The 124,994-nt window shown below is 41.0% G+C and overlaps 5 protein-coding genes and 2 long non-coding RNA genes across 28 annotated transcripts in view; 4 read left to right on the top strand and 3 right to left on the bottom strand.

The window, feature by feature from the left end:
• The first annotated feature begins 2,649 nt into the window (after positions 1–2,649).
• On the top strand, positions 2,650–4,910 carry LOC111246934 (uncharacterized). Of its 2 annotated transcripts, none has more exons than XM_022797339.2 (5): positions 2,650–2,993; positions 3,338–3,559; positions 3,976–4,103; positions 4,349–4,444; positions 4,592–4,910. In XM_022797339.2, exons 1-5 carry the CDS (start codon positions 2,942–2,944, stop codon positions 4,736–4,738), a joined length of 645 nt encoding a protein of 214 aa, XP_022653074.1. In that variant the 5' UTR covers positions 2,650–2,941; the 3' UTR covers positions 4,739–4,910. The 2 variants fall into 2 exon arrangements, with proteins under 2 accessions (XP_022653074.1, XP_022653075.1); XM_022797340.2 differs by having other exon boundaries at positions 2,700–2,993; positions 3,976–4,091.
• A 967-nt stretch (positions 4,911–5,877) lies between these two features.
• LOC111246923 (uncharacterized) lies at positions 5,878–7,851 on the bottom strand. The gene is made up of 2 exons (XM_022797317.2): positions 7,741–7,851; positions 5,878–7,216 (listed from the first exon to the last, which is right to left on the bottom strand). Exons 1-2 carry the CDS (start codon positions 7,747–7,749, stop codon positions 6,173–6,175), a joined length of 1,053 nt encoding a protein of 350 aa, XP_022653052.1. The 5' UTR covers positions 7,750–7,851; the 3' UTR covers positions 5,878–6,172.
• An 8,761-nt stretch (positions 7,852–16,612) lies between these two features.
• LOC147756417 (uncharacterized) lies at positions 16,613–18,693 on the bottom strand. Its single transcript, XR_015324120.1, has 2 exons — positions 16,912–18,693; positions 16,613–16,781 (listed from the first exon to the last, which is right to left on the bottom strand). It is a non-coding gene; the product is annotated as an uncharacterized LOC147756417 (long non-coding RNA).
• Positions 18,694–18,951: 258 nt separating this feature from the next.
• Positions 18,952–21,128, bottom strand: LOC147756416 (uncharacterized). Of its 2 annotated transcripts, none has more exons than XR_015323988.1 (2): positions 19,900–21,128; positions 18,952–19,674 (listed from the first exon to the last, which is right to left on the bottom strand). It is a non-coding gene; the product is annotated as an uncharacterized LOC147756416 (long non-coding RNA). The 2 variants fall into 2 exon arrangements; XR_015323989.1 differs by having other exon boundaries at positions 20,025–21,128.
• Positions 21,129–33,501: 12,373 nt separating this feature from the next.
• Positions 33,502–65,312, top strand: NKAIN (Sodium/potassium-transporting ATPase subunit beta-1-interacting protein). 11 transcript variants are annotated; one of them, XM_022797433.2, is made up of 9 exons: positions 33,746–35,408; positions 35,538–35,719; positions 49,173–49,310; positions 50,076–50,156; positions 54,642–54,824; positions 55,277–55,349; positions 59,014–59,204; positions 59,560–59,846; positions 60,777–65,312. In XM_022797433.2, exons 2-9 carry the CDS (start codon positions 35,654–35,656, stop codon positions 61,078–61,080), a joined length of 1,323 nt encoding a protein of 440 aa, XP_022653168.1. In that variant the 5' UTR covers positions 33,746–35,408; positions 35,538–35,653; the 3' UTR covers positions 61,081–65,312. The 11 variants fall into 11 exon arrangements, with proteins under 11 accessions (XP_022653171.1, XP_022653168.1, XP_022653167.1 ...); XM_022797434.2 differs by adding an exon at positions 37,338–37,490 and having other exon boundaries at positions 33,748–35,719; XM_086985429.1 differs by lacking the exons at positions 33,746–35,408; positions 35,538–35,719 and adding exons at positions 40,508–40,837; positions 40,998–41,364.
• A 1,394-nt stretch (positions 65,313–66,706) lies between these two features.
• Positions 66,707–94,535, top strand: LOC111248096 (lethal(2) giant larvae protein-like). Of its 9 annotated transcripts, none has more exons than XR_015325043.1 (11): positions 66,710–68,087; positions 82,101–82,257; positions 83,010–83,190; positions 83,437–83,672; positions 83,930–86,152; positions 86,419–86,586; positions 87,084–87,248; positions 87,605–87,766; positions 88,709–89,012; positions 90,129–90,197; positions 90,612–90,681. XR_015325043.1 is itself a non-coding variant. In XM_022799862.2 (11 exons), exons 2-11 carry the CDS (start codon positions 82,177–82,179, stop codon positions 90,720–90,722), a joined length of 3,585 nt encoding a protein of 1,194 aa, XP_022655597.1. In that variant the 5' UTR covers positions 66,714–67,074; positions 82,101–82,176; the 3' UTR covers positions 90,723–94,535. The 9 variants fall into 9 exon arrangements, 8 of the variants coding, with proteins under 8 accessions (XP_022655599.1, XP_022655597.1, XP_022655595.1 ...); XM_022799862.2 differs by having other exon boundaries at positions 66,714–67,074; positions 88,709–88,897; positions 90,612–94,535; XM_022799860.2 differs by having other exon boundaries at positions 66,714–68,087; positions 88,709–88,897; positions 90,612–94,535.
• A 7,539-nt stretch (positions 94,536–102,074) lies between these two features.
• LOC147756415 (uncharacterized) overlaps positions 102,075–124,994 on the top strand; it is a 26,288-nt gene continuing 3,368 nt past the window's right edge. The window contains exons 1-4 of one of the 2 annotated variants that reach the window (XM_086985432.1): positions 102,075–104,965; positions 105,247–105,561; positions 122,284–122,359; positions 122,561–122,708. In XM_086985432.1, the coding sequence (XP_086841558.1) occupies positions 122,293–122,359; positions 122,561–122,708 (215 nt within the window). In that variant the 5' untranslated portion in view covers positions 102,075–104,965; positions 105,247–105,561; positions 122,284–122,292. The remainder of the gene's footprint in view (positions 104,966–105,246; positions 105,562–122,283; positions 122,360–122,560; positions 122,709–124,994) is intronic. The other variant, XM_086985433.1, reaches the window with a different exon arrangement.

The following is a 124,994-nucleotide window of genomic DNA, read 5'->3' as shown; positions in this document are numbered from 1 at the left end:
TATATATGAATAATGTAGCAAACTCAACAGGACCCTGAGCGCAATAACTTAACAGGAGGTATGTTTGGAAATCGATTGTTATCTGGAAACTGTAGAACGAGTTTATTTGTAGTCGTGTTTCATAGATGATACTGTTTAAAAATGTGTTACTATCAATGGGTAATGTACGTTATCTTATCTGTATGTATAGCAAATAAAAAATGCTACATAATCAGATGTCAAAGGATTTAGATAATACAGACGGGCAAGTATATAATAATCGTTATTAATTTAAATATGCCATTGTGTTGGTATCAAATATGCTAGACAATAAAAATAAATAAGACACAATTCTAGTAGTCGGTTTCATTTGGGAACAACATACTGACAGTGGACAAGAAACAGAATTATCACGCTCTCCTAATAGATGAGTTCAAATTAGAGCTAATTTCATATAGCCTGCAATTTGACAGACACAGCCCACGGTAAAGCGGCACAAAGGTTCATACATCGTATTGCGTACCTGTTTTGAGTGAGTTCGTAAATGGTAAAAAGCGAAGAACGTTAACATAAAAAGCTTTACTGGACAGGGTACGATAAGTCTCTAGCCACTTTGCAGATTCTGCCACGTTTACGGAGAGGTCTGCCCCTTGAAACCGATTTCGTCTTTGCGAACCTCTGTACTATTTATATATCTATTTCTGATTAGTTAAAACGGAACCTGTTTGACAATCGGGTGCAACATTATTGTTTCTTATCTTCTGAGTCGTACTCTGTATATATATATATATATATATATATATATATATATATATAACACTGTACATCCATTACAATTTGTGTGATCACCGCTGATTGCCGCGTTGTAGTAGACAGACACATACCAGGAAGTGGATCGGTGGGGCCCGGTGGCGTCAGAGAATCGCTAGGGATGATAGAATCAAGCCGCGCCGCTATCATCATCAATGAGAACATCTTCTATATTATCATCGCTGGAGTCATGATTCGGTCGAGACGCAAGCGAGCCATCAAGAGCAGTCGTTGTCAATAACTGTTTGTTTATCCCCTATCGGCAGCTCGACCTAACGCCATCGTCAGGATACGATACGATAAAGATTGGATCCAAACTAAAAAAAAATTGCTACCCATCGAACCGGTCCCCACACCCGAGGCTTTATTATGACGTTTTTCGCCCGCGCTTTTCTTGTATGGTTCCGTCTCCATATGGGTCGATCGTTCGCCATACCTGTGGCTTGGTTCGCTGCCGCAGCTGCCGGTGGCGCTGTTTTGACTGATCAATAATATCGTCTTTTTCGTCCGTTATATCCATGTGAGCCGCGCCGGTTATGCCGTTAAGGCAATCAGCCGCTGAGAACATCGACTGACGAAGGCGTCACAGCACTTAGAATTCATGAGTTGCCCGTTGGTGCTACCTGGATGAGTTCAAAAGAAACTATAAAATTGGTATTCGTATGTGCACACGCTTCAGTGTGTAAGGCCCCGGAGCCGAAAAGCTATGAACCAATCCAGGATTCAAGCTAAAAGTAGCTCCGAGAAAAGCTATACTTTTTTCAAAGTACGATACAGAATATTTGCACAATCGAAATGATATAATCGTATCTCATAATTTGATTGATTTAGTAAAGAGGTGCATAATGACCTTCCTACCGTATAATTTGGTATTAGTTTGTAGGAAAATTAAAAGTCAATTTGCTGAGATTCATCAGATTTATAGAAAAAAAAAAGATCACCTTTGCAGAACACTTTAAAGCTAGTTTCAATTTAACTCCTTACGATACTTTAAGCAACCTCACATATATAGAATTACCGATTTTGAATGTATATACCCTTCTCGAGGAGTGACACCTATGAGTACAAATAGACAGAGTACTTGGAAAATGCAAAATTCGCATTCTTGGATTTGACCGATCTAGTTTCGACGGGGTACACAAAGTTAATAAAGTAATAATAAAATAAAAAAAAGATCTTGCTGCACGTGTCGGAAATGTGTTAGACCTGCTTAAGAACTTCTTAATCCTTAAGCTTAATCCATACGATCCGAAAGTCAGTATTTTATCCCCAGCTACGACACACGGCACTACAACAATCCGACAGTGTGCTTGATTTCGTCTGTGCGAAAAATTTGACATCCGATTATATGTATCTAATGGCTTACGAACTGTGAGACTTGGTATACACTACTCTCACGAAATTAATCACAAAACGAGTCTACAGACTCGATTGCAGATCCTATGTCCGTAGTTGATTCTTAATCTTAACATTATAATGAAATATTTTTACAATTTGCAAAAGAGTTAATTAAAGTGAGGGAAAGTCGACCCGTTAAGTAGCTGGGAATATTTGCGTGATGAGAAATGTTGAAAGACTGTTTTCTTGTTTAACTAATGAGTTGAATTTGAAAAGTTGTTAGTGAAAAGTTCTACTTCATGTATCAAGCGACGCACTTACAGGTTAGGATATGCTTACGCCAGCAAAACATGATGCCGAGACAATAGTTAATCGACAGAACGTTTATCGGTTGATTAAAAGCTCTGCTGTTGTGCATATCTGGCGTGACTCGATATGGTAGTATATCGGTGCTATGTGTGGACGTCAATCAGCCGATCGTCTGTTTTTTCAGATTTGTCCCTTTGTGAATGTATGTACGTAGCATCTCACACACATGGACCGATGGAACAAATCTTTCCATTCTTTATCCGGCCGTCCGGCGGACACTTCCTTTCCCTTTCTGGGAGCGGACGCCAATGCGGATACACAGATTCGCTAGGATTGGGCTCATTTGTGCACCGGATTATCTTCTGTTCGTATAAAAGGCGCTCGGTGCACAGACCCCGAGCAGCCAGACGGCGTCGAACCTACTAAACGTGAGGAACAAGCCGCGAACGCGAGTGGCCCATTTAGCAAGTGATCTAAAAGTGAAACCTTATAGAAAATTGTTACAATGAAGATTCTACTCATCGGATTGATCTTTGTTGGGGCTGCCTACACTGCGCGTAAGTGTTTGCCTTTCTAATAATGTGACTTGGTGCTTCTCTAGTCTGCTCTTATATCGTCAATGTTTTACAAGCGTTATTGAAAGCCTTACTTTATTGCCACTTGCTATCCATTCATAACCTATATGTATGACAAGAAATTTACAAAAAATACATAAAAATGAGCAAACATTGTATGCGTTTCGTTTTCGACCAACGTTTCTCGTGAAGTTGACTTATTGTTCTACCAATACACAAACTTTCCATAGCGAAAATTTACTGAACTTCAAGAAGTAGGCGGGACCTCCATTTAGAGTATTATCAAAATTAAGGGTGATTTATTTGTGTTGGCGGTTTTCCCTTAGAACTCCCGGTTGTGGCGGCGGTAATGAAAGATGCAACAGCAAACGAAGAAAAAAAAATGTTTCTCGCTAACTTAAGTGAGCCTCAAGTAATACAAAAGGACCAAATTACAAAGGCGGAACCTCAAGATCCAATGGAGCTGGCCGTGGAACCAACCGCTGAAGAGTCAGCACCTAAACCTGTCATCATCCAGAAAACTAATACTCCTCTAGACTCAGCTGATGGTAAAGCCATGACCAATTGTCTATAGATATTGACTTCAAACTAATAATGTAACTCGTTCAGGAACTAACAATGGAATTCGTTCAGGTCTAAAAAAATCTGGTATTCTAGCCGTCCTTGATCTACTATATAAGAGATAGCTGCCTCTTTGGTCAACCGAACAACTCAGTTTCTTCGCACGTGCAATAAGCATCTCCATTGAGCCAGCCGTGATAAACCTCGCATAATACGTCACTTGCATAATAAAGTGACTGCATTCGTGGAGTAGTGATGTCATAGTCTCATATATATATGAGATATCATAAACATATATATATATATACATATATGCATGAAAGAAGGGGGCTTGATAAGCTCGGATTGGCATGTGGGCCATTATATCATAATTATATGGCAAATTACATTTCTCATACATTAGTTCCAGCTAACGAGTATGCCGTAGCTGAGGATCCTGAAATCGAGAAACTAGCTGAGCTGCCGTTCGACATCGACAGTGTTCCCGAGACTAAAAACCCGGATGATCCCTGCAGAAGGGTGAAGACACAGGCACTTTTCACTGATGTTGCAGTGTTAAGCAAAATTTCATTGTCTGAATTAAATATCGACCTAACTGTCGATAAACCATCATGCTGATGAGCATTACTTACGAAAAGCCTATTTAGCCCGCTTAGGATTTCTGATATTTGATAATAGTTGTAATTTTTTTTTAAAACAAGAATTTTTTTCTGAGATCTCCACTAGGGGTATTTAGTGCACAATGCATATATATATTAATAGAATTTGTTTTGTAGATCCGAGACCTCACTACTCGCTGGCGTGAACTTGGCCGAGAGATTGCGCAGCGTACAGCTGAACTTGTACGAGTCAGGGGAGAGGAACGGCAAAAGGTAGACAAACTCCTCGGTTGACTCTCTCTTCGAATCGATATATATCTTATTATGATTATCTTGCCTTACGAATTAATCTTAGTAATGCATGACTAGACTCAGCAGCTGTTGATTTGCTTGTATAGTTACAGTTCTTGTTTCTGATAGGTTCGTGACCAAATTAGAAGGATTCGTGAGGATATGAGCAAAACCAATACACTCATTCGAGAAAACACCCGGGAGTGTGCTCGTACACGGCGTCCTACACTTCGTCCCATCGCACCGGAGAAACATTTTCACACAAACACGTCATAGTCGTAGTCGTTTAACTGAAATCAACGTTTAAAGTGATGATTAAACATTTGAAGTGTTCATCTCTGAGCTAAGACTTTGGCAGGCCCTATTTCAGAGGTTCTAGGCAACTTGGTACTAATATTCCGAGCAAATCATTAGCAATACGTATTTAATAAATATTTATAATTATACACTTAATGCCCAGTCATTTTAGACGCTGTACGGATAATTTTCGTTGTTATACATAAATACGAACACGCTAGAACAACTAAACTGTGTTACATGCAAAACGCATACTTCTACGATCTGTATATCTATCTATAAAGATAATAACCTAGCCAAAAAAGACATACCATTATAGATTTTTCTTATTTCTATATTATTAGCATTATAAATATAACGCACCTCGATTCTTATCGTGACAAGATCACAAGGCACAACCAGTAGCAGACGCGCTATTTTAAAAAAATACCTAAGTATTTAATAATAAGCGTTGTTCGTTAAACTTAGAAGTAAACATACGTATTGATATTTATTTTAGCCGACAATATGACATAATCAGTGGTCCCTACTTTGTGGCACGACAAGACTGATTTCGTGGTCAATTTCCGCTTGAAGGTTATACTCAAGCGGATAGGTGCTCTAGGTAAATCTGGCGATTCAGCCGTAGACACACCTCTTAAACAATGAGGCAGTATAATTGGACGTTTCCTTCGAACTAACAAATCAATAAGTAGGTTTATAGTGCAAGTAGGTACTAAACATCGTTGTGTTGTAGCAACAAAATTACGGAAAAAATAACAATCAGAATGCATTTCTAAAAACTTTGATAAATACATTGAAATGATCTAATTACCATTTAATACTACTGACTAAAAAAAATTAGTAATTTTATATCTATATAAAGTGTTCGCTAGTCGTTTAGTACCACTATTGCTATTATTTTTTTGCGAGGTAGCTTAATCTGAGCGTGTGTCAAGTGTACGAACACACGTATTCGTATATACTTACAGTATCAAACAAAATGAAAAAATGAATATTAAGGATTATACTGTATGAATCGGTTAATCCGATGTCGTCTTCCTGCTGTATCCAACTAACACGACTCTATATAAATCAATCCGTAACTATAATTAAATGAAGATAATCTTATAAAAAGGTCGTTTGTAAATATTCATGCGTTTATTATTTCTGAACTATTGTCTTAGCCAAAAGTAGTATATACATAAGTTGCACAGCAAAGCACCACCAGATACGGTTGAAGTGAATGGGCTATGTACAGGGATTACAAGAGGAAAAGGGATAGAAATTATGCAGCGCGCATCCATATAATTTTCAACTAAATTCGTTGCATCTGTGAGTCCAAACAGAGTTCTACCGATTTTCCAGACTTTGTGAGCAACAGGACGCCAGCGCCCTCGTCGTCGTCGTCGTCGTCGTCATCAGTGCCATCATCTACTGCCATCCGCCGCCGCCGCCGCTGGCGTGTCCACCGGCTCCCTCCCAGGGACCTCCTCCGGCGCCCGCTTCTCCTCCGTGTCCACCGACCCCTTCCCAGGACCCACCGCCTCCACCGCCTCCGTGAGACTCCTGGACGTTGATCGAGAGTACCGCTACTCCTTTAGCATCACTATGACCGCCACCCCCGTGACCTCCATCGCCATGAGCCTCCTCGGTATGCACAGCCTGACCAATAGGGATCTTTTGTACAGAGTCGGCAACGGACACAACAGGGTCGGGATATGCGGCGTCGTGTCCCCCTTCGATAGCTTGAGCATGACCCCCACCAAATCCACCACCACCGACACCATGACCACCCTCAAAGCCGCTACCATGACCGCCACCATATCCTCCCCCTCTTCCATGACCACCTCCGTCTATTTCCTTGACAATAACGGCTTCTCCTCCGCCGACTCCGCCGTGACCCCCGCCGAAGCCACCACCGTTTTCGTAGCTACCGCCGCCGTGACCCCCACCGAAGCCACCACCGTTTCCATAGCCACCGCCGCCGTTACCACCTCCAACCTCTTGAATTTGAACCGCTGTAGCTCCGGAACTTTCAGCCTTCGGAATCCCGTGAGGGAAAGTCACTTTCGGTCCAGGCAAATTAGCGGCGATCTTTATAGGTTCCACTAATGATATAGGATGCGTAGATGTAACGAGGCCTTGCTTATACTTGATCGGGATAGGGGTTTTGTCAATTTGAGCTGTGTATTTATGGCCACCAGCTCCTCCGCCGCCACCGTAGCCGCCGCCCCCGTGGCCAACATTTTCTTGTAACTGCACGATTTGCACGTCTCCGCCGCCTCCACCGCCGTGTCCATCACCAAAACCTCCGCCGATACCCCCGTGGCCCCCGTCAAAACCACCTCTTTCGTAGCCACCTCCGCCGCCATCTACTACCTTAACGATAATGGCCTCACCCCCGCCTCCTCCGTGAGCGCCGGCGAACACTCCTCGCCCCAACAGGGTTACCGCACCTACTACCACGACTAGCCACTGTAAGACCATACAAGGAAGCATAGAAAGGTTAAGGTACGTTTCGAATAGAAGATAAGCAAGCCACGATATAGGTTGTTAGAGTTACTGCCGCAAAATTCTACCTTTTGCGGCAGGAACCCTAAAGTTTTATTTGGACAAAAACTAAACAGCCTGTAACCCCGGCTTATCTTTGGCATATTAGTTTGATGTATTTCGACCTATGTTATTTTCGTGCACATTAATTCTCGACGATTGAGTTCCATTTCGCCAGCTGATTTTAGAATAGAGAGGATCACTTTGCAAAAAAATCCGGCCAGAGTTGTAAGGAGACTTCAACACTGTTCTACAGAAGAGGTTTACCGCGTGAATCGGCCACGAACTTCAATGCACCATTTCACATAAAAACATGCCCGCGTTTGCACAATATTATAAAGTCACAAAACTCAGAAGAGGTATGTCGGGTCGCCTTATTATGATTATTATTATTATTATCAATTATGAGAGAACCTTATCTTTACTTTTGTGTTATCACAAATACGGACCTTTGCCATTTCGGCGGGCTCGGGCAGTCACTTCGCTGCGACTTCGCTATAGCTTCTGCTGCTGCTCAAGTCCCGAAGGAGCCCAACACTATGAGATGGACTGGCCATTTTATATCTGTTCCTCTCTGGCGCTTTTGTTACCCCCCCCCCCCCATCCTTTCCTAGCCACTAGACCAGCAGGGGCCATTGACGGGGAGGCGTAAGGCGCTCCCTTGGCTTTCCCCATTGCACGACTATTACCACCGCCGCCGCTGCCCCGATCACTACACCAACCAATACGAGTAGCTGCAGCAACAGCGACGCCAGCCCCGGGGATCCAGCCATCAATATCTTTATCTGCTGGCCGGTTCATCGCGTCTGTCAGTCCTTTCCCCAGCAGCGTCCGCGGGCGCGAACAACATTTCGATTCTTTCCATATCGTAAACGCGGTGCGGCCGCTGGTCTTCGCAGCAACAATAATACCTGAACAGACACAAGGCAGGCCGGGCAACTATCATGAGAAGATAGAAGATAGCGAAGCAACAACGACGATGAGCGACGAAAGCAACGACGGCCACCGACATCGTGGGCTAAATGGAGCAGCAGCTATAGCATCGGCCACGTCTGTCGAGTCTTTCTCATTTGCCCGCTGTGGGCAAAAGGAAGACATTACCATTATTGTGCTTCAATACTGCCAGCCACCAGGCTTTCATACGTAGTGCATCAGATGCAGCAGCATATGACGATAACACGTCGACGTTAAGCACCCAACTATGCAGCAACAACGGCACCGATGCGTAACATCCAAATGTTGAACGGTCAGCTAAGCAACAAATCTCTAATACTGGCTCTTCACTTACGTATTCCTATATAAACCATATGCGAAGTGTGCGAAAAATCATATGCATCACGAGTGGCTGCCGGCACGGGTGCGACGTGGACGTGCTATAATGTTCCACGCAGAATGACGTAAATATGTAAATCTATAGATAATTCGAAAGCTAATGACATTGATTGGCGACCAATATGGCTTTCGACTTTCAGAAACACCATCCACCACGTAATGAACTCTTCAGAAACACCATCTACCACACAGTGAACTTTCCACTGCGGCGACCATCTGTTGCATCCCCATATTTTGAGGTTGCCGCTTCTCGTATTCTATATATCGAAGCAGCATCTACCGCAGCGGTGTTAATCTTGAGATACCGATTCGTTAAGTTCATCAGGCTAATACCTTCAGGATACTTAAAACTCTAATATAAGGATTTGGTAAAAGCAGATGATACTATCCTACATATCTGGCAGAACCTTATTAGATGCTTGATTTATTACAGGCCGCCAGCACATTACACAGTAAGGACTTTCGGCCACAGGCAAGTACAGATATATTCCCTACGCGTTCGCCAAGTATCATACAACATGCTTGTCCAGCACGGTAGAATATATTAAACCGAGCTGAACAAATATGAGCAATAATTGTTCGAATGGTTTGCATAACTCTGCAGTGACTTTTTATACCAACTATAAATATCTTAGGACGGATGACTCATCACTTTCTACATGAGCTGTTTACGCTGGCTAACTAAAGTTCACACCTGTGAAGTTCGTTTACCTTCGGTCGTCCAACTTGGAGTTACGAATGAAGAGATACTGGATACAGGCGTACGGGAGAACAGTTGTTTAGAGGATTTAAATGATTCATCAGCCGTGCTCTAATCACAACGGAGATTACGTATACGTTAAGTCCAAATCCAATACGTTTTGTATCGTTCAGTGATGACATGATGTTTATATCAGCGGCAGTATTTTGATCTGTACATGGTCAGGTAACCAGAGTTATCACGGTTTACGTAATGCGGCTCGGTCGTTCGTTGATATTCGGCCGTTTCATGACGTCATATTGTTTATGTTTGTTGTTGTAATGGCCGGCGATAAAACACCGTGTAGACGGTCACCCGTTAATCAAATGCTTGTTCTTCTTCGGGTATAATATAGCTCTACGCTATTGAATGTCGATGTCAACTCAGCCGTTGTAGCCACTTAAACTACTCACCCCAGGGCTCCAGCGGCGGCTGCTATTATCTATTTTCGCAAATTTAGCCTATTTGTCGAACCATTTTAGGGCAAATCGAATAGAGAGCGAGGGCAAATGAGAAATAGAATGTGCTAACGCTATCTGTAATCATATAATCTATAAAATGTGTTTTGCACTTTACTATCGCATTATTTGATTCACCCTGAAAGTAGACCATAAGCCCGCTTTCCTCGTCTCCATTTTGCCCGGGGCCATTTTTATATTGTACAGGGTAATTTGGCAAAAATAGCTTAACAGTTCAAAAAAAAAAAGAAGATGCTTGATTGTTGGAGCGACTTCAGTTTACAGCTAGTAAAACAGTACGAGATAATGCAACTGATTGCAGCCTTGAGCTGATTTATTTAACGAAGACACGTCATCTATCGAGTAACTGCGATCCTGCAAGCGACGTCATAAAGGACCGTTACAGTGCGTCTTCATTTGTGTCAATAAATTACTTTAATTAGAGATGAGTAACCCGTGACGAATAAGTGGACCCCCGCGTTGCAGCGGGTAGCGCAAAAGTACTATCAACTGATATATACATTTTAGTTGAAAATCTGTACCTTTTACGTTTGGGGGGACGGGGAGTATTCGAAATTGTATATTAGTGAGTTTCATGAATGTCACCGAAGTTTGTAAACAAAGACTGTAGTAAAACTAGGATTACAACTTGACATAAATACCTAATATAAATAAACAGATGAATAAAATCAATCAAAGCATCTACTGACTAATGTATAAAACATATATTCCGCTTTATGTTTACGTGAGACATATATTAAGAGAAGAATAAATTGTGGTACGAGGTATTTTTCAGATGCAGATTTCACTTTTTACTTTGTTTACAGATAACTTTACGGTGTATCGTGTGCAATCCACGAAACCCGCAAAGTATCGGTATTAGTCTTGTGACGTATTAACTGAGAATATAAGAGGACTTTTACGCTTGATCGGTAAGCCAGTCTCCATTGTTACGTTCTTGGTAATATCATTCGAAGCTGAATATGGCACATGATGGAAGGGTAGCGTTAGCGTCTTTTCTCTTCTATGTGAATTAGCCATTGTGCTCGTGAAGTCCTCTATACGCTGACGCGGACCCACGGCGAGCGCAGAAGTTTGACATAGCTAGATAACGAAGCTATAATGATATGTGACGGAGAAAAGCGGCCACATGACGGCGACGGCTCTCCAAGCAGTCGACGCATCGACCATAAAAATCAATTCTAGCGTTACTGCCGGGGCAGATCCTCCTTCCTCTAGCGAGAACCTCCCGAAAGTGAAAATCAAGAAAAAGTGGAAAAGCATATTTTGTTGAAAGCTTACGTGCGTCTAAGGCCTGTAGAGATCAGCCCAGTTTCTCCTGTCGCATAAGCAGTGAATAAAGTATCCAACAGATAAAATTAGACGGTGGAGGTGGATCGCTCGACGAAAACTCGCTTATTTTATCTAATTTTGACATAAACATTGTATTCTTCGAGGGAGCCTAACGATAGTTTGTTCCTACAGACTACAAGAACTTATCGAACAGGCAAAAAACCTTTTAAAGATTTGAACTAGGTCGATGCCCATTCACCAAATGGGTCGAACAAATTAGCTGTTCTGAACAGGTGATCTAGCCCGCGCTTATTCGAATCAATATTAACGAGGAGTTTTTAGTAATTTCCATCGGCGTTGACGCGCCGCATGAATTAGCTTCGATCATTAACCAAGACTGAAGTTTGCACGTGGCGATTATATAGTACGATCGTCCATATGGGAGGTGGAGGGAAAAGATACAGTAAATATAATACTATATAATGAATATAGTAGGCGCTATCAAAAATAGCTAATAGTAGAAGTAGGAATAATAATACTAGTGGTGAAAATATAGTAAACTGGCCGTCACGTCTTTATGTTATTATTTGCGGTGGACTGCAATAAAGTACCTCAGCGACGTCAACTGCTGTCACCGCGGCGGCTCCGGAACCCACTATAGCAACGGTCGTATACAAGATCGCGACTTGTCGTCGTGCACTGTCATGCGTTGGCTCTGGTATCATATAATACGAGAAACAGTCAAATATACAAACAGTGAGCATTTACAGGCACCGCTAGTGCAATTTATTGTCCTGCGACTCGTGATGAGGTAATAGTGTTGGTACTAGGCGTTGACCGTCGCGACAGCTACCGATTGGCAGCCATCGACTACCAAACGCTCAATGAAGTAAGTAGTTGGATGGTCTAGTATAGCTGGCACATAAAACTGCTATGCAGTCAGCTCAGCGCGAGCGACCAACACGGTGAGTACCAAAAACTGCGGCCACAATATATATATATATATTGAAACGGTAACGAGTGGCTGGAAGACGGCCGCCTATCGTAGTTTTGAGACGTGCCATCACAGAGCGGCAGACCGCCGCTTACCACACCAAATGACGCCAAGAAAAACCAGCACCAGAGCTCGGGCAGCATTATAGACGCAGGCCAACAATCACGAAATGCCGCGAACGGCGACAGTAGTAGCAACAGTAATGGCCGTCGTGCTGGTGTCAGGAGCGTCATGAATGCGGCGCAGGTCTGCGATGCGCCGGGAGCTGCGGCCGTCTAACCGTTGAGTTGTGATACTGCTGTATTGTTGTTCACGCAGAATATTGCATAGGCACACGTAGGCATCGACGATACAACGGTGACCGGGGCAACGCTTTCAGCGACCACATAGGCCGAAGCCGTCCGACATTGAACACGCGCTGGTTACGGTAGCAGTAATGTAATAGATGCAGAAAGACTTTGGCCGCGACTGACTAAATACGGTTCGCTTTTTACGCCGAACGTCATATCTATGTTTGTATGTCTCTGAAAACGCGCAGACATACGTACATACAGGAATCAAGTCGAGGACCTTTCTAAGGTCGAAGAACACGCGGACGGTGGATGACTGGGCTGAGAAGCGATGACTGGGTGTCAGCCTTGAAACAACGAAGACACACCACGATGACAGTGAAGAAACAAAAACTACAACCCATAAATACGGCTACCGATGCTGGTACAGCTATTGCGGCACACATTATATGTACATATATATTTATAGCGTACATTGGACTGTTGATTCCTTCCGTTTATTAGGCGATGGACGTTGGCACACCCGGCGGTAGTGCAAGAGGCTCTAGACGCCCAGAGCGGCCCCTTCCAATCTTCGTCCTGCATTAGGTAGCTGTGGCAAATTGTATCTGCAGGAGATGTCGTTCCGCGTTTTGTACGAAACGATTAATGGTCAAAAGGTTTATGTATGGGTGAATGGATTTGTGGACACAGCACGGCATAAGCAATGATACAGAGACCATTTGCAACGACGAAAGGGTCACTATGTCACCTGCTTCAATCATACTCTGCACCGATAATGAGCTAAAAACAGCGCTTAGAAGGGCAAAGCATCAATAGTTATTGTTATTCCCGTCTGTATTAATTATCTCTTCGATGTTGTTTGCTGAAAAGTACTAATTGGTCTGTGTCGTTAACGATGTTTACCGTACCGTAAACTATGCGGATTTTTCTGTTATATCGTTAGCGAGCTTTATGTATGTGCGAGATATTCATTTAAACGCAGGCATCGTCTCCGTTGCAACAGATTAAAATACAATTTTCTTCATTAATTAACGTTGGCCTTCAAATATCCCATTTGGTCCTTGCACTCAATTATGGGGTACATCGCCATCATTATTCGACCATGTGTAGGCGCATGTTGAATAGCAATAAGGGAAATTTCCGATGGAAATAATGCGAGATGACCCGCGACGGCCCACTCCAATCTCTCGCCGCTGCCAATAAGAATCCGTTCGTGCGCAACACATAAAAAGTAGAGATATATGAAAAATGTATACGACGACCACGTACTACTGTTACATGTTGGATACATTGCAAAGGCAGCGACGTGTACTGAAATTGTGAAGGCCCTGGGGTGCTTGCGACGCATTACGCTGAGCAGATAGCTGGCATCAACCACGGTACTAAAAGTAGTGCGTAAATAATTCCACTATTACTACTAGCCACTATTAGAACACGTGTTTATGCGTACACCGAAAAAGAGCTGGGACAGAAAACGCGTACAATTTCACTAAAGAGAATAACCGCAACTGCTTGATTTAAAGTCGAGGTCGAAATCCCTGTGAGGGAGCTACCTATTTGGGTTAAGAAGAAGATAACCGATAGTGTCTGCCAAAGAAAGTACGACTGTTGAAGCAGAGACGAGACAGGACACGACTGAGCGGGTAAATCACCAAAGAGCACACAATGAACATTTGCGAGAAGAAATCGACCTGCTAAAGGCCGACGACAAAGATCCAACAAGGCGCTACGTGTGAGTCCACGCATTGCTTCCCTTCAGGGATCCCTTTTGAGTTTTTAGAACTGGCCTTACTTTTTACATACTAGAGTAGAATAGAATAACTGTTTGTCAGTCTTAGACGAGGCTTAATGTGTATGAATAGAGGTGAATTACATAACGAAGCGAAACTCGGGCCGTCTGATAAATTTATCGGGGAATAGATGAGTGATCAGTAGGTGTTATGCCATAATAACAAATACATCTAAACGTTATTATGTGCGCACTTTTTTTGCCCATAAATATTTTCTAACAGGTTTATATTTTACTTTATCGTAAAATTAGTTAATTTTCTCAAAAATGTATGCTTTCCTACGCCAGCGGTAGTAGTACCCAACTTTTATTCTTGAAGTACCTTATAGCTTCTAGTATGGAAGTATGCAAAACTGGCTTATGACGCGAGTTTTATTTCGATACCGACCTCAAGCATCACCGTCACTTCTATAAGCCCCATTGCTGAAGCAATATTAAATGACATTATTCTATAATCTATAAGAAAGATGTATTATGTGGTTCGTACGGGAAATGTACAAGCTTCGGGCCGATTTGGTTTGCACAGTCCTGTGACATAAATGATTCCATAAAAGCTTGATACTGCTACATCAAACACACTTTACCGACTTCGTAATAGAGATAGAGATTTACGCTTCTACGTTGGCCACTCTTTGGCCTAATGGGTCCAACTGTTTTTCACCTTATTGTAGTGGAAAGGGAGCATAATGCGTCTAGACGAACTACGTACATGGCTAGCAACAGCGTCGCATAATGGAGAAAGGAGACAACAATACATTGCCTCAATATATTTTACGTTTAGCGGTTATGCCGTTAGAAGTTACCTTCGGACGGCAACATATCCCACCACGAGACGAAGCCTGTCTAGACCCGTATTTAAAATTTTTGTTTGCCGAAACTCAAACACATCACCCACTGTGCTGCCATAGGAACTAAGATATGCTAACGCAATAGAAAATGACAGATGTTTACTGGTACATTATTATAGTATAATGATGTGATGAATAGGAAAGGACTGCAGCGATACAGACGAAACGACACTAGTTAGAGATGAACGTATAAATTACTAGTAGACTTTTTCTTAATATGGTACATTTTTACTACCGTGATCGATTTGAAAGTAACATCCATTGGGGACGCAGTGCCGGTTCAAGCCACACCGGCGGCATATTCAGATATAAATAAACAGTAGCAGATCTACGGCAAGCGACCTTCTAGTTGGTGTGTCATCGATGACTGATAAACTGCACGTGGCATTACTTAGAAATTTTTTTTTTCTTATAGAGATTTAAGAACATTGCCTGAAAATTGCACCGGTAATGGCAACAATTCGCATCTAATTATTCCCAATTCTATAGGCTCTATATCGAACGAATTTATTTGAAAAATTGTTATACATAAACATAGTTTTAATCAAAACTCCGAGATAAAAACTAACGAAAAGGGGCCAAATATTTGTTAGTTTGCTACGACTGACATTCTCTTCTATCTTTTTTTGCCAATTCGTTACCAATTATCGATAAGAATAAATAAAGAAGCACACACATGTCGGAAGTATCTAACATTTTCTGAGCACGAGTGTTCAGTAATTATATAGTAAGTGATTTGTTACTTTTTATTTTTATGATGGATACAAGCTTCTGCTATAAGTCGAAATTTCAGTAAAAAATTAAGTTAATGCATCATTAAACTAGGTAAATACCATACCTACAGGGAAATACAGGACAATCGACAAAACCTGTCGTTAAGGTAACCGTCACGCACAATGTCTTGCTCTGCAAAACTAGATCAACAAACAATTGAATATTAATAACGAAAGGCAAAACGGTTGTTCCGTTGTGGCGATGACACCGAGTTGTGTGAACTTTATTCTACTTGGTCTGCTATCCTATTAGGCATCACCTTGACTTGTGATATATATATATATATAGATATATATATATATAGATATATATATATATATATAGATATATATATATATATATATATAGAGAGAGAGAGAGAGAGGGAGAGAGAAAGAGAGAGACAGCGATATAATTATAGCTTAACTGTGAGAATTCTCTCACGAGTCCTTGTATCTGCGCTAGTAAAATCACTTCTCCGAATGTTGCCCATACAGTCATCAATTTTCAGAAGGAGTCAAATAAATTTCAATGGAAATTTTTTGTATATGTAATATCATGTTGTGAACTATCAAGATTTCTTAGATATCAGAGGCTGGTAACGATAACAAGACAGGTAGAAAACCGTTATGGGCCCCAAAAATAAACAATGATATAGTAACCAAAATAGGTAATTTTGACAAATTATTTCACCGTTGTGACATCTATAGTTATTTATCTAGTCACTACGCAAATGTCTATTTTGCAAAATGCTCAGTCATGGCGCCTTTGTTATATACCACCGATGATATATGGCCGAAAACTCAACGTACAACACAATAGTGATAATAACAATAGGTTGCCTGTTTATTTTACGGGTTTAGTCATATATATCAAAGACGATTTTTCCATACTGCTACGTATTGTGATTGTTTTAACGTTACCGCACGAAACGTTGCGTTGAATTGATAGCTCTTATCGGAAAGGCTTACACCATCCGTCCAAGGACTCACTGTAATAGAAAAAACTCAGCCAAATGCTAGATCACAGCGTTCATATAATAAGAAATTCAAAAACCTTATATATGGGTCTTAAAAGCAAATGAAGTAATGTTGCTAATATCAAAATGGCTTTTGATTTACCTTGATCCTAGCTTTGTACATGAGCATCCTTCAAAATAGCTTAGCATACCCTGTTTCGAGCAGACGTCAGGGCATGGCGACCCAAATGTAGGCATGTTCTATATGTTCCTGCTAGATGCGGCCCACCTTTGTACCTGCCTTGTTGTCATGATAGAACACATTGATGAAGGTAGTTTAGAGTAGGACCCGCAGCGCGTCCCATGAACATGTGCGTTCCAGCTACAACTTCCGCAGATATAACGGCTCACGCATGATGACACAGACGGCAAACATGAGCTGCTCAAGAGAACACCACCTTTTCTTTTTTTTTTTTTTCAGGAAATCGTTATGTGTAGGTACGCAGATAAACAGATGTAGAAACTGACGTCTGTGTACACGTGTGGCGAGACAGTTGAACGACACTTGTGAAAATACTGTTTAACCGTGGGAACATCAACTGTACAAGTGGATTCGTTTGAATCAGCTCTTAATTTTATACTTGAATCGTCTAGTAATTGTTGCTGTGGAAGCAAATGAGGCTTTATTTGTAGATACGATGTCTGTTGTATAGTAACAGAACTTACTGAATTCATGTTTATGCGTGGTTAAAATCAGTCGACAATGCAGAGGGCAAATCGCGTACAACGAATGATCTTATTGTCTTAATTTAAAACGTCATACAGTGGTGATACAGACTACATGCTGCATGTTCATGGCATGAGATCGACTTAGCCTCACTCTAAAGATATCAAATACTATATATTTTAGCTAAATTTGTATTTGATTCATGCTCAACATTGCACGTATGCAGATCGTCTGGTATACATTGATAGAGTCATGTACAGGTAAACATAAGAAGTCGTAATATCGAAGATAGAACGGAAAAGTCCTATCTAACAAGTCAGAAACAAAAAGCTCTGACGCATACGGGTTCCTCCAGTTCACCCGGCATCAGATTATCAGCTTAACAAGTTTTCCTTTTCACGTCGTTTAATGCTTAACCTATCTGTCTATCTCTATTGTCAAGGTCAACTACTAGCGTTCTCTAGGTCTTTTCAACTGCTTTCATTCACACAACCTTTTTACGCTTCCCCAATCGATCCGGGCGACAGGGAGCTGTGAATGAGATACGAAGTTAGGTGATACTTTGATATCAAGTTTTCTTGTGGGCCGCTTATTTTAAATGGGTGCATGTTGAATCGCTAACATGCATCCATGTGAAATCGATTTCACTTCGACGCGCTACATAGCCGTTCCACTGACAGTTCGTTGAAATAATGGGTCTTTGCCACTGGATTCCGTATTCTCGCTTGTTCAGTAATGGTAGTTTCTATCGTAACCGCGGGAGCTCTGACCCTTAATCTCCTATTTCGGGTTCCTGGCATAGGATCGGCATCTGAAATGAGGAACACATGTATTATAGATACAAGGTCTATTTGTATTTCGCGTTGATTGAAGTTTGATATTATATCTTTGCTTTTTTCTAATTGATCCTATTCTTTAGCGACAAAAACTAGTCGCTATTTGATTTCGCTGAAGACTGTGTCGCATCCCTGTTTGTATGTACTTACCGTTACTTATGCGCTAAAATGCGTTAATTCTAACGATTTTTATGAAAAAGTTACTTGGGACAAGAATCTGTCTCCCATCAGAACAGTTCGGAGAAGGAAAAATTCATGGAAAAAGCCAGTTGAAACATGGAAAAATTTACACTGGGTGTATGACCACCCCTTTGTTGACCTTGCCCCGTGGAAGAGGTTGAACAGGACTCGTCAAGCCTACCTCGTATTAGTAATGTGAATGAAGGCTATGTTATAGGATTCTCTCGAATCTATTACGAGTCAACGTTTAGATGCCATTTCCAGCTCTAACTTTAAGTTATGTTTGTTTTTTTTTTGTTATAATATCTCTAATTCAAACATGAGTGCATTTTTGAGAGGATTTTTTTATTAGTATTCGCAAAAGGCAGTACAGGTATAGTATCAGATGTATTAAATTAATCAACTGTCGTACCGAATTTACTTAGGTAGAGGCGGTTATTCGTAAAAAAAAAAAAGAATGGACCGTCAAACGATATGCCGTTCACTCTATTTATTATATTTTCACCCAAAATCAGTGGAACTGATGTGGAAAATCAGATCTTCAATTTATGTACAGGTGCTCGGTTTATAAATACGGGAAATTTCGACTTAACCATTGATATATTTAACCAGCCCTTTATCTAGCGGGTAGGCTTGTTTAGCTAGATAAGGGTAGCTAGATAAGACAGCTAAGGACTCGTGGGAATTAATTTGATTCTGTCGACCCGACCTTCATGTTTCGAGTAATTTTCTTTTTATATACATGTTGAAAATAGAAGACCCGGTGGTGGCGTATCGATATTTGTGCAGTATAAAGGAGGATTATCCAGTAGATATTCGGGCGAATCACCGATATTCTATGCTTTCCGACAGCGAACGGAGACAATACACTATGCCGATTAAGAACACACTGCACGGGTCCCCTATGCACTAATCCTATCATTTCGAAACGTGCGAGGGCTCCTGCCTGTACATATTATTTAAACGGTACTTTGAATTTCTCCACTTCAGATCATGACCTTAGGACCAATGTGTTCTGGTTAAATTAGCAACTGCATTATACAACAGTAGTTCTATTGCGGGACTTTAGTTAAGATGACCAGGATTTCAAAGTTTATGTAACCGATATCTTCAACGAATCTTGTTCATGGTCTCTTTGAAGGTACTTCTGCCCAGGCGCTGCTCTCAGCCCAATCAGCTGTAGCTGTAAAAAACGAAAATCGTATCTTTTGAATTAACATCAGATAATTTATTTGGCTCAGAATAAACAATTACAGATCTTTATTGTTGAAATAACGCACTTCGGCAAAAAGCTAAGTGGCCACCCTACCGTTTTCAAGGCGTACGCACACATCTAAACTAATATTGTTCAGTTGACTATAAATTATAACGAATATATAATAAATGAAGGATAAATTTTCTTTCTTACCAGTGCTTAGAACTGCATTGTTTCTGGTTTCCGAGTCAGATACCGTTTGGTCTAGCAGACAGTCTTTGTATCGTATCTAGCATAAGCCTTAGATAGTACAGCATGCATGTACCTAGCGGACCTACCGATCTTTGCGGTCCTATGACGATAAAAACGGCAGCTTTCAGTCTTCGCTATTGATTTTTCTTGGCGCAACAGCAGGAGTCCACGAAAGCTCTCGACGAGTTGATCTAGTACCTCAGTTAAACGACTATGCCTACAAAATTTCGCACTGTCAACGAGCGTTCCCGTCGTTCATAATCGTTCTTTTACACACACATACGTACATATACAGACAGATAGGGCGTCACAGATGCTTACGCATTCGCAGATCTCTGACGTAATATCTTTGCCAACTTTAGTAGCATAGTAGAAAGAAAAGATATCGTAACATAGGGCTCCCTGTTAGGGTATCCCATATGATGTAATATAACATTGAAGGATAACACGAGTGACGTTAAAGCAATAATGCATCTGATTGTATTTTGTATGTAATATTGATAATAGCATTGTCCTTTCGAACGTAAACTTCAGTAGAAATCTGTCGGTTCGGTGTTAATCACATCCGTAGATCGTCTACATAAATTAATGAGTGAAGCATTTTGAAGGTATCGAAGAAATCCCGTACAAACAATTCACTCGTTCATTGAGGTACTGCATTTATGTTACGTCGTGCGCAGGTATCAAGCGGACTCATTATAGATTAGAGGTAGGCACCGGTTGCGTGAAGCTATGTCATTTTATGATCTGTTAATTTTAAAATAAACAATATATAATAGAACAGAAACCTCTTTATAGCATACTCCGTTAGCTTGGGGTGCATAAGTATTTTGGCAAATGGAAGTCCCTTCATAATCAAGGGTGACTGAGAGCCTTCTGTCAGGTCCGGAAGGTGACCTATCCATAGTTATTACCAAACGTGCTGTATTTTATGTAAAAGTTTACTTTTCTGTCACGTGCACTTCGTTTGCGATAAACGACGATCACTTGAAATCTATTAGAGGCCTCTGGATAAAACTCTGGATTTCTATTCGTTCCTTATTTAGTACTTGTGTCGGCTTGTGACACACGGTTCCAAACTGCAAGTTATCTCTAAACTTATCCGTTGTTGTAAACCCTGGCTGTCATATCTTAGCACTAGAAACAATCAGTAGATAATAAATTTGTAAATATGCATCGATCAGATGCGAGTATATAATTACGATAAGACCTAGTTCCCCGTTGTAAACCTATATATATATATATATATATATATATATATATATATATATATATATATATATAATGAAGCTATGATTCGTAGCAGAGTTTCAAGTACATCCTCAAAAATGTGTAGTACTTAAAATCGCTTTCTAAACGGATAAGCCTTATCCGCTGCCGTTGCTGATATGATTGAGCTCAGTATCACTAAATTAGTAATTGTGTCTCTACTGATTTTATCTTGCCAGCCTGGTGGTGATCGTAAAACAATAGAATACATGGTAGATGCGCTATTACGAAACGTAGCATGCCCAGTTCTCTGGCAGTTTCAGTAACTTTTATATCTTCTGAGTTCTCTCTTACTAGTTGGAACAAGATCGAATAGAGTTCAGTAGCGCGTAACATACACCCTTATGTGGTTTTTTCCTTTATTTGTTTTGGCCGTTTAGAAATAAAAGCGTTAAAGCCAAGCAGCCTCGTTGGAGACCTGTTTCAGCAGCATAGATCCTTTCGCTCTAGACAAAAATAGCTTCTTGTCTGTTTTACTTGCGGAAAATAAATAGGTTTAATAACAGACGCGATAACGTTTAACAGCAAATCGACAACAAACGAATGATGCTGTTTATACGTGTTTGGCAATATAAAATACTGTCGTATTATATAATGTAATATCATCACTACTTCTACTATACGGATCGCTTGGTTGTTATTTTAAGTAGTCCTTTATTGTGCATTCCACATATGAGCTCTTGAGCTGTGACCACCGTCGCCATGTTCACTACCTATCAGCTAAAACACGGATGCGCCCCTTCGCCTCCCACCTGGATTATTTCTGTTGTTACTGCATTTGGCCAACTATTGTGTCTGTCTCCGTATTTGGCCGTTCGCAGGGTTGCGCAGCGTACCCCATTCCGAGGTTAGGTGATCGACGTTAACGGTAACGTCCGGTTGATCCGGGCCTCCTCCATTTACTCGTTTTGTCGTGCCGGACGCCGGACCACTATGACAGATCAGCGGTAAGCGAAGTGAGTCAGAATCAGCACGAAGACACCTAGATATGTAGATACTTTTTCGTTCGTCGTTTGGGTCGAAGAGAAGGGACTAGTTGCTAGAATAGAGGTTATCCGAACCATCGCCAGCGACAGCCTATGATGATACGTACGCTGCTACAAATAACAGTAATAGTAGTAGAAGAAAACAAGCATCTCCGATGTTGTGAGAAACATCGTGAATGAGCCGTAAGTTCGTACCTCTACTCCTCAAAAGACCTTATCATGACTGTTGATTTGGCATTTTGATCACCAAGCGTGCTCCCCTGTCTAAAAAACCATATAATTACATATAAAAGCCTATAGTAACTTTAAATACTTTTTACTGGATTCAAGAAATCTATTTTATCACAGTTTAATATAAATATTCTAAGTACTAAGGAAGATTAGCAAGTCCTATTATGAGGCTTTCCGCTGACGTGGCGTTTCATGTACTATGCACGACTCAAGTTTTTGTTCGGATCGTCATTGATGATCGGCACTGTAAGACGATAAAGCAACCTAGGTAAGATTTTTCCACCTTTATTTTATTTCTATAAAACACTTGAAACCTTTTTGAAAGTGTTGTATTACCGAGTATACACCGAAATTCCCTGAAAAGCATTTATGCGAAAGAACATTTCGTTTAAAAATTTAATTTTTATTATAAAATTGTACCATTTTTTTTTTTGTCAGACTGTCAGATTGGTTTACTTTTGACATTGCATACTTTATAACCAAATTATGTTATATATATATATATATAGGCATTTTATAAAACCGTTATGGCAACACAAAAATTCTAACGAGCTGGTAAACTCGTTACTGTTTTTATCAATTTTTCTACATAAGAAAAATAGTTTTGTTATCGTATAAACTTCCACTTAGAGCTTTCCTAATCAAGCATCCGCTGGAGCTTTTCTTCGATTGAATCTGTGCAGCCAAAGGTCGCGAAAAACGGCGTCCTGTCATTCATAAAATCAACTGACTGAACTGACGATTTGTTTTGGAACTGAAAGACATCGAAGCGTTTGCGCGCGTTTTCTCTCTGTGCAGACGCGTTCACTGTGAACACATATGGATATTGCCGCTAGCTCGAATCAGGAAGCTTTCGAGGAAGAGATATATTAAAAGTAGTCTCCTATAACCTGGCAGAGTGTTTCAACATAAGAGACAGTCTGTCTGCGAAGTTTTTAGTTTTCGACATACACACCAACACACACACGTGTGTTGCTTAGATATTAGTTGATTGCTTTAAAAAAACATGCTTAGTTCAATTCGGTTTCTAAAGACTAATAAATCGAATTGCCCCATTTTTTTTTACCCTACCATTTTGCACAATGCTCGATAGAATTGTGAAAAAAAGATGAGGTAACGTCTACGAAGCTTACCCTAGAATATCTTGTTCCTACAGACTAGTTAATTTATATTGAATGTCTGATGCCTACTTTCGTACGTTGTTTTAATATGAGAGCACTGGCCGTACCGGTATCACTTATTCGAGCGGTATCATGAATATATAAAAAAGTTAAAACCAAATCACATTTATTCTAATAGTTGAAAAATCACTTGCACAAAAACTTTTTGTTTCAGTTATATAAGCTAGACGGGGAAGAGCGTCTTACTGCGGGACGCAAAAATAAGGTGTCTTCGATTTCGGAGCCGCATAGCTTGCTTATCCGAGTCTAATAGAGAGTCTAATTTTATCACCAGTCTTGTCCTGCGTATTGAAGACATCTATGACTGCCTACAACATGATGGTATAGTTTCTGCATGAGTTTGTCTGGGTGTGCACGGGCACAGAGATGCTCAACAGGAACAGAGGGGAGGCTTGAAATGGTCGATTGATTTTATTCTTGCAAACGGTGTTTTGCAGTAACACCGTATGACCTCAATAATCCGCGTCAGTTCCGTAACAAAAACGATACGCCATTGTAGTGACGTTATTGTAGGCGGTATATGTTGATGTTGTGCCGCTATCCAAACATTTTAAGAGACGTCTGCAAGCGACATACTGGGGTAAAGAAAAGGCGTCACGTCTATTAAAACGCCATAGGAAACTTTCTATGCTCCGCCCGACGATGGGGGGTAAAGAAGAAAACGAACGAGGTTTGAGTTTTACTTGAGGCTACGCAGTGTTGGCCGGCTACACGGGCGGAAGGCTGGCTACAGACAAAAGTAAGGATGGTCCGTTAAAGCGTTCATATGCTTTGTGTGGTAAAGTATTGTAGATAAGCGTACGATCTAGTTATACGTAAAGCATTTAAACGCTTTAAGTTAGCAATTCGAATTCGATACCGCTGCAAGACATTGCTTACTTGGGACACGTGAACCTATATAAAAAGTTACCAGACTAATAGTACCACAGTATAGTATTGTTTAAAGCAGACTAATAGTACCACAGTATAGTATTGTTTAAAGCAGACTAATAGTACCACAGTATAGTATTGTTTAAAGCAGACTAATAGTACCACAGTACAGTATTGTTCAAAGTCAGATACTTGAACGGCCCAATGAGTGACACCTTAAAAGCAACAAGTGACAAAACTTTCCATTGTAGGCAAAAGCTTGGTGCCGGCAAGGGCCACAAGTCCTTCCCGAGCTTCTGACAATGATGATAAAATTCATTAACGTCAATTTCTAGCAATTATATTACCTATAAATACGCTGTCCAAAAGTTCATTCCAAACGACTGTATATATATATATTTAGAAAGCAACGTATATAAAAAATTTACTATCTATATTAAAGTGTTAATGGGAGATTAACACCGAATACAGTAATTACATAAATATCTATGGTGATCCGAGTCACGCGTTATTGAAACTACTATTAAATTTATGCGCCGTCGATACACGAATGGCATACATATACGCGTAGTATTCTCTAATATCATGCTTGATAAAAAGATTTACAAAGGCTGTAAACTGCACAGCAGGCGTTCGGCTGAACCTTTCGTACAGAATGCATACGCGCTTCTTCTATATATCAATACATAGTAATTAGTATATTATCACGAATGAAGTGCGAGTTCCAATTTATCACAGATATACGATACTTGTTTTTATTCAGACTATAAAAATTCTATAAGTCAAATTATTATTTATTATCGAGTCTGTAGATGTATACGAAGTCCTACTATTGCATACAACCTAAGTAGCTACTGCTGTAATTCAGGGAGCAGCAGTTTTCAAAGTATGCAGACAAAAAACAGGCATGCCGATTAGTACGTCAACTAGTTCGTTAGTGATACGTTCGATTTAGCTAACTCCGGCTGCGATCCTCAAGGCTTTTAAACTTAATGGACTGTCCTACCCGCAGGGGCAGCGTTGGATGGATACCGCATCAGACATACGAGGGTGCTCTTTGTAGAACAGGTAAAAAAAATGCAGGTGGCAAATGCCGTGGCGCTGGCTATTACGACAATTTATGGAGTGGCAAGGTGGAAAGTCGCCGCGCGGCGGGGGGGGCGTAAGTGGGGCGAGGCCGCCGTCTGGGAGAAAGGGAAAACAGAGCAAAACTCGCGAGAAAGTGATGCACTGTGTTTAGATTGTTGAAATGAAAGCTTGAAAACATCCTGCAGGAACAGCGACAATCGACACATTGATAGACCGTAAACATGACAATTACTGCTGCTTGTCATGACAATGGCAACCATTTAGTCTGCAGAACTTACTTTTAACTACTTCGAACAACAACCGCTATCGACACAGAATTTCCACACGTCGCTGATGTGTCTATTTCAATGTGTAGAACTATTCCCTATAGCGCCTCAACCTGTATTCAGTGAGTTGGCCGATTTGCTAGCAGAATATGATCCGTCGTATTACAACGGCTTTAACTCGCGATACCTGCCCTGACGATGGCGACAAAATTCCCTTCGTTCATTTCAAGGGATGGACCTGAAACGTTTGTTCACAGGTAAAAAGGACGCAGAGTGTACGTATGGTCTATAAAAACTGCTGTCGAAGTATAACAGTTTATCTGTAGTAATCATTAGTCAGTACTGTCGATTTGGCCGTTCGGTCGTTCGCCGACAGCCATTTGCCAGACTCGATCTTCATTTGCGTTTCACATATTAGGTTAAAACAACCGGGCGAACCCACCGCACTTTAGTATAGTAACATCAGCGGTGTCAAACGGTAGCAGCTTCATTATGAGCAGTAATAGTAGAAATGCTGATTGAACTAAGCAGAAGTGCTACGCTGCTGTTATTATTAATTCAATTCAGCTTCTATACATGCCAATTCTATTTATTATAACTGACATTACTATATATACTATAGATATATCATGGATTGATTGGTACACGTTAATTATATAAATCACTCCTGCGGAATAGCAGTTAATGGATAAATAACGTGTGACGGCTTAGAGGACAATTGGTAAGGGAATTAGCGCGCTATTATGTACCAGTTGAGGCCCTTCGAAACTTTATACGCCATGGCCCCCATTTGGTGGAAGCTGGTATGGGCCTGCACAAAATTTCGCTCCTATCTTGTTACCTTTTTTCCGGACTGCTGTAGTTGACGTGGAACCGCCATCAAAAAGTCGACTAGCCTATTGCAGGCTGTTCGAAGCAATTCCATGACCCTCTTGGGGGAACGGGTTTGTTATCCTGTTCTAATTCGAATTTTAGCATTGATAATGTAGTAATTGATTGTTGGCTATGGATCCAAACCCAGTGGGACATTGATTGATACCTGATTTAGCGGTTGCCACGTCACACTGATGTTATGCTATTCCTGTATACACATACTGACGAAATCTGTGTACGATTTTAATATGACAGGAGGCATATGGAAATATGAAAATGTTAGAGTAAATGGTTGTGATATCTGTTATGTCCGCATCAATTTGACGCGCTCCGTTTGAACGGCATTTCTAAACATCGATATATTTGAACTAATATTCTAACAGTTTACGAAACGCTAAGTTCATATTGTTTACAAAGAACGTTCCGTTTGGAAAAGCCGTATTTTTAGTTCATATTAGAGAAACGTTTATCGTTTGGATAAGTTCTGTCGGTACTCACGTAGTAGCAGAGGCTCACTGGGGTGAATAGATTGACCTTCTTTCGTCGTTGCATATCCTTGCTAAGGACACTCTATCTGGCCAAAATTTATCAGCTAAACCAAGTCACCCTGGCGTTCGGATTTCGATTTGAATTAATCCACGTTGGGATTGGGTTGGGGTAATCCGAAATTTTCTCTAGTGGTTTATCTTTCATTATACACACAATATGACGCAATGCCCACTCTAAGAGGTAGGCTCGGCTTATCTTATGAAGGCAAACGCAAATTAGAAGTTAATTATTTTGCTTAACTGAAGGCGGCTACGTCCCCATTCATGTAGCAATGGAAGATGTATTAATGCGATATCCTTAGTTACCTCAAGTTGGCACAAATTGAAAGTTTCATCATGATCTGCGCCCCGTTAATAAAACTCCAAAGCCGTACGCGTTGCGCTTTTGTGATCCTGGTAAGAAAATATGCTTTGCATGTGAATATATAACATAACTGAGAATACAGGGCTTAGATTAAGGCGTTCATCGTGAGACGGAAACTCCGCTAAGAACATTTACGTTTTGTTTGCCTCTTTAGCTTAAGTCGTCGTATGTTTGTCAGCTGTAGATTTGAATTTCAAGCATGGGGCTTTGTTTAATCAGTACCGAGTTAAGTTGTTACAAGTGCAGTTCATTGTAGCGCTGAAAAACATGTTAGATAGGAAAATACCACTGAGATACTGAGTAAGCCGAATATAAGGCTGACGAAGTTTGTAGACAGTGATGCTTGGTAACGGTTTTCCAATTGCTGGATTACAAAAAAAATATAAACCTAACGAAGGGAAAATCGCAATACCAATATTGTGAAAAAAAAAGCAAAATTAATTAAAACGTTTTTCCTCTATAATTTTGTCTAGCAGTAGTGGAATTATGAGGGGCTCGCGTTTTCTACAAATTTTAACCACGTACTGTTTTTCATTACGTAATCCCAAGAGTACTGTTTGTCCGTGAGCCCCACACGTCAGCACGAATACTTCACGATACGCATTTAAATAAAAATACTTACAAAACAAGCGTTCAACGATTTCAAAAAGGCGAACGTACGATTTTTTCCCCGTAGAACATATTTCGAACAGCTCAAAATTTTCAAGATGACGTTGGACATTTGCGTCAAATAAGGGAGTACACATCTCAAGATTGATTATTTTGCCTAGATTATTGAGTAAAGCTATTCTTAACAGTATTGAATAAGAGAGTACGGCTGCTTTGAAAAAAAGAGGAGTATTTTTAGTGGTGCACTCAACGTCTGTCACGCATATAAGAGTTCAGTACGTCCATTGGTCAACTAATTTTTTTTTTAAATGAACTTTTTTACTAAACCCAATCTTTCTTTCATAGTGGCTCAACTGAGAAGTTACAAGTTTCGGGGACATCAGCAGTGGATGCAACGTTCTGCCCGTTTAAAACTTAAGTGATTTGATTCGCCGAATATATTTATGAATACCGGTAACTTCTTACCTATGTCAATGATGACCTCAATCAATGACTGTACAATGTCGACGATGATGTGACATCCGCGTTTATCTAGCCTTGATATCTAACCGTGATATCTAGCCTTAAATGCCACGTTTGCAGGGCACTAATGAATATTATTAGCAATGGACTTCTATTCAAAGATGTATCGTTGCAAGCGATCTGCCCACCCCCACCCCCCAAAAAAAACGTTTATTTTCATAGCTCATCCTTAGTTGTCTTTTCACGACATGGCTCGGTGCCGCTCTTTTAGCGCTACTTCAAAGACCTCCCAGAATAAAAAAGAACTCAGTACGAGCAATCTGAAGGGCTCGACTAGATCGAGAAGGAACTATAACTAGTTTCATAGGTTTTCCTGCTACTGATCTGTTTTTACTGGAGGATCAAACTGGGATTATGTCCAAAATTGAATCTATCACCCATCTTTGCGTTCTCCTATGTAGTACTCAGAACCGCTAATGCTGTACCATTTCGTGTCCCGCGCAGATACATTCGCGATGCCGGTGCATTCCTAAGTCAAATCCTTATAATATAGTTCGTCAAATACAGAGTAAGGTTTGACAAAATTTTGATAGTATTGTGTATATAGTTAAGACAAGCGGCTACTTAGAGCAGAACAAGTAACCTACTAGCCAGGTACTATTGAAGGGCCATGTTTTTTTCTTTTTCTGCTGGTTGAAGTTTAAGTTTATTTGAGTGCAAGCCTTAGAACTATGAACACTATTCTGAATGTGCCCGTGCACTCAAATGAAGTAAACTGTGTTATCAGGTATGGAGGATGAGCAGATGTCTTTCACTAGAGCAGTAACTGCTCTAACGTCTGTCACGCTATCACATCATTAACCATGACGTATTTCTATCCAGTTCGTCGTATAGGGTTTACGTTTCTCAGATGAGGTGACAAAAACCCGTCCTCTGCGGGCCTTGTTATGGTACGACGATTACGTTTGGTTCGTTGCTGTTTTCTGCCTGGCTGGAGTCGAGGAAGATCAACGATTCACTTCCGCCATTTTAGATGCTTGGTCTATTCAAATGCTTTGATTTTCAAAACGTTGAACACTTTTTGCTTTGCTCTTACCTGCGATAAGTATCAAACGTCACTCAACCAGTATGTTACTTGTGGTTTACATCATAATACGCGAATGGGCATTTTGACTATCGTTTAATAGGCGTCAACACAGAAAAATGATAATTATGATGACAAATATAATTTCTATTATGCACAGTTTTGCGGGAAGATACATTGGGACGTGAAGAGATTAACTTATGCAATCCATGGAACCTTTTTTGGCATTAGATTCAATGGTCACGTTCTATTGTAGCGATGTATAACGCTTTCTTTATTAACGGCTGTGAAAAGAAGCCTAGAGAAGAATGGAGATTCAGAAGAGCTGCAGCTACCGATTGATAGAAGGACAATTCGGTTGCTGATCACTCAAGACAACGCTAGCCTTGTTAAGTTCAAACTCAGTTTGGGTTACATTTGCCCAAAACGTTTTCTCACAATTTTATGGAAAAACTAACCTAGCATGAGGATGTGGGCAAAAGTCGCAAGTTATCTTTACCAAGTAGAAAAACTTTTTGACATCGGAAATGGCTGAATCTGCTGGTAAGAGAACTTTAGTTTGGTACTGATAGGCAACATTTGAAGTCAGCATAGGACAGATCGGCTATGGCCATCGGTCGGCGCAGGAATCTTCTATATTGGAGTCAGACATGAAGCTACTATCGAGCTCCAATGCCTGACTAGACTCGCCAACTGGAACCCTATGCAAGCCTACTACAGTGATAATAAATCGAAAGACTTCTATCTTGCCGTAACGCAATATTTCTAAGTATATAGATCCAGTATTCACTAACTATAGAGTATTACATTTATAAATATCTTTTATCGATATAGATTTTTCTGTAGTCGATAGCGGAGGACCTTATTGCGCTAGTGAATGTCGGTTCCTTTTTGTTGGTTGGTATCCATTGCCCAGACTCCGTCACGGTATCAATAGGCAGTCTTGTCTCGAGTCTACTGAATCAAAGCAGCTTGTTACGATTGTTAGCGATACGTTGAGCAAAACATTGAAACTTAGCGCCAATCTTTCTACAAGTACTGTTAATCGTTCGGCCCGGTTTGACACGACTTGTCCTGCTATGACGTTGGGCCTTTGACTATTTAGAATGACACAATCGTTTTTCGATACAGATATTCCCACGTCGCCCAGGGACTAATTAGAGCATACCCTAACGCGTTCGTCTGGCTTCTGGTTTGATCGATGGTACGTGTGCTGTACCTGGTACGTTGAACGGCATACCAGGCTTCATATATGACTATTATGTCGAGGTTTAGAAGGCCAAAAGCAGTAGGAGGCCCAAGAAGCAGAAGCTATTAGAGTTCCATAACGCCGCAGTTAGCGTTTGCAACAATCTTTCAGGGCGCTCATTGATCTAGATCGCTGAGTTTATCGTAGGGCGGTAAGTAGGTGGTCGAGTGGAGTCTTTCTTGACGATACCTCGTACTCCTCCGTGTCCTCCTGTGGTCGCATGTTCACCTGGAACCGCCGCTTCGTTTCCCCTAGCACCTGCCGACAGATGGCATCGAATGCAGCTAATTGGGATTTGATGCAATGCCAAGGATCAAAGCGAACGCACATTGCATGCTAGCTTTTTCGCTGTCCAGTGTAGGCACTCTTCTTAATTCTGTTGAGTAATAAGTTCAGCATATATAGGCATTCGGGGTGCAGGTTGTTTTATAAAAAATAGCAGGCTCGACAAGAGTTAACGTTGGAGCTGGCATCCGTGACTTTGGGGTCACTTGGGTAGGGGCAAATGCCTCTTTTCACCAGCTCTCCATGCGCGCGGATCATATCGACGACTTCGAAAGCTCATTCCGAATGCTTTCTGATAAGTACCTATTTGCTTTCGAACATTTTAGGCGAACAATTACCGCCGATAGTGTACATTTCGGTCCATACTCTTTCAGTGAGGCAGCGGATTCCCTTATCTTTGAGAGAACATTTGACTTCTTTTAAATGCATGCGTTCCTCATAGTTTCCATTAAACATCGCGATTATTGGTTGAGGGTTGTTTTTAAGAAACTCCTTAACGAACGGAAGAACAAATCCGGTGTTAGGCCCTGGCATGGAACGGATTTCGACTGGGTGTTGATGTATCATTCTTCCTTTAAACTGCATCGGTGACCTATTATTGACGATAAGCACTGTTTTTTGAGGTGGACTTTCCGCGTGCAGCTCGACTGCCGCTATTTGAGTCGTTGTCCAATTAACACGATCAATCGTGTGGACAGGTGTGAAATCCTAGCTATTTGTTTAGCTGGGGAATTTTTACTCTAGCCATCTTATCTAGTTCAAAATGACTACTACAGTTGATGAGTTCGTTGTCCAGTGACTGCCCGTCAAGCACGTCTTTCTGTTCAATAAAATGTCGAAGTTGACTCGACTTGAACTATCGTTTTCCACGTTCTCTTATTGATTCCGATGAGTCCAGAAGCCAATTTCACGCTACACATGGCCTGTTCGTCGTCCAAGCAAAACGGGCTTCACCCATCATTCTTTCAATAAAGGTCTGGACCTGCAACAGCCCACCTAGCTACCAAGACGGTCAAATCTGCTGTTCTAAAGATAATTGGTCCCTTTGCTGAGGCGTTAGGCCTCTATGTGAAGGTATGCATTGTTTTTGAGATAGCAACAATTTAAAAACTGAATTTTAATTTTTTTCCACAAAAATTTGCATTTTTCACTTGTGTTCGATTGCCCATTGTGATCCAACTAAGATCTGAAATAAAATCCAAATTGCATAGTCATTTAACATAAGTTGAGATTGTCCTGACTTCGTATTATACTTGACTCCGTTCACTCGGGGCCAGATAATTATATTTCTGGTTACAACCTTACCAAACTGAAGCTATGGGCTTGAATGTTGGCTGTGATTCTTTTTACTAATAAATATCCGAACAAAGATTACAAGCTTCGCGTCACTCTACGGGCGCGGGGCACACCGACAGCGAGGTTGTGGAATGACGAAATAAGGTATGGCTGATAGAGATACGTGTGTTAGGCTTTGACACGAGGGTATATGTTTTGACCTTCTTTTGCGCAGGTCACAAAGCTCTTATTGTTTAAGGCCTCACCCGACTTTTAGGTTCGCTTGTCTGAAAAAATCAAGACTTTCGTTATTCGCTTTCGTTTGTGTCCTGTAATTTTCTGCGGATCTTCTGTTCGCGCCAAAACTGAGTTCAAATGGTTGTTATTGAAGCGACTGCGGCGTTTTATCGTTTCTCACCGTTGCCAGTACTATTAGTCCATCGAGTGGTCTATTCATTCGGCGTTCGCCGCCCTTTCCTTCTCAGGAGCTGCTCCTACCGCGACGGCAGCGCCACAATCGAAGTAAAAGAAGATAAACAACGTGAGGAGTGAGTGAGTAAATGAGTGAGGGAGGGAAGATCACAGCTCTTCTGCTGGAACTGGTTCGTTCTGCCTGGTTGCTGTGCCTGGGGTGCGTAAGCGGGCTAGCCAGGCACGGTCAGACGGAGCTAAACTAGCAGCACCCACCAGAGCGGGCCACCACAGCACAGCATAGCATAGCACCGCTTGCTTTAGTGGACGAACTTTCGAGCGAGTCAGCCAACCGAAAGAGTACGGTGCTGCTGCTGCTGCTGCTGCTGCTGTGAGCAGTAACAGCAACAGCAGCATCTTGAGCTGTTGCCGCTGCCCAACGACGACTACAAGTTGAAATGGTGCCACAGGACAGCGTGCAATGATGGCCTGATCATTTGTTGTCACTTAGAGTGTAGTGGTTGCGGATGCAGACAGGCCTTTCTAGGCGCTGTTGAGTGTGAGTCGGTGAGCAGTCGAACCGGAACAGTTCTACAAGTCAGAAAAGACAGCAAGACGTTAGCTAGTCATCGGCACATCAGGTAAAAGCGACGGCATCAGCAGCAGCAGCAGCAGCGGCGGCAGCAGCGATACGGAGGCCGCGTTCGCTAGGATTAGGCCGCTGGCTAGCAGCGGCGGCAGCAGCAGACGCAGTCATCGCTGCTGTTAAACATAATAGAGGAAGTAAAGAGACAAAGAGAGTCGAGTCAGGTCGAAAAAAGGAAAGCGATTGCCACTGCTGCTGCTGCTGTTTCTGGTTGAAGTCGAGCTGTGTCACCGTATCATCGCCGTCGCCGTCGGCGTTTTCTCTCAGCGTCGAAATATATCGTGACAACGTTAGAATAAAGGAACGCTGCTGCATGCGACAATCGTCGGGCGGACGGTTGCCGATTGCCTTATCTAAGCATCAGCCTTGGAGAAGCGCTCGCGTCACATGAAAGTTACAGGCCATGATTTGTTCAGATGCAGTCGTCTTTATCCATTTTAGCACGAGTTTGTGTCACTGCGGTGGGAGGAGCGAGGACGTTTCGAGACCTCGTTGCAGGTGCGGGACTCTAGCAGCGGGCGGTGTTTTTATGCTGGCATCTTCGCTTGTTCTCTAGGATCGTCTGTCGCCCGTTGAGAAGTGCTATCCACTTATTAATAGTTCGGTATCGCGTGAACCTCGTAGACGAAAAGAAGCTGCTTACTCTATCGTTAAATGAACCCAGACAAACAGTGACTGTTGCCAACGTCCCTGGGCCTACGCTGCTATGCTGAATTGCTCAAACGTATAGAAATCACGTAAAACAACGCAATTTGTTAACGGACAATGACAATACTACGCCGTTACCTCCTAAGCTATCGCTAGCACAACTAGCAACAAGCGCAGATATCGACGAAACGCGCTCCGCTTTTTGTGATAGCTTCAACGGGTGCTGGTAATATCCGTCTCCGTCTGCTACACGATTCAAATATGCGATTGAAGAGATAGGATAATATACGTGCACGAGCTACTAATTTGTCGAGTCTACCGATTATCATCATACAAGTACTGCTGCTACCTAATAATTCATCGTATACGTACATATATATATATATATATATATATATATATATGTGTGTGTGTGTGTTGTTGCCTCAGTGATGGTAGAAGCGAGACAAATCTACAGAAACGGATACGTAGACAGCAGCAGTAACGACAATGCGTCTACTATTTTGACTCGTATTGTGAATAGTCACGGATAATTCGTTACTCAGCTAACATATTTTCCGCGTTTCGGTATGGTGTTACCAATAAGTGGTGTTAATTTATGTATATCTCCGTAAAACTACTCAGCTCGTCTTTGACTCGTTCGTTGTTTGAGCACAGGAACATCAATTGTATTTGCTTTTTAGCAGGAGCAGAAAGAAAAATAACCGCACAAAAGTTATCGCTTAGCCTGTATGATAGCGAACAATCGGTGCTCTTGCCCCGATATATATAGATCAGGGCAGGTGGAGAGCAGGTGTCACGAGATTAGAACGTTGCACTATTTGTGTAACAAACTTATCGTTTATATCCTTGCCAAATCACTGAGCTAATAGGCACAGAGCGAACAGCAGGAGTTCATCAGAAGGCAGTCGTGGGCGGAAGAGGCAAAAACGCACATATCGACAATAAACATCGTAGAAGTAGTAGGGGCAGTGATGCGGTGTCGGACACAACCATGGAGATCGCGCCAGTCAAGTTGACTGCGTGCCCAGATTGCTTTCCCAGTGTTCGTGTTGTTGATGTTTGTCGTCGTGCCGCGACATGTTGTTGATTTCCTGTTAACGCTTTCGTCGTTATTACTACAGGTATTAAAATTGTCCCCCCTCGACCTGCTGATCTCAGCCGTGGTCATCCAGAGAACGGTTATATAATAAAAGTAACAAAAAGGAGGTAGTTCACTGTTATTATTGCTATTCTGTTATACGTACCCGAAGCCATCGGCACGTGAAGCGCCCCCGCGACGTTTTCGCTAGCGGTTTGCGAAGTGAGACAGCTGACAAGGATAAATAGATATCGCAGCGAAAGGAAATATAGAAGCACAGATTGCGCGATGGGATGCTGCTGCTACTGCTGCTCGGGAAGAGCCTTCATGATTGGGGTGTGCATTCTTCAATTGGTAAGTGCGATCATTATCTCGAATCGATAAATGCGGTCCGCTGCTTGAAATGGATTTGATTGAGCCCCACATTTTTACGTTATATTGATATATGGTCCAGCTTTAGTATCCTTTTACTCGACTAAATTGTGTGCATCGTATGACACACATGGCTACGACGACTACTTATTAGCCTCTTCAAAGCGACATAGAACCTTTTCATAGAAAAAGCAAATATTTCCTTCCAGCAGAAAAATTATTTCATTCAGTTGAAGCTTCTTCGCATGGTAGACATGGCAACTCCTTGAGCTTAACATCCTACACTTGCCTGCTAAAACTATGACACAAATAGTTACACTAGTTATCGACGAACAGCAGATATGGGGTACTCTAGGCATGGATAGCTTGGTTTACTTGGTCGTCTGCTAAAATGGTGGATGAGATAAATTTTAACATCAATTGAAATTGAAAGTGGAAAGTGAGAGGAAAGGCATGCTTTTTCAACGTGACCAGAACTGCCCAATTTGCTAGCAGGTTCAACTCGAGTCTCTGCGCCATTGAACTGAATCGAACAAAGTGTGAACGAGTTGATGTAATTGTTCGCTATTCAAGCTTTTTTTTTTCGTTTTTCAAGTACAAAAGTCTATTCAAAAACTGAATCAGCAAAATTTGTCATCGTCGCATAGGTGCTTGTCGAAGAGCTATTATCAGAAGTGAAGGAAAGTGACAGGGAGAAAAAAGGAATATTCTATAGGGACAAGGAGGTTATAAGAAGCTCCTATGATCATGTGAGTCCTTACTAGGACACGATGATACTGAATATGGTGAAATAGGCTCATGATGATTGTAACAATTACAGTTGCGGTACCAATGCCCTGATAGTCATCGTTTTTTCCAGCTATTTGTATCATTTGTGGACAGTCCTAGCATTCACGGATGTCCGTCCGCTATCTTCCGTTGCATTCCGTCCTTTCAGCACTCGTTCTAACAGTAGATAACCATCATATGAGAACAAAAAGAAAATTTCCACTTACAGACCGCGCTCTTTTTCCATCTATTATATTTGTGACCACTACTTTTCTTGGGGCAGCATCTTGGTCCATCGAAATTTGTAGGGCCGCGCTGTAGCTACTACAGCGTTCGGAATTTGAAAGAAGATAAAGAAAACGAGAATGTTTGCCCTATGCTTATTAGCGTTTGCCCCGTATTCATGAATCCTTTTGTCTTCAAGCGTGGCAACACGATTGGCAGCAGTGCACTTTTCTGTGTCTCTAGAAAAACATTCATTTATTTACTCACTAAGTCAACAGCACTCTGGTTGTTTCTCCGCCACTCCTTACAACTTTTTTTTTTGTCTCTTGTCATACGAATATGACTGTTGCTATTATCAAGCTAAGAACAGACCATCCGCCCTACCACCATTGAATAAGTTGAGTCTAACGACGTGGTAAAAAAAGATAAGGGGCTTGCATGCCAGAAGCATCCTACTACCGTTACCCTCTGTCTGTTTCCGACGGTCGCTATGTATTTCCCTCTATCCACCTATTTATCTTATCTCTGCTTGAAATTCAGTTTCCAGTACTGTCAACTGATAAAATTATCTTATAGATATTATTCCCTCTATTTCTTTACCTCTTAGCAACGGCGTGAATAATGAATGAAGTACTCACATGAACAGATGTGACCACGGTCTACGGTGTTCGAACGAAGCGTGTATCCCCTTCCCCGTCTGTCCTCCCCGGAACAGGACTGAAAAAACTGTATGCAACGACGGCAGCCGTAACAAATTAGAGTGGGTAGATGACGGCGGATAGCACATCAGACGCACGCCTAAAAAAGAAGCTTATATAAATAAAATGATTCTATGGAATATGTATATAACAGGTCATAGTAGAAAGTCGAAGGGCTGGAGATGGTCAATACCCGTAAATATAGTAGCCGAGGTAATCAACTACCAATTACAAGTGCGCTTGATCGTGTGTACGGACCGGTTTAACTCAACGATTTCGTCATCATTACGGTTAGGTCAGAGCTAATGTTAATGTTAGTTCTGGCTGCTTTCAGCAACTGTCTATTCTTATCCTGACCTATTTGAACTATCAAATAAGATATTCTATCAAAGCTAAAAAATAAAATTAGGCCATTAATTTCGGCGGTCTGATCGACTGCCGTTGCCCTCTGTCCTGTTATTGAATAGGCTTATAGTCAATTCAATCCGCTAGTAACTGCCGGTTGCCCGCACGGTACGCCTTCTTTAGGAAATCATCGTCATCATCATCAAGTTCTTATCCTGAATGATAAGATCAAGACATTATGATGTACTAAAGTAATATGAACAAAAGTATAATCACACAGATTGGTTTATTGATTATATCTCACAATTTAGTAAATAAATATACTTCATTGTTACTAACCACTCTAAATCGCTATACGATCGATGCGTCATAACATTGGGAAGTACACCATGGAGACATGGGACATAGAGTTGAGTCCAACACAATGAAAAAGTTAGATTGTTATACATACAAATATAGCCACGTAATTCTGTACCGCGTCCCTTCTCTGTTGTTACGTGGTAAACAAGTGCGAGATCTGACTTTTATGATCCCTGGTGAATCGTTATTAAGCGGAAGCGTAAATTGTTCTGAATGGCAGCCGAGACTATTGACTCTGTATGGAACAATGAAATTCATAGTACAAATATAACGTGGAACCGACCCCTTCAGCCGATCATTATGAAAATTTCGAATTCCTCTACCTACTGCTCTGTAAAGTGATACGTGGAAGGCTAGAATTAGGAATAGAATACAGCGTTCAAGAAACGACAACATAGGGGGCATCAACACCTGTGGCGGTTCTGAATCTTCTAGTTGTAGCTATGGAAACAATGAGAAAACCGTAAGACTCGAAGGAGCAACGGCCTCGGCAACAGAAATTCAACATTGATGCACTGTTGCGGACAGACAGCGTTTCACAGGAACGACAACCAAGAACAACAATATTAGTAGTACTATTAAATTAGCATAGAGAACAAGTGGAGATGTCCAATTGACAATGTCAATCGTTTCAGCTGGTGGCCGACAGGCCTGACGCAGAAGAATAAAAATAGTAATAATAAATGACAGGTGATTCGCTGCAATGACGACGACGACAAAAGTAGCAACATCTTCTAAAAGGCGAAACGCTGTTTATCACTGTATGTTGTCCAAAAGGCTACTGCAAGGAACTCTCACCCCGAAGGCCTAGGCCCGTAGAGCTGTGCTGAAAATATTATAGACCAGTTAATGTCGACTGACTATATTCAAACGGAAAATTACTACGCTTACTTTGTCAAATGTAGGCAAAGCTTATGGTGTAGGCAGGCAGGATACTAATGACGGTTCTTTTTCTTAATTATTCTCTTACAATAGTACCATATTGATAACAGCCGTAATAATAACTGATACTTTTTGAATGATGAGAGAATGAATTGAAAGTTGGTCATTTCCTGAAGTTTGCGCGATCAGCACTTCCAAATCAGTAGTTGTCATCTTCAATTAACACCCCCAACTGCACAGTTCAGGTTAGGATAAATCTTAAGGGTGTACTCTTTTTGGCTCATCGGCGTTTTACTTTTGTACAGCCTGACTACATGAATTCAAGGTTAAAACCTAAAATGCAGCGATAAGCCATGTATTACTATGGTATATGTTAAAGGACATTGCGTTAGATATGCACTTATTTATATCGAGTGCACATTTATGACATTTATAATATCACGCCGTATTAGGCCGCCGCTACGCTCTTTGTCAGTCCTTCTGTTATACTACAATGTAATCGTTCAACCCATTAAGCAGCGTTGTCGACACAATGCCATTCTATCGCCCGTTTACTGTTCGATGGCCTACTCGTTAATTCAGGGCTGGAAGACCACCGAGACGCGTTCGTCTATCCGTGGGCGGTCGTGGATCATTGCGCTTGTTGCCAAACAAATTGGCTTCCAAAGGTCATTCTGAAACACAGACTTTGAAATACGCGATACAAGGTGGCGACCCAATGGCGCTGATGTTTCGGCAAGCTGCACTGCGTTGCAGCGAGACGGTTATAAACTAAAGGCTATTACTTGTAGTGATGATAGTTATAACAATAGAAAAAGAAAAACAAATGATATTGGCACCATAATCGTAATCGGCGAAACACCCATATATTACGTATAGCAGAATAATATATATACATTACAACCGTGCTATCTATATACTACGACGACGCCATCTGCCTATACATGTTTTAGTGATGCAGAATTTTGTCAGCACGTTGTCTGCTTCGTACCCTTACAAGCATATCAAGAGGTAAAACAGGTACGCGGATACAATTTACAAAACTATCCGATAGTCTTGCTGACTGCTATTTTATTTACACGCCAACTGGAGCTCGCAAACTACATAACAGAGAAAGTACGTTGAATTAGCTCGAATGAGCAGTTCTGTATACGAAAGCTGCATTTGACATGTTTCAAGCCCATGTGTCTGTCAGTGCGGTTTCAGCGGGAAAGATTGTCTCGTACAACAAAGCAATTCAAGCGCTTTCCCATCTCATTACTCGCTTTTATTTACTTGTCCCATCATGGCTACTACTACCACTATAGCAGCAGCAACTGCTGCTGTTTTTAGTCGAGTTGTTAGAAACGAATATTTTTGCCTTTACTTTTTATCTCTCCCGGTATTGATGAAGCCTAGTTAGACAGTACCTGCGACCTAAGCCTGTATACTTTGTGCGCTGTTTTTAGCTTGCAACCTATATTATGCGTCAATGGTTCAGCAAAGCGTGAGTGCACCGAAGCCGAATGCTGGCGTCCTTCGTAACCTACCTGAGAGCCTGCTGTTTGTTGTCAAGAACCGTTGTGCGTTGTTCTGTTGACACGCGTACAGCACGTATCTAACGTTATTTTACGTCAATGTCCGTGTATACGAGCTCCTAAGTGACAGACATCAGCGAAAAACTCATCGGCTCATCATATGGGCTATGCGTGCATAGAATGCTATGAAACGGAATAGAAAATTACGGGACAGTTAATTATCGCGACGAAGATGGCCCTCTGATGTTGCAACGCTTTCATATTTTTCCCTGTGGACTTTTGCCATTACTAACTTTGCGTTAGATGTGAGAACCTAGAAGAAATTTAAAAAATAAGACAGTCCATTGTATAGCTTGTAGTATTCACTTAAGGCAGTCATGTGAAATCAGTCTACCGGGTGCAATTTTTACGGTTTGTGATACCTTTTACTAATTAGTTTATTAACTGTTGCTGGCTGGCTAGCAGGTACAATTGTATCTACTTTCGTAATTGTCGCCGGTTGTACGGTCTATGTTATTCTGCTAGCTGGTTAAAGCCGTTGGAAAACTCGAGCGTTTCGTTAAACGATCCCGTTTCGTACGATGCATCTTGAAGTATAGCAGCAGGTGGGAGGGCAGAGTTCGGCTAAAGCCGGTCATATTATCGGTTTGTGTACCCCCCGATAACAATTGAACAAAAGAAACGCTTGTATTTCTGAAATGAGACCGTCCTGAATGAAAGACCCGTAGTAGTGGTTCATTCAAATTTTAACATGATGCAGTGTATGGCCAGAATTATAAGGCCGTAATCGTGAACGAATGAAGGCGCATTCAGCGTTCGAGGTGCAAGAAAGGCAAGTTTTCCAACGCTGCGATGACCTGTTAGCTGAAACTCACAGAATGTAGCTTACCATAGTTTAGATGTAACCTGAAAATGCCCACGATAAGAACACAATGAAAACAGGAAGAAGTTGATATTTACGACTAAAACTTATCCTGGTTGCAGCATAAGCATAATAACACCTGAAAATTGGACTAGTAAACATTAAATATATGAATTACTCGACCAACGAACATTTGAGATCAGTGGTAATCTAGTCTAGATTAGGACTAGATTAAAATTCATTGTCACTAGTCGGTAAGTTACCTACAGCTCAAGCGGTCATCGCATCCATGGTCGAGATCTACCACGGCAATGCGGTCTTACAGAGCAAGCCGTGGCATTTTTTAACCAGCTGTTCCATCATTAATATTTCATGATGGTGATAACCAGAACGATAACCTAATACAGTAATGAAATATTAGTGCGCCATTAAATTTTACTGTCGCAGGTCCACGGGTTTCCTCTTTTAATAACGGCACGCTTCTAAATGATCGACTTGGTAGCAGATAGGTTGTCTTATGTTTCAGGTTCGTAACGTTCTGCTACGATTACATAATAATAATAATAATAGCAACAAGGGCCAGAGCTCGAAGGTTGGGTTGATTAACGCTGTAGAAGATGTATGATATCCGGCTCTTCAACAATATTTACCTTTTTGACAAATTATAGCTGGCTGGATTGTTAATATGCATATAGTATTGATGCGTTCGTATATTTATTTCTTCGCTAAAAAAGGACATTTTACACTAGCGGCCTAGAAGACCGATATTGAAATACGTGCATGGTTGCTTATCACAGAAAAAAAATGTAAAAACGTAGATTTAGAATTAAAACGGATTGTGTCGTATACCTAGGTATCATTCTGATACAGAGTTGCGATGATCGCGAGCGGTACTCCAAGAAAGTTAGCCGCGGTCTGAGGAGCGTGTTCAATATGCCAGAAACCAAACAACAGCTAATATATCATAGAACAATCAAATGCATAGAAACTCGGTGTTATTTTTCCTATTTAGGTAAAAGATACCGACGTTTTGTTCTATAAAGAACGTGACAACCTTTAATTCAATATGGTATTCTACAGAAATTTTAAAAAATAAGTAGCCGATCCGATGTTTGCTTAACGCAGCAAGTTGAAGCTTAGGTCGACTGCAGCATAGCGAGAACCGTCTTATACATTCGGCTGGTCAAAAAAGATTACACTATTTTCTTTTCCATTCGCTACTAAAGACGCAAGCTGGCTCTTCTGGCGAGCAATTATGATCTAAAATGGGTGAATCGTAAAGCAATCTTCACGAGAACGTCAAGTTGGATGAAAAAAAATTTAAAAAGCTGCGCGCTAATTATAAGTGCGCCATTTTGTAAATTATTCTAGATAACCTTATTGATGTAAATCTGGCCAAAAGCTGTGTTTAAAAAATTAATTACGTAGACATTTTCAATACACCTGACTGATAATTCAAATTTTCGGAAAATACTGTAGATTTAACTAGATGTAATGTCTAGTTCCGGTACATAAAAAGATGCATCCTTTTAAATAGCGAAGCACTTTGACTACGTTAAACAGCTAAGGACAAGTGTGTGAAGCTCCTTTTATGAATCAGTATATGGATCGAACACAGGCGAGTCGCCCGCGGTAAAGGGTTATCTAGATTTTCTGTGGCTGGGAATTCTGGGAAAACTCCACGCTTTCTTGAGCTATCGGCAGATGCATCAATATGTTGGGCAATGTCACAAAATAGCGAAAAAGACATCGTCACGATCACTACGAAATCGAGTTTCGAAAAGCCAATTAAATTTAGCCAAATTGTATTGACTTAGTATTTCATAGTGGCAGCGTTAGGATATTCTAATCGTAAGAAATTTGTGCTCCCAGAGGCAGAGGAAACGCTCTGAGAAATGACGGCGGCAGAATTATTACTAATCCTCCATCATTTTGAATGAAATTTCGAATGATATTTTAAGGTAATCGATATGAGACATTAGTAGAATTACGAGTACTTAGCGAGTCGCAGCGTAAATAATCTGACGTATTGTTATCAGAGACTGTGCTATGTTTTTACACACGAATCTCACAAAATGTTTTCCTACAGATTAGCAATGTAAAACACACGACGACATGACAGAGCTTTATCAAAATGTTTCAACTATGCAGGATATCTGTTTATAACAACATGAAATAAACGGGACCATTTGTAGCCGCTATGGATATGAACATTCCATAGTCGCCGGGTTATCCCTCATCACGCTGGACTTTCTGGTATGCAAATAGCTGCGTTAGCCGCGCGTCAGCATTAGGTAACCAAGCTCTATAAGTATAGAAGATGCATAACACACTATTCTAACGGAAAAAAGTCGTGCTTTAGAAAAGTAAAAATCAGGATTTTACTTTCGATCTCGGCTGCAACGTTTAATCTGCGATTCCCTGCCCCTCAAAGCAAACGAAAAACAGTAGGAGCTACTATATGAAGTAATGCTGTTCATTAGACACCCATAACGAAAACTACATGTGCTTCATTAATTTCAGTTTCAAAACATGTAGACATCGGACAGATCCTTCATCTAAACAGTGTTCTGAAAACCCGCTTATGTAGGCAATAATTTCCATATTATTATGAGTGGTACTATTAGCTGCTGTTGGGCTGTTAGTATCAAATGGCTGGGTCATCAGATTCGGGTCGACCTCTGGCCCCCTGAGGCGGTCGTTGCGGTAACAGTGACGCTGCATATTATAGAAGACCCGTAGTTTCACTATAATTTGGTGTCCAATGCGTATTTTCTGCCAATGTTCCAGTGACCTGTCCCGCGGATTATTAGAATTTCCACGGGATACATGTGCGCATTTGTGGCTTGTCCTACTATACCTAATACGCTCTCCAAAAATTTCCAGGGCTATTCACAATAAATCCCCGACATAACAACTGCGGCTTCCGTACAGCTTTCGGACCCGTTCAAGTAACGGACAGTCAACTCTGTGCCTTGACAACAACATGTTGTTTGCTGACTGCGTCGTATGGGAAGAGTTTACGGTTTTATATAAACAATGATGTGGCATTTTTACGCTACGTTTTATTAACGTACATAATTATTCTGGCCATTTTCATTTAGTGGGCTTTTTCTATTCGTCTGTGGGTTTGGACAATCACAACACACAGCGATTGTTACAAGCCGCTACATAAAAACAACTCTTTGTCAGCATACGATTTCATTTTTATTAATGCACGCAATGAATGGGTAGAACAAGTTTCTCTGTGCGCCATTCAAAAGTTCTATACGATAGTAGTGGAAATATATCGTTCCTCGTCGTGCATTACAAAAAAATTCAACAAGGAAAAGCGGTATTTAACCTGATAGTCTGACGTATAAAATGTGGTTTGACATAGTTCCAGCTTATAAAATTAATATGAATATAAAAGCTCCCGCGCTCTGCTGCGAAGTAAACAGGTTTACAAATGTGACCATGTTTGTCTTGAAGCGATAACGCTTCCGAATGCAAAGTAAGTTCGAAATGCCACTTTCGTAGTGCCCGTTTATTAAGTAAAAGATCAGTTATGCGTGACGTTCACACACTTATCCTGATTTTAAAATCAATTTCTATTTAGACAGTATGAATTAGACGCTAGATTAGTTAGAATTCGACGCTCATAGTTTGTGTATTCTTCCGAAGAATTTGTTAATCATCTCCATTGTTCCGAAAGATCACTTGTCACAGTGCCTCCAAGCAGGCGTTGCACGCAAACGGGAGCCAGCGCACACGCCAGACTGTCGAGTTAGGACATTTTCCTCTGGGGGTTTTGATGAATAGAGCAATTCAAGGGGCAGAAAGGTCGACCTAGCAGGCAGATAAATTCCAGATAAATGGATGAGTAATACAGAGAGAGAGAGAGAGAGAGAGAGAGAGAGATATCAGAAGGGTCAGCAAGAAATACTGTCAGATGCTCCTGTTCACTCTTGAAAGGTCTGATTCTGCCCATTTTTTGATGGACTGCTCTTGACGTCGCTTTCTTTCGAATTGTTCATTCTAGCAGAAACGCCATGACTAGAAAAAAGAACATGATAGACTACTTTTCTTTTTTTTGCATATTATAGTGTTATTTTGTACCACCACTGCCAGAGTTAGCGCAGAATATGCCATTGTCCTACAGCATAAATAAACAGAATTTGGAGCTTGGGAATGTTGACGGCAAAACCAACTGTACATGCAAACTACTCCCACACTAATCATCAAGCCCATTAGCTTAACGAAGTGAAAATAGAAGCGGTGCAGTATATATCTTCCGTCGTTTGCTGTTCTTATAGTTATTAACTCATAATGTGTATTTCCTTTTGTCATGCTATCTTTTCAGGACCATCCTTTTCGGTAAAATAATTTTTCTGTATATTCATGCTTGTATATTTAGGGGCCTTCTGCTGGATAACCTTTGCATGAGAAAACGATAGGCTGTTAAACTAATCGAGTAGGTGAAACAATAGGACAGATATCGTAATAAGAGCGTTCGAATATCCTTTTATTTATTTAAGGCGATTTAATGACTGGGAATTTAGCCGCCATACGTTTCGCTGAGATGATCATAGGCAACAATGTAAGCTCGTTGTGAAGCTCTAGTTTATGATGATAATTTTTAAGCCAAAAGGACAGAGCCGTTTGTCGAAAACTTATTCTATCAGCCAATGGCTAAGGCTTTAACACCTAATCGCATCCAATCTAGCATCTATTTATTATTTAATGCTTTATCTTCGACTACTGCTATCAGCCGTGCTGCGTACATATAGCGTGCTCGTGTTTCGTGCAGTGGCGCCCTTCACAGCTCAGTATGCCAATAATCTCGCATCCTTGTTGCCACCCCTCCCATTGTTGTAACGGATAAATGCCGCCACAATCTTCCGATTATTCTGGCGCTTCGCACTTCCGTCCAGCGTCATAGTACGTCACCGGCACCTCCTTTCAAAGTCCTTATAATCCGAATCTGGAAACACCGTACGGTGTATGGCTGAATGCTCCTCGTAAGGGACACATTTGGTCTCCTTGTTCACCCGACCTAATACCGCTTTCCCACCGTTTGTTCCAACGCCCGCGACCGGGTGGACCAACCCACTTAGTGCTGTTACCGATACTAACAGTTGTTCCGCGGGCAATCTGCATTCGCGGCTATCTGACCGATGATTTCATTCAGGACCTCGTTTTCGGACATTTGGCTGTCACTAGGTCTCGCGATTCGCTCCTCTCCACTATTTTCATCGCGTTCGAACTATCAACCGTTCGTTTTTTAAATTTTCGCACGTAACAATGTCTTGTCGAAAGGTGTTAACCGTTTTTTAACTAGATGGCGTTAAGGTCACATGTCTCAATTAATATGAGTCAGGTCGCGCGTTCGTGTTATTTCAGTGCAGAAATTGGGCTGTTGTAACCAAGCTACAGCCATTGGAATGCTCTTATCTCAACGTGAAATAGGGCGCTTTGCAGATGGGTGAACTTTCTGAAAAAATTCATGATATTTTACAATATTGTCACGGTAAAAGCACAAATGCTCATCATTTCCAACAGAATTGTATTGTTCCCAATATATGCTATCCAAAGAAACGGCAAACAATAGCTATGCCGCTTTCACTCTCGTTGTGCTCGACTAACTGTGGAAAACTTATTGAGATTATTACGTAAGTTAATAAGACCGATACTAGACTAGCCACGATATAGCCAATAAACTAAACGCCTATCGCTGAACAATTTCTGACAACTTACAAGAAAGCTGGCTAGAAAAAAGTTCAGAGATGGCACACAAATTAGCGCAAAAGAACTTACTTAGTCGTATTTCCATTTGGAAAACCTTCTAAAAAGGCTACAAAATCGAGCCATTTTTAAGCCGTGAGTGACCGAAACGTGAATCACGTATGACGTTCAAGTCTAAGTAAAGAACATATGCTCCACAAGCCGTGATATAGCCCAGACCGACACCATAAAAGGTGATGCTATGTGTCCGTTGGAGTTGAAGAAGAACTGTGTATAGTAAACTACTGCTGCCGCCTGGCAAAACGATTGATTTGGATCTGAATTCCCAACAACAAACAAGGTTACAACGAGCCATTGAATAATTGATCAGGATCGGTGAGCAAAACAGACGTCGTTCTTCACGATAAAAATGCCCGAGCACATACATCTTTAGTCAACAGGCAAAAACTGGATGAAAAACTTTAGTGCATCCGCCGTACAGGCCGGATCTTGCACCATCAGACTATTATCATCTGTTGCGGTCTTTGTTCTATTAAACCACTACTATTACTAATTAAATTCTAATAAATTCATCACTAATCATCATTTTTCATTTAGAAACCACAAAAAATTGACTTAGTAAAATTAATTTCAAATATAAAAAATATTTGCTTCAATTTTCGCTCAAAAACGGCACTCAAATACTTTTTGAGGCCGTTCAATACACACTGTTTACGTGCTTCATGTATATATACAGGCGATACAATCCGATGAGCAAATTCGCAGGAATTTACTTACTTACTGACCTATTATAGCACATTAGGTTGACAGAGATCCGAATTTTATGCTTGTAGATATATATATATATATATATATAGAAAAAAAAGCAAGCATCAATGAAACACAAAATACAGCGTCGGCTGGTATAGTGGCGCGTTGTTATCCTGAGCTAATCACGATGACAATGAGCTGATGGGAAGTGGAAGATGGGAACAGTCTTTTGCTGCGGTCGAAATAAGAGTCGTTACCTTCGGACTGCGTAGGATTTAGCCCATCGACGTAGGGCAGGCATTGTCTGCCAACACGAAAGCTTGACATATACGCAGTTATAAAACAACCATTAGGACTTACCAGAAGATTTAATTTGTCAACGGTCTTCTGCGCTTACGGAAGTATCCAATTAATGAGTTTGACTAATGATAGTAATTACCAAAATAACCTCAAGGCTCAACAAAATGAAGTGCATTTGTACTTGTCTAACGTACCACAAAATACCGCTTGAGATTACGAAAAACATACAATATTCTTATAGATTAATAAGATACATCTGCCGAAGTGTGTTTTAGGCTATTTCCGACAGAGATCCGTATTTCAATTGGCTGTAAGCCAACCTGGAACTAGCTTCATCGCAGTATCGCGTAATACATCAATGTTCAGACACGATCACTCTATTATGCCCAATGCATTCTACTTTGGCTTAACACTCCGTTATGAGCAAATAGAAGCGTCGGAAACCTACGTGTTTGCCAATACGCATATCACGAATAACAATCACGTATTTTACATTGCATAGTGATGCCGACAACTCTATCGGCCATTACACACAGGATGGCATGAAAAATCCCAGGATAACAAACACAGCCACTGGTTTATTATTTTACTTTTGCTTGCAAGAAGGTCGAAGTTTACCGTGAGATCAGGTTGTAGTATACGGCTAAGCGACATTATTTGCTTGACTACCATGTCAACTATGTATATATAATAATAGTTTCCGACTTTCAGTCATCTCCCTAAAGCCATCTTGCCGGCGTCTGTGACCTTTCATCTCAAGTACATTGGCATTCCCAGAAAGACATGACATTGGCTTTATTCGGAGTTATGTTCAAGCAAAAACTAAAACAATGGAACTCAATCCGATGTCATCTTTCGTATACATGCATCTATAGATTTCAAGATGTTTTTTTTTTTCAGTTTTGTGCAATATCTGCCTGGGTAAGCTATGTGTTCGCTTGTGAGACTAATAACACTGACGTTATCATTGCTTTCCTGCCGTTTGCTGTACTCTCGTTTCTCAGTCATTGACGACGTGTCGCCAGCTATTCGACTTCCTCGGATATATGTGGGCTCCGATCTTAGCCAATTTCTTTAATTTTCTCTTCGTTATCCTCGGTCTCTTCGGCGTTTACCAGTATCGGCCCCGATACGTCTTCACGGTAAGTATCTGAAGAGCACTCTCAGCCTGTATGGGCGATAATACGATGGCTTGCAGATATTCTTCGATGTAGTAAAACACATCGACATACAGATCTCGGTAGTATTATTTAAAGGTGGATATTATGTGAAACGTATTCCGCCTGCCGTTTGCCGTTTACGTTACCTTACGTTCGGTCCGAGCTATAATCAAGCGATTTCCTGTTTGTTATAGCCTAGCAGCAATATTAGAGGCTACAATTATTGCTCCGCTCGTTGTTGACTCTGTGATTTGGTTCCTGTTCTCTTTAAATAAGTGAGATCTAGTTAGCGATATACTGTAGCTAGGATCGTGAAATATGCCTTACGAGCCGACGTTCAAATATGACTGGGGGTAGAGTGCAAAACGTTTGCGAACCGTGGAGGGTTGTATAGGACTCTTTTGTGTACGTCCGTTAGGGAGGAACGTTGTATACACTAAGTTCTCGGTAAAACGGCTGTGTAAAATAATTTGCTCGGCTCGTGCACCGGATGGTAGCGCATGCTTTTTTCGGTCGTAACAGAGAGCTTTTAGTAGCGAGCAGTTGAAAAAGCAAGACTTTTATTTCCAGTGATTAATCAAGCGAGTGTGTTGCTTATGTGCAAGCCTTGTATCTATCTACTATCTCCAACCAGCAAGCATATCATACTTAGTTGGGGCACAAGTTGGGGCGTAAGACGACGCAGTGTGTTCAATAGGGTTTGTTCAACTTAATGCTGGTGTAAAATGCTGATACTTTTTATTTCAGTATGCTTTGTGGATGGTAGCGTGGATTATGTGGAACGCATTCTGTATATGCTTTTACCTCGAAGTAGGATTCCTAAATCGGGTAAGTGAACATTCGATTGTTTAAAGATTGTGCCTAAGATGATGGAACATGAGAAAACTCACATTAATCCAAGCAGTCTCGAGTAAAACACGTATCATTGTCGTTGAACGGTGACGAGTGTATAAGAAATGTCGATTCGACCAACGTTTGCTTATGGGTATCACCAATCAGCCTTTGTTACATATACACCCTTTTGATTTGTTTACTGCATAGGAAATGCTTGTTATACTCTAGGGCTCAACTTTCATGTCCGGTATCACCGTTGGGCGTTCCATCAGACGGCTGGCTCGCAGCGTAAAACGAGTCAAGTGTCTCTGCCTGGGCTCGAACCTGACATTATCAGGCAAATACGTTACCCACTAAAATATCCTAATCATAAGTTTTTTTTCATAGAACTATTTGCAATCGGAGTGGAGCCGAATATTATCTTAACTTGAATCATTGTCATGTTTAACCCGAGTACATTTCATACCCGTAAGCCCAATGGGTCTGATTGCTATTAGTCAGCATTGCGCTCATTCTCAGTCTCACCGCGTCAATGTAAGTCAGTAAAAAATCATTACTGGCCTAACACAATTCGCAAAATTGAATAAAGAATAGGAAACAGATATCTGCTAAATGGAGAATGTTCCATACGAGCATGAGCGAACATTGTCACAATGACCTATTATAATACGATGCCCAAACGATGCTATATGACAGCACCTGTATATACTGCATGCTTAGTTATGATAACCTGGACTATTTAAAAAAAAAGCTAAGATGTCGATATAAAAAATAGGCATACTGATAGTTTGTCAGTATCCGCAAGTTAATCTTTTGTACTTATCTCTAAAAAACGTCGTCGCTTCAGCAGGAAGCGATTAACGTTTGACTGACAGCGGTAACAAACAACGTCCAAACCTGTTTATTCCGATCGGCTTTTTTTTTTCACGTTGTTACGAGGCAAGTAGGAGTTTTACATCAAAAAGTAGGTTCAAATCATCTTTCATTCGGGTTCTACAAGGTGTCATATCAAGGGATCTCATTCGACTGCCTTTGTCCTATCTTACCCCCCCCCCCCCCCTGAATTAGCGATTGTGGCTGGTAGGTAGGTAGGTAGGTACGTTTGTCAAGTTAGACGATAACTTAACTGATTATCGCTGTCCTTCTTAAGCGTGCGCTGCGCTTAGTTTTAAGAAGAAAGTCATTTTCGGCTACACGGGATCTTCGAAATTTGGAGTGGAATTGATATTGCTTTTTCATAAGCTGTATCTATTATCAATAACTCTATATAAAAAGAACGTGGATGCATTTTTTTTTCTGTTCTCCTTTTGTAACCAATTCGCTCATGAGATGCCTATTAACTGCCATTCGCTCAGATCGTCACTTCCACCGGAACTACGAAATACTTACAAATCGCAAGAATCTTTTTACTGTAATCGTTAATTCAATGTCGCTTCGTCGACAGATGTCTTGTTAAGATCCCCTTCAAGCACGCCACCAACAGATAATCCCAGTGAATCTTAATTTGAACAAAGCAGAGAAAATTCAAGAAGGCATAGATGTTAGAAAAATGCTGATTGCCCATTGATGTTATGATCAGCAACGACATGGGCACCTTATAGGCTTATAATAGTTAGGTCTATTGTTATTCATTGATAGGCAAAACCTTGGATATCCTTTTCTACCTTTCGAAAACGACTTTTCTGTGTTGGTCATAATAAGCCCAAGAAAAACTGGCTTTCTTTCAATATCGAGAACAGCGGATCGACGCACATACGCTAAAACAAAGAACCTCCAACAAATATTCTAATTTACCCCATATTAATGCAGTTGGACAGTTTGAAGTCTAAAGATGACGATGACACGAGCTCCCTTTCACAAATTGCATTGCGTCTCGGTGTTTTAGTCGATAGGACCCGAATGCTTGAGACCGCTGCAGTTTTGGGTGTAGCCTTATCAGTACAAGCTGTTACTGCTAATAGTCGAAAGAGCTCGTCTTAGCCCACTTTTATGTAAAAGATATCAAGTTGTCCATGCAAGCTTGTTTCGATGCTAGCACGAGATGCAGGATAAGCTTAGAACACTTACCAGGAGGTAATGATGGTGTATTGCCAGTACTGATAGTGATAATTGTAATACAAGAATCTGCCCGTTTCGCAATACAGCAAGTCCAAATGTTTGTCACCAACAAATACAAGTTTCCTTAGATGGAAATCAAATAGATCACTTTGATGAACTCCATGGGGAATCCATCGAGGCATTATTAGGACAAATTATATTACCAGTTTTTTTATTATCCATAGTCAGATTTTGTTATCTTCATGGGACAGATGTGCTTCGGCAACAGCCTGAACCTTCTTAGCCCATATAGCTTCGAATTGCTTTGCGTTACTATAATAAAATGAATAAAAACCGACCTATGGTCGCGTGTACTAGATTTATTTGTATATCCTCGAAAAATTAACAAAAATAATGTACTAAATTGTTGTAGGAGGTAAAGTGCGCCTATATATTGTAAATGCGATGTATGCGCTATATATTGCCAATGCTATATAATCATATATACGCTTTCGGCCTGTGTTGTTCTATATCAGAGGCGCGAGTGCTTTTTTTTGTTGTTACCTGGAGGGCACATAAAAGCGTGCAGAGTCACAGAGCGATCGATGCACGTTAAGCGATGCCAGCTTCTCACTCAGCTCATAGCGCTATTATTTTTTACGCGGTCGGTAAAGGCTTTCTTGAACGTCCGAACGACAATAGAAGAAAAGAGCTGGTCCCTGCGCGTTTCGATTTTTGGTTAGAAAAGATTGAGGAAAACGTTTTGATGAAAGGCTATTGGTCTTTCACTTATATCGGGAACGTTCGAGCGGAAATATTATGCACGAACAGGACGTTAGTCAATATAAAAAACAATGAAACCAATCGTAAAACTCACATTATTCGTTCCACATCATCCTATTCATTAACATTTTCTATTTTTTCTACTTAATGGACTAGTCGTGTGGTGACAGATACTAAATGGGGTAGTTACAACGCACTCTGCCTTTATCTACGTTCTGTATTTCTAAGAAGGTACATGCGAGGAGCAGTATTAGTTGCTCGTCTAAGAAGTTTAAACCCTTCCGCGGTGGAACGTTCGTCTAATAAGAAGATTATTTTTGGACAAACAAACGCGTATCGTTCTGGTGTTTTGTAATAAATCACCTGATAGATTTTTCTTATCACCTAATAGAATGATGCCACGATTGACATTACACATACCAGTTGAAATTAGGTACGTGTCAGCTAGCAGCAACTGGATTAATCCCAAAATTTGCTCTAAAAAGATTGTCAAAATTCGTCAAAAAAAAAGTGACAAAATTAGCTTTTATCATCTTATTTATGGTATAGGTGCCGAAGACCCTGCATTCGCTGACGGATGTAAATCTTCATTTTGCAACGTATACAAGCCTTATTGATGCTCAATAAATACGTTTAGTGGTTGAGAACTAAATTTTGTAAGTTGTCATTGGATTAATCCTTCCTAGTGTGTGAAATTTGTGGATTCAAGCATCTAACGAATGGCATATGGAGCATTCGGTCTTCAAAGTTTTCAGTAAAAGCAAAATAACTTATAGTACGCTTTTTTAAAATGTTTTTTCGTGCGGACTATAAGCAACGTCTTCATTGATATATTTTTGCGCAGGGTGTTAGCACCGAGAGTTAGCTCATACCCGTCAAGAATTAAGCGTACTTAGAAAAGTTGCATTGATCTTTTGAGGCAAATATTAAACGTATATTTACTTCTCGAACGTCGTTAACCGACGCGGGTTATGCGAAGCTTAGAATGTTTGCACTGTTTACCTTATCTACGTGACATGGTCTGTGGCCTAGGACAATACAGTGTTGACGTATTTTTCGGTTCACGCCAGGCCTTTCGAAACAGTGGACAAGACAAACCTAAAATTGCTTTCGGGGAAGGAAAGGAGGGTGATGTGGTAAGCAAAAGATGATAGAGATGCACACACTCTGGCGTCCTTGCATCCTTGGATGCCTCTGAGAAGAGACGCCCCTTTAACAACTGGTGAAGGAGTTTGTGCGAATGAATTGGTGCATCAGTAACAAAGCAGAAAAAATTATTAAAGAAAGAGTAACGGAATACGTGAAGTGCGATTAAAAGCGTCGCATGGAAGGGGGATGGAACGACAGGCTAAAACAGAAAAAAATCGGACTCCTAAAGATCGTTACCTAGGTGGACCTGATAGAAAGTCATTTAAAATTTTAAATTATCATTACGTTTCTTGAGCAAAAGCTTTATTAACTCTACTTTCTTTATGTCGTTACTCGATATTCGTGATCTTTGATTCTTTTTCCATGCTAGACAGCAGAGAAGCAAATCTATCTATAATTAGGATAGTCTAGCTTATTGCTATTCCCTATATCAGTATTTATAACTAAAACTATTAAGTCATGTATTACTTTTTTTTTTTTTTTTTGTTTTCGATGTAACTTGTCCCACAGGAGCTGAACTATTTAAATCTAGGTACTGGTTCTCGGTCATGGTTTGAAATAAACGGGTTGGGCTGTAAAGCTATGTTTGAAGCGAATACCCCGGATGAATTGGCAGGTTTCACTAAACCAGCCTCCGTCGATGGGTGTCTCGTTGAGTACTATTATGTGGAAAGCGCACAAGCTGCCATTCAGGTACGTTTCAACTGTGGGCAATACGCTTCCCCATTATGATAAGAATTACTATAAAAATTATATTTATCGTTTAGCAGCCGATATTGGACCTCTAGTAGAAATGTTTGTACGTCAACTGAATGCATAAATACCAAAAACGAACCTGATGAATACTTGGGTAAAATACAACCTCTGGCCTTTATCGACCTTTAGTGAAGTAACGCGATCGAAAACAAATTCAGATAAGTAGTGCTAGGCCACAGCGAATCGTGACAAAGACCGCTATCGGAACCCGCAAGCTCTAGCATAGCGTCTTCAAAATGATCAGGTTCTTCATAGTAAGACAGTAATGTAAATAATGTTGACTGTTTAGTTTAACAAGGCAAAGACTCACGGAACAGCGGTAGATTGATAAATTTATAGCTAATAACGATTGTTCTGATAGTAAGTTCTTACTCCTTCGTTTGTTTTAGATGTTTTTGGGTCTTCTTGCGATTATTGGCGGATCCTTTGTCATCTACAATTATACCCAGGAGGATCCATCGTGTAAGTGCATTTATCATTTTTTTTTTCATTCAAAATGTAAATTTAAGATAAATAACCACATAAAACTGATTAATTAAGCGTTAAGGTACTGGTAAGAATAAACAAACGATAAGGTATTTTCTGAATTGATTATTATATTTGCAGAAATAGCCATAAATCAGGTTCACTATGCGTATGATTAAAAAAAAGGAGCGAACGGCGTGCCTTTTAGTACAGTGCCCTCAGCGCACGTTCCCACTATCTAGATACAGCTCACTTTAAGTACCATCAAAAACTTTAAAATATTCTTGGAAAAGCTAATAAATCAAAGTGCCAGAAACGTAAACACACACGTACTTCAACCGAGAATCTTGAAGGCGTAGAAGGCATTATATATAACTAGTTTCTAGCACCGTTTACCATCATGGCAACGTTCAGCGACCATTGCGCCCTACCACATGACTGTATTTCGAACGCTGAGAGCGAATAGTCGGCCATCACTCTGCAGTCTGGCATCTACTTCTTTCTTGGTCCTTTGCCCAGACGAGGAGCTTGGCGCACTAGCCGGCTCTACAGCAGCTGCATAAGTGTGGCACGAAGCTTTCAGGACAACGTCACGTCAAACGTTATATTAAGCGGGTGCAGTTCTGCTTGTCGATGATGTAAACGAATCTGCACGCTCTATGATATGATTAGCTTGGATTGTGGGTGACTTCATAGTTATTTATTTTTATAGCCCTGTCGAGTTGCGAGAATAAAGTCTGATCTGTATAGTCTGACGAGTGAAATTCTCTTGCCAACGGTTTTAGTTGTGGTAACGGTATGGGCTGTTCTGGGAGTTACGTTTGCTGCGTGATTCAGATCTCAGCCGCTGGGCTGAGTTCAGCCAGACTACGAGAAAATAACAATCGAGCATCCTTTGACAATTCAAAACTCCTAGTGCTAATACTCGAAACCCAGAAAAGTGTTTTTGTACTCCACATGATTGGGAAGCCTTAATAGGTATCAGAAGGTGTGCACATCGAAACTTACATAGGCACATCAAAGCCTAATTGTCGCCCGCAATTAATTGACGCAATAGAGTAATAGTAACTAATTTCAAAACGCTAAAAAAGAGTACAACAACATATTTCCTTTTCAGCCAACTTTAATACCGTTTATTAAGTCTATTTAGTTTACACAAGGAGATTCTTTTGATTGATCTAGAGTTTTTTTTTAATGACGCCGGAAATCGATGGTCTGCGACAGTGAGCCTCTGTAGATATGCACACCTGTACGATGAACATTTCATATATCTTGCTTAAACCAATATGGAGGCTGGAGAGAGTCAGCTCACGTAGCACCTTTGAGAGCTGCCTGTTTTCGTCCAACCTTCTTTGTACACGTATAAAATCAAGAATACGTTATATGTGCTCAATGAAGTGCTCGTATGAATCTACTCCGAGTATTGTAACAGAGTTTTGCCATTACCGTACGGCCACATCATATCAGTGATAGGCTTCTCTATGCTAATAGAAACACCGATTTGTGTAATTTAACGCTGCGGATATTCCATCTGGATTCGGAAACTACCGTGTGTTAGTCGACTTCATCGGAGGCTTCGATTCATACAACGTATATATTACACCTCCACCAAAAACTCCTCATACGCTACAGTAAGATTTGATTACCTAGCTGATTCAGGCCAAATTTTCACCAGATTAGGTACTGCACGAAGGTAACGCGCAAATTGATCGTAATAAACAACATCGTTAACGACAGTCGCAGTCTCTTCTTATCGCCTTTACTGCCACCCTTCATGTTAAGTTTGATCTGCGACAACTTTCGCATTTGAAGTAAGACGTTTCAGCTTCATCAATTTAAATAATATAGCCCTTTTGCCGTCGTCATATTAGATCAGTATTTTGCATCGTACATCTTAAGCTGGTCTTCGTGTTTTGAAAGAACCGCTGCTGTTATAATGATGATCGGGAATGGCGTACAATCGGTGCATGTTTCTAATATTTGTCATACGATTCCTCCAAAGAAATAACTAAATTGAATGTTTTGAGTTGTTCGTCCGCTGTAGATTGCTTCAAATGGCTGGCTCTCAGGGCGAAACGAAGCGCGCCTTCTAACCTAGGCCACCACCGTGTTCGGAGAAAGAAGGCTGGTCGGCTTTAGGCGAACTTGTTTTTACATTGTCCTGAACTAGATGTTGTGATAGTGTGCGATAATATAGTATGCTTGCACATTTATTGTTTCCAGCCCGATTTTTCTATAGTGATTTACGAATGCCTGCTATGTACTAAAAGCCCATTTACTGATTAATTATTTAGTAGCGTTCCAAAGAAGACGAATTGTATCTTTCGACATCTATTGTTAAGAACGACCTGCGTACAATTACCCATATTGTGTAACCTGTTGCGATGCATATTAAACGCTCGTAACTTCAGAGTATTGTCAAAACCTGGACGATACTAAGTTGAGGCGAGACTGTCGTCACTGTTCAGGGTATTGAACGTTTTTTTTTTTAATTTTTTTCACGTATTTTCTTGGAAGGAAAGATAATGGACCTTATTGTTTTCACTTGTATGGATAGAGAATGTATTCTCGGGCGATTATGGTCCATTTGATGCCGGTATTGTTTGTACGATGGGTCAATGTGTTTAGAAGCTGACAGCCAACTCTGTTGATGGGGAGTTGTAGCGCTTCTTTTTTCTGCTTGTCTTTGTATCGATAGCCGCTGACACCTGCTCGTTCTTAAACAAACGGAGAAACGCCCTGAATACGAAGGATCAAAAAGTGCTTTCCTTATTCCCTTTCGTTTTGTACCTCTTCCTGTCCTACCCCCTGACTTGCGCAACTTCCTCGTCGTCGTCAACGTTGTATGCGACGTAATTTTTACTCACTCGGTTCGACATATTTTTAGACTGAACACTGCGACGCTAACGATGATACAGTATCGTTTCAGCTATTCCACCAGGGTATTGGCGGACAACTATTTGAGCATTGACACTCATCTTAGATCTGTTCCTTCACCTATTGAATTTTCTGCTTTTGCTGTCAAAAATTAAATCGAATAGCTTTTCTAGGTTGACTTTTGCAGCTCCTTTATGTAACGATTCATGCTGTAACAAAATAAAGCAACGATAAATGTTTAAGTCATCTATAGACGTAAAGCACTTGGCAGTGAAAGGTAAAGGAGTCGTAAATAGAGCCCTATGAGCCACCAGAACAGAGGCGATGAGGGGGGATACGGTTTTCTGATGTTCAGCAAAGATATCAAAGTAATCCTTCGTTTGTATTGTTTTTCCTTCAGGACAATCTATCTTTCCTTAGATGTTTTAAAAACGTATTCACTTACAAGAAAGCGGACTTTGATCGAGCTTTCACGCATCCTGAATCTGTTCTAGTTGCTTGTGCTGCGTGTGGGTCGTTCGCTATGCGTACACGGATATAGAAAAGAAAAGCATCTCTTTTCTACATCACGATACGCAACGAGACTTTTCACTTCTGATTATTGTGGCTGCTTGCGTCACCTACAAAATTGTTAAAGAGTGTGAAGCTTATTGCTGCTTGCCTGTTCGCTGTTGAACGCCTCTGTTACCTCTTAAATCTCCTTAATAACATTAACTACTATTACCGCTGCTAATTGTTGTTGGTATCTGTTGTAATGTGCGCGCGTGTTTGAATTGCAAATCAGCCGCGAGAAGAAAGATGGCGGCTTGGGCTGCTCTCGACCCCCTTCATCGATCGACGGCATCCCTACCGTATAGCATCGAGTACCACCATGTCGGTCACCCGCTGGCTACCGCGCATAGCCAGAGTACAACGTTCCACAAGTTCAACTCTAGCACGCTTGGATCTTCATCCGCGAACAGTTCACAAAGAAGAGTAAGTCATTTCTTCAAGAATCGTGCCATCAGGCCCAACTGAGAAAAACTCACTTAAATCACTTAAAAAGATGTTGTACCTGCACGATTAAAAAGGGGGCAGCTGTGATCGTCAAATCAAAACTACAAATCGAACCAGTGGCACGTCAGTTCTAAACAGATTAACCGGTTTGCAATAAACAGAGAAGCATGACTATGATTCTGATGAGCACTGTATGAGGTAGCGTTGACGGTAGCGCCAGGAATTTTGGTGAGCCTAGTAAAACGTGTCACCTAGGCAAAATGAACGTGTTACAAACAATCACGAATCGTTCTTTCTCTTTTGATTCTGCTTTGCGTTGTGCTGTGTGTCTCAGAAGAGGCGCAGCATACGCTCAAACCGCTCCGGCGGGGGTGGCCATCGTGCGTCGTATCAGAATCCAGTAACACGCCTTATCGATCGATACGTGGACACCTCCTCACAGGATTCATACAACCATTTGGCAGAGTACCTCAAAACAACATCTCCAGCAATCGAAAACTCACATGGACAGTCGTCTGGGTCTATTCCGTTGAGCGTTGGCACCTCCAACGGCGTACACGGCCCAAATATTCAAGGGATTTCTTATCACGGGGGCCAAGTTAATCAGGCTTACGAAAATAGGTTTGTTATAGATAATATAATATGTGTATTTGTGAAAATCGTAGTAGCTCGACAATTCGACTATGACCTAGACAAATAGAATTTAAAACATTGGGGTCGACTTTCGATCCTATTACAATTTCAAATAGAACTGGAATGCCCAAATCAAATTTTCCAACTTATTAGAATATTTTAGCGTACTTAATTAGCAGGGGGCCCAACCATTCGAAAAGTTTCTTTCTCGGGGCTCAGATTGATTCGGAGATGTTCGGACAGTTACGCAACCCTCTACGATAGTTAGCAATTTCGAGCTAAAATGTCTGCGCAATATCTTCTCCTTAGCCTTCGCAAATGAAAAAAAATATATATGTATGTATACACTTGTTATATATATAATACCGCGTGTAACAAAATAATAAAGGATGAGAAATCGTCTACAGAAATTATTTTAAGGGAAACCAAAATTTAGAGAGAAATTATAAAGGTCTGGAAGGAGTCTGGATGAGGTCTACAATCCTCCAAGCTAATTCTGTACGTATTTACAAATGAAAGAAGAAACATTAAACAGAAAGTTACCTTCCCACCAGTTTTTGATTTCCCTAATGTTCCTGCTTGTCTCTGCGTAACTTTCCGAACATCTTGCGTCTGTATTTGTGGGAAATGTGTATAAGTTTGCTATCTTTGTCCATCATATGCATGCGTTGATGTTCTCTACGATGTCATTCATTGCACAAGCTGTGATACTTTATTTGTAGCTGGCCTTATACATGCTTCTGCATATTCCCCTATAGCCAATGGCAGTTATATGTTGCATTTCTGAATAATTTGCTAATGTACAGCAGGTTCACATTGTAAAGCAAACTAGAAATTCAAAATCATTTCCTAGTTACTTTCATCTTATTCACTAACCTTTATCACTTTTCGTCTTTCGAAATCGACTGACATTCTCAGGTACAGCATTGCGTCCAGTGGCACCTACGGCGTTGTGGACGCCGGCCCCAGCCCCCCCTACACCCCATCATACAACCCTCATCATGTTCAGTCTCCTCACGCACAAACAGTGTCAACCAACAGCTCCAGCAACAACATCAACACCAACAGTCAAGGCATTACTAACCACAACAAGAACACATCATCACCAGCGGCTGGTCAACAACAGCATCATTATCACGGAGAAGTCGCAACGTTGGGTAGCCATCTTCAGCACCTGAATCTATCGCACCCTCCGGCCAGAAACGTTGAAACCAACATGTGAATATTATTTTTACTATTACTGAATGCATATTGGAGTGGGTTGATGACGGCGTTTGTACACAGACTAGTGTTAATAACCCAGTGGTATACTAAATGAAGTGATCCTTTTTATTCTAATGCTTTTGCCATTTTGATTCTGTGCGTAATGCGAAAACAAACGAATCGGTAAGGTCTCTCGAAGGAAAATAGACACACGTATTTTCCGTGTAGTAGACAATACCTATACGAATGAACGGAGGTAATTAGGCTTTAACTTGTCGCCGGCCTCCAGGCTACCGTTTAATAACCGACAAACAAAGCAATAAGTCTTCGAAATGCCCTAAGGCCTACTATAACGACGAGTGATGGTAGTTCCGCTATGTTCAACGCCTAAAGTAATAATCTAGTTAGATTGGTCTGTACCCATTACTACTACGTTGAGAAAACCCTTAATTTATATTCTTGTTGGAAAGGCAGAGCCTTTAATGAACCTGATCTCCCTTGTGTCCGTATTAAAGTCATCTGTTGGTTATATTCAATTGTGTGCATATTTAGTATTACTAATTTTCAGCGTATATTATATGCAATCATTATCATTGCGTGAAGCATAGTGAGTAGGATGGTCGCGTCACCCCCGGATGTGTCCAGAGAACTGTGAGGTCCCCCAAGGCGCCTGGCTAATTGCCACGGTGAACGAGTGGTGATTATTCGTACGATAGCTGCGTACCTTCTACTGTTTCTAGACAGGTTTATACAGATGTTCTGAAAATACGGCCAACGACATCGTACCCATTTTTAGGAAAAGAAGTATGTGTATTCGCGTACCGTAAAAGGTTCTAAGCACGATTTTATCTTTGGAACTACTCAGATTCGGGGTGCCTCTTACGGCTCCGTTCAGACAGTTCTAATACTCACATAGCAATAACGGCAATCAAAATAATTATTTTAAAAATAGTTACTATTTGCTGTTTGGGTGATTTCATTATATTTGACAAGCGTCGCATCGTCTCATGAACATACCCGTTCACTTTAGGCCTTTTCCAAAAATGGAAAATTATTTCAAGCTGTTCATCTTGATTTGGGTCGACACGCTCGAGCATAGGGTATAGTCATGCTTCAAATGTATATGCATATTCACAATATGTAAATTTATAGCTAATTGATATAGTACTTACATTCAACTTATAGATGGGCGTACTTATTGACCCGGTCTTCGTGATGATGCTTAGACCAGACTTACGAAAAAACGCGGATTAGCTCTTAGCCATGGGCATCTTCATGATCGTCTGCCCGCTAATTGCCGTACATTGTCCAACTGGTGACAAAACTATATAGCATAACGGCATTGGGCTGAGATGCGAAATGATTCTATGAGATCGTGCACGCGCGAAATGAGGTAAACGTTTTCTTTACCCTTTTAGAGTCGACTCATTTAGGAACGTCTTAAAATAAAACCCGTCCGCGTATTAATGATACGCAATAGACCGTTTTGTTCGATCGCGCTGAAAGTCAAGATGTTTATCAAATCGATAGATTTTTTAAGTACATTTTAGATAAGAACACCTTTGTCTCCAAAGTCAGTGAAACCTGTCAGATAATACTTACCGTTCGTACATTCAGCGGTAGACGCCGTTGCTTCGCTCAGACTCTCAACGCCGGTAACTAAATACCTCATTGTAATGTTGCTACGAATTCCAGTTTTAACTATATTAAAATAAGACATTCATACGGTACTGTGGGTCTTCATCGAAATATCGAGCCTCCTTGTTATTAATGGATTAGTTAAACCGTAACCGATTTTTGTCTCGGGCTGATAGGGAACTAGTTAGTGAAGGAAATTTTGTTTATCCTCATTTTGTTGTTGTTGTTGTTGTTGTTGTTGTTATCACCAACATTGAGCGCACTTCATGAGTCGGCGACAAACTAACAAGCTACACAGTAAAAAAAACATCGACCTTAGAATCGAACGCTGCCATAGTCCTGCGTCTCAATGACGATATTATTATTATAATCAAATAATCATGGATGATGCGCCGACTTGTTAAATAGGTGAAGACACAACGCTGTAGGCAACAAGAGATGGCGCAACTGCAGGGAAAGTGTGTCCTTTAAGCCACTAGTAAAAGCAAGCATTCTCGTTATCGAGATCAGATCGAAGAGCATTTCGGTCTCGAGCTAACTGTTAGCTAATATACAGTAACTAACACGCGACATTGACAAGATGTCCTCAAGCCGGCACAAACGTGGCAAACGCGTTGTCCTTTAAATAACTGTCGCAATAAAAACAGGTCATATAATTAATTGTCTAGAGCACGAGCCGACGCAGATCGCAATGCTAGGTGGGACTGCAAACGATTGTAGGGGAGACGAAGATAACGAAAATGCATGCATCTATATATATATATATATATAAATGTGTAACTACGGTAATGCGGCAGGAGGTAAAAGTTGCAATAAGCTTCATACTAATTCGGGAAAATAATGATGGCACTCACTTGAAGTAGAAACAGAAGATTATGTTAGTGAAGTGATAAACGATGTAATCTATTATAGACAAACGAGAGAACGTGAGATGTGTCACTGCCGGAAATCTTACAACGGTTGGGTGAGCGAGAGTCGAAATCAATCTTGCACTCATCATGGAGCTTTGGTTCGCTCTGCTGATATTTCTATTATCAAATCAGTATCTTATCGATTGAACCTTGTCCTATACAGATAGCTTCTGTATAGTAACGTATAACGCCATACTGAATCGTCTGGAATGAAAAAGCTAGTCTATTGTACTATCAGTAGGAAAAAGTCGCAGCTTAATTCTGCTCACCCTCCGCGTTACTGTATATAGTACATAATCTCTGCTCAAATGAATAACGACAGTAAAATATTAAATACAAAAATAATAACATTAATGATATCGATAGAAGCGTCTCCTATGGAGCAGCTATAGCGGTCAGCTGTTCTAAGAAGCTGTAACGAAAAAAAAATGACAGTTTTCGACAAAATTTCAAGCAAAGCGTACATAATTCTTATGATCTCATTTAAGTTTAATCACTACATCTTTCGCTAATAAAAGCCCGGTTGAAAACTGTTAATTGACGGCCTAGATATTTCTCAATAACCCAAATGTTGCGTCCTGAGCACCTAGAAACGATTTCGAACGTTTGCCCTTCTACGGTAATTGATCAACTTAATTAGCGACAGAACTAAGCTAGTGATTGATAACTGGTCGAAACAGCATATGTTGTATATAGCCGAGTATATTTTAGGGTGTTTCCGCTTTATTGAAAATTCTTAAATGTTATTTCAGACGCACGCTTATACTTGTGTTTCCGACAACAACAACAATCGTTGGAAGTTTCTCCGTTTCGCTTCATGTTTATACGTATTATTTTAGCCCTAGTGATAAGTAGCGTATGTGTTTTACAGTTTATTCCCCATTGCTCCTAAAATTCCCTCCTCTATAATGAGGTACAGCGAACCTGGAGAATATTAGTTGATGGTAATCAATTATATTGGTTATAATCCATCTAAATAATAGTGCAGAAGTAGATCAAGATGAATGAACGATAAGCTGTACGTATTTCAAAATGCGCGCCATAAATACTGATAGAAGATGGCGAGGTTTTGGTAGACGCAGTAATTAGAAACGCATTAAATAGCATATATATGATCTTGAATTTAAACAAGAAATTATCACGTAAAATTGTATACGATGAAGTCAGCATGCGCAAGTGTTACAAACGCTCGATTTGTTGCAGTATGCTTTTGTCAGATAGAGTCTAAAACCTAAACGCTTGTTGCCTAAATGCATACTTACATTAAGAAATCCAAATAATAACAAATATTATATGATAAAGAAGAATTCAGACAGATAGAAAAAAAAATCCAAGTAAATTGATCACGGTCTTAGCGAAACAGCGATGACAAGATTATTACTAAAAACATTAAAACTAGTACTAAACGTAAAGAATAGAGAGAGATATTCGTTGCAAAAAATGGGAAATTGGAAAAAATGGGAAAAACTCATATATAGTGAAAACCAAGGGTGGAGAGTTGCAAACAAGCTGGTTATATATATATATATATATATCTAGAATCTATCAGATCGTTAAGCCAGAGACAAACTGACAAACAACAATCCAAACGAAAGATGAAAGTTATACAAAAGTGCTTTTACATTTGTCATTATTACTAAATAAAGAACAATAAATAATAATTAGTATAATTATTATCGCTACAAACGACAATTGTCAACTACTGAATAAGCAATCATTTTTTAATAAGAATATGCATGGTTACATGAAAATGTATCAAAGTGACATAAAATTTAAATTTCCTAGCTTTTATAACATCGTTCTGGTATTCATTCAAGTCAATTGTTTGTTTTTATCTTATTATTATTACAAAACTTATCAATAATTAAAGCAAATGTCCACATCTCTGAGGTGAAAGGCAGGATGCGATCGTATGGTCTAACCAAACGCTGTTACTTTCTCGCTGTTTTTTTTTTCGATCTGCATATATAATTTGAACTGAAACGTAAAATTTAAACTGCCCTACACGATTACTGCTATTATATTATTACATATAACCATTATGTGACAATTACAATGGCGATTTTTAGTTTTAAAAACGTGAGTAAAAATGTTTACTTCTCCAAATATCGATGATGATGGAGCAGTTTGACACGTCTGTAGTTTAGATGTCTACATAGTGTTCCCGTATTACTCATCCTACCATCAAACGTTTCCTTCTTCTTATTCGCTGTACTTTGCATCCTGGTTATTTGTGATATTTGAAGTCATTATAAATCTACCAGAGAACTTCATTAAGAACTCTGCAAACCGTTTAAGCAGCCTACGCTTACAATTAACTCTTATAGATTCCCATAATCAGTGCAAAACTTGCAACCTGGTCAAAACACCTTGTACTGAGGGTGTAAGTGAGCACGACGTCTATTGACTGGTAGAATAAACCCCATAATTTTGCCGTCATCTAGAAGCATATTATAAACATTTAATCTCGGCATATCCTTATTAAAAGTTTGCAGCCATGGAATAATTTTAAATTAGAAAGAAGGCTTAATAAGCGATTCCCATTAAAATCGAAGACTTAAAACGTTCTCCAAATGATTTCCTTGGCCGTAGGGTTCTTCGTAAAAAAAAATTCAGAAATCAGCTTTTTAACTGTCGTCCTAAAAAAAAGTTCATCTAAATTGAAAAATCCCTTAAATCGTGTGCCTGAATGCATTATTCTTCTAGAACAACAGAAAAATATTGCTTACTCATCCTGTCAGGGCCTTGTTAAGAAACCTACTTCTCACCGTAAGGCAAGTTGTGCTGTTAAGAAGATTGGAAGACTCCTCTTCCACTCTCCTGGTCGCCCGCCCGCTCACTCCTTGCTCATCACGAAATGTCGTGAAGAATGCATTCATCCAGCGCGTTCGCCACACCCACGTCCCCCCACATTCAACAGTCATGCGTTCATTCGGTAGCGGCGGCGGCGGCGGCCGCGGCGCCGCGGCCGCCGCCTTCACTTGTGGAGTGGCTACAGCCATAACATAATGACAAGCAGCAACAACAGCAAAAGTGGTGGCGATATAAAGACAAAGCCTTCCCCAGCATCGGCGACGGGTGCGACAGCAAGCGCAGTACTCAAGAAAACCAAGCGGTACAGCTAGTGAGAGAGGAGGAAAAACTTTTTGTTAACAACAGCAGCAGCGGCGGCGGCGGCGGCGGCGCCAGTCACAGGGGCAGCGCTGCCAACCGGCATTGTCACCAAGACAAAACAGCAAAGACGACCGCGAGCTGCGCCGGCCGAAAAACCAGCGGACAAAGCAAAACGAGCTGCACAGCAATAGGAAAATTGGCCGGCACGCATTGACCACAGCATCAGCACACACAAACCAATCAGACAGCCGAAGCAGCACCGTATCACTTGTTGCTGCTTGTTGTCGTCGTCACGATCGGTGCCACTGCTGTGGCCGCTTCGTCCTACGCCACTGTCGCCCTCTCGCCAGGTAAAATTCTTTGGGGAGGTGCTTAAAGCCGCTCCAACCATTATTTCAGTTCCAACATTGCCACTGTGACTACAACAACAACGACAACGACAATTGATTCGTGTAGTAGGGAGTGCTACAACCGTTTGTGCCTATGTTGCTGTCGTTGTTGTTACAACACCACTGGGCGATGCTGCTACATCTGCCCAACAATAAAGCACAGCATCGTTTCGAGAGACCGGCCCAAGCCAGAGTGTAGACTCCAAAAGTCCTAGCGAAATTTTTCGCCTCCTCTACTGGAATACGGTGTCTCCAAGTTGGAATTGTGTTTGTTTTGAGTTGATGCAAAGGAACAATAATTAAGCTTCGCTTAGGTTGGGCTGCCGCTTGCCGCTGTCCGTCGATCAGACCACAGCTCTGGCACTGAATCTAATTCTAACTTGCGTCTCTCACTCTGGCGCTGCCCCGCTCTTCCTCGTTCAGGTCAAAAATAAGCAGTTGATAATAACACCGTTTGTATTGTGTAACCATCCATAAGCCGCTGTGTGAGACCTGCCTTATCACTGATGTTACAACTGTGAATACATATACACAAGGAGAAGCTAGAGAAAACGCGATCAGCAGTGTTGTTAGTGTTCTGGGATTCCAATTTGATACAGCTATTAGCCCGCTCTGCCGTACACCGTTCAGTCGACAGATCCTTTCTTTGACGGTCGTCATTTAGTGGAGTTCGAGGCTAAGGCGGCGCATATATTCACAGCTAACTTACGATCCTGAAAACTTTCGGAATTCACCTAGAAACAAGCGGCAAGCGTAATTCTGCGAAAGTGATTTGTGGCGGCCTGGCCGTATGACAGCCTAACAAATATCGACACTTGAGGACCTGCAGTCGTAGCCAACCGAGTGCAGTAAAACAACAGAAAGAGAAGAACGACACAGGGAAATCTCGCCAGCAGTCGTGCGTCAGCTAACGGACTTAGCAAGCAACCGTGATCGACAAGGTCCGCCTAGAGGGCTTCGCGGAACCCATCTGGGTACGTTCTAAATATGTCCACAACAGACTCAAGATCTTATTTCATGCGAGGCTAGGCTAGCTAGATGTAGTTCGAAAGCAGTAACATATTTCCTACCTGTATTTGCTTACAATATAGAAACGGAGTACGGCTTGAACGTGAGTGTGTTCAATACGACAAGTACCTAGCTGTGCATATATACACATACTGTATCACAAAGTTCATTTGTCAGGTTCTGCATTTTATCCTACCATCACTCGTAAGTTTTTTGATCGATTGATTTGTTGTCTGACGAGTGAATGATATTTGTGGCGGATACGTCTTTCCCTTTTACTTTTCATTTATATTGTCAATTTTTCATTCACACATTACTAGTGGTACTGCGGCTCTGGCTGGTAGCAAGCGGAGCGTTCCATTCCATTTTCGTGTAGTTCGAGTCGGTGCGTGCGTTTGTCTGTTATTGGCCGGCCTGATAATTCTCCGAGTTGCCAATAAGTCTAGTGTTGTTAATCTAACAGAGCACCTCTTTTTCACGGAGCGTTTAGCGTTTCGCGAGTGTACAGCCGCCGGCTAGTATCTACAAAGTGTTTATGCTATTAAAACCAACATAGTAAATAAATAATTATACAAAAAATAAGACCGTAAAAAAGCTCGTACATCGGATAAATGCGGCAATGGTTTCCCTTTTGCATGCGCGACATTCGAAACGGCCAGCTTCTTCGTTGAAATGGACAAATCGAAAACGATAGTCCAACTTCGCCATGTAGGGAAACTGAAAGCAGCTATAGTTTTACGTCATTAGTAGCATAGAACGAAAGTTATTTGGAGCTATAGTAGGTTCCGCGTTATCGCATCTCTGCTGCTGTGACTATTAATTATGAGTAGTGGCTTTTGTCGTCATCATCGTGAGTAATGACGCGGCCACCTTTCGCTTGTGGCTGGTCCTGCGCTGAGTCCTATTCTTGCCGTTTGTTTAGATACAGTCGAGCAGCGGAAGCTAGCGCGCTCTTTTGACGGGCCATCCTGATAATGTGACAGTTCCACATTTTAGCTTCGCACGGATACACACGTGTCCATACATACACAGATATACATGCAACGTCCAACGTCATTGTCGTCGATTTTGCCGGGGCACCGAGCAGCGGCCTGTGATTTGTTCCTAGCGAGTGCGACGGACGGCCGCTTCAAACTACAGCGCAGTGATTTACTATTTGAAATTTAATGCAAGTCGTATTCCAGTTCGTTCCTGGAAATTTACAGCTCAATTTACACTTGACTGTAACAGAAGAAGCGTGAAAAAAGTGGGCAGTCTGGATTAGTTGTTAAGCTTTTCTTCATTCAATAGCAGAAGTAGGATTACTGGTACATTTTTCAATGTACGTTTATGCTTTCCTTAATATACTAGCCGTTCTATTAATGCGGATTCTTGGCGGCTGGTCAACGCTCTCAAATAGAGCAATAATTACATTGAGAAAGCCGCGACTACAAAACCGCTCTAGTCGCACGTCTATTACAAGCACAACAGAATTCATGATTAAAATTCACCCTTCTTTATTGATCGCCATTGCAAAACATGCGTTTTTTCTCTCTAACCTGCATAGTTATTATTGTTTCTATGTTCAATCTTAATATCTCGAAGATGTTACCTGTTTTTCCCTCTTTTCACCCCATAGAGCCAAATCACCATTCACCATATCGGTCGCTAGTTGTATTGCTTGTACTTAAAAGTTTCAATATATACCGCCATTCTTATAGCTGCCACCAGCAGTGCCACGCCAATGATAGCACCAGCTCTACGGAAAAGAAGACCTTGATTAGTACCACCAGCAGAACAACGCTGCGTCGCCCAACAAAAATGGGGTAGACAGCAGTGATAGCGTCCATCATCGCTTGGTTAACCAGTAGACAAACCAGCACAAGTAGCTGCAGCGTATCTGCCTGTAGAAGCTAGAGCCGCGAGATACGAAATGGACGGTGGCCACTGTCTGACGGACTGTGCGCTTTTTTTTTTTAACAGAGGAGTCGAGACGCGCTGTTTCTGTTGCTGGTGCCGTCGAAATAATGACATGGCATCAGTAGCGTGTAGTTGTGTTGACGCCTTTTATGGGTCACCATCGGCTGCAGCAGCAATAGTTCGCGCCCATCGGCCCGTGCCTGCCGAATCTATGTTGAAACTATTCATCCGTGGTAACAGTGGGTGTGACACAATTTGGTTTGGGTATGCGTCGTAGACCAATTCAGCCTCTGTGATCTCCTTCTGCTGTGGCAGCGGCCGACGATGGGTAGTTCGTGGGTATATCTGTGCGTTTGACGTTGATCTCTTCATCCGCTAGGTCTGGCGACCGATTAAAGGACCAACGTTTCCACCCTACGTCCGCACTAAAACGACCATATTTTATTCCTGCTTTTGATTCTTCCGTATCTCTACTGGCTCTGTTAAGGGTAGCAGTGCGGAAGAACATACGTACGTACGTACGTATAGCTAATTGCGTGTCACTTTGCCGTTGTTATTATCGTCGTCGTGGCCGTGTGATATGTCATTTCTGCCTAATACTGCTATCCCTACAATCAATCGCCAGTGATCTGCTGTCGTCAATACAAATAGCTGTTGTTCTCCGCAGATTAAAGCATAGAAGGACAACATTATTTTCTAATTATCTTAATACGATATCTTTCTCGCTAATGTCGCTTCTGTCCTTTTCCAGCTATACGAGCGCATTATTTATTAACCATTGGATCGTTTCCAGTCAACCCCGTCCACGTAAGGCAACGTAAGGAACAAAAAGAAATGTGGCCATATTGGACCATATTGTAGTTAGTTTACAAAAACCACGTCGTTGAAAATGGCCATCACCTCGAGGTCGGGAGATGTAGTAATGCCAATGTCAAAAGATATATATATATATTGATAGACAGACAAACAACCAGGCGACCCTCGCGAATTGTTCATCGAGCTACTACCTCACATATAGCTATTATCATCGCGGTTGTTGTATTAGCGTGAGTACCGCCGTCTGTATAGCCAGCACGGCAGCTGCAAAGGTCGAGACGGCTGCTGTAGCTAGGCAGCGGGTTGAAATATAGAAACGAGGCCTTTTAATCCAAAATGACCCCGCTCGTCCTCTTTGCTTCTGGTTGGCAGGCCGCCGTGTGATTAACAGCTAAACAGTGATCAGTTTTTATCGCGTGTCTATCGGTGTTAGTTGGTAGTAAAAGCGATTCACAGCAATGGGAGTAAAGTTGGACGCCATCGCCACGTGAAGGGATGCATATACAACCTGGCCAGGGACGAGCCATGTCCAACCATGCGCTTGTATACTTTTATTGTCTTCGAAGGTGCATTTCGAAGGATTATTTGTAATAGCGTTAATATGATGTGCTTGTACGCCACATTTGCCGACACATCGGATAGTCTTGGTTCGAAACAGGACGGAGATAGATTTCGCTTCGTGCTGCCGGCTGAAGTGATTTTTAACGTTAGTTTTGGATGTAAAACTGAAAAACATTTATTTTAGGCGTAGCCACTAGGTACCAGGGTCGTTTAAGCAGCTAACGTTACTCATCACGCCGAGTAGAAACGGAAGCAACGAGACAAGAGCGTGATGGTTTGTTTCGCTGACGAAATGGAAATTACACACAAATATATGGCTCGTCTACTGGGTGCGGGAATCATGCTTTCGATTCGTTTGTCACGTTTATGACTCAGTAATAATTAAGTGAAGTTACTTTCCACATAGAGCAATAATGATAGTCATTAGCTTTACGTAGGAACTATTGAATGGGTTAATATAATTAATCATTTAACTGTAAAACAAATTTTAATCGAGCCAAACGTTTCGAAGACCAGATTCATGCTCAAAATAGACACACCCTTAATGGTAAATAACATCATCAATACTGAAGATTTACTAATCTAAAGCAATGACCAACACGTATGCCTATTTCATCCAGAAAAAAACCTTATTATCGAGCGAATAAATATTTAACTTTCGGTAAGAGCCACACCTCGTTAGCGCCTTTAATCAAAAAAGAAAAATATTAAATAGGTTGGTCTGCTCTTTCTTGCGTCTGTTTTCGCTGCTGATATTACATGCTGGATATTGTTACAGCCGTGAATACAGTGGTCAACGGGCAATCGGTGTATACATGAAGTCACGATGAAAGGAACGTCTGCTGGCACGACCAGACGCCGTGGAAGGGGCGAAACGTTTTACCAGCAGCATCGGTGACGTTAATTCTGACGACAGCAGCATATTGTCGTTCGTGGTCGGCTACTTTCTTTCATTCTACCAAAGTCTATTACGAGTTCTTGCTCTTTTGCTTGATCACTCATAAAGACTCACGCTAGTCTTTTATATATTCATGTATATGTAAATGGATCACCCTTGGACTTTAGGTTGGCGCCTTCCAACCAATAGGCATGGTCGACATTGTGGTCGGCGACAGTTTTGGTCTGTTACTAATAACGCTGAGGCTGTCAAGACGAGGAGACCATGTATTTTGCAGCGAATGCTGTACAACTAGGCAAATTCTACCTGCACGATAGGATACCACTTTGGCTAAACCAGGCAGTGGCTAGTCAATAGGTGAGAAAAGCTGATAGAATTTGATTTGGATTCTTTAACGTTACCCGTTTTTGGCTGTCACGAAGTGACGAACATTTTCTACCTCTGTGACGATTCATCTAAAAGAAAACGTGGCTAGAAATATTGATTTGTATCAATGGCTAACGTCAGCTTTTGCACTTGTTGCGACGTGAGAATTCAGAGGAAAATCGTTTGGCTCGACGTTTCTTAGTGCAGATTTGTTAGGTAGTTTGCGATAGTAGATGATGCTTCCTTTGCATGTCATAGTTCGAAGTTGAGGTCGTTTCCGAAGCTTTTCGGACAGTAAAATGTACTGAGCAATATGAGGATTTTCCCAAAACAGTTCCACATAGTCAACAGTCGCTTCTTGTTGGCTATGGAGGCACAAAGAGCACTTTGGTACTTAGGGATAGTCGCGTACTTGGGTGCTACTGTAAACCACCGGTAGAATGGCTCCGGGTGCTCTAAAAAAAATCCGGAAATAGATTCCCGGTGTTCTCTAAGGAAAGATGAACCGAATTTCGCTATCTCCTCCTCAAGGTGGTTGTGTTTTCTTGTAGGTCGCACCTATGACCTTACTGTTCCGCCTGACGACAAGCACTTCTAGCACAGGCGCGACTACTGCTTATTACAATAGATGGGCGTTATACGCCTAACGACTAGAAGTCAACGAGCCAGCAAGTACTTCTTTCTTTTCTGGTCGATATCATTTCTATACGATTCGGTTGAATTTCCTTTTTTCTTTTTTATTCCTTCTAGGCGTCGAATTGTGAGTGACTCAGCCAATTGACGGCCAATGTTCGCTTAGACAGGTAACTTCATGACGGAACTATCGTTATATCATCGTTCTAATCTCGACTTCCTGTGCCGTCTCATTTTTCAACGAATCGCTTGTTTGCCCGACTGCAGGGTCATCCAGAATCTGCCTCCCCTTCTCCATAAATTACACCGACGACATGATGATGCAGTGAATTGTCGATCGATGATGTGCTTAGGATAAAAGCTGGCCGGACGACAGACTACTGCTCTTAACATCATTCACTCTTTCTCTGTCTACAATCAGCAATGCGCACACGCACACGCACACGCACACGGACGTAGCTGGAGGGGAATATTTGCCGGCTTCTATCCGCGACTGTGACGAAAGAACCGGCAGCGGTAACGTCGATAGCTGGAAAGCAGAAACAACGCGCCGAACACTCTCACAGGGGTAAAGGGCGGGGGATGTCGGGGTTGGGGATGAGCTTCTATCGTATATTCGTCTTTAGGTATTCACAACGGCGGCCGCGGCTTTAGTCTTAGCGTCAATGCTGTGTAGTGGTCCAGCAGTTATGAAACGGCTAGGATCCTGTGACCTATTTTCTCATTAGACGTGATTTGCGGTGCGGTATCGTGTCTGCGTATATAAATAGCAGGACCGGCTGATGTGATTGTCGGACTTGCCGATAAGCGGGCAATCGATTGTCGATCTACGTCAATGATCCTGCGACATGGTGGCGCAAGGAGTCGGCTTATGTTTTCCTTGTTGCGTTCTCCTTGTGTTAATTTGCAACAACTTCCTCCGACTAGGTTTCGTTCGAGCCACTTATTAAAATTCATTGTTGTCGTCGTCCCCTCTTGTGACAATTGCACGGGACGCGACGATGGCGGTTGCGTCTCCAGAAACTTTCAGGCATGGACAACGACGATGCTTACGACGGCCAGAACAATGAAAGATGACAATAACTACTAAACAGCATCGACAGTGTGTTAAATAAACGTATAAAGTACCCCATTTCCTAGAGGAATACTACCTGACTTACGCAAGAACCGATCGAATGGTTATGTGTGTTGGGGTTGGTGAAAGGACAAACATTTGAGCGAATAATCACTTAACTGACTGACCATGAGATCCTTGTCAGAATATTGTATTGTATAAAGATTCAAATAACTATAGTTTGTGCTTGCTTGCGAGGTAGATTTCTAGCCTTGCAAGAACTACTCTGAGTGTGCCTAGGCTAGTACTTAGAAATTAGAAATAGTAGTGAATAAAGTTGAAATTCAACTTTATTCACTTACTATAAGTAGGCAGTAAGGTTCGTTCGTCTGGGTGACAGATTTTTAACGATATAACAACAGTAACTTTGCAGTGCGGATAACTGTACATTTGTAACAGCATGCTCTCCTTAGAACTCTACTGCAGTCTGGGTTATACGTCCCCTTTGATTGTAAAGGTCAATCTTTAATCTGATAGATTCATCATCCTTCTATCATTGAGTATCTAACCGCATATCAAATTGTGTTTGGAACTTGGCAAGGGCTACCAACGGATAATGGCATATGCGTAGTTATGCTTCCCTGCTGCTATCGCAAAAACCGGCATCCTGCATTAAATTAATTCATTATACCATATATATGCAGAATAAGAAGTGATGTCACAACTGAGTGTTCTATGCGGGGCCCGTCTGGCTCCGTATGCATGTCGGCGCGCGTACATGGCATGCCGCGTATTAGACGCGTCACAATACGCTTCTTAGTCTGTCAGCGATGTCTCCTCTCCTTCGAACTAGGCCATTGCTGCTTCTAGATATGAAATATGCCTAATCTATTCTCATTCATCCATCTGATCAAGGTGCGCTTGTCCTTAGCACAGGCCAGCAATCGTGGCGCTTATAATATTGTGTACCTACCGGCTACACATTGCTACGTTCGTCAGTGTTTTTCCGTCCGAGTCGCTGTTGTCTTTGCCGGGAGCAGTGCAATGTAACCCCCCACTCTCCATACTCACACATTGGGCGAAGATATATATAGAAATGTTGTATGACGATGGCGTCGGTGGTAGTTGGTTTCCTGTGACGACTCTGTTTTGTCTGTTTGCTGCCTCGAGTACTGTCGTAATGCAAGAGGCAGATGGCAGACAAACGCGGAACACTTTCCGTATAAGAGCACGTAAATGTCGTGTGTACGTCCACAGTGGGACCTGGACGATTATGAGCCGATGGAATAAATTGCTTTCTGTCCGGAAAAATGCATTGGATCAAGTTCCTGATTCCCGACTCATCTTGCCTAAATGCAGCAGCTCACGCGGGAAATGATACGTGAGTCGTTGATGGTGACAGCGACGACAGAAAGGCAAAACGGGTTCAACCCAAAGACAATTGGCTTTCGGTGAAAAGGTACTCACTATCTATAAATGTTCCTGCAGACAGAAAAGCAACCTTCCGATGAATGTGTTTTGCGACGTCAACATTCCCGCCCCTCACCATCGCCTTCATGCCATATCTGTACGAAGCAAATTCGATATATAAATACAATATTTTATAATATGGGCAGACGTACTATTGCTAATGGTTCGCGTACCTTAATTCGATCAGTTACTCGATGGAAAAATTCTACAGACCGCGTTTACATGGAGACAGCGTCGGTGCAGAGTGCTCAAAATAAGGATAGCTAGAAATAAAACGATAAGCAGATGCAGACAAGGACGAACTGGCAGGTGGATATAGACTTGCTGAAATCCTGCATCTCCTGGCTCAACTTTAGCGATAGTGTTTAACGAAGTAACAGCATTGGTAGTTGTAGCTGCAACTGCAGTAACGACAGTGACGTTAGACCCGAATGGCGTCAGCTGAACAGAAATGACAGTAGCTGCTATTCAGTAGCAAAAAACAGAAAGGAGTGTGTTACTGCTCTTCTATTGTGCCTGAGCTTTTCTGTTGGTGGCCAACGTCCGCTTTATTTCGTGCTTCGTTGAGTAGCACTAGTCTTTGTCGTTGTTCTTTGCCTTTTTTCTTTGCCTCTCTGCATAGTCGTCGCAGCTTTGCTATCTTCTGGCTCCGAGCGGGTTTAACTGCGGCCATCTGAGACATCAGAAGCAGATGTAGTTACGATGCACAGAACGACACCAACTCGGCTACGAGCATCGTGCATTGAAGCGAATGCTGCTGCAGGTCGTTCTCTTGTTCGGCTTGCCCCTTTCATGGGCCGATCTGCCGATCTCCAGTTTCTGTCAGCGTCGTTCGCGCTACTGATCCGCGTGGGTCGCTTGGTCCGTTGCCCACTAACGCTAGTTTTCGGCGACGGCTATTGCAGCTCCTGCAGCAGCAGCAGCAGGAGCAGCAGCAGCGACGGCGCTTCCTTGCTTGCCCATGGTGATGACGTTGTTCCATGTTGCACGATTGTTGTTGACTGCGATGTTATCTCTTCTTTCGTTGTCTAGGAGACGCTAGCTGCTACTCGACAGCCAGAATCGCCTCGGTTTCTCTGAAGCTGGTGTTATTGCTTGGGGTCTACTCGTAGCTGTACTGCTGCCGCTGCTTCCGCAGGTTCAAAGCGTCCGCTATCATCTATAGTTGTGAATCAGCTCAGGTTGACGTTGCCGGTGCACGTACATGCGTGACTCCCTAGTGGCGTCGTCCCGGTTATTGCTTAAGCTGGACTATGCGCACAAATAGCTCACTCCTGCATTGTGGCCGCAGTGCCGCCGGTAGCACAAAACCTGACCCATTCGTTTCTCCGTCTGTTCTATAGTACACTTGTGAGTTCTCTACACGTGGGATCTTCATCGATCGACGCAGTTCGTGGCATTATCGACTGAGCGTATGATAACATCGTGCACTTCGTTTGGGAACCGCGGTTCCTTCAACTAATCTGGCTTTAGTTGTCTACAACCATTGATGTTGCTCTTGCATATATAATTAGATAGACCAGATAAATTCTAGGTTCTTGTTGAAATCAAATGTAAAATTCATTAGAGGCATTTGTGAGAGAGTCGTCTCGATATTTTTCTCGACAATAAACCTAATTCATTTTGGTCGTTCATTGCAATAAAATAGAAATCGAAAGGAAATCGTCATGTAGTTAGTTCACCTACCGATTCTGATGAATGTCGTCGCCGCTCGAAGAAGCATTAGTTATTGGTAAAATGACCCACTAAAATGCTGGGTGATGACCTCAGATGATGAACCCAGAAGTGGGCCGCTTGTCGATCGGCGCAATGTTTTATTGTTCTGTGACGACTTCGAAGAACTCCATTTGTAACCCAAGTAGAGTTCCGTAGATCAATAACGGATGAAATGCCGCAAGTGCGTGTTAGACTTCCATAGCAACATAATCCTCGAGCGTTGATCATACATGTCGAGTTTCCTTTGCTTGTTCCACATCGAGACTCGAAAAAAAAACTTAGGGGCTTGTAATGCAAACGAGATGATTGTCGATTGATCTGTATCCGTCCATCGCATACTGGAACGTGATCGAAATCTTAGCCTTATCGTGATGCATACACGTAAAAAAAGTCAAAAAGCACCCATGTTACGAAGAGCCATCATTTATTTAAACATATGCTATAACGGGTGTCGATGGTTAGTTGAGCTGACGTTTAAAATACTCTAGCAATATTCCGGGTGGCCCAGCTAATTTTTATTATTCTTTTTGTAAATCTTCAGGTTTCCTCCGCTCGTTTTTGAAGAAATTTCAATGTTTCGCACTGGTTTTGTCGATTTCAAAATATGTCGCTGTAATATATTGATTTTTCAAGCCACCGCTAACGACCAGTATCACAAATTGACAGCAATCGTTGACGCTATTAGATTCATTGGTATTCGATAACACGGAACATACTCAACAATTTAGAAATCGTTAACGATGGCGTTGACGGTTTGAGTTTACGTACGACCTAGACTACCAGACCTTAAGATCTGCTTTGTGGGCCGACACTCAGCTTTGGCCGTCGGACTTATTCTTATTGAAACCACTAATTCTGGATCGCTGTTTCAAGGTTCACTTTCAACCAGCCCAGATCCTCATTGAACAATAGTGCAGCAGCAACGGATCATCAGGTCACGTTGCTCAACTCTCCATCCGAGCGACTCTTGTACACGGAGTTTGACTATCCTCCGTGCGTTCTCTGGAGCTGATTGTAAGGGCATCGTCTGTCATACGGCTCTGTAAACGCATTCCGCTCCTGTCTTTTGTACATTCTACTCCATCAAAACACCACAGTTCTTCGACTACTATGTAAGTCAGCGTTAGATTCACTAATCATTAGGAAGTCCGTTTTTCTTTTTCGGGCCCAACTCGTCGAGCAGATCGTGAGATGATTTGCCCCAATAGTAATCTAACTGGGGAACCGCACGGGCTTCGCACCCTTGCTTGCCTGATGCCCCTTCTGTGGGAGAAGGGTTTTGTCTTATTCTTTGTTTATGGCCATTTCGAAGTCATTGATGATTACATCAGTCATCTCCACAGTTGTTTCGGGCTAGGCCCGTATCGCAGAGGTGAGTGCCGTAAGCATCATTTGTGCAAAAAAGTTCAGGATCACAGCACCGTTGCCGGATTTGCGCTAACGCTTCCTTTTTTTAAGATTTCCTCTTAAGAGATCTCTAAATTTCAAAAGCCTTATGTCTGACGTTTTGGCGGTTCAAGCAGTACGAAACAAAGACATTGTCAGTGACCTGGTAGACTATCTATTCACATAGTTCATTTCGCATAAAGGTACTGTTGGCGTTTGTAAACCAAATTATGACAGATATCGCTGTCCACTATAGTTAAACTAGTAACGACGAATGAGTGAGCCTTAATAGGGCCACGTTTAGAGGTCGTGTATAGCTGAGTTTTTCAAAATGGATACAAGACAGCTACTAAAGCAATGAGCCTCCACAAATGATTTTGATGAGACCTTGTGCATCTTATTGCTTTGTACAGTTTAAAGTTAGGAAGGTGGCCGGAAGAAGTGTAGTATGTTAATGTGTGTTCTGTTATTCTGACATCGTTATCACCATCGTCAGCAACAGCAGTCCTGCACGATCGATCCGGCAGGGGTCATTCGTATCGGGTTTTACAGAAGCGATGTGATGTGATGTGATGGGAAAGGCTGAGATGATTTATTTATAAATGTACAGAGTGAGTAACGAAATTGAAAAAAATCAGGCCGTAAGTGGTTTGGCGAACAAAGATGGCGTACCTATCGTCAAGTGTGACAAGTTAGCGGTTGAAGTGATTAAAACGGCTGTAAAATGTACTTAGCTCCACCCTGCAAAGTCAAACTTCTCCGAGGGTCCATTATTAAGGCCGATGCAGAAGCAAGATCGAATACAGAAAGTACTAATTCTTCATATGTTAAGAGTGAACATCCCAAGCGTGGTTGTTTGATGTTCGAGCTGATCATAATGAGGCTGTACTTATATTGGGTTGTCGAGAAAATATTGACCATTTTCTCGCCAGATGGCTTCGAAGTTACAGGTCTCAGGTTATAAGTCCTGCAGATGGATGATTTCTGCAAAAATTAGTTGTACTTTATAATTTCCTTATGATAAAAGCATAGCTGTTCTCTAGACGCATAAAAAAATGCTATGGGCCACTATTAAAAGAAATGGACTAAGTGGTTCCGTCGCTTCCTTCTCCCATGTCGCACTTTTGAAACCAATTACGAGAAAAGTTGGTGAATTTATTGTGGAAGGTGAGAACTAAGCGTCCATCGCCAAATACTTTCAACTTACTTGAAACAAGTTTGCTAACAAAAAGTAAGTTCAATGTTTCGTTGCCGCACGGCGTTGACGCGAATGAGTTTAATGGATCGCGTTTCCATCAGTGATACTATTAATAGCATCACAACAAAATCAAATCAGCTATAGAGCGATTCGTTACGGGTGATGAAAAATGGGTCATAATAGAATGCTACCTAACGTGCCCAGAATGTGCATCGTAAATAGCTGCTATCTGGAGAAATGATTTACTCGAACCTTTGCTGTTAACGACTAATAAGATTATAACGACCCCCTGAAAAAAATCTGCCGGAACTACCGAGCACTGTTACAATGTCAGAGCTACCCAGAAGAGTTGAAATAACTTAAACAGAAAATTTTAACACATAGCTGGATCCTGCACCATCAAACTGGCATTGTTTCCGCTGCTGCACAATTTCGTTAATGATGTTAATTTTGTTTCTATAAAGGTATCAAAAAATCACAATTTTCACTCGTGAGCTACAAATTTACAGTGATGCAACTTTCGTGAAATATGGTAGGAATTGATTAAGATGATGCATTGTTTAGCTTAACAATATCATTTTCAAAGTAAAAAATATTTTCCTTAATTTTTCTTCAAAAACGGTCGGCATTTCCCACGGAGCTTTACATATACTCGAGTAACTGCAGACTACTAAATCAATGATTCTCAAAAGATGAAGGTCCGTCAGCTTAAGTATTTCAAAAAGTATCAGATGTTTGAGAGCTATAGATTTACTAGTGTAGCAAAAATGCTAAGCAGTGATCATTTTCTTCAATTTGAACAGAGCACTTAATAGATTATCTATTATACGAATAGATCCCATAGATAACGAGATGGCAAAGCGGTCAAGAATCAACGAAAGTCTTTAAAGAACGGTCAACTGACGTATCTCTTTAATCCGTCTGTATCATGCGTGTAAGCCATTATAGTTATGCTTCTGTTTACCCCTCTAAATGCTTGATAAATCAGAGTAAACCATGCCTCCAGTATACGTGGCGCAAGTATTAAACGGAGGCATGTTGATTCAGAAGTCCGACGTAAGGTTCACATGCGGGCGCACAAACGTACCTCGCGACGAAAACCGTTGCAAAGGCATTATACGCGTAACACGTCTTTGCTGATAATTGGCAATCTATTCCATTCTGCGAAGCGGCGCGACGGATGATAACGCTCCGATTATGGATTCATCATGTCGTATATATTCCAACTCATGATGACCTCGGAGAGCCCCGTTTCCCAGCTGCTGAAATCAAAAGCTCGCGTCCTCACCTGACATGTGCATCTTATTTTCCCCTATATTATCTCGATGCTGTCAGGGGCAATGCGTAGGGCAGCAATAAGTCGATCACGAACTGTCGAATTTGTGGGGAAGGGGTGTGCGGCAAGGGAAGCCAGCTATTTGACGTAATTCGGTATCTGCCTTTGCGCTCACTTAGCTCGACAGTTTCGCGGGCGCTGGCGCCCGTGTCCCCGCCGTCGCGTCGGCAGTTGCTCTATTATATTTTTTGGCTTCTGTAAGGATGAGGATGTTTCCTAGACGTAGTAGCAATGATAGCAGAAGGATATGACTGTGAATTTTGCACACATATACAGTATAAGACGTTGTCATAAGCTGCTTTGTTAGCATCGGAGAGTAGACCAAACAGATAGACCTTCAAGACTGAAGAAGTCAGTGGCGGGTTGGTAAATGAAACATTTTTTCGGTTTAGCTTACTACATGAAGACATGTGCAGTAGAATGAACTGCAAACATACCCTAGGTTTGTTGTAAGCGATAATACGAAGGAAATTAGTTAAAATTATAGCCGAAATATTACTGTTAGTAGCTTTATCGCTGATCGGATTTTCTGGATTTAATAACAATAAATAGATTTTCTACTAGCAGCGGGTAAAGCTTCGTCCATTTAAAGAATCTCACTTTAGACTAGCATAGTAGTATTTAAGTCTTTCATTTTGTCATCTAGCCTATCTGTGAGCAAAAGGCTTAGTCGCTAAAATAGCGCGGGTCTTTGGGCTCCCGCAACACAAACGGCTGTCGCCATGTTCAAGTTCATCACGGGCCGCCGAGGATATGCACTCGAACGAGCGAAAATTGTAAAGGAATTGTACGCCTTTTCGCGGGTGAGTATGAACTCGAAATCGTGAGTCGGCATAGTGCAGCGATAGTAAATGAAATAAAAAAGATAACACTTCATGATGTCTTCTACACGATCGCACATGGAATTCGTTCGGTTGGTTGTATACCTACAATAGATACATGAAGATTCTTTTGAAGATCGTTTCCCCGAGATGAGAAATCGAACTGACCTTTAATCAAAACGACAATTTCTTGACCTATTAACAATAAAATGTTGTTAAAATATAGCCAGTAGACCAATGAAGCGTTTATTACACACAGCGTTTACGCTGCATTGTGAAGGGCGTTGCCTGATAGCCTGCGCAATCCTTCTGAGAACTGACACTTATTATCGAACATCAGCTGATCTATCCAGTTATTCTATTTACTAAATAATCCGTATCAACATGGAATAGCACAAGCCTTGTTTGACGAATTTTGTCCTTGCTTTCTGCGTTTGCTGATATTATGTAAACAAAATTTAGCACAGCTCACTGTACATGATAAATCATTTCTACTTACATGTATTCTTTTTTTCATAAAAATGCTATATATAGAACTTTTATAAATAAATAAAGTTGAGGTCGAAATCTGGTCAGTTTCATGGCCACTTCATTACTTCTATGCAGTTGTCTGTCGTAATATGGCAGACATAATAACTTAAAATGATAATGGCATGTATATGAAAAGGCCATGTTGTTATTTTGTCTCATAGTCTAGGCATATTACACATGCACATGCCAACAATCAATTACAGACGATGTCTCATGGCTTCCCGCACGCTCCATCCTGCTTTGCGTTAGATGAGGAACTATCTTTATTTTGTATATGCACGAAAGCTGGCACGGTCCGAGTATACGGTCGACCTGGAGTTGAATTCATCAGTTACCATCCTTCTGAAGGAAGCGTTATACAAGCCCACTTTGTACCGGGCCAGGGTAAGTGGCAATATGTGATGTCTACAAAGCTAAGCCTTTCCTGTAAATCTTACGACCAACAAAAATGGCGGTATGTCCGAAGATTCTCTATGTCTGTGATCTGATTGTGTAAGTACAAAAAAGAAGAACGACGTAATATCTCTAATTTAGAACATGTCTGAAAGGTAACTCGATCGCTAGATCTAGAACGATAGGACCTTAGCCTATTACTATTTTTGCTAACTGTCTTATCATTTCATTTGCTAGGACGGTTGGTGACCCTTGGTGATAACAATGAACTGTCGCTATGGGAAATTGTGGATACTCAGCTTGAACTTGTCGAGACCATTTCAGACTTTAAGAAACCTATCTTTAGCATTTGTGTGACTCCAAACAAGAAGCAAAGCTATATCGGTACTGAATTGGGGGACGTCCATGTGTTGGACCTTGACACGTTCAAGTTCACTGACATCGTCGTGCAAAGAGATCTCATTACAGAAAAGGTACCGCTCTATCATTCTCTCTAAACTAATACTTAAACGTATAAAAAGGTAACATACGTCAACTTCAGATGTCAACACCGCTTCCAGCTTTTTTCCGAATGAATTGGTTGCCAGTATTCTTAACTTGAATGCTTATCGATAAACTAGAAAAACCATCTAACGAATAGCCATAAAAGGAACAACTTATTAGTTATAGTTACAATCATGTAATCGTTGGTAATTTTAATACAAATATTTTTTGTCTACTTTGTTCATAGGTGTCCGATGATTTTAAGGTTAGTCCCGGCGGTGTCGAATGTATTCGCTGCATAAATCAGGATCAATGCGTCATTGGCTACCAGCGAGGAATCCTCGTCCTTTTCGATATCTCGAAACTCTCGGTTAAGCAAACGTACATATCTCGGAAGGAGCTTTCCTCAGTTTACATTATTGATGAAAGCAAGTTCGTCTCGTGTCACAGAGATGGCGGTTTTGCGGTTTGGAGCACTATCCTTTCATCTTCTACAAAACACGTCGATCAAATCTATGGTCCCCACCCGTGCAAGCCTATAGATAAACTGTACGCATTCGACAATGAGCGAACCCTGATATTTTCAGGAGGAATGCCACGGGCCCAATACGGCGATCGATCTACGTTGTCGGTTCATCATGGTCCTATTGAGCGTAAAGTGTTCGAGTTTACGTCAAAGGTGATCGACTTTTTCGTCGTAGCCAAGAAGGTGATTGTCGTTCTGGCGGAAGAGGAAATCGTAGCGATCAGCCTAAATGATTTTAAGCAAATTCCGTTGCCATATCTGTTTCCATTGCACTGCTCAGCCATCACTAACGTGATTCATGCCCCAGGTGTTCCTCAAGAGATCGTGACGAAGCTCACTGATACCCTCAGCAACGATGACTGGTCCACTGCGCCGTGGCCGATTACCGGGGGCAAATTACCCGACAAAATAGAAAAAGATGACAAGGAAGAAAAGAAAGACAAGAGTAAGGGGGCGGAAGCGGAAAAGTGTGAACTCATTCTCACAGGTCACGAGGATGGAAGTGTACGAATCTACGATGCAACTGGAGTAGTCATGAAGTTGCTTGCCTGTATCCGCACAAACTTCGTGTTCAATGAACGCTGTCACGAGGCGTCGCGCAGTGTAGACCAAGACGAAGATGAGTTTCTACAATTCACAAAGGTTGGTTTCTTTGATCCGTATTCAGACGATCCCCGGTTTGCAGTTAAGAAGCTCGCTTTCAATTCAGAAACTGGAACACTCGTCGTAGGAGGCACTGCTGGACAAGTCCTTGTGTTAGGACTGGAAAAGAAGAATGATCCTAAGGTAGTTACTCTAAATCTTGTTGGCGATCGTGACCAATTCGTATGGAAAGGCCACGATGAATTGAACTATGACCCAGAGGGTAATCTTAAGAGTAACTACCATGTCTTTTGTTTGGTGCAAGTACTACCTCCAGCTGGCTTGACGGCACTCGCTATCACAGAAAAATGGGGTCTCGTCGCAGCTGGTACAGCTCATGGTTTCGGCTGCGTCGACCTGTTATCCGAACAGGTGGTGATGTTCAAATGCACATTGAGCGTAAGCGACTTGGGAGGCGTAGGGGCGCATTCAGGTGACATGGTGCGTCGTAAGAGCTTCAAAAAGTCACTCAGGGAAAGTTTCCGTCGCCTACGCAAAGGTCGTTCGCAACGCGGAAAAACGGCAAAAAATTTAGACGATGTCAAACCGGTTGAGAGGCAAGTAGAATCGAGAATTATGCAGGACGATGGGCTCTCGTCAATGGTTCGTTCTCTAGTATTTAGCGATGCATATATCCTCTCGCACGCAAACACATCCCGTACTTTTTGGGCATCTACAAATCAGGGATCCGTGTTTGTTTATACGCTAAAGCGCAGCGGCGATGACAACCAGGCAACAATGTCTCTGTGCAAAGAAATACATTTAAAGCACCATGCTCCTGTTCTCGGTGTATTTGTAGTTGACTCCCATGGATATTTATGCCATGAAAATCCGCCGAAGGAAAGCCCTATACCCAATTTGTGGCGGGTAGTTATTTGCTCAGAGGAACAGATCAAAGTGTTTTCGCTACCTCAACTTAAACCCTTACATAAAGTAAAGTTGACTGCTAATGAGGGGTCCCGATTGCGCAAGCTCCAAGCAGCAGAGTTCTCCAATTCTGAGCGTAATGAATTCTGTTTGGTAGCCATGACGAATCAAGGTCAAGCTATGGTGTTCTCACTGCCCGATCTGCGCCGGATAATTACGGCCGATTGTTGCCGCAAGGATGACATCAATGGAATCTCGTCAACTGTTTTTACACCATTTGGGGAAGGTTTCTATCTCAACTCAGCCTCGGAGCTCGATCGTGTCTCAGTGTCAGCTACAAAAGCGACGGCTCCTATGGGAGTATTAGTGCTGGATGAGGATGCACGGCCAAAGCGAAAGCGTTCGGTCAAAAAGAAGGACACCGTCAAGGAGAAGGTAAATATTTAGGTCAAACAATTTCCCACGTCGAGCAGATATGTACACGGTAATAGATAGTACAAGTGTTAAATATAGCGCGTCATTTAGTGTCAGGCACCTAACCGCAAATGACTGCATGATAATCAGAATCCGGCCAGTACCACGCGTGCATTTGTAGTCGACAATACATGCTGCTCAACAGCATACAGCATTCACAGTAATCGAAGTACATTGCACTTATGTTGCGATATATACTGTATTCGTCGTGTTATATACGTACATAGGAGGTGGCCAAGGAAATAATCAAGGAACGTCGAAGCTCCACACCGGAAAAACGTCGAAGCTCTACACCGGAACGCAAAGACCGTAAATCCGCTACCCTAGAGAAAAAGGATAAAGAGCCTACAGCTGAAAAGAAGGACAATAAAGTCACGACTGAAAATGATCGCAAGGTTAGTCATAGTTAACACCTAGGTAATAAATACACACTAATGCTATGTGTGCGTGGAAAAGTTTGAGCTTTTTGCTTTGTAATAGTAGAAGTTCCTTTCTGTGAGCCGTGTACACAAGCACAATGACGCTACCATATAATTACAAAATGATAGAACAACAATATCTAGATGTTACAGGTGAAATAAAAGACCTTTTAAACTACAAAACCTACTGAGAATTAGTCGCGTTTATCTAATCCCAAACTACAATTAATAACTCGTCTCATGTATAATATGTATTCAGCATTACCTGTTCCTAGTACCTTTATGAACGCATGTGATACAATTATATGGATCAACAAATCAATAAACGCAGATGCTAGCTAGTGTTACTTTCCGCTTTCGCTTCAGACCTAATCTATTAAATATTCTAATCTAACGCGACCAATCGACCCGATGCTTTGCGCATTCTCTTCTGTCTGCTTCGTCCTATCTGGGTCTGTTGTTGACGCGGATAGGTCGACACGAAAGAATCACATGACAAACGGAAACAGCAAACGATCGCTATTGAAAAGATTGAAGATGGCACCGGTGAACGGAGGGTCGAAAGTGAACACGTGGATGAACGGAAAGTCAAGGAACAGGTCGAGGAGGGCGAAGGATACAAGGTTGAAACAGTTGAAGTGAGTAGGCCTTGTTCTTGTTTGAAAGATTGGGGGAGTGCCAAGTGCATCAGTTACTGTTTGTCTCAAGCAAAATCCTAACAGTAATAGCGAGCTCAACTTATCCATGTGCAAAAAAGAAAAAAAAAACACCTTTATTCAAGCGGCAGTACGTTATCAAAGTTGTTGGAAGCTATAACATTTTCGCGGAACCCTGACGTAGTAAACGGAGAATCTTCACCGCAATCTTAGCGTTTTTGTGAGTTAAAAAGGTTACTGTATTAAAATCACCGAGAGGAGATTACTTAGTAGTGAATTATGACTCTGATTAAAAACGTGGCACCTTAATCTTAGGGTTTTCATGCTTCTCGAAACAGGTTGTGGTCACTAAAAAGGCAGTCGTTGTTTCGGAGGAAACCCGAGTAGTTAACGGCAGAGATCCTGATCTAATAGGGAAGATTATTGGAAATTTTACCGAAGAGGTAACAGGCGGCCTTGAAGATCTGGAGTCACCGAATACCGATTCTGGGATCAGCTCGGTACGTATTTGTCAGTCACAAACACTGTTATTCCGATTCAATAGTTCTGTTCTTTCTAACCAAAGTGTACAAATTGTATGACCTGCAATTTGAAAGCTTAGCCACCACATGCAGTCAAATACGCCTCGCCCTGTGTCTTGTGCTTTGTATGCGGTTCCGTACATGTCGTGCATTGTTAGCGTGCAGTGGTCTTCATAAAATCCTGCATGGTATCGCTTACTGTGTACTGTTGACTTACGTACAGACTTTTCAAATACCCATCGTCTGACAAGCATTTGACTGAATACGAGATTTGCATCCCTGCGAAACTCAGTAAAATTTTTAGATGCTATGAAGAGCTTCCGATGACGAGATCAAACAAAAACAAACATAGGTGTTTTTTAATTGTTGTTTTTCATAGTACATTGATATCATTGCGCAGTTTGTCACGGTTCGTTCGCCTATAATTTATAATTTTACGCCTAGATAGCTCATAGAATCCTTTAGGGAATAATTAACTTACATTAAGTAATTATAAAAAATTATATGAAAACCATTTACTAAACTATGCTCAGTAAGTATTGGGGCGTCCGTGCGCTTAATTTGTTCATTGAAACAAGGAATATTAGCGCGCTACACGTCGGTCACACCCTACCAATATATCCAAAATGAAGGTTGTATACTGCATGACACGTTTGCATTATTAAAAACCTCTTCTCGTGCTTTGGTGGCTGCTGTTGTTAATGCTTTGGGGCAGTTTAACTTACAATGAAACTTAACCTCAATTGAGAATCGAATCGTTGCTAGCTGCGTGCGTTACCTCTGAGCTTGTCCAGCAATTCAACATATCAACTATGCTATTTTTCGGTCGCGTTTCTGTCGGTTGCGGTCGGATTTCTCTTCGCACTGCTATTTGTTGCTGGGGCAATGCGGTAATGATGACGGCGCCGTCGTCGCTTGCAGGTGGTGGAGGAGATGAAGTCGCTTGAGGTGTCGCCATCAGCAACCGATGCCGAAGATTCGACCATTATTATCGAACGCAGTCAGGAACAGCAGATCGAGAGTACCACGGTCCATGAATTAACGGAGAAAATGCAACAAACCACGCAGGAAGGACAGATGGACAAAATCGCCGAAAAAAAGTTGGTTAAGGTATGAGGGGCAACGAGCTAAAAAAGGGAGAGAGAAACTTCAAACGGCGATTGAATGGGAAAGACTACGCGTTGACAAACGTCATCCACTTATTTCACTCATCTCTTACAGTGAGGCAATTATCATCATCCATTGCTTATACCCATAATGCTTACTAGTACTTATAGCAGTATGTACCATGCTGACCCATAGCTTTTTACGCTACTATAACGATAGGTGAGGGTACAGTTCATGATGCAAACTGACTAAATGTATATTCACTAATAAAAGACTTATTTTGCACAGACGCAATATGTAAGCTAGATGTTGATCTGAAAAGCGTCGACGAAACCTACGGAGCTACTATTTCTAGTGATTCCGCATCCCCCGGTGTGGCATGCAGTCAAGGTGGAAGTATCACAGCGGGGTATGCTCATCTAACCGTAAAAACAGCCATCTAGTGGTGAAAAGCATTTCATCGAGCCTATACCCGAGGAAGACCAGTAGAAACTCTTCGTTTTTTGCACCACCGATCCGTTCACGCTGACGCAGTGGACGACTATTGCTAGTCACCCAGCTAAGACTGAAAGAATACCTCAAAAAACATAGATAAGCTCGGAAGCCGATTGGGGCTTAGGTTAATTGCTTTCTTCAAATATGACGCAATCTAATATGGGAACAAGCAGACGCGCTGAATTAATAACGAAGCTTTCGTTTTATGTCGATGCGGAATTATTTATTCCTAACTAATATTACCGCCTACTTCTACTTTCCCTTAGCCTCGTTACATTGTATACAAATTGTCTGTTATGTGCAATATCAACGGCAATCACAAATGGCACCAACGTCTCTATTAATGTCTCTAAGTACGTCAGCATAAGATCCAAGCTCGTACTTAAAATTAACTTACTATACATCGCGATAAGCAAAGCTGTTCGGAGCTATAGATATCAGTGAAGTATACTTTATCCAGAGTTTACCCTAAGTACAATGTTGTTTGTGACAGTGAATAATAGCGTCCGTGACGAAATTCTGTCTTCGCTACTGGCACTTCAAGTTTGATTCCTGAAGTGTTCATAGTTCTAGTAGACCTGCGATAAAAGGTCCAATTTTAAACACGTTTGTTTGACAAGAACCTGCAACGTAGCCGCACTTCATCTCAAATAACTTGGCAAAGTATGTCAAAACATTTTTGTGGAGGCCTTATGCATATTTTAACAATTATTATTCTAACTTCTGCTATACCTCGTAGGTGGTCGAACACATGAGCAGTTCAATGCAGGAATCTCGCTGCAGCTCACAGAACCAAACGACGAAAAAGGTATCTGCGCTATTTAAGGTCAATTTTCTACTTTTTTTAATTTCTCGTCGGATAATGTTCCATATCTATATGATAGCACCGCTATACGATCTTCGCAAGGGCTAAGACCACTCAACGGTCGATACTCCGCAATGGGCAGTAATGCCTTCGGCACGATATGCACCAATTCCGCATATATTACGAGTGCGATTATACGATCTAAATTTATTTCGAACTGTAAAGGAAATACGCTATTCATGGCCTTTTGCACTACATTTAACTATTCTGAAATGAACGAACGGCAGACACACTGTCCCAGAACCACCAGGGCCTTAGTGGTCAAGGCCTAATGGAATGGTTAGAAGTTGGCAGAGGTTTTGCCAACCATCAGCGTCTAGGCCAACGTTAAAAAATGCTTAATCTTGCTGTGTGTAGGTAATGCAGTCGTCAACGTCATCTAATTCAACCAGCAATTCAAAAAATTCTCGCAGCCGCAAGAGGAAAGGACGCAATGGAAACGGTACCTTACCAAACGGGTCCAAGTAACCTAAAAATTGAGGCAACGGACCTGATTACCACGTCGTGTGTAATCTTCAACCCTATGCAAGCGACTGCTGACAACGTTGGCATCAAAGTTTTGCATAGCCCAATATATAGGATTTGTTTGACCAGTCATCATAAAGTGCTGCATTGGTAATAAATGGTTCACGGTTGGGTCTGTGCAACGGTAAGGATTATACCCAGCATTCGATCACGGAACAGGAGAAGAGAGTGCATCTTGTTAAGATAGTCGAAACGAACGTAATCTTTACTCGGAAGGCCGGACAGCAGGAGGACATGGATCGTTCCAGCATGCTGCCTCGTCGAGTTTCAACAGGATGAGCTCGATTGGAAAACGGATCAACAGATAGGCAGATGTCATTGGCTTTGGGGGCATAGATTACGAGCAACATTTTGTTATCTTCACCGTTCACCTATATCAAGTGGAAACAGTTGAAAGTTTTTTTTTGTGTACCGGTGAATCTGTAAGTTCATTACCTTTTGAACGGAGCACCAAAACATTACTGGCAGCTAAACAGGCAGCAAACAGATTTGTTAACGACAGATTGGGCAGCGGAGACCTTGTGTCAAACATTGTGTGTTCTTAATTTTTTCTGTGCCCTTCGATTGGTCCCACGTCAATCGCGCAATGTCTTTTCGTCGAAAGCGGGACACTGTCGTACAAACATAGGTGTTCCTAGCTATAATTTCGATGGATATTAGGTAAAAGAATAGGATATGACAAGATACTTTGCAAAAAAAAAGTGCTACTTTCTATATTTTAGTTTGGGTACAGCACAACAGATATAAAGCGCGTATATTTTATGTGCTATCGAAGCACTGAAAAACTCCAATAATGCGATTTAACTACAGCCCCATCTAGCGCAAAAACACACACACATATATATATATACATCAAGATATACAATTTCATTCGTTCATTGAGACCGCTCATGCCTCTTTTGCTCGATTCTGATACAAGCGCATTGGAGAAACTATTAGACCGGCAACGATGCAGGATGCACGCTTATCTGACCACGATCATAATCGTCAGAGCAGCGTATATACCATATGCACACAGACAACACATTTCACTATTAATGAAGATATATTCCTAATATTTTTTTTATTATAATTATACACGATAGTAGAAAATGGAGCTCGTTTTTTGCATTCACGAGCGTGAACTAGACGAAGCGTCTTCTTGTATATATATATATCTCATTGGATGTAGCAGTGACGAGTGCCTTAAGTATACAATATATATACGTATATATTTCTTGTGCCTCTTTTACTATAATTAGCTGTACACGAGGTAGTTACGGATTCGGTTTCACGCATTTATTTATTTTGCAAGGGATGTGAGATTTCCGAAAAAGTGTGACGGCATAATTTATCGGTAAACACGGTTCGCCTCTACTAGTACCATTATATTTTTTTTTATTAACAATTCATAAGCCTTGCTGTTTCTACTATATTCTTCTCTTGCTTTGAAATAAGGACACTGGTCCTATTCAAATGGTCCATGTTTGGCCAACAGAGCAACGGCAAAGCATATCCTCATTAACTTTCGGAATGTCTTTTGGAAAGAAAATATTCATTTGATATTCTGTATTTCACGGAGATCATTATGGGCCTTCTATTTGGCATGCGGAAAGCAGGGTGACACAAAATTACTTACAATAACTTAAGCCGATTGAAACAGGCACCCATTTCAATATGCATCGCTTTTAATTTGGTAGAAATTAGGCTGTGAAAAGCTTTCTAAAGATATATTTTCAATTCAGCTATAGTGAAAATGTTAGGAGAAGCGGTTAGTTTCATACATTGGCCAACGGTATTAAAGGAAAAAAACACTAACTTGATACAAAAAAAAAAAAAGAAGTAAAAGCTTTTCGAGCTCAAATATAAAACGAGATAGGATTCGACCTCTTTTCAAATTTTAAGTGAAAAATCCGTTGACAAGATCTCGACAACATTAGATAGGTGAAATTTATTGCCGAATTATATTCTCACAGCTTTTTTTTTGTAAACTTTATCATTCCAAGATAAATATGAAAATTCTACTGTTCAATCAGTTTGTATATGAACGCCGCCGGTAGAAGCTCACAAAAAAAAAAACGACCTTGTTACATTTTGTGAAAAAAGTAAATACTGCTATGAGTGAAGCGGCGGCAGCGGATAAACACCGTTTTCTGTTTATTCGACGTACGGCCTTATCGTAGTTGTATTTAAATGGCCTACGTTGGGTAACCGACTGTGGACAGAAGTACATTGGAGTCCACAGTATTTATTGTCAAATTCTAAAATCGGAAACCTATTTTGAGGCTGTTGATTTTGATAACCGACGAGCTTTGAAAATCCTCGTTGTCGGCAAAAGCTGTTGCTCACGTATATAGGAAGGGTCTCTCATGTAGCAAACAGTCACTTCATATTATTATTTTACCTATATATTAAACCCATCAGAGTTATTCAACAAGTCGTGTCAACTAAAATTTGACGATTTTGGTCGCGCTTTGGCCGACCGAAGACGACGATCTTCAGGCTGTGGACGATACGAAGTTAGTTCTTCGGAACGTATCTGCAGTGAACGTATGATGTGCTATACTCACTAATATACGCACATTAACGTCCTGACGATACACTGGTGGACAGCTGTGCTTTAATCCTGTGCGATTGTCAATGTATTTCATCTTATTTTTATACGATCGTATCCAAGACAACCCTATTCTTGACATATCCTTCAATATATTGCTCTTGACAGTACAAAACATGCAGCATGCACACGCAAAGAGACTATATTTTGATAGAACAAAATTTCGATTTGGCAATCTGCGCTGCTGTACTGATAACCGATATTTAACCGATAACCGATGATAACAGGTAACTTGGGCAGGTAACTTGAACGGTGTATAATTTTGTATATCGCCGCTGCTAGTAACACAGATAGCGGCAAAAGAAACATCGCATAGCGATGATCTTTTTTTCATTCAGTCAACTCTGTCACATTTGACCCATGTCCGTTTTAACACGTAGTGAGTGTGATTCCTGTCCTGAGTGAACCTGTGCCCTTCAGGCCGTGGACATGTGCTCGTCGAAATGTACAATTCTCGTAACGTTCTCACTCACCTTCAGCGAAAAATATTCGAAATAACGTTTCAGGTGTAGGGAATGACTATGCACAAATATAGCAAAACTAATACCTTCTATCACCATGAATGAAGAGCATTTTGATGAAACACGGTTACACATATGTATTGAACATTGCAGAATCATCACCGACACAACTGACCGTCAATGTTCCCTTATGTAATTTGCTCGAACCATTTAAAATATAGCCAGATCAATTTCGGTCAGACCAAGTACCTGTTCGCTGCACGTGTCTATATACTTTATTAATAACAAATCTATGGATCAGTTTGAAAACGAACGGTGCTACAGTGGAGGGCCCTCATCGAGGCTATGCGTGAAGGGCGATAGATGGAAGCCCGCACGAAAATCTATATATATATATATCATCGTACGAATCGTTCGGCCAGAGAAATAATCAACATATAATTAATAATTGGTCGTGCATTTTCTATCTGCAAGATCCAGTATAGAAACAGTGTAGAATTCGGCCACCTGTATCGACAATGATTCAACAAATCGACAGTTTTCTAAGACATTCAGTAATTATGGGCGTAACTAAGCGCACGTAGTAATTTAACATACAATAACATACAATCAAGGCAACGCGGTTATTATAATAACACAGCAATGGACAAACACAAGGTGAAGGTTGATTATTTTAATAAACTTCATTCCATCAAATAAAAAGCACAGCTCTATTTTTGAATGAATAGCCATAAGAAACGACTAAGAAAATCTCGCCTACGACTTTTGGCATACATTGAAGTAAATTGATATACTGAAGTATAGGTAACTAACTGGGTAGTTGGTCATGAACTAGCAGTATTATCGGGTAGCGGCTGGCGCTCTTACGCATTTACTGAAAATGAAATAACATCTTTACCTTTTTGACCATCGGCTATTGCTATCCGCCATGCTGCGCGTACTGCGTGCGGCTGCGCTTCCAGCTAGTGGTCTCGTTGCAACGTCGCCTAGCAGCCCATCTCCCTAGCAGTTGTGCGTTATCGGTACAATCCTTTCTAAGGTCTGAGTGCCTTTGCACTTCCGTCGTTCACACGTTCCAGGCGCCTTGTGTTTCTGGAGCCTTTCCCGTCGGTATTTGGTGGCTTCATAGTTGCGTTTGTCGGCTAAGCCTCACTTCGTCGCCATTAGCCCTTCCCAAGCAAGATTCTTCTTTTGTCCTTCTCTTCAGCGCCGGCGACCACATGGACCAGAGCTAGCCTAACGACAATACCCGTACTAGGGTGACCTCATCGGTAGTACGTCTTTTGGGGCTGTCTGATTCCCAGACAAATAGATGTGGCGAACCGGACTGCCTCTGCGGCTTCCACGTCCACGGCCTGGTCCTCGGACTCATCGATCCCCAGGTCTTGTAACCTATAAAAGACTAAGCCCACACTGAATAGGCGCAAATCGGTGATGGCCTATGCTTGAAATTGAACGTAGACAAACCCTGTTTCGTGCTGGGAGCAAGCCGTCTGAGGTAAGGCTCAATGCTGGCACCGGATGTGAAAATCTCAAAATGTGTTACTAACGCGCTGACTAGCGGCCAGGCCTTTTATGTTCTTAGTCTGAATTAAAAGCTGTTTATTATTTACATTCGTGACCCTAATAGTATAACGCGGCACCGCGTTCCATACCAGGCATCAAAGCGGTTGTGTTCTAAGTAGTATTCACCATGTAGTGGCGAGCACGCTCGATAAGAAGGAGATAAAGCGATACATTTGGAAACAGATGATTTATGTCAAAAAAAACATTTTAAGAATCCATGTCAAGTAGTGACAGCCATTAGGTCTATGTGCTGCCAGTAATCATCATCAATAGCCACTAGCAGAATCTAGTAAACCCCAATGGGTCTCCAGAGCTTCAACTGAAAGGGTAACGGACAGCAGGCTAGTCGGAGGTGACGCGAGCAAATCGCAGTGCAGGATTATGTCTTTATTGTTAATTTGAGTTGGCCCATCGATAATAGTGCAGAACGATAGAAAGACGGGAACGCTTTAGTCCAGCAGACATTCTCTAGGTTCAGCAAGCAGTCACTCGTCGGTTGCACTTCAAATCGCGAAAAAAACAGGATATTATGTCTAATTGATCTTTTTTACCCATTCTGTTTTAATGATACATTTGTGTGTCTCAGTAAAACTACTGTGATCACCCCAAACAGTGCACACAAGGTATACGAGGAGTTTGTGGCCTTCTTATTATTTTGTATGCTGTTCGTAGACGAATCATAGTTTGTCGAGATTCTAATCTTTGGTTGGCTTTCCTTTTTGTCAATTTGTACATTGACAATGACCAGTGCTAGCTAGTTAATGATATAGTACGCCCTTCTAATAGTACTTAGTTCGAATAATAGTACGAATAGGGTTTAAATCGACGTTTCTAGTTTCTACTTAACTAGCAGCAAACGATACGTCGGCTTTGGTTCAAACTTATCATGATCGAAAATCTAACGGTCACTGATCCGTTGATCATATCAGATCACAACACATATGAAGACGCTGGATGGACAAACACATCTGGTAACAGATTTTTCGAGACTACGAAAGCGTCGATCATGATTCTCTATAAACCTAATGGCGATCTTTTGAGCTGGACGATAAGCTCCGATGATGTTACATTGAATAGAAAACACCACATTTTTACTATTGTGACAGTATTCCCCGTCATTGTTTTCTGTCTTTTCACAAAGATAGCAGGTTTCGTCTCAAGGAAATGTTCGAACTAGGTTTTTAGTTTCTGATTCGTGTTAACGTTAAAACCACAAAGGTGATTGTCCAGCGGGCAAATTTTGCAAAAGAAAAGATTTGCCCAAAAAAATGAAAATACGGAAAAGGCCACCGTACCGTCCTTTTAACAGGGGGGCACTTTTTACGACGTTTTTCGTGTCTTTTCGGCCTGACGTTGTGATGGATCGTATTGGCTCCGGCGAAATGTATGGCACAAGAAATGTGAAAGATGAACTTTTTTTTCTCGCGTTAAATACTTATCCTTGAGTAACGCTTTCAAGTCGAAGCTGGTCCCATCACACATTCCCGTTGCAACACGCTGACAAGACCGTGAGAGTGATTTTTAATACGATATCTGAAGAAAAACAGTTTTTGAGATAACGCGGGAGCTAATTACCCTATCCAAACTTTCCCGAATCGTCCTTCGCTTAATTACTTCTTGTTTTGATTTAATGAAAAGGGACCTAAGCCCATTATTTAAATGTAAATGTTACATTTTAATTGTTCTGAATAATTTCTCTCCTAGTAGTTTTTTTTTTTTAATCACTTTTTAGAACTTCCACCGCTTTTTCCTTTCTATTTTTTCCATTCTTTTTCTAATTAAAAAAGAAAGTCAGGTGATCGCCAAAATTGACCTCCGACCTCACATCGTCCATATTACATGGTACAACGGCATTTTTAATGTCGAAACTTCGGCACCTTGTCTTTCGTAGATACGGTGTTGAAATTTAGCTGTTCGATCTGTCATTGCGTACATCTTCTGAAAAATGTATCAAGTCGATTTTGTTTAAGTTCAATGGGCTTCAGTCGCTCGTGTGCTGTTCATGAAGTTATGCCAACTTCTCATAATCCGTGGTCTCACTACACGAAAAATAGCACGCCTTTATCCGCACTCAAGTAGCTGGATAATATAATTCAAACGTGAGCCGTCCACGACAACGACCTATTTTATTCTATATATTGTGCTTACTTTGGTTGTTAATATTTTGAGGTGCCCAAAAGCGTTCGACGATTCTAAGCTAATAAAAAAAGACGGTTTCTATTAGCATTAACAAATGCTTAGCGCTCTGAGATATATAACCACTCCAACAACAATAATTCCGATAGTTCCGGCAAGCGCGTCTTAGTGTCCTGGCATCTATTGCCTCCGACTAATTTTATTTTCCACTTGAGCAAACAAAAAAAAACGTGATTATTTTTTTTTTTATTTTAAATTCACATTATATGCCGACAACCCTAAATTCGGTCTGTCTAGCTCTGCTCACCTAACTGACAAGTCGCAGTACATGTTTCGATGGTATGAACACTACAATAGGATCATGCCCTAATAGAAAAAAACATCAATAGCCCTGTGGTAAAGACGCTATTCCCTTCTACTCTAATCGATAAGGGATCTTGGTAGTTTTGTAACACCTACTTTAGATTTCAACATCTACATCATGCAGACAACTATATTAGTCTCTAACGTATGGCTTACCTTCATTCCAGCATTTATAATTCAACCATAACTCCAGCTTTCAATCATCGATGATTACTTTATTGCGCGTCTACCAGTTCTTTGATGGTTGAGCTTCATTCTCTTCAAAGGATTGTTTCTTATTGCATTAATCTATAACAACGGATAGCTAATTAGTCAGTCGATTCAAGATTTGTATGATTCGATGAATTTAAAGTAAACAATTTTCGAAAGTCAACACTTCATGACTTGCCGAATCGTTCTCTCTGATGCTTGTTTTCGGGAGGGTTGCATACCCGGTAATTGGCATAATTCCTAAAAATCATCGGACCACCTTCACGCCGGCGGATAAAGCTCATTGTATCTCTGAGTCTGAGTAAAAAGTCATTCTGGAACAGTAGTAGTACAATTGACGAATCCAATGCCACAGGCTATATTCGATCCGCTTTGGCCAATGGGGATGATACGTTGCGGTGCATTTTGGACGTCCGAACGGCATTTGCTACGGCGTCAAGGGCTGAAATATTTTCGAGCTTCGTCAAACAGCGGTTTAAAGCCTGGGAGTTTCTAGTAACGGACCAGACCTTCCGAATGAATCGGATTCAGCCCGTGCTCCGAAACCGCACGTCGTTTGTGAAGCGTCCCATCTACCAACTCTGTTAAAAGAAAGATCTCTGTTTTGGATTCACAAACAGATTCGATTTATCAGAAATAGCGGCCCGCAAGTGATTAATTCGTGGCTACGAAAAGAAAAAGGAACAAATAGACCTTAACTTCTTCCCAACTTACGTGATGATTATGACACGTGAGAAAATTTGTGGACACCCAGAGGGCCTTTCGATGCACGTCATAAAATGAACATCGCGGTTAGTATCACGTTATCTCACTGGGACAATCTTATCTCTCCTGTCATATCATAGGTGAGGGCCGTACAAATCGCTGGCAGACGAATACGGTCGATAACGTGTTGCTCCCTGAAACGATATTTGCTGTTGCAATGCTGAAATCGAAGTTTCGTCCTGCTTCTTTGCCTCTTAAGATAATTTAATCGTTTCGTCACAAGCGGAAGTACCGCCACGGCAGTTGACTACTAAATTACGACTAGCTACATGATGTCCAGCCTCTTTATGCTTGTCTTCCGTTCCTGTAACACGTATCCGTTTGCGAGAAGTTAATTTTGGCAATTTATCAAACACATCGAGATATGTACATGAGTAGACGCAAATGCCGGTTTCCTTATCTGATCGTATATAGATAAGTAAACAAAAGACACGTTAGCTGAACTCAATGTAATCTCGCTATGTCAACTGTATGTCCGAGTAAATGATAACGCTTGAGACACGCAACAGATGGAAACTCAACTGGGATCGAGTTCAAGCTCCCTGCTTGGTGACCTTCTTGGCTTTATCGAGAGGCATCGAGATTGTTCGTTGCGAACGTTGGCACACTCACGTTGAAGTTAAAGAAACGTACGTACAAAGCAGGCCGTATATGTGATTTGCTGTATATGTGTGCGTGTGTGGCGCGCACCGCAGTCTCGCAGGAGCTGACCCGTACATGTACAGTTGTGCAGAGATTCTCTGAAGATATTTTCGAATTCAGTGAGCCTGCATCTGCGTCGATTTTGGTAAATCACTGCGAACAAAGAGGACAGCAATTATGCCTGTAGCCCAGTTTACGGCTAGCTATGATCGTAAGATGGTAACATTGACGCTGAGACATTCGAGAATCACGTTTTTCAGCGAATAGTAGGCTGCAAATTTCGAATCGGAACTACGGAGAGCACAGTAGCTATAACCAGATCGTTTCGTAAACGGTTTAAGATGTAAGTTGCACTTCATCACAGGAAATTTTGGGAACGGTTTTTCGAATATACGTTTGGCATTTGTCGTCTCATTCTAAAAGCGAAATCCTACCCGTCGATTCGAGTTAACAGGACATACGCTTCTAACATAGACAGACATAGTTCTTATTTTCAATAAACGAACCTTACGGCTGCAGGCTTAGTTTTACCATAAGGCTGAAGTAAACTGTTCAGCCTGTTTTCAATGGAGTGTGGAAATTTCCGACGAAATGGAACACTGCGTTAAACCTTTTGCATAACTCTCTCCTGAGTTATACATGATCTAAATAGCTAGTACGTATCCCTTTGACTGCGATACGATGATAAGCATAAACATGTTTTCATCGTTAGTTCAAACTTCAGCGGTCTCAAGTAATTCCGGGGGCATATTGTTACCATTGCCTTTCTGTTCGACAAAAAAATCGAGAAACCCGTCTAATGGCTCAAGGGCCAGACGTTGGATTAAGGTTATTCCTATTAGGTGTATGCTAAATCTACAAATATGACATTTTTGTCTTCATATATATATACTGTCTCTTTTAATAGCTGGACATTGTTCGAATGAGACAGTTAGTTTTAACCAAATACAAAACAACAGATTAAATCGAAGTACTTCCTGCCTAGCCAGTGAAACACTTAAAGAATGATATTTAATTGTCGCTTCAAGGAAACGTTATAAGGAATAGGTTTCGAGATTCTAAACGTTATTTATATTGTGTTCTACTAGGATAACTCGATTAGGACAGGGTTTGCATCCTCGTACAGAGTTGATAAATCAAAAAAAAATATGCATGAAGGAAAAACGTACGTGTGAACGAGTACTACCTTTTCTATATCAAAAAAGTACCATTATTAAGCTATCACAATCAAGTCTAGCGGACTCTGAAAGTAACGAATAATTTTTAAACTAGTTGGGCTGGTGTGATAATTCCATGCGTGTTAAAAGTAAAGTACCCTGCTGTATTTTTTACATACTTTATTCGGCGCTCTAGCAGCTTGTAGACAGCCATATACTTATTATGTGCGTTCGTATATGTAATTTCTCGATCTATGGCTTCTCAAAGTAAATCAATAGTAGTAGTAGTATATGCTTGCCCACTTGTTGCCCTTTTCAGGGCATAGACAGCCCTACGGGCATGGGAAGTAGTAATTACATGGACTTAGATCGGGAATACAGGCGAGTTGAAGCCAACGTTGGATATTCTTTTGCCTAAGTCAGGAAGTAATTGAGGCATGGCGATGAGATCTAGCGTTGTCATTAAATAACCTGATTTCGTACTTTCGATTTTCGTTCTAACGGTTCATAACCTTTTTCTTGACAAAAAAAGGGGTAGCCAGCTATATTCTTGGTTTCAATTTCGGCAAGTATTTCATAGTGGTAGATTCCTTTTATGTTTATTGCAAGCATCACGTTTTTGTCCGAACTTACGTTGCAAGTACTACCATCACGTTCAGGTTCTTTTTTACGTGACTCTGCCACTGAACTCAATTTCCCTTCAAGGCGACGCCCTCCTCTCGTCTAATTTCTTTCCTGTTGGCGGCAAAAATTGAGCCGGACCTTTTCTATGGTGACCGTAGACTCCAGATGGAGTTTTTGGTAAGTAAAGCTTCGCAAATTGCACATGGAATACACCCCACGCCTTTTCAACTGGCCTGGAAAGCAATTACTGGAGACCCATTTTTATTCAGTTTGCGGGTTTTCACTATTTCGGTATTTCACTATACGGTATATTCCGTAACATGTTACGTATGAATTGCCGGTTTTCACCGCCAGGGTCTTTAAACTCCAACGCTCTGCTTTCATGGGCAGCCCTCTCGATTACAACAATGCATTCTTGCCCTTTGGGTCCCGACACGTCCTCGCTAGCCTTTAACACTCCAACTTTGTTTGGAGTGTTCTTATTTATTATTTTTAAAATGTTTACCCCATCCACCTATTGTGCCTCTACTCAAGGCTTCCTTGTGTTATTCTTTTCCATAAGTGTTTAATGAGTTTTTTTAATGATTATTTGAGTAGCGCCGTAACCGTCGAAGAACAAAAATGTCACCATTGAGCATTGATTTTCGAGACTCAGAGGTGTTCCTACTTCGGAACTCATTTCGCCTGTCGCAATCAGTTTCCATTCTCAAGCGTTTAGAGGACTGAAGTATATAACAGCAAAGCTTTGTCGATCAACGGTGCGTAGCAGTGTAAAAAGTTAATCAAAGAACGATGTACTCATTTGTAACAACAGGATATACTTGTTTAGTCTTAACACAGTCCTATAATTATTCTTTTTCTAAATACTTTCTCAGCAACGAGGCCAGATAAAACTGCTAAGTTAGGATTGCTAAATTAGGAGACCTAACGTCATGGAGACTGTCGTGTTGTTAATTTTCAAAATTGCCAAGCATGGAAGTTAATTGCACTGATACGAACTGTTACCACGACAAATTTTGACATTTTGGAACTTGTACGGTAATAGTTGGCAATTACCTGGACAACACTGACAAACTAACTTTCATCTCCCTTCACTATCTGCGTCTGCTTGGTATAAGGTAACTTTTACTGTAAATTTTAACGCACATTTATCGACGCTTGACAGAGTTCATTATTCAAGTTAGAATTAAGTTTCTAGCCTTTTTTTTTTTCTTTGATACAATGTTCTAGCAATATTTCGGACATCACTGGCTAGAAACAGACGCCCAGTAAGAGAAATGCGGGTTATTTCTTCTGGCAGCTAACATAGACGGCATTTGTGGTATGACAATAATAAATACGTTTTTCGTTTTGGCAAAGGTTTCTTATAATGCTCTAGCATTTACAATAACATTATTTGCGTATCATACCGTATTTCCAAAGTTTTCTCCGTTGAGTCATGCCTTGAACTCTAGATTTACGGTTATATAAAATGGTAGGCGTTTAACGAACAGCCGATGTGTTGTAAACCATGCAAAAAAAAACTTCAAACAGAATTACATGTTTATCTGCTTCTGGTGGGATCTAATTGAATTAAAAAGTGGTAAGGAAGTGCCGCTAGATATTTTCAGCTAGCTATCACATTGAGGCAGCTACCAACCTTACTTCAAGCTGCGTCGAATAAGGTCACACGATCATCAACCTCCGTTAGAGATATATCAATTTATTGGTAAGGACGAGCAACGGAGATGTTTTTTGGGAATACTTTCTAGGTATGTAACGTCATCCATGTGTAGTAACTTAACTTCTACTAAGTGGCTAATCTTCATGGACTATCAGCCAAGGGTCTTCGAAAAACCCGTTCCAACTAACGCTGCCCAGAATCGAGTTAGCGAGTAGATGGCGGACGTCGACCCTTCTGCCGTCCCAACGATGGTAATGTGAACTCGGGTTTATTTAGCGAGCTGAGATTTTTATTTGGGGTGAACGGGGTTAAGTGAAAGGCAACGGCAACGGGAAAGGTACGCGGAAACATTTTTGCATGATGACGGATTTTCTTTCAGGGAAGAAGATACCGTCGTCGAATGTCTCTCTCCCCGTGCGTGGTGCGCTCCTGCATATACTATGGTCCTCTGCCATCAATCTTCTGCTGCACGTGCCACTGAACAATCAACCAACATGCACTCTATTGGAATCTTCTGAATGGGCCATTTGCTCCGTTTCCCGTTTGCGGCTTTATGACCAAAGCCGGCATTGTAACTAATGTAACGCGCAGATGCACGGAACTGCTCCATATGCGCACGCTTGATATACATCTTTTTCCCTAAACATTTCACAGGCAGACAACTTGAATTTACTTCATGTTGCAGGTATTGAGACCTGTTCATGGAACGGATATCAGGGATGGTACTCATCACACCTCATTTAATTAACGTTATCCTCCTGCAGTCGTCAATTGCAGTCAAAGCTAAGACGAGACTTCTTCGAGAAAGTCGTTTGGAATGGCCGCTATACATGATGAAATTTCTTTTTTACAAAAATGCTCCTTAAGCTTGAGAATGTATTCAAGAGCAGACAAGTTCTCAGAGGCGGTCTACCATCGTAAATTTTTAAGAGAGAGCCTTTACGAAGACAGTTAATGGCCGACAGAAAATCTCGCCGAAAGTTGTATGCTTTTCTACATTTTTTTTTTTTTAATAAAATAAAGCTCTCAATTAGTTAAAGTAGCGACTATCGAATTTACCCGAGTTCGAAACGATTCGATTCATTTAATTCCAGTAAAGCGTACATACATAGCTAAAAATAAATCAAAAGGATTCAGTTTCGTCTTAAAGGAGCTTCAAAAAACGGCCATTTAGCTTTACTGTTGAGTTGAGTTTCCTTGATTAAGGATTCAGGCCGAGCTCGTTGATGGAGGTCGGCAATTTAGTTGGTAGATAACGTTTCTTTCCAACGACAATAAAAGAATGTAAACTCATACAGATTGTTAAGCCCTGTGAGCCCCGCACTGCCTCCTAAATTTTTCAGGCTACAAAGGCCGAGGCAGACACAAGGCCAAGTAGGCACAGTCTACTATGCTTGTACTCATATATGTCGTTGCTACGCGTTGCACAGCGACATCTCTAACTGTTGATGTTATCTTCCATCTTCCTATTTACAGTACATGTATGTGTATAGAATAAAAGCCTATATCCTAGAGCTTTCGCTAAAGTAATTCAATTCCGACTGGCCGATCGATATCAGAGTTAGCTTCTGACTTGGTTAAGCAGAGGCTCGAACTCAACTAGTGAATCAATGAAGTTCTTCACGAAGAAAATGTAACTCTAACAACAGAGAAAGAGATCCATTTATTATTGTTATTGTTTTTTTCAGTTGGAAATGAAGTATACTGCGCAAGCGGTGCAGAAGCGCTTCGGTCAGCTCGCACATCATCGTTGTGGTACATATGCTTCCAAACTCAAAATAATCAGCACCTTTAGGCTGTTTTGATAGGGTCATATGTTCTTTACCATATGTGGCACGAGTCAATTAAGCAGACATGAGTACGCCGAGCAAATCCGTTCGATGGACAGAAGGCTTTTTGTGCTGAAGGAAACACACAGTGCCATCATCATTCGGTATCTTCCTTGGCTTTTATCTTGCGCTCAGCGTCAGAAGAAATGAGCGCGATCATTCGACGTTCCGACATCGGTAAGCGTTGGCAATGTTATGAAGATCTGACAGCAAGTTGCACGATACTGAAACATCAACAATATGTAGATCAAGGTTATTGCGCACCACTAAACTAATGAATAAAGTAGTAATCGTGGTATAATAAATGCACTCTTCAAGTTAGCCAGGACCATGATATACTGAGTATGGAGCATTAACTAGATAGTTCACATTTGTAGGACAAACAAATAGCTTCAATCATAGATTTCGGTCATCTGTTCTGACACGTACCTTATGTAATCCGATTTTTCGTACAACAGAGGGCTTATGCGTAGGTCGGTCGGAAGCTATAGGCTGTCCGCTTATCTTCCGATTTTCTGTACAAACGAGGTGAAACCTGCACGTACCCTCCTCTTCACCGTCACCCCCTCCCCTGAATGTGACGTCGCGCATGCGAGTCTTGGCACGAAAGAGGCGGGCTCCGATCCGCCCGAGTCTCTGCAACTATAAAAGGCCGCCGCTCATCGAGAAGATGTCAGATCGACACACGGAACCGCAGAGCGAAACGCTAACAGGATTGTGTGCTTTCTACTCGTACAACGTTGCTACGATAACCACAGTCTACTACACACAAGGTTAGAGTCTCTACAATTAGTAACTTACTGTGGACAGAAGAACTTAATTCAAGTACCGTTGCATGTTTCAGTACATCATCCTATTTTGCTAACGAAATCGGAAGATTCTAACCATGCCGATATCTCGTATTATATCATATATATGTATACGAGAACTGACGAAAAAAACAGATTCTGATTATAGTTTACCAGGAAAAGTTGTTGTAAGTTAGCCGATTTCAAACTTTTGATGGCATTTGATTGATACCTTGCCTAAGAGTTCGTTGTAGGTTGGCGGATGGCAAAGGCTATTTTCTGGCGTTTACTTCCCTTCTAAGAGGTGCTGTTTGAATAGTATTGTCGACCTGATGATGGGAAAAATATTAGGTGAATCATCGTTACTGCTTTAGTGTTCATAAATGAAAAAATCCCCCCTACATTAATAGAAAGCAGTCTAGCTTCAGCTTATATTGATTGCATACTTTTTTTTTTTTACAGTGTACTTACAACTTGTAAATAATTGAAGTGAATTATATTTTAACCAAGTACTGGCGTGATCTGGGGCTATTCGTTTATGGCCGCCTACGATCCTACAATGTACTTGAAAATGACTATCCTTCTTAAAGACGCCATTTGTAAAGCATGACGATTTACTCTATCTTATCTTCAGTGGCAGAAGTGCACTGACCCTGGCTAGACTGAGCTAGTCTACTTTTTTGGATAATAATAAAGATGTAAAATAGAACGGAGTATAGTAGTAAATCGAACTATTGTTGATCAATCCTTTCCTAAGGCCTCACCAGCTTTTGGGTTACAGTCATACCCTTGATTCGAAGGTCCAAATCGAATATGGTACGATAATTTGGACAAGTTGCCGTTCAAAGTTGATGAGTAGCCCTTTCGCCAGCTGTAGAACGAGTAGGAGGCAAAGGGGGTTTCGATAATTTTCTTTTTTATAAAAGCAAACGTCACTTTAGACACGATCTATAATCCTCAAATGTATAGACCGTACCCTTAGCACTGGCATCACCTAGTGTTTACTGCCTGTAATCAACATAGGCTTGGCTGAGCTGTCGTTTTGCGGAACTGCAATCGGCAGAAATTGCCAAGCAGAAGTTTTTTTCTTGCTGTCGTTAACAACTTCATATCTATTGCTTTGTGATCGTTAACACAAAGTAGCATTTCTAGTTGTTGCTTCGACAAAGCCTAGAACTCGATAGCCTTGAGTAAGGGATCGGAATCACGTCATCGCAGTGCTTGATCGCCGGCAACGTAATGATGCCAACAACGACGGTGGAATAACCCGAGAGGCGGCCAGGCCGTTAAGCTCTCCATTTAGTACAACAGTCCATGATAAAATCAACAGCTTGCCATAGAATACTTTATTTAGTGTTAATATTTTGAATAACAACAAACGGACCTGTGTTACCCTTAAACTGATCGTGATCTCGCTTGTACAGTACAATTGAGTTCTTTCAAAAATATAGAATAACAAACGACTGGAATATTTTAGTTTGCGACACTGTAAGGAACCTCGGTTTAGCGTTGTATATAGTTACTATTGCCGTTCCCACAAAAAATAGCAAAATATACGTTTCGCGGCTCTGTGATGGGTTTCACTTCAGCTAATTCTAAGTGGCACACCTTATGCGCACGCATTATATCTCCGCTTAAATTAGACCCCACCCTGTTCGCCTTGAAGCATCATCGATGCCTTCTTGCTATGGATATTGCTTTACTCGCAATGACAAAGGTAGAGAGAAATGCTCCTGCCGGTTCGAAGTGTTTTGCATAACAAAAAAAATATATATAGTGAGTGCGTATTCTATACGACCTGGAATATAGGACATGTTGTCCTAAGAACAAACCAAATTCCCAGTTTTTAACGTCTGGCTCTAATAGTCAACAGACGGCGTTTAGATCTGTAACCATCGCTACTGACTAATTGTCTGCTAGTTAATTTACCTATTGTACTCAAACGCGTCGACGTAAGCCTAGATCCTGAAAGGAACAACATGATAGATGAATAGCGATGATAGACGATCGCAGAGATGTAAATGTCTATCCAGCATGTACAAAGCACATCGTCACAGACTGAGGCTAAACAAAACAAGAGTGGGCACAATATCACTATTGAATATGTATATATTTCATTGGAGGTCTGTTAATGGTGAGTTGTCGACAACTATAATATGGATCGCAACTCGCGGATAGACAACGCGAGACAGTTGCCGCTGCATGTGTCCTCAAGGGCAATCATGGACGCTTGGCCTTCCGCCATTGAACATAAGACATCGCAATGTTGTTCCGTTCTGCCTTAGTCTTTCTTTATGCTTGAATGTAGCTTGTCCGCCGTTGATACCAAGGATTTGGGCACTTCGTGTCGTTTTAGTTTTGTAGTGAGAGTTTCATATTCTGGTCAGCCTTCGCGTATTTCGGTGCCAGCCTTTCCTTAAAGGCCAAACAGCCTTCGATGTCACTTCCGCTGAGGCCGTGTTTTCTCCATTTCAGCTCGTTGTAGCAAGAGGGGTGAGCATCCGTAAAAACGCCTAACACTTCCCATGAATATCCGAGTGTCTAAAATTAGTCTGGATCGGTCGAAGGAGCATATCGATCTTTGACCTGGTATAACAGCATCCCAAGGTTTCGTAACAACGCCTCACTAGAAAGGATCGTCCGCAGTTACGAGGGGGGACTATCCCTTGAGACGAACTAGATCTGGTAAACGCAAACAAAGAGTAGTACTAACTTCTGCGAATGCAAACGCTCGTCGATCATTTTGCAATGAGTTGAGTCAGCGAAAATATATAATTTCGACGAATCCGTAACGCAGAAAGAGGATGATATGTTCAATCAGAGACGCATGCTGGCGGTGATATGAATCTCCGCCATGGAGGCCATTGCAGCATCCAGCATTCGAAATCAATTATTTCTATCAGCTATTGAAATTAATGCCACATTGAAAAATACTAGACGGACCAACTTACTCGCACTGGTCCTTGTCCTAGTAAATACTACTTCCTGCGAGCCTAAAAGATACACATAATAGGAAAGTTAGATACTGTCGAATCCGTATTGAATCGTGCTTGAATTAGCACCTATTATAGGTAAATATTTTGAGGTTCTATTTTAAGAACGCGTACGCTGTCTCCAGGATATAGAGACACATTTCGTAAGCGACATAGCAGCGTATATAGCGGTCTTCTCGAGTCTATTTAATGAGATCGACAATATGGAAATATGCATACTACCGCAAGTGGCATTATTTGAGCGAAATATCGGAAGCGAGTGGATATAGCCTCTAGACCAATGCTGTAATGAATGGACACAGGCCACATGTACCCGTGTGTCCTGTTGTTGTTGAAAGACGTGGACGTTCGTGCTATGCCATATTAATGTATCTCCCCTATCCTATTCGTCAGAAAGTCAATATTTGCACACACAGTTTACAAACACGATACGATACGTTGTTGATATGCGCATAGATAGTGATGACTAGCTGGATTGATATTAGTTTCATTTCAACATATGTAGTTGTGCACTACACGTTTGCCTATAGGAAGTCGACTTTCATCTTTATACCATAAGATCAGGCCGGCTGAATCATAGTTGAGTCTGAGACAGTTGCTACTAGACGGATAGACTATAGAGCACACAAAATGGCTGAACTTTTATTTCACATAGCATCCCTGTACTATGCACATGACTCTGTTATCAGTTTCGTGTACTATTCGGTAAACACGAAGTACACATTGCACGCTTATAGAATACGAAGAACATTGAGAGGTCAGCGTTAGGAGCGCTTGAAGGTAGGCTGAAACTTACGCGTCATAATACCCTCACTTATAGTCACCCTTGATAATACATGTATCACACGATAATTTATACATGCCTTTTTCTATCTGCCAGTGTAATAGGGTCTTATTTCCTTTGATCTATCTGCTTCTTCAGCCATAAGAGGAATGCTTCAAACGAAGACATTGATCAAAGTAAAAAGTACGCTTTTTTATGATAGCGTATTTGTATTTTTCTTATTATTTTTATATTTGCACCTTAGCTTAGTCCCGTTAGTTTTCTTGTTTAACAAACTATATACCTTAGAAGAAATGCACAGGAACGCTGTTGCCAACGGTGATTCTTAGTCATAGAGGTCTGATTAGCGCGTGCCGCGCTGACGCAAAAATGGCTCAAAGAAGATCTAGCTGAATGTCCGCACAGGAACTTCTCATAGTTTCTTCGGAGACGTATTCCTTTTTATCGTTGCGGTCATCATAAATGCCGGTCGCGTGTAATAGCGACATTTACAATCGACTAGAATAGCAAAGGCACCCTCCGAACGCTACTAAATGTCGCCAGCGTGAAGTGTCCTGAATCTAGGATTGATTCTAAAATAACAAATGTCCCTTTAGTTAGTTATTATGAAAAGATGAGGCATAGATATCTCACCGGTGCGGGCGTTTACGACAGTATGCTCAACACTGCTACAACTCAATGAACGTTTAAACGCAAGCGACCTTTTTGGAGTCACTTGCTCTCGTTTGAGCCACTCCTGGGAAGAACGACGTTGACGCTCTCCGTGTTCACAGTGTCAGTATGTTTTGCCCATATACTGCAACGATGCGGGTTTACCAACCCTTCATTGTTCTTTTGGGCACGGTCGTGACGACTGTGTTGGCAAACAATTTTTCATACCTATTAAAGTAGATGTTACATACGAACTTGAAAAAGTACAGACACATCATGATGATTTAGTGCTAATCGTAATTTTCGTCAGAACGTATCGTTTTATTTCTAATGGTATCCTTATTTTTCATTGGGGGCAAACGGACCTATTTATTTCGTCCATATTATTAGTCACACCCTGACTATAAGTGTATATTATTGCTGTGACAAAGCGTAGCGATTGGTGGAAAATGGTTAGGCGTGTTGACGGCATTTACATGAGGCTATGATTTGTAGGACCGAAATGTAGACCATGGAATCATCATTAGAGACCGCACCAAGCACTACGATACACTTTAAAAGTAACTTACAGGATGGAAATCGTAACAAAAAACATTCATCGCTAATTTAAAATCTCATCATTACTTTCCTTTTTAGCTATGACAACCTTTGCAGACCAGTAATTATGAGTGGGAACTAAAGGCTGACCTCGATCCTAAACCTTGTTAAGCCTGTCATGAGTTAAAACTTCAAGACTGAACTTGTCCTAATGACGTCGGCTTCAAACGGCGAACCGTACCGCTGCCCAATATGAGCTCAAGCTAAGCGTTGAAAAGATCCAACAGATAAATCATTCTGCGTTTGCAGCTTGCCCTAATTGTACCTCAAACTTATTTCTGTGGACTTATATCACAAGCTTGTCTTACGCCCCCTACTTTCGGTCACACATGAATTCGGTGATAATCTATAACACTGATAAAAAAAATTGCGTTAAACTGAACTTTACGGCTCAGTAAGCGATCGTCGTCACATATGAGGGATAAATTTAAAAAAAAAAAACAACCAGATAATCCCCCCATTATCCATAAAAGCTAAACAAATAGGAACTTGGTGCGGTAATTATGATTATTTCAATTTAACAACATTTCTTATGTCTTATTGTCCCCTGAAATAGCAATTTTGCGGTATAGTCCATAAGAATTTCCAACAAGGAAAAATATTTTCTTAAAATGGAATGCAGTATGAACGAGTAGATAAGTTATTTAGACTGTTACTGCACCAACGATTTATGAAGTACCCCATGCGCCAACAGATCATTATAACGATTTCCGTCTGCGTTTATGATGATTCTAGCCAAAATGGTTTTAATGTTAATACAAGAACGTGACGTCAACCTTCACCTATTTTGCTCCTGACTTAAGGCAAGGCTGCTTATCCTTGTCCATTGTCCTGATAATTTATTATTATTATTATTTATTCACATATTTCAGGTATATCTGTGAGTTGAATAAATAATAATAATACTGCGGAACTTTAAAATAGATCAATATATCATATACGATGATTGAAAATATAAATATACCGAGTACGGCATTTAAACTGGGACTTCTCTTTCTAAGACTGTGTCTAAACAAAAGCAGATATTTTAACGGCTTTTTTGATATTTGCTAGAAGAATGCTTAGTGATGCTCAAGTTTATTCTTCTTTCTTTTTCCTTCTTCGATTCAGGTCCTGAACTGCGCACAGATTTGTTTCAAATATTTGAGAACACAAATGAGTGTTGTCATGACTGTATTTGTTGGATCTCGCTCAAGCGCACTCCGCATATAATAACCCAGCTGGGGCAAAGCTGGGCTGTTCGGTGGTTATATGCGTTTAACTTGAAATGGCTTAGTCCGGGTGGCTAGTGTACATTCTTTTGACTGCGTTGCTATGGTAATTATCACCAACAAGGATGCTGCTAAGGAAATTCGAATGTCAATGTTGGCAACAACGATCAGCAGTTATTAATAACTAGGAAAATTAGGAATAAAAAAGAATAAGCACTTAAATAATAGAGGTAAAGGTTCACAACTTCTCTGCTGTTTCGCAACTCCTTTGAAGAAACCTTAAATAAGTTCAATAAGAACCACTCCGAATAGCCTCCTAATAGCGGCAAGTCGCTGAAAGTAGATCTAAAAGTCGGTGATGTGAAATAGGACTTGTTTTCATGGAACACATAACTAGCAGTGCTGAAAATTGGAAAGAATCCAACATATGCTTGCATTTTCAAGCAGCCAACCCTACATTGATCGACTTATATGAGTCCACGCATCATCTTGTCGGAAGATGTAGGGTTTTCTTACAGGATATTTACAATTGTACAACAGTCCATGAAGCATGCGTATAAGTTTTGGTAAGTAGTGATGCAATCGCGTTTCAACACTCATGGACTTTGCCTGAAAATTTACGTCTCTTTATAATAGGCACTTCCTCTGGATTGAAGGCAAGCCCGCACCCAGCAAGGATGAAAAAAATCTCCTGTTGTCTCATTCCTGAGAAAATTAAACCACAAGCAACACCTGCCAAATCTCTTCGTTTTGTTGTCCTCAAAAGGTATCCGCCTAAACCTGTCGGTGACCTAGCCAGTAGCTTTTGCATTTTCGGCCTCATCCTAGGACAGCTATTTCGTTATTAATAAACCATACTAAACTGGTCGTTATCTAGTCTACGGGCAGAAAGCTTTTTCTATAGATCTCCATATCTAACATGACGACGCTGGCTCTTTCACGTAGCGCTGCTTTAAATATTTGCGAATAGTTTATCAAAAGTAACGGTTTTCGCAGATATCGTTGTTTTATCCTCTCTTAAACTCACCCGTTGTTTCTATTTGCCCCTAGATCATTTCGTGTACTTCCTTAACATTAACGGCTAACTATAGAAAAAATGCCTTAAACGTCCGTTTCCTAGAAATATTCTAATGATTCAATAGGAATTTGAAAAGCAGGTAGAAAGCTATAGCCTACTGTGACGCTAAGGGGGAGACACCTAAATTGACCTTTCTGGGCACATTAATAAAGATGCAAAGCAACTGCAATGCCTGAGGAAACAAAACCCAAACTCTGAACTGTCAACGAGAGGACGTAGGTAGAGGAATTGGTACTCGCCCATATCATTGCCTTCTCAATTAGGACGTTAATAGCGACTCTCTTCAGGATTAGGCACCATCGATAGGCCTAAAAATATTGAATGAGCAAACGCAGTAACGACAAAGCTATGCAACGGACGCTCAAAATGGATACAAAGCGCTATTTATACATACGCATATAGCACTTAAGGTAACTGAGTAGATCAAACAGCAGTGCTATATATACGAGGAAGTCCATTATTGATTTTTCAGAATGGGACCTTTTTCAGTATAAAGAATAACATATTATTTTATTGTAGTATCAGTTATAAGGTAGATTGTATCCGTTTGTAAAACTAGCGAGATGAGCCACTCTACCAAGCAGTAGAACTGCGTCCAAGCTTTCGGTTTTAAGGTTTTGCCCACTGCCTTCTTTATATTATCTTTTTATTTGCACAAATAGCTTATCGTGATGATCAATGATGTTATTTTTTATTTGACTGTAGTGCCATTTCGGCAGCGGACACAGGTTAAAAAATTGAGTGCCTATAGTCCTAGAAGCGTCTGCTTTTAGCAAAGTCTTTACATGTTAGCCAAGGCGTAAGGAGTCATCTTTAATAAGCTATCTCTATAAGTAATTACATCTCTATAGCTATGAATAAGCATGACCTAATTCGCTGGTCGATGGCAGACCTAGAGGATCTAGTTAGGACAAACCAGAGTCTGTGCCCCGACACTCCAAAGGCATAATTAATTCCTATAGGCCACTTCTGGTCCTCCTCTATGAGCCGCCATCCCATGGGGTTAAGGGCTGCATTTACCCAGCAGCGTCACTGATATCGAAAACATTTACGGCTTCTATACTAGTTTGGAGATCATGTAATATTCAAACATCGATGCGAACGATACCAATATTTAATTTTGCGTCCTTTTTAGCGATGCTCCAAGCTGGATCCACCATCGGTATTTGTAGGCAAATTTTCTTTAACTGACCGAGATATCGCTAGTCCTCTAGCAATGAAATCTATTGGATTTAGTCAACATGCAATGTTAATATGTCGTCATGTATTGCTTTAAGAGATTCTATTATAGTCACGCGCTCCTACCTTAATCTAACCCTATCCTAACCTGTATCTATGCTTTGGCTGCCAGCGGCGCAGTAGGACCTATAGCTATTTTAAAGGTCGTTGACAATGTAATTTGCTACAATGTCTTTTCGCCTGTGTAGGGGGTCTAGGATAATTTGAATTCGTAATTTGTGCTTGACTTCTCATTAATGGACTCGAATCTGGTCAAGGAACCAGGACATAACGAAAGCGCGTGAACGACCGATGTGAGCACGGAGTACGGACGGCTAACTACGTTTAGAAAGGCTCCCTTACAAAGGAATGTAACGGTGCCTTCTATTAGAAGTTAAACGCTTTCTTCCTATACTCTTCTATGTAAGAAAACATTTTATATGAATATAAAAATTAAGCTGTATGTTCACTGCTTAAACTGCTCTATTAATCCTTCCGAGCTCTTTCAAATTGTACCTCTATTCATAAGCTCAGTCTCTAGCCGGATAGTTTTTTAATTCTGAGCACGGTGTCATTGTCGATCGTTTCTAATGAATTTATGTTTGTTTAAGTTTGATGTCCTATTTCACTGGAATTAACTTCCGCCGACTTGAAAATTTCATGTTCAAGCTAATAGCATTAGAAATCTTCGGTTGGCACTTCCAACTCCACTCGTGAAACCCGCGCCTACTCTTTATCGCTTACTCTTTTTCACTCGAACGGACTACATTATTAAATAATCATATATGTTTCATTGTTCATCATTCAATCAAGGATGTTTCCATTGAAAATGGGGTTCGTTTAGCTAAGATTTCCCCCCCAGAGCTGTGTTCGTCGACACGTATTATCAAACACTTGGACTTGATGGTTCTTGGAATGAGTAACTTGGGTGTTATTTACAAGCATGCAGTTCGGAAATTGTGTCAAGCGATCCTTGCCGCCGAGGCCATTCGCGTAAATCATACTAGCAACTTAATACCAATTTAACTTAGAATATTACCGCCGTTTTCTGCATTGTCCCCGCCTGCCGACGACGACAAAACCACGCGGAGTTTTCTAGCTAGAGTTGTACCATTTCTATAAAACCTGGAAATTATATAGGTCATTCTAAAGAGCTTAGTTTAGTTAAGGCTGCTGTCAGAGGGCGCTGTTTTTGACAAGCTTATCTGGTCTCTATAGCGGGGAACAGGACAAAGGATCATTCGTCCTCAACGATCTACGTCAAATGACCACTCAACGAAACTTGCCCTGCTTTATTATGGTCAAGTAGAATAAGCGTCCTTGAATTAAAGTAAAACTGAAAAGCCTTCAGTTTAACGAAATTATATAACTAAAAGCACATAGAGAAGGGCACACGTGAGTGTGCACTGCAGTAACGCACAGCCCTGAAAAGCGCATAGCAAAACCTGTATATAAGCCGTGGGATATATATAAGGTAAGTAATTATTAGAATAATAGAGATTGACTAAGATATATATTATCTTAGTCAATCTCTTCATTTTCTCATAAGCACGAATTTCTATCGTTTTACTAATTATTCTAATAATTACTTACCTTATATATATCCCACGGCTTATATACAAACTCTATAGTGGTATTCTAAACGAATCAATCAAAATACCCAATTAATAAACTGTACTAGTTTAAAGATGTGAGACTATTCTCATTTATGCCGGTGCTTATGTTGGCTGTTATTTTCGAGGTTTATTTATTTCGAAACGATTATTAACACTCTGTTTCTGAAAATATCTGCGCCGTTTCCAAGAATGACTGAACGATCAATGTCGTTCAACGAAATACTATGTTTTATGTTTATACTATAACTGTATATAAACCTTCAACGAGCAACTGTTACTCATTTCCTGTGCATTATAAACGATCGAAAACACGCCTTTGATTTTGCACACGGTACGCAGATAGTCTCGGAATCACCTCGTTACGGAGTACCCTCACTAGAGATCCGACCGGAATGAATCTTGCTGGACTTTGTAGGGGTTTCTCCAATATGCCTACCAAACGGCGTGCTAACCATGTAAACAGATATTTTTAGTTTATTTATCTTTGATGGTACATATTTAATACGGTTAATGTATAAAAGTGCACAACAACATCCATATATATATCACAGGACCAATGATGATCATTCATTCGTTCATCCGCTAGGCTCTAGCCTTTATAGGCCTAGATTTTTCGCCATACGATATGCTAGTGAGAGCCCGTTGCTGGCGGTAGCAGTGACGTAAAACTCGACATTCGTTCTAAGCAACGACAAGTTTGATTCGTTTTGGACCATTTTATAAATTTGGTGGGTTTTCAGCCCAAAGCTAATACTATTACTATAAGTATTAGTACGTTTCGTACAAAAAAATACCTTTAGGTAAAGATTATTTGCAGAATAAAAAATATATTGTTCCTTTCATCCTTAACCTCAGGGTCTTTACGTGCTTCCAAAACATCGACGAGCTGGAAGCTACGGACGAGTACGCTTCTAATGTAAATAGATGAATAATCAGCTGATTTGAGCGGGTTGGATATGATCGACGATGCAAACATATCGACTTCCACTTACATAGGCGTGCAGCACTTCAAGAAGCTGGCTATGAGACCAGTCTTAGTAGAGGAGAAATAAGCTCCTACAATCACGCGGGACCTGCTGAGCGCCGAAAAAAGTTGCCTCATTTGATGGTGTGACGCTGCAGACGATGCGCAACTGGCTCTTCGCAAATGACGATGCACCTAACCGCTCCCGTTTGCTTTGCTCCTTTTCCTGATTCCAGCCCCACGAAATTGCAAAAGCTGTGAAGATGTTAAATATGACGAAACAGCGAACAGCGTCTTTTCCGTAAGCCAGCGGCGCTGGACGTGGGGTCAGGACAGGCCAAATATAGATTCACAGCAACTGCTGTTCCCGCTGCGGTGGCCGCGAGATTTGTGGTACCTTAAAATCTCCCTGTTAACAAGCTCCAAGCAGAAATATTGCAAAGATTACGAGACGATCACCTCCCAGAATTCACCGATTACGACATGAACTATGAGTGACGATAGCAGGATGAGGTGTTCTAGTTTCACCAGGGACATCAATCGATTCACTCGTTGGAGCTTCATGAAGATTCGCGAATAAACCCTCTTAAGCATAAGTAGTGCCGCTCTCCTCGAGGAAATTACTATAATTTGCTAAATAAATTTGATTTGTCTCAGTGGTCATTATCACACAGCTGGGCAAAGTTGTACAAGCTAAGGCTTATGCTTTTTCGGGTTGTCATTTGGTCTTCTGTTGTCATCAACTCTTAGGGCTTATGTATATTGAGGAGAAAAGCTAGTATTTAAAAGTGAAAATTACGTCGTTTTCCTATAAGTCACTAAAAATAACAGATATTTTCTTTCAAAACATCGTTTTCTTTAAGATGGTACGCATACCGGCAGTCCTTACTATTCTAGCTTTGTTCACTTAAATTAATGTCACTTTCGCCTTTTTGTATTAATTAGGACAACCATATAAATCTATATAAGTGTAATTGTCTGGTCGGATGGGATATTCTCGGATTGTATCTCTAATTATGCGAAAGAACAAAAGTGAAGCCATTTCTAGTAATCTGAGTTTCGCCCCGTTTAAGCCCTCCTAACTATTTTGTGTTAACATACTATTTTGCAAAACGTGTTTGTCTGTAAATATAGGAAGTATCCTTAAATATAGGATAGATTGAGTTATAATATCTAAGTTAGTTAAAATTTTCGATATTTCTGAGACACCTGTCTGCTTGTCTCTAAGTTAAAAGTTTCGGCATGTTAAACGATAATTTTTCTACACAGCATTTGCTTCGCGCAGTTAACAGACTGCCTCAGCTGGTTCGGGTGGAGTGTCAATATGCGCTCTTCGCAGTAACAAAAAAAGCTTTACTTATTTCCCTTTGTCTAGGATAAAGGAAAAATTCATGAATACAGCCAGTATCGGTCTCGCTCATACGAAATGATCATAACACTTTATTGCTAATATATATATATATAATCAAACGTATTATACATTTATATCACAGTAACGCACATGTTCTTCATTCGTTTTCTATCATCGATCTCCTTATTACCTATTATGTCCAATGTATTTGTTTCTTTATTTAACTCGACCTTATAGTGAATGCTGCTGCTGGCAGAGGTTTAGGATACCTGTTTGTAATTACAATATTTAGATAGAGCAACTGGCGGGGCTTTAAGGTTGAGTGTGCGTATGTCGCGACGTCTTTGATAGTGCGCAAAAAGGCACTCTAGCCGAGAGTTACCAAAAACTTATAATTAGTAGGACTAATCAAGAAGTACCTTTCCAGGTAGGCCGGCGTATCGAACTTTTTTTTGTCAATTTTTTCATTTGACAACTTCTGTGGTTCATTGGCGAACGCTCCTTTAAATTCGATAACTCGCGAACAATCGCAATTGGCCGCAAAGTGCGAGCTCGTCTTCTGACTAAACCGCTAATTACTGATATATTCGATCTATTTCCAGCGTTCCATTTATGCCGGCGTCTTCAGTGCCTACTAAGTTAAAGTGCAATGGTACCACTGACACACAGTATATAGCCACTGGAAAGATCTTCATTTCCTAAGTACGCAGCAGTACGGCACGCGAACTTGAAAGCAAACTATAGGAGCGGAAGCAAGTGTCGTGCTTTAGTTTCGAAAATCAAGCGGTGTACTTCATAATGGTAGATACTTCATCTCCTATTCGACCTTCATCGTTTCCTCTTCGGCCCTGTACAGTTTCATTACATTCATTTTACTAGTTCTATTCTTGTAGTTCACCTATACTATTCTAAGCAATATTGTGCAGGACATTGACAAAATTTCGATTCAGACTAGCAAGTGTATTTGTTCCGTAGACGACACCTTGACCCTGTTCCTTCATTCATTAAAATTCACTCATCATTCATTCATTCATCTATTCATCATTCATTATAGTTCATTAAAATTTGACAGTATTGGGATAACAACCGTAAACGCCAGTTAGTTAGAAGTTGTACGAGCACTAAGCTGCCAAATTTTGAACTAGGTCGGTACAATTTTCGCGGTACGCTCATATGGAAAGGCCTTTAATTTCATTTAATTTTGGCCTTTTGTCTGACAACGCCCCAGTCAGATCTGCTCGTCCTCCTCCTCCTTTTTGAAAAAGAGACAGTTTACAGCTACATTGAGATTGATGGTAATGAAGTGGAGACATGGCTGTGATGCCCATCTTCAGCGGGGAACGCTATCAATCCGCTTGTGGTCAAATTTGGCCCCGCTCTGAATTGCAAAAGTTTCGATTCACACCCCTTTCTCCTAAATTATGAGCGATATTGCCGTCGGCCTGGCCCTGCTAATCCCACTGAAAATATTAGATAGTAAATAATAATAATAGCGGTAAAAAAAAAGGCACGTGGTGAATTTCTGAACCTCTTCAGGTCTGTCCTCTCATCAGGTAGGTATTCTGTACAAATTCGAGCGTAGGCGTAAATCTGAGTAGATTCGAATGTGCTTGCATAACTTCTATTTTGCAGCTATCGCAGAAATGTCCCCCAGATGGGGTGATAACGACTAGTTAATACCTCTCTTACGATGAGCTGTGAGTTCACCGTTATGTAAAGCTGACCACCATGTCTAATCGGCTATTTATAATTTAGGTACGAACGCCTTCTGGGTAGCACTCTCGACTATAACATACATCAGTGAATGTCTGGCGATAAACGAACGGGTGGATAGTAACATGTACGAAAGCAAACAGCCGGCTAGGACATTTTGTGGCAATATATCGCATGGCTAAGTCTATCAAGCTTGTCCATAAAAACTGACATGTACAAAATTATGCTAAATATTAATTTTTTCACTTAATTTCTGATTGGAATATAGAACATACATGCGCAAACAGTTTGAAAATCAATTTTGACTGAAGATCTTGTACAGGCGTTATGTTAATATTATCTAAAATGTATAAACCAATATATGGTGAATATGGGTAAAACGTCTCGTCCTACGCTTGACCAGGGCGAATTTTTGCACATACATACCATCGACCTTCAAGATATCACTCCAGATCCAGGCAGCACTCGAGAAATCCAGCAGATATTTCAGTACCTTACAAATGTCGGATTATACTGAGACACTTAGTACGTAAATATAGCCTTTATGGATCCTTCATCAACCGCTATGAAGATCTCTTATGTACGTTTGCAACTCCTCTTCGGAAGTACGTTTGGCGAGAAATTTAATAATTGCCAAAGCATCACAACTTTGAATGAAGCGAACAAGAGGATTTGGGGTACCACGTTTGCTAGTGCGTGCCGGGACTAAGACGATCGGTCTCAGATATGATTTCACACGAGCTTCTATTTTCCTGTGTGATAATGGCTCTACAGTGTGGGCAAACAGCTTCCGCCGATACATTATCCTAAATTGACGAAAACTCGCCAACCAAGCGAGCTTGAACGAATGCCAGTGAAGGTCGCGATGATAGCAGAAATAACCCGCTATTACTTTATCAGCTCATCACGCTGTTTTGAGGTCATAAAGTATTCGGTTTACCATCGATAATATGCATCCATCTCATTTTTGCCCTCGGGCTAGACTTCATTGATTGAGAGGAATCGTAATGCGCTGAGCCTTGGACAGTCCACTCTGGCCATAAATATAATAGTCTAAGCTTGCATTAGACGATGAAGGATGAACGCGAAACCGATCGTCGTAAACGTTGTCTTCGCCCTCGAGCTGATGCTTCATACAATGGTAGGACGATGAGGGTGTTTCTACTGTTGTTGATTAAACAGAAACGTATTAGCATATTAAATATTAGGCAAATAATTTAATCAATAGTAGATTTACGGATACACTCAATACGATGATCTGTGTTATTCCATACATTTCTAAGCTCGGCAGTGAATCGCATCTTCGAACGATATACAAGTAACTGCCACTGACAAATCTCAAACGCTTCGGGTCAGCTTTTTTTTTTGTTTAAGAAGTGGACGTTAGTTTACCTTTAAAAATGTCCGTGTATTTGGAGCGACAAAAGCCAATCATCGGCTCGAATGGTAGCCCATGATACACCGTTATCGGAAAGAGATCTTCTAGGAGAATCAAGTTATACACGACGTGCATTTGTTCTAACTTATTATAATAATCATAGACGAGCGATTTCTGCGCTAACAGGGGGTCAGAAGTTCAGGTTACCTTTGATAGTGATTTCTATCCTATTGCATGACAATGAGATATAACGCAGTACAGAAGACGTTCAGCGATTTCTGAATGACTCGACTAAATATACAGCTTAAATCGAGGGAAGCGATAGAAGCCTTCAGGTAAATGGACGTTGTCCAAGTTTTGTCTGCATGAGAGCTTCTGGTACAACTAGGAAGATGAAGAAATTTTCTTGGCAAGGACCGAAACATGTTATGAGTTGAAGCCATACGCTCCATGATGCGAGGCCTTACATCTAATTTCAATGGCCACAGGACGTGCGGCTAAAGACATATTAACGTTCGTATTTTGATTAACTGAAGCTACAAGGGATATTTATAACGATTTTTGATTATCTAGCTGAATGGCTTAAACGAACACTGGCATTAAATCGAACGTTTCTGTAGCATTCTAAGTAGAAAAGTTTATACCCACAACGGATACAGCGGCGTACAAGTAGTGCCCATTCTGTAGTAGCAATCCAAATTAACAGGGAAACGAATGGGGGCCACTTGGGGGTAATCATCGTTCAAATATAGTGAAATATATAAGCATCGATCTATAGCGATGCAGCCCAGTGTAAAATTCCCCTGGGGTTTTTCATTTTTCTGCCTAATCGACCGGATGCTGTCGCTTTTTATCCCATTCACCCACAATATGATCAAGCGCAATCAGCTTTAATATTTTCACAACTCTTCTTTAAGAATGGTTTCGCTTTTTAATAGTCGGAAGTTTACGAGGCCTATTACGAAATGCCGCTGAACCGTGTGCTGTCCTCCATCAAAAATTTCACGGTATCTGCATATACGGACTGATGCTGCCTACGGCCGATATATAAACATGTGATATAAACACACCGTGCAGGAAGCGCATATATAGACGCACAGGACGTTATGTAGCCAAAGTTCAGTAATTGCCTTTGTTTGTGGAATCATTTCAGGAGACGAACATGCAAGTATATGCTATTCTGTTGTTTATCGCGTCTCTGGCGTGTACCGCCGTTGCGTTGCCCAGAGGTAAATGCTCACCGATACGAAGACTGCAACTGAAGCAATGCACTGATAGATTACATAGAAACTCAAACTTGAAACGATATTATTGAAAAAAATGTAATTCAACAAAAAACTGTGAGCGATTGTTACTAATTGTTTTTCATTCACGTCGCGGTTTTTGTCTTCAATATGGGTGTTCTGTGCCATATCGTATATAATGTCTAGGCCGGTGGGGTTCCCAGCTGGCCTTGGCTAAGCGTATGAGTGAGGATGCAACATTCCCCTTCTTTGGAAGCTCCTCAGATGAAGACTATCTCGAAATGGAGAGGCGACTGGCGTTCGCCCCGGAAAACTCCTATTACCCTTACTACAGGTACGCTTAGAGTAAGTACATCCACAATCTGCAACCTCCTTTTATATATACACTTTTCTCTTGTAGTATTTGCTTAATTTGGTTTTAGTTTGAATTTTAAGTTCTATTAAGCACACAGGCTAGGACAGTATACGTATTACTAAGCCGAACTCATTTAACCTTAGAGGTATAATGTAATTGCTCGCTGGGGACCAATTGACTGACTTTAAATATAGGATATATTTAGCTCTTTCCTTAGGGTTTCGCGCGTTTCTAGTCTTACACGTTTGTTTCTAATGTAGGAGGTATGAAAATTGTCCATGCACCTTATACTCTCATCAATTACATTGCTACTATTCGCGACGTTACCGTCAAAATCAATCTCGGTCCGACATGTTGTCGGCGTGGTTTTTCGACAATAATGTTTTAAGTACGTTTTTGAACAGGCTAGGAAGAACCTAGCTGGCTATTGCAGAGCAAAGAAGGTATGATGTTTTTTTACCGAGCAATATTTCGGTCGGAGGTGAAATTACTGAATACGAACGTTAATATTGTGTTTTGTAGAGATTACATGCATTTAGCGTATACGTCATCATAGAAACCATATAAATATATAAGGGCAATGACTATTGCTGTTTTGATGAATTCGAAGATTCGCGCCAATATACCGATTGTATTATATTAACTACATCTCTATTGAGAAGTTATCTTGTGCTGCCTACAGACGTGTGTCGTTGTTTGATGGTCATGAACATGATTTTTTTCGAACAAGTTTGCTGCAAGTTATCTGTACAATTCATGACTAGAAGGGCTACAATAAAACATTACATTAGAGGCACCACAAGTTTGTTATGGCATATCTCCTTTCTTGCTATGGGTTCCGTCACGAAAACTGAGCGCTATTCAAACAGTAATCTCCGGCTTTATGGTTTTCCTCTAGTAGGAACAACAACAACAGGTCCCCTACAAGTTTGCCTCAGAACTATGTTTATTTTTGCCCGTCATCTCAGCTAAGCACAGAATTATTCGTTAATCGAAAGGTGTATGACGAGAGCGGAAAATTAGGGATCCGAATACGAACCCATGGTACATGCGTGCACCTACTACGAAAAGCGCAAGGTGCACGTTGTCATCGGGACTTATATTGCTTCTCGTTAACAAGATGGCTAAGTTCAACCTATTGATGTACTTACGGCATAACAATTACAGTATTGGACGTGTCAGTCGTTGTAGTGATGGCGACGCGGGACGCGTACGTCTGTGCACGAAATGGGTCTCGATTTCTCGACTGTTGCAGATCTACCATTTTCTTCGATGGTGGACTGTCTCTCTATTTACCAAATCGTCCTTCACAAAATACCGCAATCAGCCGGCAATCACTTTGCCCGGAGAAAAATGGCTATGTCATTTTAAAGATCCGCCAGTGCTGGACACTCATTGGCAGAAACACAATAGTTACACAAATAATGCTAGACTTTCCATCTTCTCTTTCCTCTTTATAGTAGATAAGAAGTACTATATATATAACAATAAAAATACAGTAAAAAAGAATCACTGTCTTATAGGCATCGGAACCCGCGTATCATTTTATTCCTGAGGAGCAACTATACTATTGGCTTAACAGTTACAACGTATCGTGATCGTTTCGCTTATACTAAGGACATCCGTTCGCACAAACCTATTTATTTTCTAGCATGCAATTTTAGTTATAATAATAATAGATATAGTCGTTCCATTTGAATTGAAGCTTGAGATAGATAGCGTCATGGTGTTCTATCGTTGGCGTTCTACCGTTTATCCCTTACTCGGCCTAGTGAACTGTAAAGTGCTCAGAATATTAGTATCGCTAACGAGAAAAAAACACCTGCAGAAAGTCAAATAGCTGGGGAACTAGGCTAAAACGTAACTTTTAAATACAGAAAGGTTAAAGTGCACCTCTTTTGATGAGTGCTAAACTTTGAAGATACCATAGGTTAGATAGCGTGACCAACTCGCGGCAGAAAACCCTTACAAATTAATGGCCCGATAGTGGGTAGCAGGTAATATTGATAAATCGCTATAAATCAAAAACATCGACTCAAATGATATCATTTCATTTCAGTATATCAACGTTATCGGTGAAACAAATCAATACTTTTGTTCAAATATGCTTAAGTTAAACCAACCAATATTGCAGATGTGATTGAATAAAAAATAAAGACAATGTACTAAGCGTAATAAATAGATAAAAGTCAATGATCTATTAACAGAATGCTTCTTTTCTCTGAACCTATCTCTCTACCTCGTACACATACATACATACATACA

Source organism: Varroa destructor, unplaced genomic scaffold, assembly GCF_002443255.2.
Source record: "Varroa destructor unplaced genomic scaffold, Vdes_3.0 BEIS01000003.1, whole genome shotgun sequence".
In the NCBI taxonomy this organism is placed as follows: Eukaryota; Metazoa; Arthropoda; class Arachnida; order Mesostigmata; family Varroidae; genus Varroa; species Varroa destructor.
This window is presented reverse-complemented; position numbering and strand designations above follow the sequence as displayed.

Coding starts and splice junctions, on each gene's coding strand:
- LOC111246934 (XM_022797339.2), top strand. CDS start 2,942: ATGAAGATTCTACTCATCGGATTGATCTTTGTTGGGGCTGCCTACACT. Junction 3,560..3,975: donor TCCTCTAGACTCAGCTGATG/GTAAAGCCATGA, acceptor CTCATACATTAG/TTCCAGCTAACGAGTATGCC. Junction 4,445..4,591: donor GGGGAGAGGAACGGCAAAAG/GTAGACAAACTC, acceptor TGTTTCTGATAG/GTTCGTGACCAAATTAGAAG.
- NKAIN (XM_022797433.2), top strand. CDS start 35,654: ATGGGATGCTGCTGCTACTGCTGCTCGGGAAGAGCCTTCATGATTGGG. Junction 50,157..54,641: donor AAGTAGGATTCCTAAATCGG/GTAAGTGAACAT, acceptor CTTGTCCCACAG/GAGCTGAACTATTTAAATCT. Junction 59,205..59,559: donor CGAACAGTTCACAAAGAAGA/GTAAGTCATTTC, acceptor TGTGTGTCTCAG/AAGAGGCGCAGCATACGCTC.
- LOC111248096 (XM_022799862.2), top strand. CDS start 82,177: ATGTTCAAGTTCATCACGGGCCGCCGAGGATATGCACTCGAACGAGCG. Junction 82,258..83,009: donor AATTGTACGCCTTTTCGCGG/GTGAGTATGAAC, acceptor AATCAATTACAG/ACGATGTCTCATGGCTTCCC. Junction 87,767..88,708: donor CCGATTCTGGGATCAGCTCG/GTACGTATTTGT, acceptor CGTCGCTTGCAG/GTGGTGGAGGAGATGAAGTC.